Raw genomic sequence first — 144,179 nt, forward strand, 5'->3', positions numbered from 1 at the left:
ACAGTTAGAAGTGTTTCAATCTGGGCTTGTTTAGTCGCGAGGGACGGAACGATACCACAAACTAGCTTAGGCAAAGAGGTATTTTACTGGCTCACAGAAGTTGAGTTGTCTCCACAAAGTTATGATCCAGGACCTTACAAAATATTGTTAGATTTTTCTCTTTCTCTTGCCATCACAGAGCTCTGCACAGGCTTCAATTTATAGTTTCTTCCAATTTTCAAAGGTGTTCAAAATAGCCACCTAGCATCTCTAGCTTGTGTTGTCCTTACAGCTCTCAATCCCTAGGGAAGAGGAACTTTTCTTTCCCAGGATCCATAAATCACATCTCAGGGAAGGCTCTGATTGACTCACTTTGGTCATGCGCTCACACATATGGTGAGAACCCAGCACAGGGGTGGGGTGGTTGCTGAGATAGGCAGTCTTACCACAAACATGAGGAAGGAAAGGGGTGACTCTAGAAAAGTCAAGAGTTGATATCAAAAAAGGATACTGTTTAGGAAAAAAGCAATTGTATCATTTACATAACTTATTTGACAAATGATTATTGGCTATGCTAGCACAATCAATATTTTATAATTTTTCTCAATTTTTTTCAGTTAGAGTGAACATTCTTCTCTGCAAATGTCTTTATTCTAATTAATTTCATACCAAGATAATTCAGTTACAGACAATAATAAGTAAAAATGTTCTTAAGCAATTATTGTGTGTCAGACACTAGTCTAAGCACATAACATACCTTAACCCATTTAATCTTCACCCATAGCGTATGAGATAGGAACTCTTATACCCCCATTTTACAGAGGCATAACCTGAGGCTGGGAAAGTTACGTAACTGTCCCCAGCTACACAGCTAGTAATCAGAAGAGCTCAGATCAGACCTGGACAGTCTGACTGCAGAGCTTGCACCCTGGGTATCTAACGACAAAAGGAAACTTCAACTCAGTTTGTGTCACAGTGCCACAGATGACCACTCAGTGAAGTCCATGTTACTTGTAACACATGTGACACTCTTTATTCTGAAGTAAAGTTAATTCATCAAAGATTAAGATGTCTCTGTGTACTTAGTGTATGGTAGGTGTCTTAAGGTTGGCTGGGTTGTCGGCAACACAGGAAGACCTGGTTCTTTCTTGAGAGGAATTTATAATTCTATTTGAGGAGATAAAACATGCAAATGGGAAACAAAAAATGGTAAAATCAAAGCCCCCTGGAAGCCTTATTCATTTTTGCTGGGAAACAGGGACTGAAGTCATGCCTGGGGCTGTCTGGGTTTAGCTAGGGAAGCTTTGTGAGAAGTGAGTTGAGTTGAGCTATCAGGGAGGAAACACCCATGGATTAGCAAAAACTCAAGGGAAACCCTTAATAATGATAAACAATAGGCATAATGGCTGATGTCTCTGTGTGTGACCCTATACCAGAACATTGGCTAATCCTGTCATGGGACCTCTCCTATAGCATTTGCACATGAAAGCTCTGTGACCTAGGTATTATCATTCTCCTCATTTTAAAATATGAGGAAATTGAGTTATGGAGGTTAGGAAATGCATTCAAGTTCACACAGCTACTAAGTAGAACTAGATTCCTCCTGAAGTCGACTGACTCCAGAACCCAAGTTTCCAACCACTATACACTTAGACATAATCTCATTAAAAATGATTTCATTTTAAAAATGTTGAACCTTATTTTGTCTCCAGTACACTGGTAGGGCCGACAAAGGATTCACTGGATTTTAGACTATGATACCCTCAGGGATCCCAGTGCACGCGTGGATGTGCTGTCCATCACCTTATACAAGGGCCTTGCAGTTGACCTTTTGAGACGCATTTATAGACATGAGGAGCTTAGCGAGTATGAAACCAGGAAATGCCCAGGCTCCATTTCACCCAAGGTGGTCATTACAGAATTTTCACAGGTGTCCTTCCTGAGGCCATACATTATCAAGGCTCTGCTAAGGTGGTGAAGGTTCGACTATAAAGCATCAGTCTAACCTTAAACCAGTGAAACTGCAAGGCAAAATTATTCACCGGGTTTGCTCACATCAGCATAATCTGAGTGAACCATCCCCAAGGACAAGCCATAACGAGCAGGAGAGGCATGAGGATGAAATATAATCAGAGGCAGGGGAAAAGATGAGAGAAATCGCAAAGCTTGCTGAAGGACAGTGTCTGACCGACTTTTCGTCATCCTTTTGGCTACAAGGTCCACAGGCACACCCCACATCCCAAAGTCCTTGAAGCTGATAAGGAAGAAACTGGATGTGTGTGTGTTCATTTTGTGTACATGCATGAGTGTGTGTGTGTGTTTAAATTCATGGCCAGAAACTCTGTTGTATGTGTTAAATGGCTGAAAAATTAGGAGAGTGCCAGGCTTTGCTTTAATTGGATTTTCTAAAGTATAAATAAAAGGAGGGAAGGGAGATGGACTCTTTGATTGATGTCTTCCTTCAGAGTGTGCATAGCTGGTCCAGAGTCTTTCTCTTTCCTAATTAAGGGGCCTTATTCCGCTCTCACTCAGAGCTGCTGCCTGTGTGCTGGTCTGCGGGCTGACATCAAACCCATGTGGCCAGAAATGCCTTGAGAGGTGGAGTGGGCACAGAAGGCTGAACAACTGAGCTGTTATAGAATCTATATAGAAACAGATGGTGATATAATGGACAGCAGAGGAATATGATGCCCAGCTCTGGTCTGCAGAAATGATCCCTAGAAACATGGCTTCAACTGAGACTTGAAAGTACACCCAAGGGGTTAACCTTAGGAAGTTTAATGGAAGTAAACTCCCTATAGTTTTTGAAGACCAGCCTTTGTTGTGTTGGGAGGTAGGGTAGAAGTGGGTTAGCCCAGGCTGGGAGAAGAGAGAGATCATCCCACAGTCTTACCTCTGTCGTCCATTTTCCTCATTGGGATCAGGATTACAGGGAGGCAGATGAGGTACTTAGGGGGCAAAATTTAAGAAGATTCACTCTTTGATACTTGCACTTCTACAGCCAAAGGAATCTGCCAATTATGCTCATGTAAGTGGCCTAAAGATGGAACCCAAAGGTCTTCATAAGACTTCCAGCAGTGCTCCCCCCACTTCCATGTGCCTGCAAACCTCCCAGGGAGCTCTCGAGCATCGGACGCGGACTCTGGGTATGGTACCTCATAGATGGGTCCCGAAATTCTGCATTTCTAATCAACTCCCCAGTGATGCAGGGACTATTGATCTGGGAGCCATACTTAGAACAGGGAGGGTTCAGGTACCAGGAAAGGAAGGCTGTGAGCCATATCTGATCTGCCACCTGTCTATCTGTTGGGTTTTTAAAAACATTTTCATTTATTTATTTTTGGCTGCACTGGGTCCTCATTGCTGCAGGTCTTCTCTAGTTGCGGCAAGCAGGGACTTCTTCTCATCGTGATGCACAGGCTTCTCACCGTGGCGGCTTCTCTTGTTGTGGAACACTGCCTCTAGGGCATTTGGGCTTCAGTAGTTGTGGCTCTCAGACTCTAGACTCTAGGCTCAATAATTGTGGCACATGAGCTTAGCTGCCCAGCAGCACGTGGGATCTTCCCAGACCAGGGATTGAACTCACGTGCCCTGCATTGGCAGGTGGATTCTTAACCACTGGACCACCAGGGAAGCCTCATAAACAGTTTTATTACAACACACTCATTTATATATTGTCTGCAGGCATTTTCCTGGATGCAGTGGAAGAGTTGAACAGCTTTGACAAAGATTGTATGGACCACAAAGCCTAAAATATTTACTATCTGTCCTTTATAGAAAAGTTTGGTGAGCCCTGGTTTATAGAATCCTGTTTCTGTTTCTCATCACTCACGTTTCAGCCAAATGCCACAGACTTAAATTTCTAGGGCTTTGCAAATAATGTGAGCTCTCCTTTGATGTTCTATCCCTTCTCTTCATTATATCTTACCTTGTCATCTCATCTCAGCTCAGATGTCATTTCTTCTATTATGCCTTGCTTGACCTTCCCAAACTGAGCGAGGTGACTCTCATTTCACCCAGAGAGTCTGAAACTTCCCATTGGGACACTAATTACTCTGAAGTGTAATTGCCTATTTCTTCATCTGGATCTCCCATTCCATCATAGATTTCTTAGAAAATTGTTTTATTGAAGTGTAGTTGATGTACAGTGTTGCATTAATTTCTCCTATACAGCAAAGGGATCCAGTTATACATACATATATTCTTTTTCATCTTCTTCTCCATTATGGTTTATCATAGAATATTGAATATAGTTCCCTGTGCTATACAGTAGGACTTTGTTGCTTATTCCTTTTGCATATAATCATTTGCATCTGCTAATCCCAACTCCCAGTCTTTTCCTCCCCCACTTCCTTTCTGCCTTGGCAACCACAAGTCTATTCTGACTTCTTAAGGGTAGGGACTGTATCTGTTAACTATCGAATTCCAAGCACTAGGCATATAATATTCAGTTTTAAATTTGATAATTTCATGAAAACTTTAGACATCTTATTTTATCCTTAAGCACCCAGGATGGAAAGAGTTTTCGCCATTCCAGAGAAATTCGGCCTAATCTGCTTCCCTGCACTGGTCCCCTTGAAGAGGGTGAAATCCTTGGTGGTTGTCCACCACAGTGAGACAGTGCCACCACATCTACACAACACCACACACACACACATGTATACACAGCAGTTCTCAGGTCTGATTCTTGGGTTGGGAGGAGGAGCTGCATTTCTTTTGAGATTAAAATATTTGAGAATTTAAGGATCGATCACCTAGTTTTCCTGGACTCTTCTGTACTCAGACTGTTAAGAGTGGTGGTAAAGATTTTGGCAGGAGGGAGAGTGAAACTCCTGTTTATGACAATTCTTGGATTGTATTTATCCCTGTTCGCCTTGAACAAGGAGAATGGGAATCCAGTTCAATGGGTTATTTCAAAAGTAATCAGCCATTAGGTCAATTGCCTCTTTCAAGAGGCCAAGTGGTGGTTTTCAAAGCTCACTTCCACTCAACAGGGCTGGCAGAACCTTGGGTAAAGAGCCAGAGTCTGCCCAGAGGGTTGCTGTGGGCCAGCATGGGGTCTGGTCACTGAAGACAAGCCCTTGGGTTCCCTTGGATTCTTCCTGAAGGCATGGTATATGCTTCCAAGGTGGCCCTTCTATGGTAGGACCGAGGTATCAAAGCAAGACTTAAACACTTTAAGCCAACAATTGATAAAAGGTTGGTAAGATTATCTGGGCGAGATGTTCCGAGTTAACTAGATACACTTCAAGCCACCAATTCTCTAATTCATCCCGGAGGTGTTCAAATCATCACTCCAATGCTCACACACCATGAGGCATTTGCCTTTTTTCCTCACATTCTTTATTTCTACTCATTTCTGGTCAGTTCCCCCAGGACCTGTTCCCTCAAGTTCTTAGTTAACACTCAGAATCTATGGACGCCCAGTGCCACTGCCTTTTCGTTATCACAGATGAGTACTTATGACTTTTTAATATCACAGGCATTTCCTTTGCAATCTTTCTAATTCTTTTTTTGAAGCAGGGGAAAAAAAAAAAAAAAAGCTCCTTAGGAGAAATTATGTAACTCTAGAAAGAACAGCCAGCATTTGAGATATCCTGTGACAGTGAAAAACCAAATTCCAGATGTTGGGTTTTGAGTCTCCAGAGCAGTAAGTGCAAGGCAGGGAGGGCTGGCAGCAAGATTGGGAATTCATCAGAGATATGCTGACTTCCCACCCAGGGCAATTAAGAGTTCAAGGCAGGCAGCTGAGGAGGGCTTTGGGGAACTGGTGGGCACCTTTAGCACTATCTGCTGAGCAAGCAACCATTCTCCAACCTTCGGAGGCCTAGACTATTTTTTCTCCTGATGCTCTCAATAGATGCCCACCAATAACCAACCATCTGAGGAAGAACAAACAGGAAGGTGCCTTTAGAGAAGATTATTTGTTTACCTGTTTATTTGCTGTCTGAATATGCTGAATGAGGAACATTAGGATTTTTTGAAGTTTGACTTTCTTTCCCCCCTCCTCTTAAAAATATGAAGTAGTTGCTCATTTCTCTGTTTTGGTTTTATCATAGTTGGGATTTTTTAGGCCACACACAGACATACTTTTTAGTTTTGGCAAGAAGTAAACATCCAAGACTCATAAATTACATTCATAAATATTTAGCGTACTTCGATGTGTTAAGAGGTTTTAAAGGAAAGGAAAGAAAATCAGGACTGGGTAAAAGCAAGCATTTATCCAGAGGAAAACGAAATCCTTTTTTTCATTGTTTGAAGACTTGAAAGCAGTCACCAAGAAACAAAAATGAACTGCTGAAATTTTCAAAGGAATCATATTCTGCTTCCAACACAAGAGCAAGGAAAATATCTCTTGATTTTAATAAAATTTTGGATTAAGTGTCCCACAATTACAGGGTGAAGAAATAGTTGCATTTAAGAGTTGATGAATCATGGAAAGAAAGAAACTGGGGACCTGGAAACAGTCAGTGATCTAATATGGAGTTGCTTTGGGGTCAGACAGTGGGCAAGAGTCAGGGACCTGGCTTCTCATCTTTGACTTCTCACCTTCCATTTCTTGGGATGGGGAGCCTACATTGCCCTCCTGTGTCTGGAAGAGAAAATCAGATTAAGAAACTTGAAAGCACAACTATTTGTATATATCAGAATGGATGCTGGGTAAGAATGATGCTTGCATTAGGAAAGACATTCTTCACTTTAGAAGAGTATTCATCTCTGGATTTAATTTACTAAGTTGCTTCAGTACTTTTAAAATAGGATTTAATTTCTGAAACATTGATTGCCGCAAAGTTTTTTTTAGGAATCTCTCTCTTGCACAAAGTGAGATATCCTTGTGCTGGCTGACTTCCTCTCAGGTGTATGAAGGCATCTGCACCAACATTAGCTTGTCACGTCCTTGCTCAAAAATCTCCAGTGTCTCCTGCAAGTTTTCTCAACCTCGTATTCTGATATAAGGTTAATCCTTTGTTGTGGGACGCTATCCTGGGCATTGGAGGATGTTTAACAGCATCTGTGGCCTCTACCCACTAGCAGCCACTCTCAGCATGACCATCAAAAATGTGTCCAGGCTTTGCCAAAAGTTGTTTCCTGGGGTGCAGAGTTGAGAAGCACAGGTCTAGCAAATAAAGGGTGTAGGTCTTAGCTTCTCCATCACCAAAGGTTCGGTCCCCGCCCCTCTTACCCTCATCTTGAAGCACTCGACTTCCTAGTTCCCATGCTACACACTCTGCTCATTATTACCCTCTGTCCATGTCTTTCTCTCTTGCAGTGCCCTTCTCCTTGCTTGTTTTCCTTGGAATCCTTCCCTGTCTTCAGCTCAGCCCCACCTCCCTCAGAGCTCCCAACCCACATAACTTTCTGCTTCATAATACATTTGATATCTATTGTCCCCCTTGCTCTTTGGGGGACAACAGGAAGTCCAGACCAGGTTAGGGTGACCTGAGAGCAGGGGGACCTTGCTTCTGGGGCGAGCCCTGGAGAGGAATCGAGAACTCAGTAGAAATGACTGCCTGGGGGTGGCCCCCAAGCTCCTGTTACTCAGAGGGGACCAGATGTTGCTGGGAGAGGACCAGCTTTATTGGCCACGAGATAACTGATACAAGAGCCTTTAGGCTAACATGTTAAAAAAAAGGTGATTTATTAGTTTCCTAGCATTGCTGTAACAAAGTACCATAAGTTAGTGGCTCTGAACAACAGAAATCTGTTTTCTGCCAGTTCTATAAGTCGGAAATCAAGGTGTTGGCAGGGCCGTGCTCCCTCTGAAGGTGCAAGGGAGGTGTTCCATGCCTCTCTCTGGGCTTCTGGTAGGTAGCCTTAGGCGTTACTGAGCTTGTAGCTGCCCCACTTCCCCGCCTTGTCCTAACATGGTGTTCTCCTGGTGTCTTCACATCATCTTCCTTCTGTGTGTGTCTCTATCTATGTCCCAATTTGCCCTTTTTATAAGGGCACCAGTCATATTGGATTAGGGCCCCAACCTAATGGCTTCATTTCAACTTTATTACATCCCTAAAGAACTTGTTTCCAAATAAGGTCACATTCTGACATACTAAAGGTTAGGATTTCAACGTATGTTTTTTTTTTTTGGTGTGGGGGGACACAATTCAACCAGAACAGGTGGGAAAATCATCTCAAGTTACCACTGAAAGGCATGAGAGTCATTTATCTGGTGTGACTTATTGGTAGCCTTTTAATACATCTTCCCAAATCCCTCCTCCTAACCCGCTTGTATTATTCCTATGGTCTGTCATTTTCCCACAGGGGAAAAAATTCTCCTCATAAATGTCCCCTTGGGATGTTGAGGCTAGGATAAAAATTATTATTAGCTAATATCTTTGTTAAAAGCTAAAGTGAAGAAAAAGATGACTGAGCCATAAGAAGGGAGAAGAAGAGAGGGAAGTCTGCAGGGAGGGGAGGGGTCAAAGACCACCTCTGCCCACTCAGCTGTTGTCCCTGAGCCTGGACTTAGTGGCAGCACTGGCATTCCTGGGGGCCGGTTGGGTGGGGTGTGGCCCCAAGAAGGAAGGCTCAGATTTCTGGAAGGCATTCCTGTACTTCCCAGGGGTCCTGTCCCTAAGTCCCATCCTCTGGCCAATGATTTTTTTGGGCCTGAACTATAAAGATAAACACTCATCTAATTCTGAGTTTGTTAATTAAACATGTATAAAATGCGTCTAAATGTTTTCAAGTCAACACACCACAAAAACACCAAAGTTTTGATACTTAAAACTAAACCAAACAACACAGGCATACTGACTCTTGCTGCTTCAGCTTCAGATTTCTTTGTGTTTTCAAATTTTCTCAGCCAACAAGCAGAGAAATTTTGCAAATATATTATCAGCTAGTACTATCAGCTTTCCTGAATTACCTGCTATAGAAAATGCTCTGCCCAGCTCTGGCTACAAATTTTCCTGCCATCTTGGTGAGATTTATTGGCTCTCAACACAAGCCTCCAGTATCTCATGTCAAATCATAGGTCATGTGCAAATGAACCATTTCATTCTGGATTTTCCCAAGTTTTAAAAATTAAACCTTCTCTCTAAGAGAATTCTAATTTGAGAGGGCTTGGGAAGAAAATGAATAGAATAAATAGAAAAAACATTGGCTGTTCACTGGAAATGATTTGGAACCTGCAATCAGAAAGATTTATGCAGAATGTGATTGCCTTACATACATTCTATAAAATCTATAAATGCACCTTTTGGCTCCACCTATTTCTGAACCTACAGAAACTTTCTTTCCCTGAAAGAAGCAGTACTTGGTTTAGACAAGCACCTTATCTGTCTATATCCTGGACAATTCATTAATAGCTAGGCAGTTTTTGGTTTTGAAGCAGTTGTAGGCAGTTGTGAGTATGTGAAGTGACAGATTAGTGGTTCTCCACCCTGGCTACACAGTGGAATTAACTGTGGGGCTTTAAAATGACCTGTGATGGTTAATTTTATGTGTCAGCTTGACTGGGCCATTATGCCCAGCCATTTGGTTAAATATTATTCTGAATGTTTCTGTGAAGGCCTTTCTGGATGAGTTTGATATTTAAATTGTTAGATTTTGAGAGTAAAGTAGATTGCCCTCCATAATGTGGGTGGACCTCATCAAATCAGCTGAAGGCCCCAAGAGAAGAAAAGACTGACCTTCCCACTAGCAAGAGGAAATTCTGCCAGCAGATGGCCTTTGAACATCAAATGCAACACTGGCTCTTCCTGGGTCTCCTGTCTGATGACTGTAGATATTGCAATTGCCAGTCTCCATAATGACATGAACTAGTTCCTTAAAATTAATTTTTTCTCTTTATATGTACACATCTTGATGGCTCAGCTTCTCTGAAGAACCCTCACTAGTACAACTCCCACATCTGAGTCCTTTTCCCCAGTCATCCTGATGCAGTTGGCCTGCAGTGGGCCAGGAGAGTGTTATTTTAGAAGGATCTCCAGGTGATTCTCAGATGGTCAGCATTGAGGGCTACTGCCAAAACCACTCTCTTCCCCTCCCAGATAACACAGGCTCTGGTCCAATCATATCAGTGTCATTGGAGTCCTAACTTTGCCATTAATTGGTGAATAACCTTAGGCACATAACTCAAACTTTCTGAGGCTCAGGATTCTTTGCTATAAAGAAGAGAAAATAACACCAGGGTCATCAGGTTGTTGTGAAGATGGTGAGATATCAAGTGAAATGAGACATGAAAAGGTACAATATTTTCCTTTTCATTAGGTAGGAGTGAATGAGTGTATTGTATGCCTGTGACTTTTGTAATTACTGTATTGAACCAAATATGTGCCTCTGTAAGTTGGGTGTTTTTTCTTTTTTTTCTTTTACATTCTCAGACACTAACCTTGGGCCCATTTCCCTATTCCCTAACACTTTGCTCAGTCTTTGTAGCTTGCCTAGTGTGGCTGAGAGCCCTGTACTGGCCTGTATCTGGCCATACAGCAGGGGCTAAGCTAAGTCAGGATGGGTAGGAATCTGGATGTTCAAGGTTCAGCAGTCCTCATTGACTTGGGCTCTCTGTGTGGGGGCTCCACCACCAGGACGATCTGGGACTTTGGATGAAGTCATAGGTCACTTTGTAAGTGTTGGTGAAACAAATTAGAAATACTGTGGTCAAATCAGGCCCTGTGGAAGAGTCCAGGAAACATATGTGAGCGATTTTCATGGTTAGCTGAGAGGCCCACAGTTAACCTGGGGTGAGAGGCTTCAGCTCATGCGCTGGTGAAAACGATCCCCCTCCAGCTCTGGCGCAGCGGGCAGCTAGCAGTCGGCAGCTCGTGGTGATGGTGCCGTTTCCGGTGGCCATGCGCCCCTTTGGACTGGGAAGCATGCCCTCCTGCCCGCATGCGTTTCATACCGCGACATTCGAGAGGGTTATGGGAAACCACTTTTCCCTTACTCCATCATCCTGAGTGAAATGGATTCAGAACATGTAAAAAGCGTGTCCTTTAATTTATGGCAACATAAACAAACCTGAGCTGCTTGGACCAAAACTACAAAGAGGAGGGTGATGGGAGAGAAGCGTGGGCGTGGAGAATGTGGTTAACATCCCTTCCCTTCACGGAGTGAGCCTGGGCAGCATGACTTCACTGTTTGCTTCATTAGCGACATGCTCTGCTCACATAAAAATTGTGAAAAAAGCGTTGGCTTTGTTTACATCATGCATTGTAAGAGGGCATTGTTAATAGCTTAAGGAAAGTGCTTCATTGGACAGGGTAAGAAAAGGAAACAAGCCTACATTCAGAAAAGCTTATACAGGAAATGCAAGTAGTATTTCATCCAGGAAAATAAAACTTTTCAATGGCCACCAGTGGAAACCACCTGCAAGATCATGAAACTCTTGATGGTTTCAGATGGAATCATTCATTTTCATCGTATACTTATTGCCTGTCTCTGGGTAGGACTCTGCTAAACTCTGACCAGGTTTAAAGATGTGCTTATCAATGTCAACCTTAAAAGGATTTGTTTTAAAGTGCTGTACAGGGCAGTGATTAATTCAATACACAAGTTCCACGTGTTACTAGTTTACTATGCACAAATTACTTTAAGACTCTGTTTCCTCATCTGTAAAATGGATTTGATGAAGATGATGATAATGGTGATGATGAGGTGATGACAGACATGTATTGAGCACTTACCATGTGTCCATCTCCCAGTGAGCTCAGTTGTTAGAGCTTTTCGTGCATTCCTTACCCAGTCCTCAGAATAACATGGTGATAAGGTATGTAGTTATTATCTCGGTTATCTGCACTTCTACTTCCTTCATAGGATATGTTGTGTTGAGTCGTGTCCAGCTCCTTTGTGACCCAACGGACTGTAGCCTGCCATGGAGTTTCCCAGGCAAGAACACTGGAGTGGGTTGCCATTCCTTGAGGAGTAAATGACTATAAAGCCCTTAACACAATGTCTGACAGTTGGAGACCTTAGTAAATGTTAGCAGCAATTGTAATAAACATTACAATTTAATTGGCTGCTAGAAGCCAGTTCCCCGAGTAAGTTTAATAGCTGTTCTAAGACAGATATAAGCAAAAGATTATGAGGGTTCAGAAAGTGGAGTGAGTATACTTAGGAGCTGGGCCTTCCAGAGAGGACGTGTGGCTCAGATGTATGCAAGCACAGACATGCAAGGATGGGACCAGGACAGGGGCCAGGACATGGGAGCAGGAGAGTGTGGGGTATGCTGGGGACAACTGTGATGAGGTCAGTTGGCTAAGGGTGGAGGAAACATCTAAGTCAAGACTGAGAATGATGTGGGTCATATTGGGTAGCACCTCAAATGTCTTCAAACAATACAGGCTGCATCCGGTAGGCAAGGAAACCACTGGAGGAGTGTAAGTGGTGAACGCCATGGTTAATGCTGTTTGTTTCTTGAATGTAGTGGTGCTCCAAGAGTTACCCAGGGAACACATAAAATATTGGCAAGGCCCTTGGTCCTGGGATTTAAAATGAACTCAGAGCCAGGACACAGTCCAAAGTGGATGTGAATTTGGCGTAAAGAATGAGGATTAGATCAGACCTAAAAACTCACAGGGGCCAGATTTAGCTGGTCTGGTCCCTGCATCAAGGGCAGTGCCAATATTTTAACTGTTTTTAAAGTGATCCCACCTGTCCTGCTCTTGCCCTTTTGTCTGTGGGATGGAGACAAAGGAGCGCCTGCACACACCTGAGACAGAACCATGCTGGGTGACGTCTGTACAGACTCGCCGCTAAATGGTGCAGCACTTCCCGCCACCCACCCCCCGACTCCCACTCCATCTGATAACCTCTAAGTGGGACAGAAAGTCATTCAAGGACAACCAATGCCTTGTGTATTCCTTATGTGCTTTCTGTGCAAGACACAGAGCTGTAAAGCCGTGTCACATGGCCCCATCCTCTAAGAGCTTAGAATCTAGCAGAGAACCTAGGATGAGTGTAAATAACTCATGATGACTCATAAATAACTAAGATAAAGTGAAAAGAGGGTAAGAGCATCTGTGCTTGGGTGGGGGAAGGGGTGTCATGTTAGTGAAGGCTTTTCATTGGAGGACAGCAGGACAGCATATACTGCCCCCCTCCTCTTTGCCCTTTATAATTTAATACATCATCTACTGTGGGCTCTTTGGTATAGAGAAGTCAGAGAGACCTCAATCTGAATCTTGGCTTCACCTTTTACTGGCTAGGATTCCTCTGGTAAATTTTCTGAGCTTGTTTGTCTACAAATGGCGATCATATTGCTTCCCTCACTTAATTGTTATTGGGGTACAAAAGGGTAGCAGCTGGGATATGCAGATACTTTTGTCTACAAGTAACAGAAAACCCAAACCAAACTGGCCAAACAGGGAACTTGCTAGCTTGTGAAAGGGCACTGAAGAGTGGAGGAGCTTCAGGGTTGAACCATCTTGTGGAGGAGCAGCTCTATCCTTCTCTAGTCTATTGTCCACAGTGGGAGCTTTCCCAGACCTAAGTCCACTCATGTTTGTAGCATCATATCAGTGTCCATATGTCCTCATTCATTTCCACTTTAGTTGGGCTAACATAGGCTAGTGCCTGCTTCTGAGTCAGGGACAGTTATCATGGGTTCCTGCATGAGTTGCTAAAAAGCTGTGTGACCTTTTATACATAGCTTAACCTCTCTGTATCTAAGTTTCCTTATCTGTCATGGACTTCATGGTGGCACCTACTTAATAGAGGTGGTGTTAGGATTTAATAAATGATGATTACTTGAGATCAGTATATATATTTTCAGACCATCTGTAGCAACCTATTGGTAAATTATGAAATAAATTTAGTGAATTGTGGCTACCTTGAAAACACAAAGGAAAGAAACTAAATAGGACCATAGTGAATCAAGAATCCCAGAGCATGTTGCTATGGCAGAGGTAAATAATGTTTCATGAAACTTTTGTTTAATTTTTATATGTATTTTTGAATGTACTTGGTTGTGATAAAAAGAAACTTATTTTATGAACTTAGTTCATGAAAATAAAAAAGTGGAGGAACATTAACTTGGGCTAATCAGGGTAAATGTTGGAGACGAGCCACTCCTTTAACTACGGCTTTGGGAGAGAGGAGACATCAATGCTGAGGAGAAATACAGATTGCAAGCCCTTCTATAGGGTTGATCAGGGGCCAAGCATTGGTTTATAAACTTTACATATATTAAGACATGGTGACTTTCACAGTAACTGTGTGAGTTAGACATCTTTATTATTAATCCCATTGTCTAGAAGAGAAAACTGTGGTAGAGAAGTTAAGTAACTTAGACAAGGTCACACGGTTAGCAGAGGTGGAGTTCACACAGTTCAAGCTCATGGAGCCCGGTTCTGGAACCCACGTTTTTACTGCATGACACAGAGAGTCAGTGGTCACTGTTCACTCCCTGGATATAAGTGCTTAGCACAGTGCCGGGCACACGGAGCAAACACTCCATAAACTGTAGCTGTCAGCGAGAATATTACCTTGGAAAGATTGATTGGCAATCACAAAAAGCCCCTCCTTGATGTTCTCTGCAGCCTGATGACTTGTAGCAAGCCTGAGGAAGGGAAGGGAGCTTTGTGACTTTATTCTAAGTCACATGCTTAAGAAATGGGGTACCATAGTGTCCTGAGAAGAACTTTCAGAGCACAGCCCTGTTTTTCAAAGTTTGTATGTATATCTGGGGTGGCATTGGTCAGGGGCAAAGGCAATTTCCTCTAAAACAGGTCACTTCTGTCATCCTGAGGTGTGTTAAGTAGTGCTTTCACGACATGTTTGGAAGTACAGAGAGCTAGCCACTGAGAGCTTGTAGTAGATGGAGGGTCAGTTTGAATCTGGTGTTTAGAAGATGTGCTGAGCCCTTCCTGCTGTGTTTGGGAGGGAAACTAAAGACAACAAAGAGACCTTCATGTGCCCTGGTGTAGGTAGGAGTGACAAAGAAATACCCCCCAAAGAGCCCGACCTTATTTTACAAACAGGGCAATCATGGTGGGGCTAATGTAATATAGCAGAGAAAAAAATTTTTTAAAAGTCCCAAGAGGACTAATAAAATGGTTTTGAATTTCATTACATTTGAGATGGAGGCATTAAAATAATTAGCCACAAAATGAGAATTTCCCTACCCCTTCTGTTAGAAGCAGTTCTGAAGACAGACTTGCACCCTAGGAAATGCCTGGGCTGCCTTTGGATCTCATCTTCCTCCTAAAGAAAGACAGGGCTGGTCAAACGGCAGGCTGGCCTCTGAGCCTTTACTTTTCTCCTCTGGAAAATTATTGGGGGTGAGAATGGCATCAGGAGCAAAAGCACAGAGCTTTTAGTCTGCTTAAAGTCTGCTCCTGCTTTCAGATCTCAGCTCTGCCATTTTAATGGGTGTGTAACCTTGAGCAAGTCACTTAATCTTTATGAGCCTCAGTTTCCTCATCTCCAAAGTGGGGATAATGAAAGTAGCATCATAGTCATGAGACTCTTATGAGTATTAACTTGATTGATATATAGTAAAGCATTTTAGAGGGCTTCCATGGTGGCTCAGATGGTAAAGAATCTGTGTACAATGCAGGAGACTCAGGTTTGATCCCTGGGTTGGGAAGATCCTCTGGAGGAGAAAATGCAACCCACTCTAGTATTCTTGCCTGGAAAATTCTATGGATAGAGAAACCTGGTAAGCTACAGTCCATGGGGTTGCAAAGGGTCAGACACAACTGAGCAACTAACACACGCACACACAGACACAGACACACACACACACACAGCATTTAGAAGTGTGCCTGGGACTCTCGATCAAATGTTTGCTGTTATTATTGTTGTGTGCATGACCCCATGCATGGAGCTGAAGCTATAGAGGTGATCGGGCAAGATTTCTACTCCTCAAGTCTTAGGATCTGTAGATATGTCACAGAAGAGAGTCAGCACACAAGTGGTCAGTGCTCTGACATGGTCTACTGAGGAAGAAGCAATTGTTTCTGGAAGATAAAGGGAAGGCTTCACAGAGGAGGCGAACCTGGATTTTGATAGATAAATAGGAGGCTACATAACAAGCAAATGGAGAAAATGTACCAGGCAGGAATAGCATGTCCAAAACCAGGTCTTACAAGGCCGTAGGGTGTCCAGGGATTTGTGGGCATTTACCGGGCCATGAGGCCAAGGGTTCATGGGTTGGACTGGTGATGTCTGAGGCTGGAAGGTCACTAGGGGCAGGCAGTGAATAGGACCGTTCATTTTGGGGAGACAAGATGGTTCTGTTAAATTAGCACTTCTGTGAGCTTTATAGAATTCAGTAATCTTGTCCAGGTCTTTCCATGTATAGAGGACTTCAGGCTTTTTGGAGCAAGCTTATTCCATAGCTAAATAGTTAATCTTGGAGTTGACATTGGGCCTTTCATTGGTGGCTACTCTGTTGATCCTACCTCTCCAACCCCCACCAATGAGGGATTTACTGTTCTGTTTAACAGAAAATTTTATGAAGATGAGAAAGAGAATAACTGCAGTTTGTTATTCCCAAACTTGCTAAATTGTTAAAATCACTGTTTGGTATGTCCGTGCAGTATATGGTTTTTTACTTTGGCAGAATGTACCATTTTGGTGTTGGAATTATTCTCATAAGTCTGCTTGAAGTCTGCTCCTGCTTTCAGATCTCAGCTCTGCCATTTTAATGGGTGTGTAACCTTGAGCAAGTCACTTAATCTTTATGAGCCTTTATTTTCATTTATCAGCTTCACTATCCTATTTGCTGCATACCCCTACTTGTAAATGCATCATGTTCTAGAAATTCCTTTTTAAGTCAGTTGTTTGGACCACAGATCGTATAATTCCCTAGAAATAACTATCTAATTGACTTGTTATTGGGTCTCTAGGCAAGTCCTCCAAGCCTTAGTTAACACAAACTGTAGCTGAATAGAGCTAATATTTATTAAATTAACAATGCAATTATAATATTAGTACCTTTTGGTTTGAAAAAAATAGGAAAACAGTAACATTGACTAGAAAGTTTAAATTTCTACTCTATTTAAAGCTTGTATCAGCCTTGCTAGATTCCTGGTCTCTCACATCCTTGGCAATTTCTAAGGCAATTTGAGATCCATTACTGGAGCCTCAAAACCATCCCTTGAGGTCAGTGCCCATGAGGAAATTGCGGCTTAGAGGAGCAAACTGACTTGTCCAAGAACACACGGTGCTTGTCAAAACTTTTTTTTTGTTTTTAAATAAAGGTACAATATAAATGAATGGATTATTGATAAACTAGAGTTATCTTTACCATGCCAAAAGCATAGAAATATTGCCACATTTTGATAGAGTTTTGGGAGGAGAGGTAGGTTATAAGGTGACAGGATCTTTCTAGCACTTGTCTAAACCATTAAATATTTATTGAACTCTTACTATTCATACCTGTGTTTTCTTAGGGTGGGGAGTGTAGAGAATCATAGCTATTCAAAGCATGGCTTTTGGTCTTTATTAGTTGTTGAAATGGTAAAATTTATAGAGTAGAGAGTCCCTTATTTAATGCAGCTGGGCCTGGAAATCTATTGATTAATCCAACATCATGGTTTAATGTAATAACTAGAACAAAAAAAATGCTTGTCTTAAATATCAAATATCACAATGTCTAAGTAAACTGATTTAACCAAAATAAGTCAGTGCCTTTGGGAGACAGAAGAAAAAGCAGGTTGTTTTATAGTAGGATAAATATATATCTTACTATTTTCAGAAGGCAGTGGACAAAAAATGAGGAATTGCTACACTGAGGTGACAACGAAACAATCATCTGCTAAAATTGAGCACCTGCTGTGATAGCAACTTCTGTAGGATTTATTTTCCTCTAATTTTTAGTTTGCATGAATAAGGCCTTGCTGGTGGCTCAGTGGTAAAGAATCCGCTTGCCAATGCAGGAGACACGTGTTTGATCCCTGGTCTGGGAAGATCCCACATGCCATGGAGCAACTAAGCCGGTGCTCCATAATTGTTGAGCTTGTGCTTTAGAGACTGGTAACGGCACCTCCCTCAGCCCACGCACTCTAGAGTCTATGCTCCACAACAAGAGAAGCCACCTCAATGAGAAGCCCGTGCAACACAATGAAGAGTAGCCCCCACTTGCCGCAACTAGAGAAAAGTCTGAACAGCAACGGAGACCCAGCCCAGCCAAAATAAATAAATAAAATTATACATTTAAAATATATAGTATATATATAATATTATATATATAAAAGCCCAGGGGCCCTGCCTTATTTTTTGTACTTCCTGGCAGCTAATCCTGAGCTGAGAGCATGTGTGTCGTCGCTCAATCGTGTCTGACTCTTTGTGACCCCATGGACTATAGCCTACGAGGCTCCTCTGTCCACGGGATTTTCCAGGCAAGAGTACTGGAGTGGGTTGCCATTTCCTTCTCCAGGGGATCTTCCCGACCCAGGGATTGAACCCGGGTCTCCTGCATTGCAGGCAGATGCTTTACCCTCTAAACCACCAGGGAAGCTACATGGTGCTGGATAAATGTTTGACAAATGAATGAAAGGGTAATTTAACACAGTTTTAGTGATGCTAGCTGAATAATAGCCTAAATCTGAGACCTGAAGAATCAGCTCTCCTTTCTACGTGTTTAACTGTCTCCCAGAGACAGCCCTAGGCCTTGGGAGATGAGAGATTCTGCATGGGCTCAATTTCCAAATGATGTGGCCAGCTTTCTTAAAAATGTATTTCTAGTCCATTCCATTACGCACTTTGTTATGATCCTTGGCTGTCTCTCTGCACCTTGTGACAAATCCTCATGGAGCAAATACCTTCTACACAGGGGCAGGCGCCAAGAAGAAGAGAGAAAGAATTCCACCCTCTACCTTTCTTTCTTTTTTTTTTTTTAGGGAATTTTGAGGATTCTGAAAGGGACTGCAGAATGCTTTCATCCTTTCTCCAGGTTTTTCCTGGAATTTATCTTTCCCTTCAGTGGTGCATTTAAACTCTATTGTTCCCAGTGTATTTATTTGTAAAATGGATTTAATTCCGTCCTTGTAAAGCCTTTAGAAAGGAATGTCAGGGGCACACAGGGGCACACAATGCTGAAGAATGATGGTAAAGTTTTAAAAGAGATTTATTTGACCCTGAGGCCAAATGGCACAGGCTGCAAATGTGATAAATCTAGCAAATAAATAAACAAATAAATAAATAAACATACATGCCTTTGAGGAGGCAGCTGGCCAATAGGCAGTTCCGCCATTGGCATTTACTTTTACAAGAGCACTTGTTAATCCCACAAGCTCCGGACAGTTATAAAGGTTTCATTTCCTCCCCAGACCTTGCTTCCCCCCGGGCGTGTGGAGTGGAGCACTTTATTTGAGACTGGAGTCGTGAATGTACTCCCTGCAAGGTGATGACTTCATGTATATTGATATTGCCAGTAGGGGTTTATTTTCTTTCTTGTGAGGCTGTGATCCTTTGAAGTCAGGAACCACAACTTACATAGCTCTTTGCACAGAGCTTTATAGGTAGAAAGTGTTGGGCGAACATTTGTTACATGAAATGAGGACTGTCCCGCTCACTGCGTCTATCTAGCTCTGAGCCTCGTGCCAGCACGTGGGACGTACTCAGTACATACTAGTGGGATGAATAAATAAATGAACGAGTGATGCAGATCACAGTTTCCCCAGGTGTTTCTATCTTCAATACTCCTCTCCTGCATACCAGAAGCCAGGCTACATTGGAATCTTTTTGGTTGCTAGAGTGGCATATTGTCATTGTTTGAAAAATCAGTGTCTTAACTTAATGAGATAAGGCTCATAGACTATAGACAAGAGAGGAGAGATGGATAAGTAGAGTGAGAAAGGAGAGAATACAAAATACAGACACCAAACATATCTGTCTGTCCATCTACTTATCTATCTATCATCTATCCATCCATCTATCTGTCTAATCTATTCATATCTATACACACATAAAACTAGCTGTTGAAATTTATTAATCAATGTGGAAAACTTTAAAAATTTATATTTCTATCTACTATCTATCTGGGCTTCCCAGGTGGTGCTAGTGGTAAAGAACCCACCCACTGATGCAGGAGATGTAAGACACATGGGTTCCATCCCTGGGTTTGGGAAGATGGCATGGCAACCCACTCCAGTATTCTTGCCTGGAGAATCCCATGGACCGAGGAGCTTGGCCGGCTACCATCCACGGGGTTGTAAAGAATCAGACACGACTGAAGCGACTAAGCATGCACTATCTATTATTTATCTGCTTTTCACCTTTCTCCTGGGTTTAAGACCCACAGTTCACCTGCTGTTGGCCATTTCTACGTGTATATCCACTCATAGCCTAAACTCTGCCATTCATTTGCTCTTGAGGACTGGCCCATCATTGATCCACCATTGAAGCTGACTGTCTCCATCTCCAGATCCACCACTTTAGATGAAGTTCTGTCTATCTCAGTGATCCCCTCCCATGGTTACATGAAGAAATTTTCCATGGGATCCTGCACTGACATGTTGCACACCAGTTCCTGCTCAACAAGTTTCAGTGGCTCCTCATTATTTCTAGGTTAAAATGAAAATACCTTAGTTTCTTGTCAAGGAACTTCACAACCTGCCCAAAGATCTCTCTCTTACTACTCTGTAAGACCCTCTGCTCTAGCCAGGCTTGTACTCACTTACTCAGGACAGACTGGTTTGTCTCCATTTCCCCTTAGTGACCTTCACCAAACACCCTGCTAAGTTCTGAGCCCTAGATAAGGTTTCATCTGTTTCTTCACCTGTTTACCAGACAGAGGAATGTGCCCTTCCTCCTCCAAGCTGAGCTCGATCTTGTGCTCAGTCACTAGTCACGGCCAACTCTTTTCAATCTCATGTACTATAGCCCCCAGGCTCCTCTGTCCATAGAATTTTCCAGGCAAGAATACTGGAGTGGGTTGCCATTTATCTTAGTCAGCCTTTAAGGCCCATTTCAACCCCTTCTTTCTCCAAATCACCTGCCTTGACAACCCCAGTCATAGTTCTCTGCCTCCCCTCAATTTGAGCTAATCATCTATGATTTTGTATTGATTTAATTTTATTTTTTATTGAAGTATAGTTGATTTATAATGCTGTGTTAATTTCTGCTGTATAGCAAAATGACTCAGTTATATTGTACATATATATGTATATATTATTTTTAATATTCTTTTCTATTATGGTTTATCCCAGGATATTGAATATAACTCCCTGTGCTATTCAGTATTGATATATTTTAAAATGTTGATCTCATCCCCCTAATTCCATTGTAGTTGCGTTGTCTGTTCCCAGGAGGGGAGAATTCTGTCACAGCCTTTCTGTTCATGTGTGCATGTTGATTGCTTGCTGAAGGCACTCATCAACGTTGGGCTGATTGGTGGTGCAAATACTTTCAAAGTTTTGGGCTTATTATTATTTTCTAAATTTATATCACTTTAACAATTTAAAAAATGTGCCTTTGAGGCACAAATTACCATATTAAATTTCAATGATCAATATTAATGTAAACATCATTTTAAACACCATGATTTAAAACAGGCATTTGCCCCTTTTCACTGTCTTTACTAACAATTTTTTTTTTTTCTGGAATGTTGGTAAAAAATAGATTTATCGTGATCATTATTCTACTTCTTGAGTTTGAAAGGGTTGAAAAAAGGTCTTCCTATGGCTAAATCTTCCCTTTCCCCTCATGGAATAGGTTAAGTGTCACAGGAAAGATCTCATGTCTCAGGAATCTAGTCATTTCTCTACCATTCACTGTGTAAGCTCGGGGAAGGCACCCAGGTATGTGCTTCAGTGTCCTCACCTATAAAGACAGACAACAGTACCCGCAGGGTCTGAGGGTATGTGATGTTTGAAAAAATGTTCTGAATGCTGTACAGGTCTCTCTAAATGTTAGGTCTCATCATTGTCACCATCATTTTATCATCTCCATCACTTTACCACCTTTGCCACCATCTGCTCTCAAACCAAGTGTCAAGATGAGAAACACCCAGGCTCCTCTTCACTAGGTGGGGTGGGGGAGCCCACCCTTTCTTCCCAGGTGTGCATGTCTATCTTGCTTCTGTCTTAACAAACTGTTTCTTTGTGCTCTCCCACTTGTTCTGCTGTGTCTCTAATAATAAACTTTGCACCTGTTTTTTTGCAGCCCCCCCCTCCCAAGAAAAGATGAGAAGCACCACATGGACCTGGGGGCTTCTCGTAGGAGGCAGCAGTATGCCATTTGCCAAATGTGTATAGTTTACAGGTCATCCTTCTTTTGTATGTTGTAACTTCTGTAGGACTGAATACCTGGATCATTTCTCTCTCTTGCTGTATTGGGCACACTTCTGTGTGACTCCTGTTCCCACTGCTGCAATGGACTGTAAAATGTCTTTGGGGAATGGGCAGGAAATCTTAGTTTACAGGGTGAGTAGGTGGTCCTGATATACAACATTTTCTTTTTTTATGACCGCACCAGGCTGTTTGCAGAATCTTCTTTCCCTGACCATGGATAGAACCTGGGGCCCTGGCAGTGAGAGTGTTGGGTCCTAACCACTGGACCACCAGGGAATTCCCCATACAGCATTTTATTGAACCTAAAGCACCATCAGTTATAAAATATACCATTATTTCAAAAATCATCAAGAAAGGAAAAAGTGGCACCCATTTTAAAATATGACACATCATTGATTATACGATACACTCCTACTTTAGTGCTGTGCAAATGTGAAACATGAGTGTCTGGGAATTAGATAGAGTGGGCTGTTGCAGCAAGAGGCAGCTTGGAGCCTCTGAGCCTCAGCCATGGTGGGTCTAGAGGTCTGCCTGCACCCACCCCTGCCACAGCCTTCTTTGCAGACCTCCACTGCAAAGTTCCCCTGTGTGAGTTACAACTGGCCGGCCTTCTGCTTCTCCTCCAGCAGTGGGAGGAGGAGCCTGCAGAGGCTAAGGAGAGGTGAGTGCAAAGCCCAGGATCCTGGGAAGCTTCTTGCTTAGACTTGGCAGTGCCACCTCCTCAAATCTCTTGCTGCTGTGTTAAATCAGCATGGTAAGGAGTTGCCCCAGAGGCAGACTCTCCTAGTTCTGAGGAGGCACGTTGCTAGGCTTATATGTTCTCTTAGCCAGAAGCTCTAGAAGATCAAGTGCCCACTTGGGGTTTTCCCCCAGCCCCGAGTAGCTACTATTTGGTGAGGGTTCATCTTGTGATGTGGACCTTCCAAACATCACTTATCAGGGACAAGAAGCTGTAGGCCTAGGCCCAAGAGCAAAGTGGCTTTCTTCTTTCTTCAAGAGAGAAGTCAGTGCTGGAGGTGAGAAGAAGGTTCAAAGCTATTTACAGAAAAGTCATGATCTCTGTGCTCATATGTGGGGTGGGGGGTGGGCACCACTTTCTCAGATGTCACTGCCAACTGCAGATATTTCAGCACCTCTTTTCCTTCAGACGTCTTGGGTTTCAGACAGAGAGGTAACCAGACGCTTCACATTTGCTACACTAATGCTGTTTCAGGCCCTATTCCTTGACCCTACAAGTCACCTGTTTCCCTTGAGATATTGTTACCCTGTGGGCTGAGATAGCTACTATCCAAATTTACTAATAATATTGAGGAACATGTATAGTTCAAACTTATGTCATCAGTTAGTGTGGATCTTTGGATCACCTTGGATAGCAAAGTTTATCATCCTGTTATGGCTATAGTATTGGTTTCACTTCTTCCATTCCCATAGTGAATTAGAAGGTTCTGTGGATTATTGCCCCTGACTCCTGAAAGATTATTTAATCCTTCCAGAGTCTTTTTTTTTTTTAAATAACTATTTATTTATTTGGCTGTTCTGCGCCTTTGTTTCTTTGAGGGCTTTTCTCTATTTGCAGTGCATGGGCTTCTCATTGTGGTGGCTTCTCTTACTGTGGAGCACAAGCTCTAAAATGTTCAGTAATTTCGGCATGTGGGCTCAGTACTTGTGGCTCCTGGCCTCTAGAGTCCAGGCTCGGTAGTTGTGGAATACCGGCTTAGTTTCCTCAGAGTATGTGGGATCTTCCTGGTCCAGGGATCAAACCCGTGTCTTCTACATTGTCAGGCGGACTCTTTACCACGGAGCCACCAGGGAAGCCCTCTCCACAGTCTTTTGTCTGTAGTGTAAGTCTCTGTTCTCCAAGCATTTAAAAGTAGAGGTTTTAGGTGGTTTTCCTATCTCAATAAACCCAAACTCTTTAGCATGACGCTCACAGCTACTAGTCAGGACTCTCAGCTCAAACTAACTCAAGCAAGAAGGGACATGAGAGTCAGATAACTGAGCAGCTCATTCAGACATAGATCTAGAGCATCAGGCATGGGTGAATCCGGATGCTCAGTCAGTGCCTTGTAGGCTCTGTCTCCCTCTGTCACCTCCTTGCTCCAGGTCTCCCATTATTGTGGCTTCCTTTTACACACACTCTCTTTCCAGGTAATGGGGAAGATGGCTGCCCACATCCCGAAATGGAGGAGACAGGCATTTCTTTCTTCTGATATAGTTACATGAATCCTGCTGGGATCTTGAGCTCACCCTCAGGTCAGTCATTACTGCTGGCCCTGACTAGCTCCTCCTGAACGCTTCGCCCACCCCCATGAATGTGTGTGCCTGAACTCAGTGATGACAGCCTCACCAGGACCACACGCAGTGAAGGAGCAGCAGCTGTCTAAAGGCAGCAGGGCTGGTGGACAGAAAAAAACACCAGGTGTCCGCTCTGAGGTCTTCTATGGTTTGGCCCTTCCACCTGTCAGCTCCTCCTAAGCGTTTTCTATAGGCTCTTATCTCTTATCTACTAATCATATCGGACTATCACCTTTGTGAAAACTTGCCTTTGTCCTGACACCTTGTTTTTTTTTATGTTCACTGTTTCTGGAATTTTCTTCTTCCCCTGAAGTCGTCCACATTCTTCTTAATCTCCAAGCCTTGATTAAAATGCTTCTTCCTTTCAAACTCTTTCCTATACTTGTGATTCTTCCACTTCACACTCAAAGGATTTGGCTGATAGTATTATCATAGAAATTTGTTTATTCTCCCCTGTGTTTGGAGTTACTTGTTAAAGTTTCTGCCCAAGTAATGCAAAGATTAACCTAACCTTTTTATTATTCTTCCAGTATCATGTAGGAGATATGCAAGAAACATTTGTTGGACAGGTAAATGTTCTCTCAAGGTTTTTTTTTTGTTTTTTTGGAGAGGATGGTATGTATAGGGATTTACCCCAACATACACAGTCATACAGTCTCAGAGCTTGAGTTCATGTATATAATATCTGCTAAAAATAGACATACAAGACTTTTGTAAATTTCCAGCAACACTTTGGGAATGATATTGTTAGCTTAGTTACAAGCACATTGTGTGTGTTATCTGATGACCTGAAGAAAAATCTGTCAAGCAAAAGAAATTGGGAGGACTGTAGGACTGAATTGCCTCCTGTCTGAGAAAAGAGCAAAAGCTGGGGGAGGTAGTCGAGCATAATAGGCAAGAATACAGCCTCCACATTTGAAGTCGGGTTCCACTGCTTCTTAGATGTGTAATCTCGGGCAAGTTAACAAATGTTTCTGAGCCTCAGTTCCCTTGCAAAACAGAGAAAACAGTTTTCTCATGGTAGGACAGCCATGGGAACAAAACACGATGGATGCAGAGAACCTAACATAGTACCGACTTCTAATAGGTATACCCCATCCTCCCAGCCAGCCACCCACTCACTTTGCCATCTCTCAACACAGTCACAGAGGCTGTGACATAAATAAGGGCATGGTTTTTCTTCAGGATGGCCAGTCATATTGAGTGGGTCAATACTGGGATGCATTAAAGAATGCTTTTTCAGTTTGTAGTTCCCTGGCTAACATTGTCACTATCTAATATTCAGTTCAGTTCAGTTCAGTTCAGTCGCTCAGTCGTGTCTGACTCTGTGACCCCATGAACTGCAGCATGCCAAACTCCCGGAGTTTACCCAAACCCATGTCCACTGAGTTGGTGATGCCATCCAACCATCTCATCCTCTGTCGTCCCCTTCTCCTCCTGCCCTCAATCTTTCCCAGCATCAGGGTCTTTTCAAATGAGTCAGCTCTCCGCATCAGGTGGCCAAAGTATTGGAGTTTCAGCTTCAGCATCAGTCCTTCCAATGAACAGCCAGGACTGATCTTCTTTAGGATGGACTGGTTGGACCTCCTTGCAGTCCAAGGGACTCTCAAGAGTCTTCTCCAACACCACAGTTCAAAAGCATCTAGTGACACTAATATTAGACACACTAATACGAGTGACACTGCACTGAAAGAGAGAATATATGGATGGTGAGAAGCCAGTTACCTCTGTTGAGAGGGCGCTGGTGTCAGGACCATCAGCAATGGATGACATGTTTTTATTTCCACTGCATCTAAAATGTGCAGTTGTCCTGGAGAGAGGGAGGAAGGAATAGCCTCTTTTGTCCAGATGTATGGAGGGCCCCGAATACTTCTCTGGCTGAAGGATCTGTGTGTTGAGGGAAGAAGACTAAGCCATTTTCTGGGTTCATTCAGTACCTATATGTAATGACCTAATTGTAGGCACTACAGGAAAGGAAATTCAGACTGTTGTCTACTGTTAGAATGATGAAAATACCTGGAACTTTCTCTGATTCTTATTCCCTCTCCTATGATACCCATACCAGTGCATATTCAGACGCTTTTCATATTTAAATAGAACAGCTATGATGCTTCACCCAGATCAATGCACATCTCATCGGGGAGGAAGACACATATGTGATTCGTTTACTGAAGCCTCAAATCTAAGGATTTACCTAAGGACCCGGGAATGTCCTAAGGTAAGTTTTGGAAGTGTCTCAGGTGGTGTGATTATAGATTGGCAGGCTCACTTCCTGTTCCACTAACTGGCTACAGGTTTGCATTTCCAGACCATGACCTGCCATGTTAATCATCTGATGGAATCTTTAAGTAAGCAGAGAAAGGTAACAGGCTTTACCAGTGAACAGATGGTCATTGGCACACCAATGCCCGGTGGCGTCATCGTGGACAATGGAAGAGATGCCCTAAGGAACCAACTTGTCCCTGAATCATAGAATATAGGGGTGGAGTTCAGGTGGGGGCTCTTTTAAAGACTGCTATGCAGACCTAGTCATTTTACCCAGAGAGTCCCCAAAAGAAGCAATACTGTCTGTCCAGTGCTTCATAAGCACTTCGTTTTTCTCTTAAAAGATAAATAAAAGATAAATCTTAAGAGTTATCACATTGCATTGTGATTACTTACATTATCTGTCTGTCTCCCTTTATCAGTTCAGACAGGAAACTCAAAACTACTTTAAGCAAAAGACTTTATTGGCTCAGTAAATCCCACCTGGGATTCCCAGGTGGCGCTAGTGGTAAAGAACACGACGGAAGCGACTTAGCAGCAGCAGCAGCAGCAGCCCATGGACTACATAAGAGATGTGGGTTTGATCCCTGGGTGGGGAAGATCCCCCTGGAGGAGGGCATGGCAACCCACTCCAGTATTCTTGCCTGGAGAATCTCATGGACAGAGGAGCCTGACGGGCTACAGTCCATAGGGTTGCAAAGAGTTGGACACGACTGAAATGACTGAGCACATTGGCTCAGTAACCAAAGAGATCAGCTGTGTTATTTCAGATATTGTTAAAGCACCACCTAAGTCCTGATGCTCAGAATGCAGTTGATTAACCATGTTACTGTTTTCAGATACCACAATGTACATTCATCTGGAAAAGGCAGTGCATCAGTCTAGCATGAAAGCCATTTCTGCACATTAGAAGCCTGAATTGTAAATGTCAAACCAATATTAAGAGCACAGTAGTGTTTTATGACACCTATTCAAAAGTACATGAGTGTGACTGTTGTTGAAAAATGGCCAATTATATAAGCATTTCAACAATGTAAAGTAGAAGAAACTCAGTTTTAATAAAATGTACATCTAAAAGAATTGAAGAAAAGTTTTAATTTGCTTGATGTTCATAAACTTGTCTAATTGGAGAAGTTGATTTTAGATTCTTGGTTGGCTCTCAGCTTGGATTTTGATTTTCCCGGTGGCCTGGGTCATGGAAGAAACCAGGAGATAAATCAAAACCAAAGATGGAAGACCTTTACCAGGAATTTACAGAAAGGCCACAAATATATTCTGTCATGGCATGACTGATATGAAATATTACTTATGTTGTGTAGTTAAGAATCAGAGAGAGACAGTGGCTTAACCATGTCGTCCTTGGTGAGAGAGACCCTTAAAAAGAAAAAAATGATATCTTTTAGTATCATGATTTTGTCTGTGGCTTATACCAGTTTCACTTAACCTTTTGGTTGAGTTCCATGTTCTCTCTTCACCTGTAAAATGACTATGAAATAGATCAGATCCAATTCTTTTGGAAAAGTGGGCATTTAAAATATTCTGAAGAAGTGTATTGAACAAATGAAAACCAAGATGAATCAGATTCTTTTGATTCTTTCATCTTCACAGTCTTAGAAGAAAAAGTTCTCCTTTCCCTGGAAAGATAAAAAGGTTCCAGCAAGGAATAAGAATTGGCTGCTTCGCACTGTGAATTTGTCAACGCCATCAGAGAGAAACAAATGGTGAAGGGCAAGAAAACTGAGTTTTGGCTCTTGGAACCACATTTTAAAACAAAAATCTTCTGCCAAAGATTCTTTAATATTACTCCCTATAAAATTATAATAAAAAAGCATGAAATTGAATGAAATACATTCATTTTCAACATACAAACAATGCTAGACTTTTGGTTCCAATTAAAGGCACTCTTTCCCAGGACAGCAGAAGGCATTGTGCTTTGGGAGAATTTGCTTTCTTTTCTTTTTACAAATGATTAAACAGCATTTTAGTACAAAGTGCTTCAGTTTCTAAACACATAAAAAGCAATAAAGGGTAAAAGTTAGAAAAAAAGATGATGGGACAGGAGTTGTTTGGTGACAAGTTCCTTCAGGCAATGGAGCACCATGATGTCCAACTTCACTTTGGAACAAGATCAACCTTTTCTCGTTACTTAGTTCAAATGTTAATCAAATGTCAACAGATTGAAGAAAGTCATCTGTGACTGGCTTGCTTTCTTACAGCTCCCATTCATCTTTTGGGCTCTGTGGCTTTCTTAACGCAGCTGATGAATGGACATTTCAGGGGTGAGTCATTATTAAACTTAGTAACACGTTTAACCATCTTTCTTTCTTACCTCTTCCTTTGTTCTATCCTATTTTCTTCTATTCCTTCTCCTTCTGTCTCTAAGAAAAAACAGGTGTTGAAAGTTAAAGGGCATAATTTTTTTTAAAGTAGTCTATCATATAAAGAAACAAGACAAACCCTAAATATTTTGATTAAATTTATAGTCCATGAAATATTCAGTTCTCTCAACTTGGGTTAATTTTATCTTTAGATTGACTTTTCTTAGCTAAGTTCCTTTAAAAAAAAAACAGTTTTCTTCTAGATAATGGTTATTCTAGTTAAGTCATTTTATATTATAGTCCAGAGGGTCTAGGAGAGTAAAAAAAAAAAAAAAAAAAGAACAATTAGTGTGTCTGTGTATCTTTAATCCTTATTCTAAATCACTGCTGAGGAGTGAGAGGGTAACAGGCAGGAAGCCTAGGGAGTCTCCAAATGGAGGAAATAGGCTGCAAGTGTCAGATGTTTTTTCCCTTCTCTATACAAATTTTAAAGGTTTCTCTTAAAATTCTGTGTTGCCATGAAGACACCTGCTTCCACCAGAACTTAACTTTTCTCAAGCCTTGAGCTAACCAATGCGTTTTTCTTATGGAAATGCTTTTCTTAAGCTATGTTAATGAACTGTGTATTTACCCTAGACTCTGTCTTTTTTCAAGAACCAATAAAGGCTCAACAAACCAGTATGTTTTACTCATACACTGTTCTCCTAATCTATGTTAACGAAACTGTATCTTTACTTGGAAACCTGCCTTACTTCAAGATTCATGTCAATCGTTTTATGGCCCGGGATGACTCGCCTTGTGCCAATGTTAGCTCGAAATGCATGTTGTGGGTGAGGGGCCTGGTGCCACTCTGAGTTTTAAGACACCCCCTTTCTCTAACTAACAGCTTGCAGATAGGTATATAACACACTGCTAAAAGCTAGCAGGGGGACACTCTTTCTGCCCCCTTCTGATGTCTATGTCAGAAGCTTTCTCTATCTCTTTTATACTTTAATAAAACTTTATTACACAAAAGCTCTGAGCGATCAAGCCTCATCACTGGCCCCGGATTGAATTCCTCTCCTCCGGATGCCAAGAATCCCGGCGTCTTTCACAGCCCAGCAACAACCTTTCAGGAGCAAGTTCTCAACTTGGAAAAATTTAGCCTATTACTATTTTGGGATCTGACAGCTGTCTCTGTACTTTTAATAGAGTAGTTCTATTCATTTTTTCAAATGAGCTTTTGCAAAATGCTTCTTTGAAGTGCTAAGAATACACTTCTCATTTGTAAGTTTGTTACTTAAAGCTGATATATTGGATTTTTAAAGTCAATTATTTTTGGTTATTCTGACACTTTTGTATCCTAATTCCTTCAAAGTTTTCTATTGTATCAGGAGAGCTGGATGTGTAGCTGAGAAAGTGGTAGATAATTTTCACAATAATGGAGTTTTATGTACCTTTGAATATGGATCTATGTGATCTTTTAGAACTTTGTGACATCCCAGGCAATGTGTTGGAGCCATGCTCACCAGCTTGGCATCAGTGAAGATTATGGGTGGTCATTCAAATCCCCACTTCCTATGCACCTCTGGAGAGAGACTAAAAGAAGTAAGCATCAGCCCAAGGTGACATGCTATGCATTTATATTTCTTGTTTTAGAATTTTCCCACGTTGGGGTGTGGGAAAGGAGTTTGGTATTTTTTATATCAAATGCTTCTTACATAAAGATATATCAAGTGCCTCCTACATATAAAGCCTCATGGTTTGCATGAAATTGAAAATGAAAGATGGAAGAGGGGCATTTGTGATGGATTTGATTGTGCTTTTATGTCTATGAAGGAGACATAAAAGGAGTACTAATTCGTAACTGGGGCAGTCCCCTCCTATTGGTGAGAGTGAATTGTCTGAACTTATAGATAAAGACTAAATAGGCTTTGGATTCCAAATATTTATTGCATTGAAATTGAATTGTACCAGATTTGGTTTAAGGTTATCCCCAGTATAACTAGTCATGGGAAAATATAAGAATAAACAATTCAAAGATGTACTAGCCAATGGATATCATATGCAAGGAAGGCAGCCTCACTGCTATTGAGGGCCCAAAGGATCGTTTAGTTTTTGCTAGCACACATAAAGAAAATCAAGAAGTGCACAGTGGCTAATATTATAGATGTTGGAGCATGAGGCCAGAGAGTACTATGTAGAATCCAAGGTGGGTACAAACAGTCAGGAATTCCTTGAGAATGTGGTGAACAAAGAGCTGTCTTTCCAGCACAGACAATTCCATATTCAGATCTTATGCAATCGGGTGTTCGATTGAGAAATGTTTGGAAACCACTGTCTATGGTAAAGCCAGAAATGTGAGCATCTTACAATACTGGATCTGAGGTCCTTGAGAAAAATCATGAAGAGAAGGTATGGGTTTTCAGGACATTGGATTGTGAGGTGGAGCCCCATGATGGGAATCCACACTACCATCCAGTACCCAGGAGTTCCAGGCATCTGCTTGCTGGAGGCTACTCCAAGTGGTATTTTCAAGATAATTCATCCTGAGCAAAATGCTCCAACATCTTTGGATCCAATAGCTGAAGTTGCTTTTGGGGGATGCCTGCAGGATGTGTGTATCTCTACCTCTCTGTCCAATCCCTTAGCTTGGTTTCCTCTCTTCTTCAGTAATGAAAATGTGCAGCAGCCACAATGAAACGAAAGAAAAGGAAAGTGAAGTCGCTCAGTCGTGTCCGACTCTTTGCGACCCCATGGACCGTAACCTACCAGGCTCCTCTGTCCATGGGATTTTCCAGCCAAGAGTACTGGAGTGGGTTGCCATTTCACATGCAAAACAATTTGGAAATATTCACTCATTAGTGAACTGTTAGTGCTTCCCTTGGCTGCTGCTGTTCTATTGCTGCAGATGGCAAAGGGCTGGCTCCTGAACGTGTCTTCTTGAGGCTGTTGAGCAGGAAGATTATGATCAAGTTAGTCTCCTTCTCGCTCTCATTATCCTGTCCATTTGCTCCTCTGCAAATATGCTTGGTGCCAAGAGTCTGGCTAATTCTGAATTTCCCCAGGCATGGTCCTCATGGAGGTGACAGATATCTGAGGTCTAGCATCTAGATGCCAGAGACCAGTGTATTGCTGTGTGAATAGGTTTTAGCCACCCTGGTGGAGTTTACGATCAGGAAGTGCAGGACCCCAGTGGAGCTTTCAGAATGACAGAAAAAGTGACAGAAAAGAGACATCACAGCCCCGAGAGCATGGAGACAACTTTATGTACATGTTCTTACAGGGTTTGGCTAAACATTTTGTACGGTTCATGTGGAACCCGGGAAGTACTGTAGTCTCCTTCCTGACATGAAGCAGAAGTATTGCAACACAAGCCCGGCTGTGACACTTGGCAGCCGTGCTTGGTACGAAGTGCCGTTCTGTTGTTACTGTTTGGAAGTAGCTCCCTGTGATGTGAAAAGGCTCCCAGGGAAACAGCAGCCATCCCAAGCCACAGAAAGGCCATCAGGCATCTTTGCAGGTCGCCAGTGAGTCTCTGATTCACTTCCTGCTCTCATGCAGAATCGGGAGAGGGGAGAGCAGGGAGACAGTCAGGGGGAGGAGGGAGATTTTTTCCCAGTCAAGTCACAAAGCTCAGGGACCCATCTTTCATAGTCTTGGGTCTTCAGAGTGATCAACTGTGGCCAGGAATCTTTGGGGCCAGCCCAAGTCAGTCTATGAGTCTGGCCTCGGGGGAAAGCAACGAATGAGGCAGAAAAACAGACGAGTGGGAAGTGGTTGCTTGGTGCTGAGTTTGGCTTAGTGTTTAGAGCCCCACTGAAGCTTTCAGCCTCCAAACAGAACTCACAGGGGAATGAAACCCACAGGAACCCAAACAAGGTTAAAGCTTGGCAGGAAACCACTGGGGAGGCCACACGGCTTTTCACACAGCTCGGCCCGAGGTCTCTCAGGGGCTTGAGCCACCTTTCACCAGTTTCTTTGGACTCATTTGAACCAGAGTCATTGAATGTATTCAGTCAGGACTTCAGTTTTCCCAGAAACAGAACCCCGTTCTCACACCCAAGCCCATGTCCTCAGCTGCTGAGTTATTATTTACCCCCGTTGCCCAGCCAGGCAAGGAAATCTGGCGTTGTTTTTGTGAAGAAATTCACCCTGGGATGGAGGCAACGTGGGGGTTGGAAAAGGAAAATATGAGCTTTGGAGCCGAGACTCTCAGGCTCTGTTGGGTGAGCCCCCACCCCGACCCCCCTTTCTCTATAATAGACATAGAAAAACGGAGGTGATGTCGTCATAGCAGCTGCTGATGGCCTGACAGACAGTTTCCGCAGCGCTACATGAGGCCCTTTGGTGTCCCTGTCAGGAGATTGGCAGCTGAATGACACCAATGAGGCCGGGCCCGTATTCCCTCTGGGAACGCAGCCCTAATTGATAGACAGAGGCAAAGAGAAGGATTGTTTTTGAACCTGAAAAGAATCCCCTTTTTCTCTCCCTAAAGCTCATGCCCCTACTCTCCACAGCTCTATTTTCCCCCTCTCCCCCGACACTTTTTTTTAAAGGTGTTTTGTTCCAGAGCAGTTACAGAGCTTAATGGAACTGAATGACTTTTACCCTTCACAATCTGTCACTCAAAAGCCCGACTCCAGGACGGTTAAATAAAGTCCTTTCAGAGGCAGACAGGAGAGGAATGTGTCAGTCAGGCAACAGACCCCGTTGTGTTTTCATCTGTCAGAGGGGTGACGGGGAGACCGGTGGGCCCCAGGCAGGACGAATTCCCAGCAGCCGCTAAGAGGCCTCGACAAACCCAGGTGTGGAGCCAAAATGTCACCCAATCACCAGCATTCTTGAGGTGTGGGCTCACAGCCCCCAGGCACTCGGGTTTGCAATCAACTATGAGATGTTTGGGCAAACTTTCAGCACAGGTTTCATACTAAGCATTTTTAACATAAAACCAACCACTAAGTGCTGGGTATCCATACAAGGCATGGCTTTCAAATTAATACACGGCTTAGCTGTGAGCACCACAGACAGTAATCCTCTGGCTGAAAGGTCTTCAGGTAGACTCCAATTCCAAACCAATTTTGTAGAGCCACTTGGGTTTGTTTTTTTTTACCCTAATACTTTCCCTTCATATTATATGACAATCCATTAATCTTGCCCATTAACTTAAAATTACTGGGCAATTTTTTTTTTTTTGGAGGGTTCTGAACAGTTGCTTTTGTTCACTGTTGATTCAGAGCTTCACATGGAAAATGTCCACCATTAGCAACCCTAATGATCTATTGATCTTTTATATTTTGGTGACGTTCCCTGTAAGGGCTTAAAAAAAAAACAACAAAAAAACGAGAAGGATGAGAATGGGATGAAATGAGATGGAGGGCATGGAGACATTGATTTAAACAAGCAGGGCTTGTTCTCATCAGAGCGCTACAAAACACCACACAGATAGTTTTACCTGGGGCTGAACTTCTAGGTGTCCAGGTGGGAAAGTCACCCACTGACCTAGATGAGTGGCCTGCTAGTGGCCCTGGGGCTGGCAGGAGAGGAATTCTGGGGGGTCTCAACTCTGAGGGTTGTTCTGGCTCCAGGTTAAACTTGCGCATGTTATCTATTACTTGCTTGCTTGCTTTCCTCTCTTTGGGAGATTTTGCATAAAATAAAGGGATTTCTGCCTCCTCTCCAGTACTTTTTGTTGTTGTTTGTTTGTTTTTCTTTGATGGGCTACTTTCCACCTCCTAACACACTATTCCCAAGACAAGCAGAGATTAGCACTGATTCTGTCTTCCTCTTCCCCGCTTTTCACCCCAAGTTCAGATTTAGATATTGGGGTGTCCATTTCCTAACTGTTCCTGGGACCACTCATGACACTTAGTGTCTGTACATTGGTACTTCAGTTAATAAGAAAGTCCCCCCTCTTCTCTCCTTCCTTCTCTCTTTAGCCAAAATGTAGATAACTGTTTTCTCTTATCTGTGTCCTGGGTTGGGAAGATCTCTTGAAGGAGGAAATGGCTACCCACTCCAGTATTCTTACCTGGAGAATCCCTTAGACAGAGGAGATGGGCAGGCTACAGTCCATGGGGTCACAGAGTTGAACATGACTGAGCAACTAACACTTTCCCTTATAGACACTGTTTTCTCTTATCTGTGTGTTGGGCCTCTAGGGATAAACTGGATTTAGACAAACTCAGGGCTTCCCATGTGGCGCTAGTGGTAAAGAACCTGCCTGCCAATGCGGGAGATGTAAAGAGACGTGTGTTGGATCCCTGGGTCGGGAACCCTGGAGGAGGAAATGGCAACCCACTCCAGCATTCTTGCCTGGAGAATCCCATGGACAGAGGAGCCTGGTGGGCTACAGTTCATAAGGTTACAAAGAGTTGGACACAACTGAAGCAACTTAGCATGCATGCATACAGACAAACTAAACTGAAATTTAGAAGGCCTTTGGCACAGACTGATATACTCTGTCAAGCTGAAGAAGTTCAGAGTATGGTTAAGATAAACTGGCACATTCTGTGTTCACAAAGCTAAACATTTTCCAAAGAAATAGATTTTCAGCATTTTGCCACAATATGGGAGATGAGAGAGTCAAGGAGACTCAACCAGAACCAGTTAGCAGTGACCAAGTGAAACAGCTCATTTCTACTTTCGGGCAGAGAACACAGTTCTCTTATCTTCACTGATCAAGGTCCCTGAGCTGCCTGAGAGCTCACTGCTCCTCTCGTTGCCGACAGGGCACTCTGGGTGAGATTTTCGGCCCTTAGAAAACTTCATGGGAACAATATTCCACTAGAATATTAATGAAGTCTTCAACTTCAATCCTAGAAATATGTGCTTGGAGGCTTCCTGAGTCCATCCTTCACTGATTATTAATGATCTGCCACACGTAGAAAAAAAGCCACTTCTCAGCTCACTTTCTGCCTGGCTTCCCTTCCCTCAGCCTAAGACAAACATCATGTCTGGGGCACTGCTGGGAACACAGGAGGCGTCTACACAAGGGAAACAGTTTTTTCTTTATGCCTGAGATTGAAAAAGAGGCCATGGCTTCTGTTTTTAAAATTAATGGCTACATGAAAACTTGCAAGCAAAGGCTTACCATTTTTGAAAATTTTTTTAGGAAAGACTCCATTCCTCCAAATTCTCCATAGGTGGCACTTAGAAAGTCGCTCTTCCTTAGTGGTCCAGTGATGAAGGTTATGCACTTCCAGTGGAGGGGGTTCGGGTTCAATTCCTGGTTGGGGACCTAAGATCCTGCATGCCAAAAAAAGCAAATAAACACATGCACAAACCTCAAACCAAAAATGAACCAAATCCTACTTGTTGCTCCAGTAGTCCCCAAATTTAGTCTATTAAAGCACAATTAGGAGCAAACAGTTTTTATCTTTCCTGCACATTTTCTAGTTGGTGGGTGATGAGAGGGAGATGGCAGCTTGTTGATAAGTCCTGCTCCTGTCACCTGGTGCTGACACCTCAGAGTTGGTTTGCTTGTGCCCACATCTAACCAAAACCTCATGTCCACTCAGTTCCAATTGCAGTCAGTCCTGTGGTTTGATGGTGGGTGGATACGACATTCACATATTGGTCATAATACATCTCTCAGCCTTCATACTTAAATGATTCTTGTTAAACATATATCCAGCTGGGTTTTCATTCAGACGACTGCTAAACTTTTTATCTTGGATGGATGCTATAAGGGACACAATTTCCTTCCTAGAGTTGTATATGGAAGCAACCAAAAGCCACATTTGAAAGTCTGGTTAATAATGCTAAATTCATTCTAATTTTTTTTGTTGTTGACTGATTTAGGTTTGAAATTCCTTTGAACAAGTTTTACTGTTTTAACATTTGGCAACTTTAGTGCCAGTTCTGCAATAAAGCACTCTTGGAGTTTCATTTGAAGATCTCAAAACAAGATTACCAAAAAGCCGGAGGAGTTGTCTGTACAGGCAGCGCTGAGGGAAACAAGGCATGAGTTTGTGAATCAGTCCATCAGTGATTCAAGGCTGGAAACAGGCTCAGAACCTTGGCAACCTGCAGGTCTGATTCCTTTGTCATTAGTTCTTATATGATTTTTAGTCAAATCAGATCACCTTTCCCATTAGTTATTTGAAATTATAATCCCAGTAATGATAATTATTAATTATAGTATGCTGACTAGACATTTTATTATTGGTATAATAAGAATAGTATATGCTAGGTGCATTTCACATACCTTCTATATACATTGCTGTTTAATTGCTAAGTCATGTCCAACTCTTTGCGACCCCATTTACTATAACCAACCAGGCTCCTCTATTGATGGGACTTCCCAGGTGAGAATACTGGATTGGATTACCATTTCCTTCTCCAGGGGATCTTCCCGACACAGGGATCAAGCCCACCTCTCCTGCACTGGCAGGTGGATTCTTTACCACTGAGCCACCTGGGAAGCCCTTTCTATGCAGATGCTTGTTTAAAAAGACAAAAAAAAAAAAAAAAAAAGACAAAAATCCCCTGTATGGGGTAGTGGTTATAGCAGTTAAGAGTATGGCCTCTGGTGATGAACTGCCTGTTTTCAAAAGTTGGTCCTGCCACTTACTAGGTGTGATCCTTGTCTATAAAGTAGGGGTGATAATAGTGCACACTTCATAGAGTGAAGTTCATGTACAGAAAGCCCTTAGAACTGCATCTGGCACATCATAAATCCCATGTAAGGTTACGACTTATTATTATTTTGTTCTACTGTGTGCAGCCTATGTTAATAATTCAAGGGGTAGTTTCAATTGGTTAGGAAGAGCATTCTTCATCAATAATAGTAGCATCCTACATTTCCTCCCACCACCATTCATTTTCCAATTCGTTGTTCTGTTGGTATGTAAAGTGGCCCAAGACTATTTTTTTTTCCAGTAGTCACGTATGGATGTAAGATAAAGAAGACTGAGTGTCAAAGAATTGATGGTTTGAATTGTGATGCTGGAGAAGACTCTTGAGAGTGCCTTGGAGAGCAAGGTGATCAAACCAGTCAATCCTAAAGGAAATCAACCCCGAATACTCATTGGAAGGACTGATGCTGAAGCTGAAGCTCCAATACTTTGGCCATCTGATGCAAAGAACCAACTCACTGGAAAAGACCCTGATGCTAGAAAAGATTGAGGGCAGGAGGAGAAGGGGACAACAGAGACGGATGGCATCACTGACTCAATGGACATGAGTTTGAGTAAACTCCAGGAGAGAGTGAAGGACAGGGAATGGGGACACAAGAGTTGGACACGACTTAGTGACTGATCAGCAACAACAAGGCTGGCAGCAGTGAATTTCTGGTAAGTGAGTGGGTTTTTAAAACCTTCCAGAAGAAGCTCTCTGGTGAGCAACTCACCTGGAAGGGAAGGATTCCTGAGGATTCCAAGATGGCACCTTGCCCTCTGAATCCCCGTGCATTCTTCTTCTTCTTTTTTTAAAACTTTATTTATTATTTATTTGGCTGCATCAGGTCTTCATTGTGCCATGCAGGGTCTTTCATCGAAGTGCACAGACTGTCTAGCTGTGGCTTGTGGGATCTTAGTTCCCTGGCCAGGGATTGAACTAGAGTATTCTTAACCACTGGACCACCAGGGAAGGCCCCTTGTGGATTCTTCTTTATCTGCAGTCTCCAAAGTGCTGGGCCTGAACCTTGAGGGTTGTATTCTTTCAAGATGTTTGACACTGGTCTCATTAAACCTGTCTTGGGTCTCCCCCAGGCTGCTCTTGATCTTCACTGCTAAGTGCCATGGCAGGATATTAAAGTGGCCTCGTCTGTTAAGAAAATAGTCTTGAAACTGGAGAAGGCCTCTTAGCAGGGCACTCAGAAGAGTATGACTGCTCAGTGAGGGCATTCTTAAAACCCAGACCCCTCCCGTGGCCCAGCCTGGGGTGTTCTCAGGCCGTCTCACATGGTGGATGAACCACAGTCAGATTCTGCTGGGATGCTGTGTCCACTGCTTTCTAATTGTTGCCAGATCTGCCATTTTCCTTTCAGCAAGGTCCACCAACTCTGCGTACTAGCCACCTTAGTGATAGGTCAGATAACCCTTAGTTTAATTCAGTTTAATTGAGTTAGTATTCATTAATCATCTATATATGACTTTAATTATTGGTCTTCTTTCCTATAAAGAGTCTCCTGTGTACCTATTAATGTGAAACAAGAAAACCAGCAGAATCAAACTATTTTCGCTTCAGTTTCTGATAACTTTGGTCCTCCACAAGTCAATTTTGAAGCATCTATCATTTTCGTCTTGTTTTAGAAATCAGCCCAGCCTGCTGTCTGGCTCTCACGCCTTGCAGGTTTGCCTGGGTGTGGTGGGTTTGCATGGATGCTCCCCTTCCCCACCTTTGTTTGGTGAATGTGAAATAAGAAATGCCTGATTTTGAACCTTGACTGTGTTTGACCTGGCCGCAGGATAGTCCACAGGCATGATACAGGTCAGAACTAACTGGCTCATGTGGAGACCAAAGCCATTTGGCACAGCCAAAGGATGCACTAACTCTCATAGCACTAACTTTCACCCCTGACACTCTGCCCAAACAACCTGTTGCTGGGGGTGGGGGAGGGTGGGGTTCAAATTAGAGTAAGTAGTGGTTTGGTCTTTCAGTCTCATGAATATCAACTTTGTAGTGAGGACATAGTTGTAAATCAGCAAGTGAATTGTTTTAGTGTTCTCAGATAGGATGGTGGGCACATGGAGATGGACTGGAAAGGTAATATTAGGCATCAGTGGTCTTGTCTGGCCCCTTTCTCTTTCCATTGGGAAATTGCTTCTTTATCCTAGATGCCTCTGGTGGATTGTTAATCACTGAACCTCATTCTTGGCTATCTCCGTCTATTCAGGCTACTGTAATAAAAGAGCACAGAACTGGGTGGCTTATAAACAGCAGAAATTTTTTTCTCACAGTTCTGAAGCAGGGGAGTCTGAGATCAGGGTGCCAGCGCAGTGAGATTACAGGCTGCTGGCTGCTGACTGACTTCTTCTTGTCCTCACACAGTGGAGAGCAAAGAGGAAGCTCTCTTGTGACTCTGAGAGCACTAATCCCAATCATGAGGGCTCCACCCCCATGACCTCACCTAATCCTAATTACCTCCCCAAGGCCCACTTGCTAGCAGTGTCAGATCTGGGTAGGGTTTCAACACATGGATTTTGAAAGGACATGAACGTTCAGCCTATAACATAGGACCTGAGAGGCAAGCCCATGACCTAAACCTGGCTGAATCCAGTCTTCTTTTCCACTGGAATTGGGCCAAGGCTTGAGTAGGTGACCTAACTAATGTCAATCATGTCCTTCCAAGATAGTCAGTCTGCGGGCCTTGGGACACATTTAGGGCCTTTTGCTTTTGTATATAAAGGTATCCTATGATAAGAAAGAATGAGGGCAACATATAAAAAGAGAGAGACAGGTAGAGAGATGGGGAGAGGGAAGAAGGAGGAAGAGGAAGAAGAAGAATGAGGGAAGGGGGAAGAAGTGGAGGAGGGTTAGGGTAGGGGGAAGGAAAGAGAGATACAGACAAAAGGACAGAATGTTGCTATTGAGTCCCAATTGACTTGAGTCCCAATGCCAAAAATTAATTCCCTCTTTAACTTCCAGCTTGTGAACTACATTATGCTTCTGGTGGTTTATGCTGGGTTTCTTTCTCTTACAGTGGAGTGGTGACTGACTAACCAACTAGGTTTAGCTATTCTTCAACTAACTACTTGGCTTTGGCAATCTCTTTACTGCACGCAGCTCTTCCCTCATTTTAAAGTAAAGTTTAGCTACATGGTGGGTACACAGTGCCTCTTAGGAAATGTTTGTGGAATAAATGAAGTAGCTAATACTATAGGGATAGTAAGTATTGGGTTTAGCTGTGAACTTGCCAATGTTTGATCATTTTGACCTATGAAAAAAGTGATTTCATGTGATTAAGCTAATAGCATCTTCAGCTACTGAGAAGGAGAGCTGGACTGTCAGTTACCATTTATAGAGACCCTGCTCTATGCAGGCATGAGGGTGCTGTGAGGAAGTTAAGATGGAGGAAACAGGAGGCTTCTTGGGGAGACTAGAGACTCTAAGGGACTTACAGCTTACAAAGAAACCATTGCTAGAGTGTGGGCCTCACTCCACAAACTAGTGAAGAGATTAGTCATTTGCAGGGAAGATTTCATCTTCATCAATGAAGTGTACCGTGTACAATCTACAAATAACCTGGATAGTGTCACATTCAGAGAAGAGCTCTGTCACCACGGTTCCTAGAATCCCTCCTTTGGCAAACTTTCTCAGAGCCCTGTGGAACTGTCATACTTCAGCCCAAAGAGTCAAAGGTCAAGGAAAATATTGAACACAGTATGCCTTTTCAATATCTTATGCCAATTCACCCTGTCCCCAGGAGAATTTTCTCTTTTCATCCCCTTTGTTTGGAAAACAACCAACTTAAAATTTTATCTGTGTTTCATCAAATCCCACCTCATATTAAGCAGAGGCTGAAGAATAAGTAATGGGACACAGCCAAAGAATAACAAAAGTTTTGCTATGACTTCTACCTCCGTGTAACTGGGTTCTCCCATTAGGTGGCATTTGAAGTGACCGTTCATGCTTTTTCTGTCCATTTGTCTTAATTTAGGTTTCTAGATGTGGTGCAGCAGTCTGGTATGGTGATTTTTCCTAAATATCTTAACTTTGGGGTATTTGCTCACCAGTTCTCCTCCATGTAATGTGCACTTACAAAAACAGAGCCAGAGCCTGGCAGTTTGCCAAAATCAGGCTGTCAGCTGGTCTCATGTAAAAAAAGGATTCCTTGTTGAGAGAGCATGGTTCTTAACCTTCTTGGAGTGGTCATTAGGTTCACCTCCCTTTGGCTACTCACTGGAGCCTAATGACTTCCCGGAAAGGGAGCACTTCCCAGTTCTGAGCAAACAGCATTTACCTTCTTTTCTTATTTATTTAAGGTAAGGCATTGTTTTTGTTGTGCTCCTTCCTTTTACTTAAAAGAAAAAAATCACCTTCTTTCAGAGTGACTATTTTGCCAAACCTGTCCATCAACATAACTTTGGGATGTCTTAGTGGACCTATAGAATATGTGCTCTAATTTATGTCTGACGGACTTAAAAGTAAAAATACACGTGGTAGAGGCCATGGTCACTAGCATGCAACCCTAATGTTTTAGCTTATCTTCTTCAAACAGGAGAGAGATTTTTCTTCTGGGCTTACATAAATACAGCAGTTGAATACAGTCTCAATCATGGTATGCAGCTGTGGAGCCCTTCGGCTTCGCCAAACCCTCTTCTTGTGCACTCAGATTTTACAAGGGGGCAGTCCCGTTGCTAAAGGAACTCTAGTCACTTTTTCGTGAATGTCCTGTGATTGGCAGGAATGCTGGCTATTAAGTATCATATTGTTCCGTTGTGGAGAATATTTTTTATTGCTAGTTCAATAGCTTTTCACAGTTATTAAAGCAGAGTCATTGTCCCTGGAGGCTCCCAAAGGCTCAGAAACTTTGGAGCCTGGGGGAAGAAAATACACATGCACACAAACCTGTCAGTTATCCTCATTGTTTCAATGTGGCTGTCATACTTTGACTGTGGCACTTACGGTGTTTTGGAGGAAATGTTGAGAAAGTGGCTTTTCAAGTATATCCTTTATAGCCAGCTTCTTTTCATATATAAGAGTTCATGGGACCAAATTCAATCACAAATATTTCTTTGAAATGCTTAACTTTAAGGAATAGTAGACCAATACTTGGAGAAGGAAATGGCAACCCACTCCAGTATTCTTGCCTAGAGAATCCTGTGGACAGAGGAGCCTGGTGGGCTGCTGTCCATAGGGTCGCACAAAGTCGGACACGACTGAAATGACTTAGCGTGCATGCATGCATTGGAGAAGGAAATGGCAACCCACTCCAGTATTCTTGCCTGGAGGATCCCAGGGATGGAGGAGCCTGATGGGCTGCCGTCTATGGGGTCGCACAGAGTCGGGCATGACTGAAGCGACAGCAGCAGCAGCAGCAGCAGACCAATATTATTATAATGACACATTAAAGCATCTAGATTAAAAAATGTTTGTTATGTTAGTAGATATGGCCAAATATCCCATAATTCTAAGAGAAACGCCTGCCTGAAATCATTGCTACATCTAAGTAAAATGATCCAAGAAGGAGATGAAGAGATGTTATCAATAAGGGGGCATGTACATGTCTCTGCTAGGAAGATCCCCCAGATTACTTAGTGGAAAATGAAAATATCCCATATTCCCATAAGTGAGCTGGGTGGATGGCCTTGTACTGCAGTTGTTAGCAACAACTGAGGACTTGCCAGGAGAACAAGGCAGCCCTTGACACACCTAAGTGTTAGTGTGAGGAGAGAGTGCAGGGCCTGGGGCTGTTTCCTCAGGGTCGGTATGAGATCCCAACAGGAGCACATTGTCTTATGGGGGTCACCCTGGGGAGGAAACACTTAAGATCTTTCAAGAACACTCAACTTTCTGGGTATTTGACAAATGTTTCATTATATTTCCTGACCACACCGAGCTGGTTCCTGCAGATTTCACTCTCCTCTGCTCTTCGTGTACTTTCTGTATTGTTTTCTTTTTCTTTGGAGCAGAGTTTGTGAGGCCCCAAGGACCGTACTAACCCTCAAGTCAGTGGATGCACAGTTAATCTTCTGCTGAAAGAAAAATGGATTCTTATTTCTCTTGTCTCTGGCAAGAACTAGGCATGGGCAGGAACTCTGTTTATCTAAACAAAAACAGAAGATGTATCACCTATCTAAGCTTTGCTGGCCAGCTCTTTTCTGATCATGCCACTCCATGGCAGGTTTCTGAAAATCTTTTATTTTTCTAGAAGTCACTGCAGCTTTATAGGAACATACCCTGATACCGTGGTCGATGAATGCATGATGATTATGTTTCTTCTGTTTGAACATGGTTTTCTGCTTCTCTTCATGAAAGTCTCTCCATTCCTGGAAGCTTGCTTTAGATATTATCTCTTCCTCCCTGCCTGTTCCCCACCCCAATTCCTGCCACTCTTTATCTCCCACCAAGGGAAGTTAGGGAGCCCTTTAACAGAGACTTGGAGGGCCTACCCCTCCCTGTGAAAACATTGACGGACCATTGTGCCCTGACTGAATCTTTCCATCACCTATAATGTACATTCTCTACGTTTAATTTATGTCTTTAGTCCATATCTTACATTTTGCCTTCAAACATTTCCTGCATCATTCGAAAGGAGTTTGTCAGGTTCTGCCCTCTGTATTAGCAGTTAAATGAGGGAAGAGAAATCTTGAATGTTAACTCAAGACTATGTCAGTAAAACTGCTTTTTAAGAAAGAAATGTAATGCTTGAGTTTACTCATTCACCAAAACAACCCCCCTTTACTTAGTGTTGAATCCGTCCTTCCTGTTGGTATATACTCAAGGAGCCTTTGTGAGATGATTTCAATAAAACAGACAAGCATCTGATCTTGAAAAAACAATATCTTTTTGTAGAAAAGAGGCTGGAAGGATACATACACCCAAATGACAGCATGATTAGCTTTGGGATATTTGCATCATTTTTTCCTATCCTTTTCATACATTTTTGTATAGTGTGAATTTGTGCATATATTTTAAAATAGGATATTTTATTCATAAAAGCAAAAGTCACTCAGTCGTGTTCAACTCTTTGGGACAGAATTCTCCAGGCAGGGATACAGGAGTGGGCAGTCATTCCCTTCGCCAGGGGAATCTTCCCAATCCAGGGATCGAACCCATGTCTCCCACATTGCAGGCAGAATTCTTTACCATCTGAGCTACAAGGAAAGTCCAAGAATACAGGAGTGGGCAGCCTATCCCTTCTCCAGTGGATAGTCCCAACCCAGGGATTGAACTGGGGTCTCCTGCATTGCAGGTGGATTCTTTACCAGCTGAGCTACTAGGGAAGCCATTTTATTCCTAACCTTCCCCCCAAACTATTTAGCATTGTGGGGATTTCTTAATGTGTTATTTATGAGGAGATTATGCCTCCAATGAGGATCTGTGTGTAAGGTCTTAGTCTGCTACCTACATTTGTATGTCACTCAGAATAACTCAGATTTTCTCATGTGTAAAATGAGGACAGTAACCTCCACTTACAGAAATTAAGGTGCGACTCTACTGAGATAAGCATGAAGAAAATGTTGATATGTGTGAAGGGCTACCCACATGAGAGGAATAACAATACCTCTCCTTTGTTTGGAAGGAATCCATGGGGCAAATGTAGATCAAAGAGCTGAAACAAGGGTATGTGTACCTGGTGACCTGACACTCAGGTTAGCATGAATGGAGGAGCCTTCCCAGGAGCCTTTGAACTTGTGCAAGTAGCTTAATTTCTTAGTGGTCCCTTCCGGTGCTGTTTTGTGAAGGGAAAATATGTGCGTGTGTTGGTAACCAAAGTGCTCAAAATGTAATATGTGAAGACATCCAACTACATGCAAAAGTAATCATTGGAGCACCATATAACCTCACCACCTGACTGATCCAAGAGTCTTTTTTTAAAAGATTGATTGATATGGTGCCAGATGTTTGATAAGTCACAGAAAAGTAAAATGATTAAAAAGCAGAAACCAAAACCAAACAGGGTCTCTCATAGGACACCCAACTAACTCACTAAATATGACTGCTATCCAGGGGACATGAACCTCAGTGGAGTGTTCCTGGCTCCCTAGGAAGCAGTAGATGATAGGGCCTGGCTGCGGTGACAATGAAGTGAGCTTCTGGAAGCAGAGACAGGTGGTAGAGAGCATTGGAGGGGAGATACCTTGACCATCTGTGGAAGGTCCCGATCCCCTGGGTTCTGGTGATGACACCCTATCTGTGGGGCTCAAAACCATTTTCAACACCACTCACATGCCAGGAGCGGCTGTTGCTTATGTAGGTCAGGACTGCTCAGCACTGAAGGGGTTACGGGTAACAGTGATCAAAGATTTAAGCTGTCATGTTGATGGTAAGCTGGGGAACAGGTTGTGCAGGGGCCTTAATAAATCTGCCCTTGACTTATGGCCGAACCTCATTCAGCAGAAAATTATTTCTGTAGCATATTGAGTGCTATGTTCTGATGGAGACAGAAATAAAAGAAAGGTGGAAATGAGGAGAAGAGAATGAAAATTCAATCCACATGCGGTGGGGAGGACTCTTCAGTACATTCTTTCTCAGATAAAATAAGAAACAGAATGTGTAGAACTCTCAAAGTACGGTGCATTCCTTTGATTACTAACATGTCTTAGGGGAAGAAAATGGATGAGGAGTAATTCTCAGTGAAGACTGATATGGAGTGGGGGGAGGGGGTTAGGAGGGAGAGAACCTTAGTGATTTAGACATGATTGTCCATTCATTTGTTCACAGAGACCACCAGGTTTTATTGTACACTCACTATGAGTGAGAAGTTGTGGGTATGAGGATGAGCATGGCGTCTTACTGAGTTCATAGCTAATGAGGTAGATTTACACATTCATTATACGCCTAGAATTGGTTCAGCACCAGCTCAGTTCAGTATGGGATTCTCCGGTGGCTCAGATAGTAAAGAATCTGCCTGCAGTGCAGGAGACCTGGGTTTGATCCCTGGGTTGGGAAGATCCCTTGGAGGAGGACATGGCAGCCCACTCCAGTATTCTTGCCTGGAGAATCCCCATGGACAGAGGAGCCTGGCGGGCCCCAGTCCATGGGGTCGCAAAGAGTTGGACATGACTGAGTGACTAAAGCACAACACAACACAGTTCAGTGTAGCACAATGGCAACCATCTTTGAATAAAGTGTGAGAGAACATAGTCCGATTTTAGTATGAGAGAAGGGCCAACACTTTTTCCCAAAACATTTTCCCAATTCAACGTAAAGAACAGAGTTTTCATTAATTTGAAAGGCTAATTTAAAATAAAACGTCTAATCTCTTAGTTGATATGTGATTTAAATCTTCCTATTGCTTTTCTTTATAACATTTCAGGAAGAAAAGAAAGGTTAAGATTGAGAGAGTCTGTGCTTTTCAGTCCAGTTCATAAAAGCACAAAGAACCCTTTCAGTCCCAGACCAGAGATAATTTGAATTCAATGGATAATTTAGGAGACAGGACTTCTCTTTCTGCCAGTTTTGAAACTATTGGGAAAAGCTCAAGAAAAACTCAAGAAAATAATGAAAGCTTTTCCTCTTTTGAATAATTTATTTGCTGTTTGTTGGTTGGTTTTCTCTCCAACTTTTCACTCCCAGAGCTGTAATGAGTTAGGAGCATAAGGTGTCAGATATTGGTTTGTTGTTGCTGTTGGGGTCTCTGAATTCATGACCCCTGTGGGCATTCCAGGCACAGATAATATATAATTTACAGAGATCTGCAGCTTTCATTTTCTCTTCCTTCTAGTTTTGGAGCTTTTTGTTCAAAGGGGTGATTTGTTTCACTCTGTTGCTAGAAGTTTTAGCAGAGAACCTGATGCTCTGTGGTACCCAAGCTTTGGGAGAATCTCCCTGACTGATCTATCTACATGCTTCTGTGGGCAGGGATGCTGGACTGTTTCTATCTCAGGGAGTAGCGGGACCAAGACAGAACTAGGTGGCTGTCAGAAGGCAAAAGGTTTAAGGCAAAGGCTCAAATCATGTGTGAAAAGAAAGATTCTTGTCTAAAATGGTGAGTGTGGTGGTTGGACGAATGGGGGCAAGGAAGTGGTGGGTCAGAAGGAGGAACTGTGCTCATGTTAATTCCTCAATGATTCAGGGGGCAAAGCTATGGTTAGTCCAGGGGTTGTTCCCTGAAGGACTGGACTGCCAGTTAACTGAGCCGGGTTCACCATCCAATGTGCAATATTCTAGTACAGTTTATTTGCCCCCTGAGTGTCCAGTAAAGAGTGAAGAAGGGTGTAGGTCTCTGGAGGTGAAATGAATCCAAAGGATCCTTTATGACTTTCCCATTTCTACCCCATCCCTAACCCCACTGGCATCTCCATCTGAGAAGGGAGGGTTGAACTCTGAGTAGTTTGAAGAGGATGGTGGGGGGGGGTGGGGGTGGGGAGAAGGTGTGTGGTTACCTCTCCAGGTAAACTTGGATAGAGCCTTGAGCTTATAGACTTGGAGAGGCTGATGAAAGCAACTATTGCCAAGAAAACAGGCTGCTATTGATCAAGCTTCTCTCAGCGTGTTAAATATTTAATGATGCATTTTATTGTTGGAAGGATGTTATTCATCAGCTCAATTTAGTATGTTGTTATGAACACATTAAAAAAAAACAAAACACCTTACCACCTATTTGGCTATACAAATAAATTTTATCCTAACAGGGACCTTGGTGAAGAACATATTATGTACGGATACTTATATACCTTGCGATGACTTTGGCCACGCTTAGTGGATTATGTCATCAGGCTGTTCCTGGTTCCCCCAACATATACAAGAAGAGAACACACCTCTTTTACTTTCCTCATGGTGTGTAAAGACTAAAGTGATGCCATTCCCCACCAAGACTCCAAGTTCTCTGGCAAGCTTCTGTAGAAGTGAAAATAATGATGATTTTATTTTGATTATTATAATTTGGTCACCTGAATTTAGAACCAGAAGTGAAGCAGACATTTGATGGTGTTGTGAATATTGTGAGTTATATGATATCTACTTTAATTCACAACCTATGAATAAATTCATGTTGTCTTTTTAGAAGGTCATATATCTCTTTTGGCTCAAATCCTGCCATGACACATACCAAATGTGTTCTTTGAGGGCCTTTTTCTCTCTGCTTAAGAGATGACTATGAGAAAGCATCTGGTCTAGATGTTCAGAGTGGCTGAAACCTCTCTCTTCTCCTTTTCCACTGTCCAGTCTCTCCTTTTCTTACCTAAACTGAATTCCATTTCTTCACATTTGATTTCAGAGAGATCATGCTGCACAAAGGGACTGCAGAACTCAGAGGGAACTTTTGACAAGCGCTTTGGCATAAGACGGTAAGAAGGAGGTGGGAGAAATTGAAGGGAAAAAAAAAAGTGAAGCTAAGAATGAAGAGGAGGGAGTACCAGTGATCACGGGAGGAGGGCTTGGTGATCAATTCCCTTTAAAATTCCTGAAACAAAGGAGACTTGAAGCATTTAAAAGAAAGGCAAACCATGGAACTCAATCATAGTTGGAAAATTACAGGAGAGCGTGTTATATGAGCACTCCACAGTGTCAGGATATTCCATCCTCAGAGGGTGTGTGTAAATCCACCGATTGGCTTGATTAAAAACTCAGGAAAAATGAAAAGAAAGGAATGTGCTTGAGTAGAATTTTTCACAATGCAAGCTTGTTTTTTAGCTTGGTATATCTCAGATTGAAACTTAGCCAAATAATTGCTGGGAAAATATTTGGTTAGGTTTCGAAAGACTGTTTGAAGAAACTGACTAGTTGTAAAATGGAATATTTGGAATGACTGTCTGGGAAAGATAAACTTAAAAGCTGGAGAGGTGTGCTCGGAAGACCAAAGGGAACAAAAGGGCATAGAGGAGGGCACGGTATTTTGTATTCTTGAGAATGAGAGTGAAGGTGTCTAAGCAATAGCTAATTTGCCAAGTTTTGAATTGTGAATGTTTTTCTCGATATGATTTCCAGGAAGGATTATGACTTTAGTCTTTTATGCAAAGTGGTGTCTTATTATAGAACAAAAGGTAATAGGCTTTAGTTGCTGTATCTGAAACTCTGAATTCCGCTTCAGGCATCCATCTCACGTCTAGTTAACTGTAGAAATAAAATTGGAGGGAATTTGGCCTTCAGGTTATAGGGCTGGAAAATGCTTTGAGAGGCCTTCTGGTTGGATTACTTCTAAACCCTCCCTGACAGATGAAAATTTATCTTATTTTTAAATGTTCCCCAGAGGAAGAATGTCCACAGACTCCCTTAGTAACTCATTCCAGTTTTTAACGATCTCCACATTCAGGAAATTCCTTCTTCTGTCTTACCTAAACCCGCTCTGCTACAGCTTAAGTCCATTTTCTTTTGACCTGCCCCAGAAGAGATGGGAAAAAGAGGTCACTCTTCTTGCATCAACATCCTTCCACATAATTAAAGATAAATTTTTAAGCTCAAAATTTTCTCTATCTCCTTTTCTTTATCACAGCATATCTCCCCACTCCCTTCAGCCTTCCCGGAGGGGCTCCAACTTTCAATCTCTTGTTCACCTTTGCCGTAGCCTCAGAAACTCACTCTGCTGTCTGAAGTCTAGCTCTGGGCTGGGAGAGAAGAGAGACTGGCAATGTATGTCCTCGCATCTTTCCCTGGAACAGAGCTGATGGAAGAGGTTAAATGGTAATGACAATGTTTTAAAATTTTTAATATTTTTCTTGCCCACATCATATTATATTTTTTGTGTTTAAATTACATATTATGTTTCCTTGCCCATATTATATTTGTTTTCAAAGTCGAATTGTGCTCATATAGTAGGTCTGTGGACATTAATAAGGGTATATATCTTTAGGTTTTGGAAGAGCAAAAAAGAAAAAAAGTAGGACAGTATGTTCATACAGTATACTAAGAATTACTCTGTATAATACAAGGCTAAGTTCAATGGTGGCTTCTAGCACCAGGCTCCTCTGTCCATGGAATTCTCCAGGCAAGATTACTGGAATGGATAGCCATTCCCTTCTCTGGGTGATCTTCCTGACCCAGGGATCAGACCCAGGGATCAATCCCAAGTCTCCTGCATTGCAGGTGGATTCTTTACCATCTGAGCCACCAGGGAAGCCCAGATAAGCAAAAGGACCCCTATTTTTGCTCATGGGGTCCTTCCACTAAAAACAATCATTTCAGAAGATATCCTTTCAACTCTGCCCAACTGATATTTGAAATTTTCCATGAATCCCGTTCTCTGCCCTCTGGGTTAAATCACTAATCTTGCCTTCATTCTTGGGGATGAGACCCTAGATCCTAGCTAGATACCACTTTTACCAGAACTTTACACAACTACTTCCAGGGCAGGCCTTGACTTGCTTTCTTGGGCATCAAAACTTTTAGCTAAACAAAGTAATATATCTTTTATAATTTATTTTTGTGTTAAACTAAATCCATTTCTTATTTGTTTGCCCAGTGTCCAACAAATTTCAATATTTGGGGATCAGAGACTCACAGAGATGGCTTTATTGTAATTTGCATTTTTCCTAATTTCTAAAAGAACTTGAGAAACAATTTGAAGCATTCTTAGATTTCGTTGTAGTTTTCAAAACATGCTTGTGAGGGAGTTAAATGAGAAACAGGTGCTTAAAATAAACTATTGCTATTTTTATGAATCATGTATTTACTCTTGTGTCTTAGCAACATATCATAGCAGTAATCAAAGTACAAACAGAGTAGCTACTTGTCAATCACCATAAAGCATGAGTTAATGGCAAAGCAGGACACAGTGCTGGGAGAGAGGGTCCTAGAGGCTTCTAGGACCCCACATGTGGTCTTTAGGACTCCACAAAGTCACCCATGCTTATTCTTATTCAGTAAAGGGCCCCTATCATGGAATAGGCATTAGTCTAAGTACTACGGTTACTGCCCAAAATAAAAAGAGACAAAAATCACTGCCCTCAGAAGAATCTACATTTAGTTTTTGTTCCTACATTTATGGCCCACAGCACCTAACAGAGTTAGAAATTGTACTTTTAAAATGCATTCCTTATTTTGCATCCATTAAAAATGAGTATTTCTGAGAAATTTACAATCATGTAGAAAATGCTTCCTGGGTTAAAATGTTAAATGAGAATTTGTATATGTAAAGTTGTATTTGAATCTGTTCTAAGTTAGAACTGAACACAGCTATTAATTATCCCTTTTAACACACACACACACACACACAGAGGTTACAATAAACAGGCATGTAGAGAAGACTATAAGAAAATACAACATAATGTTAATGGTGCTTGTCCTTGAGTAAGGGATGACAGGAAATTCTGCTTTGTAATTTTTGAATCTTTCTTTTTTGGGTAGTAATTACATATCATCTTTCAAACGGAAGGACACATGTCCATTGAAAGAAAATTACTGAAAAATCAAAATTTTAGTAAACTTGAGAGGTATTTTTCTAGGGCTTGTTTTCTAAGAACCGGAGGCTACAGGATGATCCAACTGGATTTACTGTTTCCTTTCTCAATGAAAGGGCTTTGGAGTTTACTAATCACTGCATTGAAGATTCTCTTATTTACCACTTTAGAGGAAGTAGAAGCAAGAAGGTTGAGTCAACTGGTTCTGTGTGTGCAAACATACAGAGGTTGTCCAGCATTGGATGGTTGGTACACTAATGCAATTTCTATTTTGAGAACCCACATAAGATGACTGTTTAGCACATTCAAGACTGGTCAATCTGGAAGGCAGGACTCTAGGACTTCTTTTAAATTCCTGTTGTCAGGACATCTGAACCCACCACCCAACACATGGATAGTAAGTTAAGGAGGAAGCAAAAGCTGCCTGGGCGATTTCTTCTTCTTTTTAATAAGAAGGAAACTCAATCAAACTTTTGCATACAAATATGATAAAGTTCTGTTGCTCAGCTTTTAATGATAGCATGGAATTCTAAGTAAACATGGATGAAATACAACTTGTCAGCACAAAAATACCGCCTGTCATAGTCATTCGTGTATAAAATATGACCCGCAGGTTTGAACCATATGGTTACATGAGTTCTAATTTACGTGGCATCTTCTTAAGTCAGCAGAATGCGTCCTGGCCTGCCTGTGGGAGATGGAGTCAGCACCTCACTCAGTGAAGTAGAGAGGGCTCCTGGGGGGTCCGGGGGTGGGGTGTGGGGTGGGGGGCGGTCAGGCCAGTTTCAGTTGCTACAGTGAGGCTGGAAGCGTTGCAAAGTGAATAGCATGTCCCCAACACGATATGGGCACTTCTACCTAGAGGTTGGGCTGACCAGCCTGTCTCCATGCTTAGATTGGAAAGTCTAACATGCAAAATTGAAAAATATTAAACATCACAGCTTGTGACTTAGGTGTTCCTTCTGTTCCCACTGGGGTCGGGGGAGTAACACAATCCCCTCTCAACTTGCGGAGGGGAGCGGACATTTGGATGCTGTTTTAAAGCAATGTTTAATGAAGTGAGAAAATGTATTTCCAGCGTTGTGCTTCGTGGCACATATACACAAGCCCAGAAGTGCACAATGGACGCATTTTGTGATTTAGACATGAGTGGGAAAAGCCAAGGAAATGCCATTGAAATAAAAATCAGACTCGAAAGTCTAAGCTGAGCCAGAAACAGATGTACTTTTTGCTACTTAAGAAAGAAATTCTTCTGTCTTCTCCTCTTTTTCCCCCTCAAGCTGTGCCCTGTCACTATCGTAAGGTGACCTTTCCTCTGGGTCTCCCTGAGATGCTTTCAGTGAACTGGTCAGAGCAAGTGACTCTTGACCTTTCTGCAAATTCTCGGGGAGCCCCAGGGCTCTCTGTCTGCCCTCTGGGTGGTCCCCGAAGACCGGGCTGCAGATGTCTGCTCCTGATAAGTTTGAAGACCAGGGGCGGGAAGGGACCCATCACGAGCTCTGTTGGAAGGTTAAGTAGCTGCCAGGCCAAGTGCTGGGCCCCGAGCAGCTGCTCATGCTGGGAGACAGGGCTTTGGGCTTCAGTGTTTTGGTTTTTTGGCAGGTGTGGGGGAGGTTCCTCTTGCTTTTTGAAGATTCCTTTTCTCTTGCCACGGTCAGCTGACAATGAAACCTTCCAGTGTTGACATTCTGCTAAAGGATATTACCAGAACTAAGACTCAGATTAAGGCTCAGATAGTCATCCTAAGTGGGAAAGATCCCCTGAAGGAGGGCATGGCAACTCACTCCAGTATTTTTGCCTGGAGAATCTGAGAGGATCCTGGTGGGCTAGAGTCTTTAGAGTCTCAAAAAGAGTCAGACACGACTGAAGTAACTTAGCATGCATGCATGCATTCTAAGTCTCCAAATGGAGACTGCCATTCACATTGCTTTGGAAGAATAAACAGAGCAGGCTTCTCAGGAAAGAACATTTGTCCAGCAGATATAAAGGGGGTGTAACTGACCAAGCATAAGAGAGAAAATAAATCCAGAAACCATTGATTTTGCTGCTAATAAATCGTTATCACTACAGAGAAGCCACCTAATATTTGAGTGCCTTCTAAGTACCAGGTGGTCTTCTCAGATGACGCAGTGGTAAAGAATCCACCAGCCAATGCAGGAGATGCAAGAGACGCAGTTCCATCCCTGGGTCAGGAAGATCCCCTGCAGTAGGAAATGGCGACCCTCTGCAGTATTTTTGTCTGGAAAATGCCACAGACAAAGGAGACTGGCAGGCGATGGTTCATGGGTCGCAAAGAGTCAGACACAACTGAGAGACTGAGCATGCGCGCGCACTAAGTACCAGGTACTGACCGGGCAATTTCCGATCTCACCACACTCCTTCACCACAGGCTGTGAAGGCGCCATTTTTGTTCCTCTTTTAAGATGAGGAAACTAGTTCACAGAGATTTGTGCCCACATGTCCTTGGGCACAAAGCTAATAGCCGCTGAGCCAGATGACTCAGTTTTGTCAAATCCCAGTCTCATGCTCTTTTCCTTATACCATCACAGTAATGCTGTTTCAAAGGACTATTAGGCTATTATTCAAACTTGAGAATATGTTTTCATTTCTTGTAGTAAACTGGAATTCACTTATGATTTGAGGAGAGGCATCCTACATGGGGTTCTCCTGGCAAGAATACTGAAGCAGTTTGCCATTCCCTTCTCCAGCCAGCCATGTTTTGTCAGGCCTGATTCACAGGAACATGCCCTTCAGCTGCTCCATGTAGCTGGATGACATGCCTGGCACCCTGGCTGTCCCACTGCTGGTCCTCGTTGAGCATGTGAACGTTCACCTGCTGCCAGGTGCCGGTCAAGGTGCCGCCTGGGGGCCAGGGCAAATGCCCTGCTGGAGTCAATGGATATGAGTTTGAGCAAACTCCAGGAGATGGTGAAGCAGAGGGAACCCTGGCATGCTGCAGTTCATGGGGTCACAAAGAGTCAGACCTGACTTAGCAACTGAACAACAACAATCCTATATGGGAGAGTTTTCTGGACAAAGAAGTTCCTCCCTGGTCCCTTTAAGTGCATCCTGCTTGTCTGCATAGACCAATGTTCACTTGTGTAAAATCCACCCCAGGAATTTTGTCTTCAGAATTCCTCTAGCCACTTTTTTGATGGTCTGCTGCTCTGCTCTTTTTGCTCTCAGATTCTTTTTTTTTTTTTTGCTCTTCAATTTCTCCTTTTGGTTATTTGGATTCTGTGTCTTCACTGCTGTTCTCTCTACCTTCATTGCAACAGCCTGGCTTGACCTTCCCCTTCTGGTGCTGCCACTTACCCTGGCATCTGCTCCCAGGTCTCCTGTGTGGCTGTAATGGGCAAGGGGAACTGGAGGCAGCAGCCTGGCCTCCTCGGTCAGATAAAGGCCTGTACTATAGCTAGTTTGATTGTTTTTCAAACAGAAATACCCTGATGATGGAATACATCCATGTTGTTGTTTTCTCAACTAATAATTCAAAACATTATTATAATAAGACGAAGCTGTCAGGCCATTGAGAAACTCAAGACCAAAAGTCTCTTGACAGTTCTGCTGTTTTATTTTTTTGTTTATGTACCTTTGTTTCTCTCTTTTGCAGCAGTTAATGCTGTTTCTTTCTACTATCAATGAACCTTTTTATGCACAACTGTCTCAGTCAACCCTGAGGTTTTTATCACGCCTATGGCATGAAGGGCACAGGCTTTTGGAAAAGTCTGTATTTTAAGGAGCTCTCCTTTGCTTGAGTGGGGTGGGGGGTTGGGCTTCCCTGGTGGCTGAGACAGTAAAGAATACACTTGCAATGCAGGAGACATGGGTTCAATCCTGGGTTGGGAAGATCCTCTGGAGAAGGGAATGGCTACCCACTTCAGTATTCTTGCCTGGAGAATTCCATGGACTGAAGAACCTGACTCAACGGACATGAGCTTGACCAAAATCTGTAAGATGGTAAAGGACAGGAAAGCCTGGCATACTGCAGTCCATGGGGTCACACAGAGTTGGACACGACTTAGCTACTGTACAACAACTCCTTTGCTTTCTTGCCTTTGTTAGTCTCTGTCCTACAAGATTAATATTGCCTGAAGGGAGTGGTATCAACCAATTAAAAGCACTGAAGTAAAATGAAGTGAAGTTGCTCAGTCATGTCCAACTCTTTGCGACCACATGGACTGTAGCCTACCACGCTCCTCTGTCCATGGGATTTTCCAGCCAAGAGTACTGGAGTGGGTTGCCATTTCTACTCTGAGGCAAAACACATGTTCACTTTTTCTTTTCTCATAGATCCAGGATTTTGGAAGATTTGATCTGCAAATTCCATTTATTTTTCCCATTATTCTATTAATCCCCCAGGGACACAGTTGTTAAGTGGCAGAGGGAGATTTGAATCCAGGTCTGTCTGCCAACACCAGAACTCTTGACCCCCATGCTATGGGTCAAACTGAGATAAGCATTAGGTTGTACGACATGCAGTTGCCAGCATTTTACTATTTTTGACCTACAAAAGATGGCAGTCATGTATAGTTCCACCAAACAATATTATTAGTTTAATTAATATAATTTTTGGCTGAACCAATGCTTTATATGTGGCCTAGAAGATTTATTCTGGAAAACACACAAAAGTCTTCTGGGAAGACTTTTATAATAATGGTAATAACTCTAACATCACTTTCCCTCCTCATAACCCCTTACCCCATCTGCCCTACTCTGCCCAACCCTCAGACTTCCACAGGCTCCTTGGAGATGCAGACATTAGCTTGGGAAATGGTAAATAAATTAGGTGTAAAATATGAATTCTGCCTGGTGTGATTTTTTTTTTAAGTTTAAGAGTTCAAATAGGATTCTGGGGACTTTTCACTTCTACATGGTTTAATTCTTTGTCACCAGTTATGGAGTGAAGATGAAGCTTTGAAGAAAAAGAGAGTATATGATTGGAGGAAAAGTCTCACAGCCTGGGATTGTGTACACTCTGAGTGAAGAGTGAGATTGCTATCATTTCTAACTATATGATGGCTTCCTATATAGAAGTCATTCATCATCATCATCAAAATAGCTAACATTTATTTGTTTTATATCTTGCAGAGGACTCTTCCAATTGGATTCTCCTAACATTCTTGTGAGACAGATAGCTTCCTAATTGTGCAGATAAGGAAGCTGAGAGGATTTCAAGTCCTTGGGGGTGGGATCTTTGACTCTAGAGCAGAGCTGTCTGATAGATCTTTTTACCATGATGGAAATGTTCTCTACCTGTGCTGTTCAGTATGGTCACCACCAGCCATATGTGGCCATTGAGCACTCAAAATGGGGCTAATATCACTGAATTTTAAGTGGCTAGGGGCTCCCACATTACACAGAGCATCTCTAAAACCTGTCCTGTTCTTTTCTTTGCCATGTTTCCTCCATTTAATGCAGAAATTCTGAAGACTGGAGGAAAGAGAATGAGCACAAACTCCAGGATCCAATTCTTTGGCTACAAAAGTTTTCCAACACCAAAAGGAATTACAGGAGGTTACCTATGAACCTTGCATGATTTCCCTGTGTAAAGGTTGCTAGGCTGTGGAATATTCTGATTTGTCTGGGGCTCTTAATTATGTATGCTGTCCTCCCGAAAACCTCCAGGACAGGCTAAACCAAACTCTCTCAGTCTCTTTCTAGCCATATGGTCTTATGACAAACATGACTAATTTCTGCTCTGTATGGTCTGAATCTTGTTAATCTGCCAACTGCTTAGTAGCCATTACAAAGCAGCTTTATCTGGAGATTCTCATTAGAATGTGAAATTAGTCTAAGCCTAAACTACATTTTGCCAAATCCCCCCTCAGTCTGCTCTTGAAATAGAGCCTGTTCACAATAGAGCTTTTGTTTCTTGAGTGTCAGGCTGTCTTCCATGAGGCCAGATACTCTGCTTTAAATTTTTTTTTATTATTTTCAGATATATAGCATCATTTGCTGTAGCCTAAACTTTGGTAGCATTATACATGTGTATATTTTTAAAATTTCAGGTCTGCACCAGAGGAAAAAATCCTTTGTTGTCCAATAAATAAATGATTTTATGGCCTCATAAAAATAATTTTAAAATATTACTTTGATAAATTTCATCTGACCTATTGATGCATCTAATTATTCCCTTGTCATTAAAATTTCTCAAATTTTCAAGAAACCACTTTGCTTTTCTATGCTCTTCTTCAGTGGTGGTAAGTGATACAAAGAATCAGAAATGGACAGATTAAAACAAAATTAAAAATAACATTATACTAAAGAGGAGAGATATGTATATGTGGTTCCCCTAAAAATTCATAACTTATTTGTTAAATTATTAGGTTTTACAAACCAGTTCATGTTAAGATGAAAAATTAGAAAAATAAGAAATTTAGCCAAAGACTTTCTTAAGTGACAAAGTTTTTTAAAAGTTTTTTTTTTTTTAATAAACTTCATTTCACCAAACCACTCTTTACTTAGTGAAATAAAGACAATTTTTAAAAAGGGAAAAAGAAAATGAACATTTTCTAGCATCATCCTTCTTAGGAAAAAAGGGTATTATGAAACTGAAAAAAGGAGGAAACAAGGTCAAAATGAAGAATAACTACTTAAAGTGAGCAAATTTAGCCTTATAATGATCACTGCAAGGTCTTTTTCTCACTCTGACCCAGACCTGGAAATATGACATGTTGGAAGCCATTTGTAGTATAGAGTAGAAAAGTAAGCACAGAGAAGAAAAACAAAACTCCCCTTGAATTCTACCTTATATACTGTTTAATTATTTTATTATACTTTATCAGGATAGTTATGACTTTGTTTGTAAAAAAATACCTGCATTTACATTGATGATTCATTTCTTGGTGCTCCCTGCCTCTGCCTTCTCCACCTCCCTTTCTAGAGTGTTTGCAAAGCTTGCCTAAAGGCAGAACAATTTCAAGTACCATACTATCAACACAGTTTTTAGAGTCACATAAGATTTTTCCATCTTGTTGATTCGCCTTAAAAAATATTTATCAGTCCAACCAAAACACGATGGGAGATAACTTGAACAGGAAGTGAGTGCCACTTGAAGCCGTATTTTCCTCTCTCCCTGCCAAGTACAGTTACCAAGCAGTAGGAGGAGTTATTGTATGCTAGGTAAGAGCTTGGGGTTTGCAGCCTACTGTCTAAGCATATCCTTATACTAGTTTGATAAGATTCTGAGTGTCGGTTTGCCCATCCGCAAAATGGGATGTCTCTGTCTTCTCACTTATTAAAGTTGTTGTGAAGATCGAATGTCAGTTGGTTTGCACAGGGTCTGGACCATGGTATGGGTGCAGTGAATGGCAGCCATTGTTATTTTTATCTGCAGGACCCTGGGCACTGGGTGGAAGGTAAAGAAGCCTTTGTGTTTGTCATTGTTTGGGCTGCATTGTGACTGCTCACTAAGTATCAATACTAATCATCAGAGAAAGTGGGTGGATGCTCTTTGGAAAGGGCACAGAGGGTCTGTGGAGGGCAAATGTCAGACTCTTTGATGTGCTTCTGGGTCATAGCTAGCTTCTCAGAAAACTCTTCGGACTCGAATTTGCCTTCTGCTGAATGTCGAGGTTTTCTGAGGCAGGGCATCTAAGAGGGAGAAGTTGAGAGAAAGCACAAGTGTGGGTGGGACTCCCCACAGAAAAAGCTGCCCACGGAATGCAGCAGGGGGTGGGGGGAAGGGGAGAGGGTGGTAGGGGTGTGGGTGGGACCTGAATCATCAATTGCTTTTTGTGAAGCGGTCCAAGATCTTAGATGCTCCTTGGGAGGGCTTAGCTTTCAGAGAAGACAAGTTCCAGAAAAAAGTTTGTTGCTTGAGGAAAAAAGTGAAGATATTTTTCTTTTTATTCTGATTTTGTTTTTGTCGAGGGACAGGGGTAGGGTTGGGGAAAGATGGAATAGGTCATAGAAACACTCAAAACTCCTTTGCAAATCTACCGGGCTAGAGCAGGTTTCATGTCTCATGTTCTAAACAAATATTAATTTATTTTATTTTTTTCCATCAGAACTGACTTGATCTTTGTTGGAGAGTTTTTGGTTAAGGGGAGAAACCCATTTTTTGCTGCAGATAACAATCTCTCCTTTCTTGGCTGTTCCCATCACTGGGAAAGAACTCTTGGCCACCAGCAGTGTTCCATATGGTATTGTTTGAATCTAGAAACAAGGGTTAACTGCAATATTGAGGCTATAACTTGAAAAATTATTTCCAAATAATAACACCCCTAAGCTTTATTTTCCCATCTTTCAAATGGGGATAATAATAATACCTACCTTATAGGGTGTTTGTGAAGAACAAATGTGATAACGCTTGCAAAATACTGGGCATGGCGATGGAGGAGTCAGCCCCAAGGGAACGTCTGTCGATACCGTGATTGTCGCCAGACAAGTGCAAAGATGCTTGGCATCTCACAGCTTATGTCGCCGATTTCTGAGCTTGGGACCAGTGCATTTCCTTTTATCACAATTTTCTGCCCTTAGGAACTTGTGGGGGCATGTTCCCCCAGCCCCCACCTCAGAAGCCAAACTAGGGTGGGTGATAAAAGAAATTGCTGCTTCCAGTAAGCACGAACTTCCTAAAGTGGTGTCTTTTCAACACATTTTAATACATGATGACTTGAGATTTGTTCTACTTATGATGAAAAGATACTGGACAAAGCCATGAGAAATATGTCATTGTAAACAATCAAAGCAGTCAGAGGGTGAAGGCTTTCTTATATATTCATTCTCTCACCTACCTGTGCTGTGGGTCCTCGCCTCTCCCCACCCGCTCACTCATGCAGTTACAGGAACACATCTGTCCTCAGCCTCCAGGTACTGGGGTCTCAGGTCCCCTTTCCTCCCCAGGCTCTTCTCAGGGTTGAGTCATGCTTTATTTGGAACCTGGGGCTATGTGAGCCCCCCTCTCCCATAGTCGTAGGAAATGAAGGTAAAATGAGGCGAAGGTGCTTAAAAGTCTTAATAAAAGTAAAAAAATGAAGCCTGTCAATAAGTGGTGCCTCTTTTGAATCTTCCAAGCATGGTGATAGACTGTGCTGCATCTGCCACATTTTCACCTTTGTGAGCAACACTTACTAAATACATGGTTAGGCTCCCAGATGCATCCTGTGGCTATGAAGCAGAGTCTGTATGATGTTTCATTTTTGTTTTTCCTGTTTTGAGCTAATTATTCCACTGTAAGGACACAGTGCATGCCTTTCAATCTGGGGAGTATTCTGTTTTCCCAATGCCTCCCAAAGTTGTTTATCAGAAAAAGCTGGGAGCCGGGTTGGTCAAACAATTAGAGAACTTACCCTTAAGGATAATTCACTGGATCTAGGGTGGAGCCTAGGGAAACCTATTTTCCTCACCCATCCTGGGAGATTCTGATGGGGTCAGTTCATAGACCCGTGTTTAGGAATTGCTTTATCAATTACACACACACACACACACACACACACACACACACACAGACACACTCTGTCTCTCTCTCTCTGTCTCTCTCTGTCCTGCTTTCCAGCAGATAATAAATCCCTCCACAGGATCAGAAGCTCAGGGCCTCCCTTTTCCAAAGGAGACAGCCCTCAAGAAGATTTTGAATGATAAGAAGCCAGGCCTGGTCAAATTCCCAAGGATGGAATTTAACAGTGACTGATTACTCATCATCGGCTATTTTAATGTTATAATAAAGATGAATGAGAACTTGGGAGACGATCTCTCTATAACTCACCTATAGCAGTCAGTGCCCTGTTGGCCATGGGGTAGGCTGCTGGGCCCTGAGAAGGGCACTTATTAGTTAATAGGTATGCACTGTGCTTATAGAGTGTTTTATTAAATGACAAAATCCTAAACATACAAGAGTCCTATTTTGTGGCCCATATGCTGACTAAATTCCCAGATGACTTTAATAAGCAAAAGGCAGCTCATTAAAATTACAGTAGTTTTGCAGAGAAAATAGCTCCCCAGAGGAGGAGAAGGAAACCACTAGGCTACTAAGTTGATAGTCATCCCACGAGCTCCTTCTTTTGCCCAAAGCTCACCAGTGGAAGAAAATCTGCTGTTCTGAAAAGTCTTTGCTCCTGCCTGGCTTGTCCTCCTCTGTCTGAAAGACACTGCCTGCTCTTCCTAATCAGTTCCCTCTTGTTGACCTGGAAGCAATGGAGAAAATCACAATTTTGTGTGCATTTTGCTTAATAAAGGAGACATATAATATTAACCGTTGGGAGAAAATGAGTTGTTTTTCCATTTTGGTATAGAAACCTCAGCTTGCTTTCTGACAGATGATATTGTAAAGCGATAATTGCTTACTTCTATCAAATTAGCAAACTTCAACCTTTTGTTTCAGTTAGAGGTTACTAGAATGTTTTCTTTGCCCTCAGAAAAAGCACTGTGCCATGCAGACCAAAGGGGCAGTTTATGAGCTCCTCTCTTTTTCCCCCCTGTAAGTTCTAAGTGCCCATATGATGCCCAGACAGGCTCAGGACACAGTTCTCACAGCCTTAGTGTTCACTCTTTGGAGACAGCATCTCGAAGATCTCTTTTCAGAGCACATCATTATGCAAGTGTCCCTCATCCTGAGACATGGGAAGAGTATTTAATAACGCCGGAGGTGATGAGCCTTCCACTTCAGCTCCAGTGTGTGCTTTGTCTTAAATATAGCATTCTAGGACCCTTGCCATTGCAGGTCCCTAAGGAGACCTTAGTCTTTAACTGACAAATTATGCAACACAACAGAACAAAAAATACATTATATTAAATGATATTATATTATACTGTACTGTAGCTTATATCAGTGCTATTCAATGAAACTTTCTGTGATGATGAGAATGTTTTATATCTGCTCTATGTAATAGGCAGCTACATGTGGTTATGGAGCACTTGAAATGTGGCTAGTGTGACCGTGGCACTAAATTTTAAATTGATTATTTTTTTTAGAATTTCTTTTTTCTTCAGCAACTTAAAGTTTACAGCAAAATTGAGAAGAGGTTATAAAGACTTCTCATGTACCCTCTGCCCCAACTCATGCACAGCCTCCCCCATTCTCAACATCCACCACCAGAGTGGTACATTTGTTATAATTGATAAACCTCCATTGACACATCATCATTGGCCCAAGTACGTGGTTTACATTAGAGTTCACTCTCAGTGTTGTACATTCTGCAGGTTGGGAGAAATGTATAGGAAGGATCCATCACTAATGGTATCCTACAGAATATTTTCACTGCCCTAAACAATTCTCTGTGTTCTGCCTTCTCATCTTGCCTGCCCCTACCACTTCCACCATCTACTCACCACGGCCTCCAGCAGCCACTGATTTCCTTGCAATTTCCATTGTCTTGCCTTTTCTGGAATCTCATAGACTTGGGGCCATATGGTATGCAGCCTCTCCAAATCGGCTTGTAAGGTGCATTTAAGTTTCCTTCATGTCTTTTCATGGCTTGATAACTCATTTCCTTTTGGTGTTGAATAATACTCCATTGTATGGATGTGCCAGTGTATCCATTTACCTACTGAAGGATTTTGGTTGCTTCCAAGTTTAGGCAGTTATGAATAAAGCTGCTATAATATCTGAGTGCAAGTTTCTGTGTGGACATAAATTTTCAATTCCTTTGGGCAAAACCCAAGGAGTAAGATTGCTAGATCTTTTAATTTAATTTAATTATAATGAATTACAGTTTAAATTGAAATAGCCAGATGCACCTAGCGGCTACTGTATCAAGTAAGATGGTACACATACTAAAGCTTTTTCTGAAAGAATTTGAAACAAAGTAGGGCAAAACAGTATAACTTAAAAAGAGAGGTTAAAAGGATTAAGAAAAGCAAGAGTGAGGTCATTTGGAGCCAAGAATAAAGGCTCAAAGGGTATGCCAGCATCTACCTCCATTATGAATTGACCCTGACTTGGACTGTGTTTTCTAACAGAGAAACATATGAAAGAGAAATCTGGTCAGTTATCCAAATAAAGATGCCAACCACCCTCTCCCCCCACAAGCAAACCATTTGTTTAGGAGAATTACAAAGTAATTGTAGTTCTAAGACCATCACTTCCACTCATCACTATGCATGAGTGTGGATCATCAGACATATTTGGGAGCCTGACACTAGAAACTGAAAACTTGGCCTTATTATTTTCTGAGTGAAATCAGCTTTCTGAAGAATGAGTAGAAGAAAATGACTTTTCTCCTCTGAGGCAACTTAAAACAACATGGAGGCAGGGTTGGTGGGAACCAGTATAAATTTGGCATAAATTCAGTTCCCAATCCTTTATGAGGTACTATCAAGTGCAGACAACAGTGATGTGCTGGGGATACGAAATGAATAAAGTAGACACGCGGGGAACCCATACGCATTAATTATAAGGTCTTCGTAAAGTGCTTTCAGAATTCAGAGCGGGGGCACCTGACTTAACCTGGGGTGTCTGAGTGAGTGAGTGAACCTGAGGGCTGATGTCAGGCAAGGGGAGGTGAGATATTATGTCCAAGCCTTTAAGAAGAATTAAGAGTTAAGACACAGACAGAAGGAGAGTGATTCTAAACAGAGAGAAGAGCATCTCAAAGTGAACAAAATCAGAGCAGCTCCAAGGGACTGGGCTAGAAAATGCTAAGTTGGAGAGTATGTAGGAAGGTGATGTCATCAGAACCACCAAACTTTCTGAAGAAACAAACATGGCAGCTATGTGTGAGGGCTCAGTCTGCTCAGAGAGGCGTACAACAATTCTTCTGACAAGAAACGTACTCATAACGGTCAAAATCAAGATGCTTGTCACATGCCTCGAGCTCATTCAGACACAGGTCGGGGGAAACTGAGAGACTTAAGTTCAAGTAATATTGTTATATTCTCCATCAAATGTGGGATCCAGGCCAGAGAGAGCTTTCTGTAGTAAGTTTTCTTTTCCCTTGGACTTTATCCTGTATGATATATTAATGTTTTGATCTGTCTGTTGAGAAACATGCTGTAGACTAGAAGCAACTGACATTTTGGTCTTGGAGTAACTGAGTATGTATGGCTACAATCTGAGGGGGATAGAAATGATTTTTTCAGCGGCATATCTTTGTTGGAGAGATTGTAAAGTCTGCTGCAAACATGAAGTCACTGAGCCTTCCTCTTTGCATGGAAAAACGTGCTTGCATGGCCCTGAGATGAGAAACACTGAGATGAAAATTGAACTTCATAGGTTTGGAGAGATACACACCAGTCACATACCAGGTGCTCCCTAAAGGCTGGAGACAAATACTGTCCACTTTAAGACACCCCCAGTTATCTGGCCTCTGGTGCTCACTCTGGAATTCAGTGAGTATTTAGGAAATGCTCAGCACCAGACTGTGGGGCATAGTGAACAACAAGACAGAAACAGGTCTCTGCTCTCATGAAGCTCACGTTCTGACTGGAGGATTTGACAATAATCACATTAAGAGAATGTAAGATGGTGGTTCATGCCATAAGGTAATTTAACAGGGTCAAAAAACCGAGCATTACTTTACAGGGAAAGGTAGGGCGAGGTGTCTCTGCCGAAGGGACACTGGGCAGACTGGAATGAGAAGGAGGCAACCGTGCCTCCAAGATCCAGCGGGAGGGAAGAACAAAGACTTTTAGGAAGGAATGGGATTGGCAGGTTCACTGAGTGCTGTGGGATGATTCTGGCTCTCAAGGTTTCTGAGGCTTCCGAAACAGCCTGTCCTAATTTGATCCCAGTTCCACCACATACACATTATATGATTTTGGGCATGTGACTTAACCTCTCTAAACTTTTTTTTTCTCTGAAAAATGGGAATATTGTACAATCTACCACAGAATGTTTTTATAAGATAAAACTAGTAGAATATCTGACTAAGAGTGAGCTTAAATAAACATAGCTCTTCTTTAATAATTGGTTCAACAGAATTTTACTGAGCATCTACCATTTGTGCAGCCACTATGGAAACCATTATAGAGATTCCTCAAAAAATCAAAAATAGAACTACCGTAGGATCTAGAAATGCCACTTCTGGGTATATATCCAAAGGAAATGAAATTATTATCTTGAAAATATGTCTGCACCTTGATGTTCACTGTAGCAGTATTTACAATAGCTAAGACACGAAAGCAACCTGAGTGTCCATCATTGGATGGATGGATCAAGAAAATGTGGTCAAGAAAATATATTTACTAGAATATTATCCGCCCATTAAAAAGAAGGAAATCCTACCATTTGTGATAACATGGATGGATCTTGAGGATATTATGCTAAGTGAAATAAGTCAGATAGAGAAAGACAAATACTATATGATCTTACTTATATGTGGAATTGAAAAAAACTCATAGAAACAGACTGGTGATTTGCCCAAGGTCAGGGTGGGGTGGGATGGGAAGTGGGTAACATGGGTAAAGGTGGTAAAAAGGTAAAACTTTCAGTTTAAATGAATTTAGTCCTGGTGTTGTAATGTACAGCATGGTGACTATAGTTAACAATACATATTATTTATACAAAGATGACTAAGAGAGATCTTAAAAGTTCTCATCACAAGAAAAAAAAATAGCTATATGAAGTGATGGATGTTAACTAAGCTCATTGTGATGACCATTTTACAATATATACATATATCAAATCATTATGCTGAAAAAAATCATTATGTTGTATATCCTGGACTAATACAATGTTATGTGTCAACTATATCTCAATGAAACTGGGAAAAATAGTGAGAAAGAATTTTTAATTGAGTAATTATAAAACCCTGGGAAGGTTTTCTGTAAAATGAGACTAATATTAATTAGCCTATCTACAGAAAAACAAGGTTCTGGAGGGGACAATATATGTGAAAATGAATTTCAAGTCAATAGGTGAAATAACAATGCAAGGACTTGTAAAATTGTAGTCAGTGGCCTAGAAGAGTAGGTGGAGCTAACACATGGTTAACCTAGGCACATGGAGGAAAAAAATAATAATTATTATTTCAGTATATTTTTTGAGCATCTGTTTACTATGTTTCAGTCTTTATGCTGTGAACTTATTGCCAGGGTATCTTCTTCTGCTGTGAGCTAGTCCTAATGTTTCGGGAAAGAGTTCCCTCTTTAGGCTATGTCTTTAGGATTGAAAGAAGACATATTCACAGGGGAGAAACTCTTTATTGCCACATCACAGATGGTGTTTGTGAGCTAAATGTTGGGTTATTGTACCTCAAAAAATTTATTTTCCCAATAATATTTATTGAATTCCTGTTCTATGCTAAGCAATATTTTAGGTACTGGAGATGAAGAGAGAATAAAATAAGATAAAGTCCCTGAGCTCATGGATTTTACAGACTCTTGGCAAAGAGTTATCAATGTCTAACTTGATAGAGATATCAACAGATAATCCTGGAAAGACATGAGATGCACCTATTGTAACCTTTTTCTGGGCACAACAAACACCAGATGTTTGGAAGAAGGATTCCACTTGGCCACCAAAGTTTTCACCACTCCAAATCTGGAACCCAATTTTCAGGGTTCAACAGGTGGATAACATAGGAAATTGCAATGGCAATCTAAGCCATTGGCTCATTTTCTTGATCAAGGAGAAAATTCCATGGCAGCACATTGTGTATATGAAAAGAGCTTAAGTGTTGGAGTCAGGCAAACTTGGGTGTGAAGGCTGTTCTAAGTCTTAAATCTCAGTTTCCTCCTCTGTAAAGAGAGGATAATATCTACCTGCATTTTTAAGCAAATTAAATGAGACAATATAAAGTTTCAAGCATAGTACCTGATATTGGCTTGCAATGAATGCCACTTTCTAGCACTCTCCTTCCTTAGCCACGTATACCCCAACCACCAACACACATATAAGCTCAAAATAGCAAATCTCAGCAGTGAATTTGGCTCATGATTGAGCTCAATGATAGAAACTTTGTTGAAGCTAGAGATCTGAGGCATCATATGTGGAATATATTATCCCAGGTGCCCACCACCTCCTGGTCTGAGATGAAGTCTTCTCAGTTTTAAAAAAGGGAGAATGATGGCTATCGACAACAATCACTTAGCTGGTTGAGAGGATTAAGTATGATAAATATATAAAAGTTGTAGCATAGTGCCTGGCACAAGGGAAACAAACATGCCTATTATTTATATGCAGATATTTTAATCTCACCACATAAGATTCCCAGACCAAACTGTCCTTGTTGATTGGTCTCAGGAAAGAGTCCACACTCATGGACTGAGAACCCCCTTGTCCTAAATAGGAAGCTGAGAGCAGGTAGGCAGACTTTAATCTCATTCACTCTTGGGCACTGGCAGTGTGCTGTCTCTTGGCACATAAAGTCAAATAAAGTGCAAATAAAACATCACTTTGGACATTGGACAAACAGCGTGTAGGATTAGGTATGAAGAAACAGAAACTTACAGGGTGTTTTCTTCTAGGACACAAATGGGTAGAAAGTCAAAGAAAACGAGACTGTTTATGAAAAATTCACATTTTGGTTTGCTAAATAGAAATTGGAAGGACTGACACTGAAGCTTTAATACCTTGGCCACCTGATGGGAAGAGCCAACTCATTGGAAAAGACCCTGATGGTGGGTAAAAGGAGTTGAAGGCAAAAGGAGTTGGGGGCGACAGAGGATGAGATGATTAGATAGAGTCATTGACTCAATGGACATAAATTTGAGCAAACTCTGGGAGACAGTGGAGGACAGAGGATTGGTGTGCTGCAATTCATGGAATCACAAAGAGTTGGACACTGTTTACCAACTGAACAAAAACAACAACAAATAAAGAATGCTAAAAGTATGAGTAGCACTATACTTGGAAAATCATTCCAAAAGTATAAGTTTTACATATATATATACATTCAACAAATATTTATTAACATCCCGTATTTTCTGAACAATATTTTCTGACATTTTATTCTAGGATTGCAGACACCCATTTCATTGTGTTTCTTGTGTACTCATCCCTAGCTTATTCTGAAAGTGTAGCTAAAACTTCATCTAACTACCAAAAAAATCAGCATATTAATAAGAAATGCATACCTTTTCTTTTGATTAAACTTCACATTTAAATTAATAAGTCTCAGGAGAATGCAGTGGACATTATGGTCAACATAATAATATAACAGGGGATCCAGAAAGACCTCAGCCAAATATGTTCTAATTGTACAGTAGGAAGAAGACGGCTTAGGCTTTGCCAAAATCAGCAGCTCCCAAACCCTTCAGAAAAGGAAGAATCTAGTCTGAATACTAACTTACATATATATATATATATATACACAAAAATATGTATGTATAAATATGCTTATATAAAATATATATGTATATATTTCAGTTTGACTTCTGATATTTATGATAATGTGTAATGATAATGTTAATGATAGGATTATAACCCAAGGGATAAAATACCCAAGATTTCACATTGATATAAATACATGATTAAATCAATAAATACATGAGAAAGAAGGGAAAACTCTTCCTCAGTGAGGAATTCCAAATAATAAATACAGAAGGAATGAGAGAAAAAGAAAATCCCCATTAGAACACCAAAGGAATAGTTGTTGCAGGCAACATCCATTGAGGAATTCTAAAAATAGTGGATGAAACTTCACAGAGAATTTTGCATAGCCTCAAAGTATATTCTTCAAAATGTTTGTTTATTTCTGTGGCAGTTTCAACATGTGTTTTTAAATTCTTTGATTCTCTTCCTTTCAGGAACTGGAATTTAATTTGTCTCCCCTTGAATGTAGTCTGAACTTAGTGAACTGCCTCTAATGAAAAGGGAAAATTAGTAACACTTCCTTGAAATGTTAACAGTACCTTAATCAAGTGATCAAGGTCAACATTACCACTAATAAGACATGTGCAGGGGACACATCACCCCTGTGGTTTTCCTTCCAAAAACCTCTAACCCAGCCGAATCCTGAGAAAGCAAACTCAAAATTGATGAACTCACAACAAAATGTCTAACTAGTCCTGTTTGAACATGTCAAGGTCTTGGAATACAAGGAAAGACTGAGGGACTGTCAAACACCAGAGAAGACAGCTACAGTAATGTGGTTTTCTGGATGGGACCCTGGAACTGAGAAGGGGCAGTAGTGCAAAGACCAGAGAAATCTCAATAAAGACTGCAGTTTAGTTAGCAGTACTGTGTGTGCATGCTAAGTTGCTACAGTTGTGTCCTACGCTTTGTGGCCCTATGGACTGTAGCCCGCCAGGCTCCTCTGTCCATGGGATTCTCCAGACAAGAATACTGGAGTGGGTCTCCATGCCCTCCTCCAGGGGGATCTTCCCAACCCAGCGATCAACCCTGGTGTTTCTTACACCTCCTGCATTGGCTGGCCAGCTCTTTACCACTAGTACCTGATAGTACTGTACCAAGGCCAATTTCTGAGTTTTGATAATTGTGCCATGGTTATGTAAGACATTGACATTAAGAGAAGCTGGGTGGAGGACAAATGGGAACTTTTCTCTGTAACACTTCCACAGTTTTTCCTGTCTTTTATGACTTTTGAAGAGTACTGGCAGGTTATTTTGTAGGATATTTCTGGATTTGGGTTTTTTTGAATTTGATTTTATCTGATGTTTTATGCTTTTCTGATCATGTATACATTGCTCTTGTTGTAAACAAAAAAAAAATGCATAATTCAAATAAAAATATTTTCTCCATGGACATCACCTGGGCCGTGTTTTCTGATGTTAAACACACTCTTTTGTCAGGAGTTAATTTTTATATATTAAGCCTTTTCTAAGGCTCTGACTGTGGGCTTTGTGTTTTTTTGGTTCCATCTTTGGTGGAAATGAAGAAGCATTTTAAGTTCTAGCCCCTTTCACAGGATTCAAGCTGACAGCAAAGGAACAGGTTGGCTTTCCTCGGTTTGGGAGGAGAGCACTGGAGTGGCAGGGCCTCTCTTTGACCCATGCAAATGTGCCTCCGGGGTTGTTGAAATGAGGGCAGCCTCCTCAACCCAAGGTTCCGGCACACCCACCCAAGCACCCTTTCTCCCTTCTGTTGCCAGCCCTTAGGTGCCGACCTCTTCAGGTCTCTGCCTGTCAGACGCTTGCCTTTGGCCTGGTCTTACCCTCTCACTCCCTTTATAATAAAGGGAGTGGAGACTGTCGGCATCTCCAAATGCCCTCTCTGCCTTTTGAAGCTTTGAGAGACTCTTTGCACTGGCATAAATCAAAGGCAAGGGAGCTCATTCATTTAGCTCGTCAGAAAAATCCCACTGTCATCATGTCACATACAGGAGTTTATTCTTTTAATAGCTTTATTCTTTTCTTGTTAAGAAAGGAATTGTTCCAGGGCACTCATTCCATCGTGTATATTAGCCATTTCATTTTTCACAGAAGGGAAAAAAGGCCTTTCCACACATGATTAATACTGCCGTTGAATACCAGAGGAGCCGACCATGTGCTGGCTTTGGGCCATCCATCAGCAGTTTAGCATCTGTAATCTACACAGTGAGTCACCGCGAACATCATGAACAAATCACGGCTGCTCCACGGTCAGAGGAGCTCACAGACCTCATGTGAGCAGAGCATGCATTTTCCCTAGGGATTTTAACAAGAGGATGATCTAAAGGAAGGAAAGCCACATATGAAAAGAGGACCCACAGATTTTTGTCTTTAAAACTTTCCTATTAGATTCTTGCCCAGGGGAGTTCAAAGCCCTGTCCTCACCCCTCAAGTGAAGCCTGAGGCTCATTTTTTTTTTTTTTAGAAAGAGGGCATAAGCCTGTCAGAATGGTGTTGTTTGCATAATCTCAACAGTGGCATCAGCATTCTTTTACTTTTTTCCCTCCCACGGGTCTCAATTGTGAGGGTACACAATTCTTGCTGCAACACCCAGTGTAGATACCTTCTATCAGGCGCTCAGGCCTGGTGGCAATAGCGCAGTGTGTCTCGGAGTCAGTGGACTGAGTTCGAGTCCCCACTTGCACCTCAGCCTTTGTCTCTGGATGAGCCACTTGCCCTCTCTGGCCTTCCAATTTCTCTGGGTTGTTAATTTCCACTGCACAGGACTGTGGATCGTGATGCCATGGAGCAGGGCTCACGTTTGTGCTGGTGCCTGACGCATAGTAGGTCCTCCCAGAACGTATGTTTCTGCTCTTTGCTTCCTCTTTCCTCTCCAAAGAGAACAAGGTGTCTTGCCAGGATTAACCAATCAAGACAACTTTTCTGGAAGTTAGTTGAAGGGCAGATCCTTTAGGAGAACACGAACAGCTTTATAAATTGCCTTCAAAAGTCGCACCAAATCCTTCAGTCAGTTTTAAAGGAACTGTTTACCGCTGCATATGGCAGTCATTATTTGGAATAATAAACCCTCTGAGAATCTGAACATTCGTGGGCCAACAGATGGGTCAACCTGCTTCGCAATTTAACAAAGTAATTTATTTCAATCACTTGGACAGGGCATGCGAAGATTACTAATTCAGTTCACAAGCAAAAGGAGCAAACATGACGACGGGGCTGAATTGTGTAGCCATTATGGAAATGCACACCTGCTCAATTGGTTCTGAGACTGTCTTCATTTCGATTAGTGTTTCCTTTTCTTTGAAGGTGTGTATTAAATTGCTGTGGATTCTTCTGCTGAAACTCATGTGCTAATTGGTGTCAGGATGAGATAAAGATCTCACTGAAAATTTATACCATAACGTAGGTAAAATTAAGGTCATCAAAGTTGGCTTTGGGAAGTAAAACAGGTGTATCAGAAGTATATTCTTATAATAATTGGGCAATGTGTTTTCTTTCTTCTTGAAACTGCCTTCCTAGGACTTAATGGGAAGGAAAAAGGCCAGAATCTTCTGTCCCTCATCTTCAAATTTGCTTCAATCTCTCACATCTTGACCTCATGTGACTCTCTCCATCCATTTTCTCTCAGGAAAGAGAAGGGAGCCAAACGGAGTGAGGAATAGAAAAGGTGGTTAGAGAGATTCTTGGCAGAAGTTTGTCTGGTGTCCAAAAATGGGATTCAAGTTGTTAAAAAGAACTGGGGTGGAATCCCCATCGTCTTCTCATCTCTTCACCCTGCATCTCAACACTGAATTGAACAGAACTTCCATGATATAATGTCAGGAAGCTGCACACAAAAGATGGAGCTGGTTTGAGTTCAAGAACTGCCAGATTGTTACCTAAGGTTGCTAATGCTGCAAGACTGTGTTGTTGCAATTTTTGAAAGGAAGAGAATCTCTTTCTTCTATATGATCTTTTCCCACTTTGATGTCTGTAGTTATTACTTTGATATAGATGACTTCCCTTCTCCTCACCAGCCCTCCTCAAATGTTTATGAAGTTGCCTTTGTCTCTGTCAGAGGTCAGGCTGACTTACTGAGATTCTAACCCCATGCCATCCCTCAGGTAGTGGGGATGTGGGTGAAGGGGCAGCAATTATAGTTTAGTGGCGAGATTGCTATGATTGGTGGTAAGAGCAGGTTATGAGCGGACCCTCTACTCAGAGCTATTAAAAGACACTTCTATTTTTTTTTAAAGTTTCCCTGTATATTAGGACAGTGAATAAATATCCCAATAGGATTGAAAATTTGTGATATACTTTTAAAGTTTATATTTATCAAATTTTCAATACCCAAACAAATTCAAGGACTGTATATATAAACTCACTTAGAGGCAATGCCAGAAGTCTCAGTGTGAGAAATTTCATGAATATGAGGCCTGGGCCATGTGGTCCTCCTTCCTTCCCTCCCCAAACTCTCCACCCTCCCCACCCTCCCTAACAGCTCTACATTCCCCACTCCCTGTTCAAACCATTTAGATGTCCCACCTTCCCAGCCCGCTACTCTGCCTCTTCCAAGAGCTGCAAGCTCAAAACATCTCAAACCAAATTTTGTTTTACTTTTTATTTTGACTTTTAAAAAAGCTTTTTATTTTGTATTGGAGTATAGCCGATCAACAATGTTGTAATAGTTTCAGGTGGATAGCAAAGGAATTCAGCCATACATACACATGTATCCATTCTCCCTCAAATTCCCCTCCCATCCAGCCTGCCACATCACATTGAGCAAAGTTCTTGTGTTACACAGTAGGTTCTTGCTGGTTATCCATTTTAAATATAGCAGATTGTACATGTGGATCCCAAACTCCCTAACTATCCCCTCCCCCCATTCTTCACCCCTGGTGACCATAAGTATGTTCTCTAAGCCTGTGAGTCTGGTCTCAAACTCAACTTTCCACCTTTCCCTCAATCAATGAATGAGTTCTTCCTGAAGTTCCTCTTCCCAGGAATGGCAGCAGTAGCCCTCCTAGCCCTCCTCCTTGGTCATCGTTCCTTAAAAATCTGACCAGTTATCAAGAGATGTGGGGTTTTCCACCTTCTCCTGTCTGTCCGTTGCCTCAGGTAGGGCCCTGAGGCTATCCACCTGCATTATATCCACCTGCATTGATAACAGGCCTGGTAGAGGCCTCTCCTCTTCCAACCTCTCTCATACACTCTGCGTTATCTGCCCACTTGGCAGATTGATCCTCCTGGTACCAGACCTCCCCCAGCTCCTTGGTGCCTCCAGAATTAAATGGAAACTTGTCAGCCTGAGACTCAAAGCCCTTTCTAGAATAGTCATAACCTCGCTTTCCATTCCTGTTGCTTACCCCTCCCTTTACACGCTTTAAGTGTAAGATAAACAAGAGTACTAGTTATTCCTCGAATGCGTGTTCGCCTTTTCACCTCTGAGCATTACAGATGCTGTTCCTGTCTGTAGGGCCGTCGCTGAAACACTGCATGTTGAAACTCTATCCTCCCTTTAAAGTCCACTTCAAATGCTTCAGGAAATCTTCCCCCCCTCTCCCTACCCTTCCTGAGCCAGATGCGTGGTCCTCTCTTTTGAACACTAGCTGCTCTTTGATTTTTTTACTGTTTTACGGAACTGATCTTTCTATAACTTGCACTCAGATCAATCCCATTCCAAAAGTGTGTGTGCTCAGTCACTCAGTTGTGTCTGATTCTTTGCTACCCTATGGACTGTAGCCTGCCAGTCTCCTCTGTCCTTGGGATTTTCCAGGCAAGGATACTGGAGTGGGTTGCCATTTCCTACTCCAAGGGAGCTTCCTGACACAGGGATCAAACCTGTGTCTGCTGCATCTCCTGAATTGGCAAGCAGATTCTTTGCCACTGCCCCACTTGGGAAGTGTATAGGAAGCACCTATTTGGAGCCAGAGTCTGCGGTGTGTGCTGGGGACAAACAAGATAAAGAGGGTCTTTCTCCTCATGGATTTTATCATCTCAGGGAAGAGGCTGATAGGTAAATGTGCAAGTACCATAAGACAATGACGTTGGATCCTATTTGGTGGTACCTCAGAGAAGGGCTGCTCACAAGAGCTGGGCAGAAAAAGGAGGCACAGGGCAGGGAAGGAGGGACCCTCAGATGACCCTCAGTTATTCGTATTTTAATTTACCTTTTCAAGCTGGACATACTCTTGAGGGAAACTGGTTCACATCAGTGCATCACCTTAGCTCTGAGTATTGTCCCTGCACCTCAGCACTTAAACAACTGTGGAAAGGTTTTTTTGTAGAGTTCCTGAGTCTTAAGTTTGCATAAAGGTCTCTTGTGGAGAAATGGCAGCCTTGGGAGGAAAGTAAAACAGAATAAAGCTCAAAAAGAATTTTTGACTCCAAAGCTTATAATCTTTTCCAGAGCTGAAACTGGTTAATGTGCATCTCCTGTCTCTACCACTAAGCCCATTTCACAGCTTTCACAAATAAAGGTTTTGAAGCTGAGCTCAGGAAAAAAATGCCTAAAGCTAGTGGCTTTCCTGTCTGCTAATGTCCTCAAATCTCTCAGGACCTTCAGTACAGTGACTTATATAGACCCCACAATAGGGGCTAGAGAAGTGAATAATGAATTCAGAATGTGCTGAAATTTGAAAAGAAATTTTAGTCTTGTAATGTACTGACTGGGACCTACAGACTGCCTAGTTGTTGGCCAAGCTCTTTCCTTGGCCTTTCTGGGACTGGCCTGCCGTTCTCACCTCCCGGTGGTTAGTCTGGTCACGTGATTGAGTTCCAGCTCATGGATGTAAGCGGGCCTTGTGGATACCACTTCAATCTCCATCTCTTTTCTCCTTGCTGCAGAGCTCACCGTGGAAGGTGCAGAGTCAGAGATGGAAGCAGTTAGATTTCCCACACCTTGATGTGGAAGTTGCTCGCCTACTCAGCACACCCACGTTGAACTGTTAGGTGAACAGGAAAAAACTTTCCCTATGTTAAGCCACTGAGATTTGGGGTTTATTTGTTAGAGCAGTTGGCATAACCTTAACTAATACATTCCACTTTACACTGTGTGAAGGAAAGTGAGGATGAAGATGTAAAACATCCCTCATGGGCTCCTGGTGAGGCCAGATGTGCCTTTCGGTGGGTTTGCTGCTGTGTCTTTGAGTGCCCTCAGTGGGCCTTTGGAAGCTGTTGCTTTGAGATTTGTTCAATAGTATGTTTGAAGTTATTCTGCTTTAAATTAAAAAATCAGTAGTTTGAATGTGGATGCAAATTCCTAATAGATTCTGCAACTGGAGAAAAATTTCCAGATGTTTCACAAAGCACTAAAATATTGTACATTGTTTTCTTTTTCAATGGGAAATTATTCACAGGGCAATAAAAAGTTGTTTTTTCAGTAAACAGATTATGTTTCAGTCTGCGGTGTGAACACTTAAATGGAACGATGCAATATGCCACTTTTTAAAAGAGGGTTTTAAACATGTCAGTACAAACCTTTCAGTCCTCTGTCCCATAAATTCAACTTTAAAAAATGAAATCAACCTGAGCCCTGTGAAAGCTCATACTACTATATCAAAACCAGTGGAATTTGCCTGTTTATTGCCACCTATGGAATGTGGCAAAGAAACATTCTTTTCACATGGGACAATTTCTTCAACTTTACACCAAGTGAAATTTAATTGCTTTCACTTCCTAGAATCATTAGGCATTAGTCCTGCAGGAGGTGGAGCCCAGAGGAGACGCTGAAAAATAAGTCTGTGTTTAATACATTTCACCTTGGACTTGTATCCTTCTTTCTCCTACCACTTGTATACAGTAGGTTTCAGCCTGGGAAGCCACTTTAGAAGCATTTAAAGAGATGAGAAATTATGGAGGAAGAAGAAATAACAAGTGTCTTATTGGGAGGAGAACACATCAGAGGTGAACTGGCCCAGAAAGCAATGGCTAGTCATACCTCCATCATTACTATCAAACGATTAGGATATCTCATTCTTCCAAGTTCATTTCCTGGTGTGTTTTTGTCTTCCTAAGAAAAGTAGTAGGCGCAATATCAGGTAAGCAAAAAGATGCCCAAGCAATTCTTTCACTGAACTATGTTGTATCACAACCAGTAAAATGGGAATTGTATAGGGAAGTACCATGAAATCATTTTATTCATATGACAGTAGGTTGTTACATTTTTCAAAGGGATTCACAGATCATATTTAATAATAAATCATATAGTAAAGTTCCTTACAGAGTATCTGAATGAAAATTATGGTAATTACTCAACAGAGAGGATGAAAAGTGATAAAATTAAAGATGCTTGTGAAAGTCACCAGCCAGAAATGAAGATGAACAACCTCTGCACAGACAAGGTAAAACCAAGGAAGCTGGAGCACTGGGGAGCACAATGCTTTCCAGATCAAGTACACGTTGTTAAGCAGGGTCTATCCATGTGACGTGTAAATGTTTTTCCTCACTGTTTGGATCCCACACACATGGATAACCTTCAAAATGCTTGCGGTAATCACAAGACTGGGTACTGTTAGTTGCTGGCTGATACTTGAAGACCCTTCAGTCACTGGGGGACCCCAAGGATGGAATATTGAGTTGGAAGACGTACGAAGAAAGAACAGAGCATGACTTTGTTCTTGTGATAGATATAAAAGGGGAAAGACAATTAAGTGAGAGTGGCAGTTTCTTTATAGGCAAGAGTTTCCCATTTTACACATGTAGGTTTCACAAGTTCAGTAAAATTGGATTCTGAGCTTCCCATATATATCTTAGTATTTTTTTAAACAATAGAAATTATTTTTCCTAATGAATAGGGATAACTATAATCTCTAGGGGGGTTATGTGCATGTGTGTGTGTGTGTATGTGTGTGTGCCTTTAAAGGATGAAGAACATAATTACTTCCTACTGAAGAATTGTCAGATGTGGATAATTTTCATGTCGAAAACCCAACTTGATTAAAGTCTCTATATTTCACTGTTTGATGACCCGGCTTCCAGTTTACTTTGAAGGCATATTTTTCAAGATCAGATAGAAGATATTTCATGTGACTGTTCATTAGTTTGATTTCGAGCTTATAAGTGTTTAGACCAGGGGTTTGGGAGCCACCATCTGCACTGTTGAATCAGGCCATACAACCGCTAGAGGAGGACCTGCTGTCATATATCTACAATCACCCTAAAAGTCTCAGCCTCTTCACTTTCTCTTCTTTACATTTAGCATATCGTCAAGAATTTTCACCCTCTGACACCTGCCTAGACGTTCATTCCACTGACTTTCACCCCAGTGTAAACTTTGGTTAGGAGGAGTTTCTCATTATTAATGATTTTCTGGCACAAGGAAGAAATGCTGTCCAGGGGCCTATTTATAGATTCTTTCCTAGCTTTTGGGAGGTTATACTAGCCAAATGGACCCAGTCTCTGCATTTATGAGGCTTAGTGGGGAGACAGACATTAAAAAAAACAAACTACCTCATAGCTAGTTATCTACCATGTGGTCAGTGTGACAGAAGAGGCCGACAGAGTCTGAGTCTGTTTGAGGCAGAGCTGCCTAGTCTTTCTGAGGCCCTGACTCATGGTGAAATTGAGTAGGATTTGCTTGAAACTTCAAGACCGTTTTGGCAGAGCCCTAGTTCAGGAAGGCTGGTGTTGGGCAGTATGCAGGAGAGGGCTGGAGCAGGTGGAGGTTTGGAGGCAGGGCTAGTTGTGCAGGCAGGAAGGACAGAGTGTTGGAAAGTCAGTATCCATTATTAGGGCAAGAAGATCGGAATGGGCCTTGGCTAAGTAAACATTGCTTGCATAGATCTTAACCTGTCCATCCATGTTGGGCGAGTCCAAAACCATTTTTTTCAGCTAGGCTTAATCTACCCTTGATGGGTGAGCAAGCAAAGCCTCGTAGGCTATGATGAGACTCTATATCATGGAGAGCAAGCAGTTGGAAGCCACAAGAAGGTTTTAGACAGAGAAGCGCCTTCTGTTTATTAAATGCCGCCAGCTAAACTACTGTCCTAAGCCAATAGAGTAAGTGGTCTCTCCTAATGTTGAGAACTCAGGTGGGGGTGTTTTTGCAACAAATCATGACAGTTAAGTTTTAGAAACTTTTTAAAGGATGAAGAGGCTAGATAAGCATGAAGACATTAGATCTGCCCAATTGCTGTCAATCTAGCAAGCATATGACTTCACTAAATGAGAACTGAACTCAGTAATAGCACCTGAGTTGTGACCATTTTGAAGCAACTCATTTTTGCTGTAATTTCACTCTTTTAAAAACTGTCCTCTTAAAAGAAACCCAGGGTGAGAGGAGCAGAAGCAAAGGCTGACATATAGGTCTTTGATATGGAAGTACAGTAGGCAGACAAGAACTTTCCCAGATTAGAAACAAATGTGTAATAGAAGTTGAAATATAAAAAAATTCTCCATTTATCTTCTTGACTAAAGGGAGAAAAAAAGCATCATACACATTGTAGATCATCTGAGTTTTCAGCTGATGAGTTGAAACATTTTTATAATAATTCAGTGGCTCTTTTTGAATAACCAGATGTTAATAATGGTTCCCTGCTATATGATTAGGAATGAATCTGCCAAGAAAAAATGAAGCCTTTTCTCTTGGGGGAAGTTGAGTTCCTTTTTGTTTTTTTCCCAGGCTTCCTGGGGAGGTCTATCAACAGAGGAAAAAATGATGGGAACGGGAGTCTGACTGGTCACCATGAAATTATCAGCCTTATTCTCTGAGTTCGGCCTTTATTATTTACATGCTCAGCTTGAAATATGATAAAAGTAGTAACTTTCCAATGATTCTGTTCCTTGAAATCTAACAGTCCTTATAGATTTGGAAGTTGAAAAGTCTGCGCTATATGAATAAAAATTTCTGTTGTGGTTGGTTGTGAAGGTCATGACTCTTACTCAACTTAAGAAATAATATGAATAACAACCTGGGATTCATTCCTATAGATTATGTTTTTCCTGGCAAAAAATATCATTCTTTTGTATAGAAATATTTAAAAACTGCAACACTCTCTTAGAGATGCCCAGTAACCAGCCTGGATAATTTTTGTTTTATTGTTCTATGTCTGATATGCCACCTGCTTTAATTTTCTCTTTAGTATTGAAGGTTCTATGCTAGGTTTGTCTTAGGTCTAGAATCCCTTTCAGAATAATTATGTTCGAGCATTAAAACACTCTGGTCTTTATTTTTATAATCTTCATTTATACTTAGTGGCAGAAGCGTTTCTTGTATGATAATCTAAAAATAGAGGCACATATGCAATGATCTCTTTCTATACCTCACTCTTCAGTCAACAAGCATTTACTGAAGGTGTCTTTACTGATTTGTTGTTAAAGCAGAGCTTTCAAAAACAGAAACTTTTCACCTGAGAAATGAGGAGACAATTCCTCTTTTAGAAGCACTTATTGGACACAGTATGTATAGTATTTTGCAAAGGTGCAGAAGTTAATAACAACATTAATAACAGCAACAGACTTATTTCATATATACATTTCATATATGTTAACACAGAGCTAATGTTTGTTGCATGCAGTGGGCCAGGCACTAGGGTAAACATGCTTATTTTGGCTTATTTCTTCCTCAAGCCCTCTTTTGAGGTAATCATATTATCCCCATACAGAGAAGAAGAAACAGAGGTTCCCTAAGTTTAGTAATTTGCTTACCACCACACAGTCAGTGACAAAGCCAAGACACAATCCCAGAAAATCTGTACTAAAGCCATCATTTCAGCGCTTTTTCAGTGGGGACCCACTAGATCAGATGCCCTTAAAACATGATTCACAAATTGCTTTTTGGGGACCCACAAGATGAAAGGTTTTTCATGTTAACAGTAAGATGTTATTTGCCTTTTTTCACCGTCCTGACATTTACAATGAAGGTGCAAAAACAATGGCAGTTAAGCCTACAACCTCCTGAGCAAGAATCAAGTCTCTGGCATCAAACTGGTACTGGTGGCCATTGTGTTCTTCACTGCCACACACTCCCAGGGGGAAAAAGCCAGTTTCACTTAAGAACATCCTTAATGAAGAAGTAAAAAAAATATTACCTTTATTAAACCTTGAGCTTTAAGTACACATCTTTCTAATATTCTGTAGGACAGACAGGGACATGCACATAAAGCTCTCCTGCATGCTAGATGACAGCGGTTATCTTGAGGAAAAGCTCTTGCACTATAGTTTGAGTAGTGAGCTGAAGACTTACTACTTTCACAAAGCCCCATTTTCACTTGAAAGAATAATAGACACACTATGGATATTTTGCATTGGCATATTTAGTAGATTTTTTACAAGAAAAAGCAAGGTAAGCTTATTGTGTTGAAGAATCACTGATAGTATTTATTGCTAATATTGAACTTGAGCTTTCAAGAGAAAATTAGAATTTTGGAAAATATTCACCACTCAGCTCTATAGCTTCAGAATACTTAAAGACTTTTCTGACAACATCAAAAGTGTTAATAACATGTAATTTTTCACACTGTAAAATTAAATGTATTAACATTTGCAAGAGGGTATAACTTCGTAAACCCGTATTTCCCTAATAACCTATGCTTGATGTTAAAAAAGTCATGAGTAAAAGATTCATTCAAATGCAATTAGAAAATGGATTTTAATATAACAGAGTATCTAAAGTTAATTTTTATAGTTGCAGATTCCACATCACAATGAACCGTTAAGAAACTACCATTTATTGAGTTTTGGTGTAATATCAAAGAAGATCCAAAGTTATTTGGTAAAATTATCAAAATGCTCTTTTTCTAACACTTAACCATGATGCTGGGTATTCTTTATATACTTCAATCAAAGCAACATGCTGCAACAGACTGAATGTAGGAGTAGATATGGAAACCCAGCTGTGTTCTATTAAATTAGAACCAAAAAAATTGGATGTGCAGAAGTGTAAAACTATACCATTCATAAACTTAGAAGTTAAAAAAATTAATTGTGATAAAATAGACATAATAAAAATTTACCATCATCACTGTTTTTAAGTGTACAGTTCAGTAGTGTTAAGTACACTGACTTTTTTGTGCAATCAATCTCTAGGACTCTTCTCATCTTGCATAACTAAAACTGTATACAATAACCCCCACTCCCCTCCTCCTCCCTAGTTCCCAGCCACCACCATTCTACTTTCTTCCCTATGAATTTAATTACTCTAGGTGCCTTACATAAGTGGGATTATACAGTATTTTTTTTTTTTATGATTGGCTTATTTCACTTAATAAACTTTGTCTTGGGGGGAAATATAATCATTTTCATAGAGTTGTAATTTATGTTAGCATGTGTATATTACTGATATTTTAGTGAACAAGAAATAAATTCCAACACAATAAAGACAGATCTAACCCACATAACTCTTTGGGATTTTCAATAATTTTTCAGAATAGAAAGGGGCCCTGAAACCAAAACATTTGAGAGCCCCTGTTCTAGATACACTGAATCACTGAATACATCACTCTGTATGGTTCAGAGAGGTTGAGTGATTTTTTTCAACATTCTACAGCTAACAAGTAACAGAACTCAGGTGCCATCTCTTCCTGGAAGCTTCCCCAGCAGAATTAAATGCTTTCTCTTCCACTCTGCTTAGTGCTTTATACATATCTCTACTGTGTCACTAACTGCATTATGATAATTTTTAATTCTAATGTTTGCCTTCCTATCTTATGATGACTATCATGGCAGGAGCTGTGTAACACTCATTTCATATATGTGTGTATATATATTAATTTTGTATCTATATCAACTTGGTATTTATAAGTGGATGATGAGTGAAACCCAGATGGTAGACAACAAACTTTGAAAGTTACAGATTAACTCATTGTGTAAGTGCATAATGTATAATTTTAAGGGGCTCTGAAATGGATGTTTTTGACAGCTGTTCTAAGTTAATATGTTTGGGAAGAAATAACCTACACATTGAACTTGTCATCTCACAGATTTCATGGTTTAGTATGAGCATCAAGTAAATGTTAAGTAAATAATATTGTAGTGAGTATATTGGAAAGGCAAAAGCTGTGATGGTGATACTTTAATGTTAAAATTGGAAAGTTTTATCTTAGTCTCAAATTGCATTTCCACTGACAAGTGAATTTTCCTGCTTTCCTTCTTTTGTACATCTCCTGATAAGGAGAAGACTATTGGTTGAGAGTCCTTGAAATTTCCATATTATATGCAAATATGAATTAATACAGAATATAAGAATTACATAATATGGGGCTTGAAAACCAGTGCTAATATATCCTAATAACTGTTTTTTAAAACCCCATCTTTTCTTGACAGTTAATTTCTCACTTGTTGAAAGCATGCTTTAAAATTTTTCTTTTGATGGATGTTCTTAGTTTCTCTAAAGACAAGAGAGCCATCGAGGAAATTTTTTGAGCTTGATTAAAAATAGTTTGTGTTAAAGACAAAAACTCATGGAATGACACATTAATCCCCTCACACTCTCCATATTTTATTAGTAATAAATAATGTTAATAAATATAGATGTTGCCATGATAAAGGAATCTTCAGTGCTGTAAATGTTGTTTTCTGATTTACTGTGATTTGGATATTTATTAATCTAGGGGCAGTTACCAGCCTGAATTTACTACTGCTTGGGGTCTAAGCTAGGCAGGATTTCGGATCTTAAATTCCCTAGGGAAGAGAGTCTGGGAAATGTGCTTTTGCCAGTCTCTATGGAGTAAAGCTTTTGATCTTCTGCATAATTGGTTTTGATTTACCTCTGGAGCTGTGTTGACAGGTTCGGTGCACAGCTAAACTGAGTCTCAACAAGAAGGACAGGACGGGCTTAAGTTCCTGCAGCATTCAGACCAGATACAGGTTTTGCCTCTGCCTCCCCACTGAAGAGGCTGGAGAAGATTCACTATGAATAATGCCCTCCTCCTGGGGACCTAATCCAGGTATCAGAATTTTTTTGCATTTGACTTAGCTTGATCTTTTATCTAGCCATGATTAATTATGAAAAATCACAGATTGTCTAAATAGAAAGAAAATCAAAGACAAGACTATCTACACGACTTTCATAGTTGCAGAAACAGAGAACAAGAGGCTAAGTGACATACCCAAGTCAACCGTGAATTAGTGACAGAGCTAAAAACTCAGGTCTCTCATTAACAGTTTAGTTCTCACTCAGCTACCAGTTAATGGAATATTTGCAGAACTTCTTGGAGTGGTCTTGGAGCATATAGTGAAATAGGATCAACCCTACCCCAACTCATTCAGTCTCTGTCTCTCTTTGGTCTATCTGTCTGTCTATGTCTCTCACACACATACACACACAGTTCAAGTTTTGCTCCAACACTTAGCAGACTTGTGACTCAGCAGTGGGCCACTTATGGAATCTAAGATTCGGCGGGGGGGGAGGGCAATGGGCTCCACAGAGATGCTAATTCCTGTGCTGTTGAACAGATTCGATGAGAGCATGTTATGTGGAGGGTTTCCCAGGTGGCTCAGTGATAAAAAAAAAAATCCACCTGCTAATGCAGAAGAAGCAGTTTCGATCCCTGGGTCAGGAAGATCCTCTGGAGAAGGAAATGGCAACTCACTCTGGTATTCTTGCCTACAAAATCCCACGGACAGAGGAACCTGGTAGGCTGCAGTCTATGGAAAGAGTCAGACACAACTTGGCAACTAAACAACAAGAAGAACTACATGTATGTGGAAACCCATTCTGAGGTGTAAAACCCCAGATCAGTGTAAAACAATATTTTAAAAAGAAGCTCTGATATGCTTTAGTTCATGCACTTTTGGGTACAGGTCCAAGAAATCTCGTAAAATTGTGAATCCTGTCCATTCTCCTTTGTGTAATTCACAATTCTGTCATTATGGCCTTATTATGACCAAATAGGTAGACACCTCTTTCTTTCCTCATCTCTGGAAGGCTTTTAAGCCAAATTTTCAATTTCATACCTTGTTAGTGGTCCCCTTGGACCTTTAGTTTGTTATTTCAAAGCTAGGATAAAGAGTTTAAACGTACAGGCATGTTTTAGAAAAATGCACCAATTGCTTTGGGCCTTTTCTTTCATTCTGCAATATTTGTCAAGCTTGTTACACTTGCTAGAGTTAATGGCTGTGGGTTAGGGGACTGGCTGGGTTTTTGATGCCAGCCTGCTCTGTGTCCCTTTGGATCTCTATGTAAAATTAGAAGGTTAGTTCAGAGGACCACATAACTCTGTCTTCACCAGCTCCAACTGCCAGAACAAAGTATCATAGACTGAGTGGCTTAAACAACGGGAACATATTTTCATACAGTTCTCAAAGTTGGACCTCTGAGATCAGGGTGTCAGCATGGCCAGGTCCTGGTCCCAGCTCTCCTCCTGCCTTGCCAATGGCTGCCTTCTTGCTGTGTCCTCATGTGGCAGGGAGAGAGGGAGAGAGACAGCAGTTTGAAGAGAGAGTTTTTGTTTTGTTTTTTGGTTTGTAATTTCACTTTTTTACTTCCTATTGTTGTTCGGTCGTTCAGTCATGTCCAACTCTTTGCGACCCCATAGACTGTAGCATGCCAGGCTTTCCTGTCCTTCACCATCTCCCAGAGCTTGCTCAAACTCATGTCCATTGAGTCAGTGATGCCATCCAACCATCTCATCCTCTGTTGTCCCCTTCTCCTGCCTTCAACCTGTCCTACATGATTTAAAAAACAAATATATCCAGAATAATTATAAGTCTATGTTATTGGGCACACAATATACAAAGATATAATTTGTGGTATTAATAACATAAATGGAGAACAGAGTTTTACAGAAGCAGTGATTTTGTATGCTAAGCTGGAAGTTAAGCTGGTATCCATTCAAACAAGATTGTTATAAATTTTAGGATGTTAAATGTAATTCCCATAGTAGCCATAAAAATACTTAATACATACAAAAGAAAATGAAAAGGAAATCAAAATGATTCACTACAAAATCAATTTAACACTAAAGGAGGCAGTAATAGAGAAAACTAGAGACCAGAAAGGTAGAAGGTATAAAGAACACAAATAAAATGGCAGAAGTCCTTCCTTATATTAATTATTTTAAACATAGTTAGATTAAGCTCTCCAAACAAAAGGCAAAGATTGAGCCCTGCTGAGCAGTGGGGGCTGATGGTTTGGACCTGTGGACTCAGGTGCAGCTGCTCTGAAGGGGCTCTTCAACCAATGGTTAGTTATTAAACACCTCTACTGAATGGCTATTTGTGGAGAAACAAAGATAAATAGAACTCTCTCCACAGAGCTCATACTCCACTTGAGGCAAACATGTAAATAACTGCATTTAAACATTACTGTGATAGAATTTCCTTCTTTTTAAAGGTTCCTGTGTTATATGCCATTGAATGCATATACCACATTTTCTTTATCCCATTCATCTGCTGACAGAATTTACAACAACATGGGTGAACCTGGAAGACATTATACCAAGTAAAATAAGCCAGTCTCAGAAGGACTGATTCTGAATGATTCTACGTATATGAGGGATCAAAAGTGGTCAAAGTGATTGAAGCAGAAAATGGAATGGTGGTTGCCAGGGCTGGGGGAGGGGGATAGGGAGTTGTTTTGTGGGTAAAAAGTGTTGATTATGCAAAATAAGCATGTTCTAGAGATCTGTCCACCACAGTGCCTATAGCTAACAACATGGTGTTGTGCGTTTTGTTAAGAGGGTAGTTCTCACGCTGATAAGCATTCTTATGACAAAAGAGGAACACAGGGAAACTTTGGGAGGTAACTTGATTGTGATGACAGTGTCATGGGTGTACATGTCCATGTTCGTTGAATAATATACATTAAGTGTGCATTTTTTTTTTATATCAACCATATCTCAATAAAGGTGTTAAAAATGGTATGGTTGAGCTATCCTATAACTCAGAGAGACATTCACCAGCAGCAGTAGCAGGAGACAGAAATTAACAACATCCTGGGTGGACAGGCAGTGATGCTGGCCTGCGGATCCTTTGGGTGGATGAGGGGGTTTGAGTATGTGGAGAAAGGACAAGGCATGGGCGAGGAAAAGCAGTGGGGTGTGCAAATGCCTGGTGAGCAGGAAGCATTGCTAAGAGTGCTGACGGAAGCAGGAATCCAAGGTAAGAGTCTTGTTCCAAAGTGGGCCGCGGTTAAGGCAGGGGTGAGACACATGCTCACCAAAATGTTGATATGAGAGCTAAGTCCTGAAGACCCCTGGGCAAAGCCACCCCAATACTCTCTGTAAAGATTTAGTTTTATAGAAATACTTTCACAGACATAGAAAACAAACTTGTGGTTACCAGACACAGTGGGGTGGGGAGGGATAAATTTGGGATTTGGGATTATTAATAATAGATATGCACTGCTCTGATTAGGATAGAAAAGCAACAAGGACCTACTATGCATCCCAGGGAACTATATTCAGTATCTCATGATAACTTATAATGAAAAGAATCTGAAAAAGAATATATATATATATGTAACTGAATTACTATGCTGTATACCTGAAACATTATAACTATACTTCAATCAAAAATTTTACATAAGTAAACCTATAGCTGATTCATGTTGATGTTTGGTTCAGTTCAGTCCGGTTGCTCAGTCATGCCCTACTCTTTGCGACCCCATGGACTGCAGCACGCCAGGCCTCCCTGTCCATTGCCAACTCCCAGAGTTTACTCAAACTCATGTCCATCGAGTCAGTGATGCCATCCAACCATCTCATCCTCTGTCGTCCCCTTCTCCTCCCACTTTTTATCTTTCCCAGCATCAGGGTCTTTTCAAATGAATCGGTTCTTCATATCAGGTGGCCAAAGTATTGGAGTTTCAGCTTCAACATCAGTCCTTCCAATGAATGCTCATACTGATCTCCTGTAGGATGGACTGGTTGGATCTCCTTGAAGACCAAGGGACTCTCAAGAGTCTTCTCCAACACCACAGTTCAAAAGCATCAATTCTTCACACTCAGCTTTCTTGATAGTCCAACTCTCACATCCATACATGACCACTGGAAAAACCATAGCCTTGACTAGACAGACCTTTGTTGGCAAAGTTATGTCTCTGCTTTTTAATATGCTGTCTAGGTTGGTCATAACTTTTCTTCCAAGGAGCAAGTGTCTTTTAATTTCATGGCTGCAGTCAGCATCTGCAGTGATTTTGGAGCCCCCCAAAATAAAGTCTGTCACTGTTTCCACTGTTTCTCCATCTATTTGCCATGATGTGATGGGACTAGCTACCACGATCTTAGTCTTCTGAATATTGAGCTTTAAGCCAACTTTTTCACTCTCTTCTTTCACTTTCATCAAGAGGCTCTTTAGTTCTTCACTTTCTGCCATAAGGGTGGTGTCATCTGCATATCTGAGGTTATTGATATTTCTCCTGGCAATCTTGATTCCAGTTTGTGCTTCCTCCAGCCCAGCCTTTCTCATGATGTACTCTGCATAGAAGTTAAATAAGCAGGGTGACAATATGCAGCCTTGATGTATCCCTTTTTCTATTTGGAACCAGTCTGTTGTTCCATGTCCATTTATAACTGTTGCTTCCTGACCTGCATACAGATTTCTCAAGAGGCAGGTCAGGTGGTCTGGTATTCCCATCTCTTGAAGAATTTTCCATGGTTCATTGTGATCCACACAGTCAAAGGCTTTGGTGTAGTCATTAAAGAAGTAGATGTTTTTCTAGAACTCTCTTGCTTTTTGATGATCCAACGGATGCTGGCAATTTGATCTCTGGTTCCTCTGCCTTTTCTAAATCTGGTTTGAACATCTGGAAGTTCACGGTTCATGTACTGCTGAAGCCTGGCTAGGAGAATTTTGAGCATTACTTTACCAGCGTGTGAGATGAATGCAATTGTGCAGTAGTTTGAACATTCTTTGGCACTGCCTTTCTTTGAGATTGGAATGAAAACTGACCTTTTCCAGTCCTGTGGCCACTGCTGAGCTTTCCAAATTTGCTGGCATATTGAGTGCAGCCCTTTCACAGCACGATCTTTTAGGATTTGAAATAGCTCAACTGGAATTCTATCACCTCCACTAGCTTTGTTTGTAGTGATGCTTCCTAAGGTCCATTTGACTTCACATTCCAGGATGTCTGGCTGTGGGTGACTGATCATACCATCATTGTTATTGGGTCATGACAATCTTTTTCTTATAGTTTTTCCGTGTATTCTTGCCACCTCTTCTTAATATCTTCTGCTTCTGTTAGGTCCATACCATTTCTGTCCTTTATTGAGCCCATCTTTGTACGAAATGTTCCCTTGGTATCTCTCATTTTCTTGAAGAGATAGCTAGTCTTTCCTGTTTTATTGTTTTCCTCTATTTCTTTGCATTGATCATTGAGGAAGGCTTTCTTATCTCTCCTTGCTATTCTTTGGAACTCTGTTTTCAAATAGGTATATCTTTCCTTCTCTCCTTTGCCTTTAGCTTCTCTTCTTTTCTCAGCTATATATAAGGGCTCCTCAGACAACCATTTTGCCTTTTTGAATTCCGTTTTCTTGGGGATGGTCTTGATCACTGCCTCCTATACAATGTCATGAACCTCCATCCAGAGTTCTTCAGGCATTCTGTCTATCAGATCTAATCCCTTGAATCTATTTGTCACTTCCATTGTATAACTGTAAGAGATTTGATTTAGGTCATACCTGAATGGTCTAGTGGTTTTCCCTACTTTCGTCAATTTAAGTCTGAATTTGGCAATAAGCAGTTCATGATCTGAGCTACAGTCAGCTCCTGGTCTTGCTTTTGCTGACTGTATAGAGCTTCTCCATTTTTGGCTGCAAAGGATATAGTCAATCTGATTTCGGTGTTGGCCATCTGGCGATGTCCATGTGTAGAGTCTTTTCCTGTATTGTTGGAAGAGGGTGTTTGCTATGACCAGTGTGTTCTCTTGGCAAAACTCTGTTAGCCTTTGTCCTGCTTCATTCTGTACTCTAAGGCCAAATTTGCCTGTTACTCCAGGTATTTCTTGACTTCCTACTTTTACATTCCAGTCCCCTATAATGAAAAGGATATCTTTTTTGGACAACAAGGTGGTGGAGTAGAAGGACGTGTGCTCATCTTTTGTGAGAACTCCAAAATTACAACTTGCTGCTGAACAACCGTCAACAGGAGAATGTTGGATCACACCAAAAAAAGATACCCCACATCCAAGAGCAAAGGAGTAGCCCCAGCAAGATGGTAGGAGTGGCGAAACCACATTTAGAATCACACCCCATACCTGCCAGAGACACTTGGAGGGCTCAAACAAACCTTGTATGCACCAGGACCCAGAGACCCCACAGAGTCAGGGACTGAGCCAGAACTGTGTTTGAGTGTCTCCTGCAGAGGTCCAAGTCAGCAGTGGCCTGCGCAGGGGCAGGGGCTCTGGGTGCAGCAGACCTGGGTATGGCATAAGCCCTCTTGGAGGAGGTCACCGTTAATCCCACCATAGAGCCACCAGAACTTATATAGGACTGGGGAAACAGACTCTTAGAGGGCACAAACATAACCTTGTGTGCACCAGGACTCAGGAGAAAGGAGCAGTGACCACACAAGAGACTGACCCAGACTTGCCTGTAAGTGTCCAGGAGTCTCTGGTGGAGGCGTGAGTTGATGGTGGCCTGTTGCAAGGTCAGGGACAGTGAGCGCAGCGGTTTGTGCACACGACCTTTTGAAGGAGGTCGCCTTATCTTCATTACCTCCACCGTAGTTTGGCCTCAGGTCAAACAACAGGGAGGAAACACATTCCCCCCCACCCCCAACCCCATCAACAGAAAATTGGATTAAAGATTTACTGAGCATGGCCCCGCTGATCAGAACAAGACCCAGTTTCCCCCTCAGTCAGTCTCTCCCATCAGGAAGCTTCCATAAGCCTCTTATCCTTCTCCAACAGAGGGAAGACAGAATGAAAACCACAATCACAGAAAACTAACCAAACTGATCACATGGATGACAGCCTTGTCTAACCCAATGAAACTATGAGCCATGCCATGTAGGGCCACCCAGAATAGACGGGTCATGGTGGAAAGTTTTGACAAAATGTGGTCCACTGGAGAAGGGAATGGCAAACCACTTCAGTATTCTTGCCTTGAGAACCCCATGAACAGCATGAAAAGGCAAAAATACAGGACACTGAAAGATGAACACCCCAGGTCAGTAGGTGCCCAATATGCTACTGGAGATCAGTGGAGAAATAACTCCAGAAAGAATGAAGAGAAAGAGCCAAACAAGAACAACCCCCAGTTGTGGATGTGACTAATGATGGAAGTAAAGTCTGATGCTGTAAAGAGCAATATTGCATAGGAACCTGGAATGTTAGGTCCATGAATCAAGGCAAATTGGCAGTGGTCAAACAGGAGATGGCAAGAGTGAATATCAACATTTTAGGAATCAGTGAACTAAAATGGACTGGAATGGGTGAATTTAACTCAGATGACCATTATATCTACTACTGTGGGCAAGAATCCCTTAGAAGAAATGGAGTCGCCATCATAGTCAACAAAAGAGTCTGAATTGCAGTACTTGGATGCCATCTCGAAAATGACAGAATGATCTCTGTTCATTTCCAAGGCAAACCATTCAATATCACAGTAATCCAAGTCTATACCCTGACCAGTAATGCTGAAGAAGCTGAAATTGAATGGTTCTATGAAGACCTACAAAACCTTCTAGAACTAACACCCAAAAAAGATGTCCAAAAAAATATATACATCAACTTGTATATTCATTGAAATTCAGGTAATTACTAGCAAGTTTCTTTCTATAAAGGTCATACCTCTTTGCATTGCATTAGTACTAGAAATATAAGAGGGTGCCAGGTACTTACCAACACATTCTATTTTTAAACTTCTTGATGTTTGCCAAGCTGATTGGTGAAAAAACGTTTTCTCATGATATCTACAATTTATGTTTCCTATCATCCTGAAAGAGGTATCTTAAGAGAATACCTCTAAAAATCATGTACCATCCAGTCCCTTTTGGAATAGACAGCAGATGGAAGGGAATAATAATTCAGAAACAAAGGTCTCAATCAGCTGAAAGATAATTTTATGTAATAAGTTCCTTGAGGACAAGCATGTGTCTTTTCCCTTTTCATCTTCTTTGGTGCACAAAATTCACTATGAATGTATGTCAGGTTGAATTTGTGTCACATTGGTATAAGAGGGGGAGTCTTTTTAATATCTGCCCTTCAAACTTTGATGTTTCCATTTCAAGGGTTTGAAAGTGCTTTCCTGAAAAAGTCAGTTCAAAGGGTTCAAGTTTCATTTCTTGTTATAACATTACCATCCAAAGGACCCATTAAACAATAAAACTATTATTTCCATGACTGGTTTTTGTTGTCTTTTCAAAATCACGGTGTATCTGTGAGGAAGGTGTCAGAACCACATTGATCTCAGAGTATGAGGAGGAAATATTCTGTGAATTTCTTGGGCTCCAAAGCTTAAAGAAAAGTTTCTCAACAGTCTGTTTTTGCTACTGAATTTTTCATGTTGCATCAGCCAGTATTAAATGTCAGTGAGTTACAGCTCTATGATATGCACTAACCTTAACTCTAGGACATTTACCAGAGGAGTTCTGATTACTCAATCCTATGGGAAACATTAGTATCATAATCTACATTACAGCCAGTATTGAAAATTTTATTAGAATGCAGCATGATATATCGAGATCTCTGAAAAAAAAAAATGAATCATTTTTGCAATTCGACTTTGCAACCATTAAAACTTTCTATAAACATAGATCTATGCATCTCAATAAGAGCATCAAAAATGAAGCTTTTGGTACACTCAAATATTTCAGATTTTAAGATAAAAGGGTTAGTGGCAATAAAGTTGATATTTATGTTTCTTGTTTTGCCCCCTTAGGAGTAGAAAAATCTCTTTTTAGTAGCCAAATTCCATGCTCAAATCCATGTAAAAGAGGATTATGGATTAGATCTCTTCTCTTTCTTCTTCCCTTACTTCCTCTCTGCCTCCTTCCCTTTCATCATATATTAATCAGCTATCACCTGCCAATCACTGGGATAGAGTCAAAATCATATGCAATTGAGCTTATAAGGATCACCGTATGTTTTTTTCAGCCTTTGTATGGGCAATTTTTTTTTCCTGAAAACCTTTTTGTTGGCAACCAACTAAGGTTTTTATTCATTTGGTTTAAAACATTACCCACAAAGTCCCTGTTTAAGTGTAAATATATAACTTTGAATAAATAACAAACTGATAGGTCCTGATATGATATCTGGGATTAAAAAATTAGATCACTAATGATCATCTAACAGAGAAATGACTCCTGAGGAAACAGAAACCCAAGTGGGTGATGTTTAATGAGGGATAGGCTGGACCAGAACATGGGATATTGCTGGGGATTTGAGAGGATGTGCCAGGCAAGGACCCTACCACCTGGATGGGTAAGCACAACTGCTCCATTGTTTCTAGACCCTAGGTAACCTGGTGCTGCTGGGGCTACAGTCCCTTCTCTGGGTATCTCTGCCCTTCTCTTGGGTGATGAACAGTGTTTGTGGATTGAGCTCCTTCCTGTTTATAGGATTAGGACTAAGCTCCCCTACTGGCCTGTGATCCATTTCCAATTCTCATCCTGGTCTCTGTTTCTCCACCAACCCTCAGCCAGGGGGGAATTATTGTCATTTCCTCCAAAAACCAAACTGATGCACTTTTCCCCATGCCTTTGCTCCCTCTGCTGCTTGTGTTGAGGATGGTCTGCCTGACAAATGCTGACTTATTTCTCAAGGTCCAATTCAGAAATCCCTTGTTGCTTGAAGCCTTTTGTGTCTTTGCTATCTTCATATTCCGATCCCCAGGTAGAGCTGATGCTCCCTTCTTTGGGCACTCATTGAACTCTATAGAACTTCTAGCCCGGCATCTATAACTGTAACACATTTTTTTCCCTGTCCATCCCCTTACTAGATTCCGAGCACCTTGAGGACAAAGGCCATGTCAAACATATCTCAGGGTCCCTAGCTTCTCTTCCAGTGCCTGGTAGACAGTATGAGCTTTTGTTTTCAGGCTAAATACTTAACAAATCTATGAATGTCTTAGAGAGGGGACCTAGTGATGTATAGAAGAATTTATAGACTAGGAAGACTGGGTTTTGCTTCTCAAAAATTCCATTGATGAGATATCTCCTGAACACTTAATGCTTATGTCACTGTGATTTAATCATAGATCCTATTTTCTGACAATTTTGTGTACTATCTAACCCTTAGCACAATGTAAGAGGTATGTACTATTACCCTTTTCTTTTTTTGAATCAGAAATTGAATCTCAGTGAGATTAAGAAATTCATTTGGAGTTGCACAGCTACTACTCAAGGTTTAAAACTGAGGCTGTCTGACTCTAAAACAGTGGCAATTTCTGAATTGCTACACTAAGCTAGGGATCCAGGGGGTGCAAACATGCTGCAAGCATTTGCAGGCTAGTGGCCAAGGATAAGCATGCACCTTCAACTCTGTCTAATCCCAGGTGTTGAATAACTGCTATAATAAAGGTATAAATGAAAAGATTTATAAGCAAACACTTGGGTATACTCAAAGTTTTATCCTTTCAATATACAAATAATTAACCTCTATTGTCCATGTATCTTATAAACAGACATGAAAATAGACTTACTGCAACTTCAAGTGTACACATTAGGTTGCACGCACATTATCATATTTTGGTTTCTCTCAGTGAACCAAAATTCTAATCAGTGATCACTGGCGTATGGCTTACCCAGCTCAGGGAATGTCTGTGGGTGACACTTTAAGTTTTGCTTTTGCTTGAATTACTACCTCTAGCATTACAGATTTTAACCTGGAGTAGACTGGTGGGGTCATGGTGGTGGGTGGATTGCAGTATATGTGTTAATTTAGAAGTTGTTTGAGGTTAAATCTGAACCAAACCATGCTGTAGCCCATCAGAATGGATGATGTGTATATTCAAACAAATAAACTAGATGGTTCATGTGGGAAAGGCATGAAGGGTGAATGGGAATTTAGCCAAGTGAACACATGAGGACAAAAAGTTTGGCAAACTCTGGGAATGGTTATTTGGGGCAAGGAGTGGGGAAACATATGGCCGCTTAGACTAGACCACCCAGGCTGGGTCGGCTGATGTGTTAATCACTGTGGTGTGGATGTTTGCCTAGCCAACTCCCACCTCCTGCTCTCCTTATGATAAGTCTTGGGTAGGAGAGGGTCCAGATAGAGGGGGCAGAGAGATTCTATCTCCAGATAGAGCCATCAGGAGAGACACTCTAGTGGGGTCATCCTGATGCTAACTTGTTCCCAGTCAAGATGACTTTCTGAGAGGTTGTTCTAGGAAATAATTTGGGCTTTTAGTTTATCCTTGAGAGCTCTGAGGGGTTGGCTGAAGAGAGGAGACAAGGAATTAGAATTACATTCTGCTGAAGTGGCGAAACCCCCAAAATAACAGTGACTTAAAAAAAAAAAAAAAACTCTATTACTATCTCACATTAAAGAAACCCAAATGTGCCATTCTTGACCTGATACCTTATTCTACAATGTCAGGGACCCAGTCTTCTTCTGAGCATGTGACTTACACTACATGACCCAAGGTGGCTGCTCAAGCTCTTGCCATCACATTCTTACTTCCGAAGGAGAGAGGAGAAAAAGGGGAAGAAGACACGCTTATTGTAAAAACAGTCTCTAGGTGCTACACATAGCACTGCCTATAGTTGTATACCTAGCTGCAAGGAAGGCTGAGAACTGTGGTTTTACTTAGAGTGACTTTATGTCCAGCCAAAAATTTATTACAGAAGAAAGGGAGAAATAATTTTGCAGGACAGCTATCAGTCTCTGACACTTTAAGGCCAACAGGAGGAACTTCTTGAAGTTCTATGAGTAGTTGAGGCTGAGGTCTTGGGACTGGTTATCCTAGGTCTGCATCTTAAACATTACCAGAAGCTGTTGTCTCCTGTGGGCTGAAGAGAAGGCAAAGAAGGTAGAGCGAGCAACAGAGCTTGTTTTCTGAGGCACGACACATAACAAGCAGTTGGATCCTGGCTAGACTCACCATGTGGATCAGTGACATCTCCTGACACGCTCCTCAGAATAACAATTCTGCAAAATGGTAGAGGCATGACTCAAAAGATGGGGTTCTAAAATAAGCTTGTCAATGCTTATTTATAGACACTAAGCAGGCTTCTTTATAGTGAGGAGTCTCAAGACCTTTAGTGGGGACTAATGAATACTGTGGAACTCCAAGAGGAGAAGAAGCCACACAGCATTTCCCACTGTGCATCTCCAGGGTCCTGGGGAGCTTGCCCTGTGAAATTCCCAGAGGTAGGCAGGACAAGGGACCCTGCAGCTGAATCTCCTGACACCCTCCCTGACAACATGAGTGGCAGCAGATTTGTGCTACAGGGGGAGATCTGGTACAGCAGCAAAGAGGAGAAGATGCTGAAGCTCAAGTTGAAAGAGGAGAAAGTTATTTGAAATCTGGATGAGGCAGCAAAGGCATGAGTTTTAAAGTGGAAACTCTCAGATAAAACGGTGTGGAAAGAACTCTGATCATTTTTCCAGGATGTCAGAGAGAGAGGACTTGATTGTTCCCACCTCAATAAAGATCAGCAGCATGTTCAAACCTGCAGGAGTGGGCTCACTCCATCTATAACACATAGGCCAAGCACGACGGAAAAACTGCCTGATGGAGACAGAGTACCACCACCCACATCTTTCCACAAGTCTTAGCTATTCTGATGAGGGCTCATCATCAACACAGTTTATAAGCTGAAATGTAGTCCTCCAAAAATATATAGGATTATCTTTCCTCCAGATTAAAAAGTTTGCATTTGCATAAAACTTTCTTTTTCCCTTAAAAGGTATAGGGAAAATAAGCTTCCATAGTAGTGATTTGGTGGTGGTGGTGATATAAGTGATGGAGAAGTGGGATGGCCTCTCTGTTTTCCCTCTTTTCTCTGTGTGGACTTCTCTACATTTTCTGCAGTTCTCTTTCTTTGCAAATCCCATTTTTGACAGGGTGAAGGAACAGGAGAGGAGGAGGTACTAGCCAAGGCATGAAGTTCCTGTGCATAGGAACGTTCCCAGTTATCTCAAAGCTTCTGAAAGCTGACCTCGATGATGATTTTAACCTGATTTTATTGGAATAAGTATGTTCTATGTGGAAGTCAGAGGTCAAGGCAAAGTCACACACTCTCCCTTCCCTCTGCCCATCACACTGGTCCAGTCACTGGGAGCTGCTTTGCAGAGTGGAACAGAAACATTCCTAGTCTTGTTTGTTTCCATGTCCATTGGAATTTAGAGTAGAGAGCACCTGGAAGTTTTGGAGAGTCTCTACTTTCTGTACTGAAGATTAGTCCTACAACATGCATTTTTAGAAGGACTTGATAAGACCTAAGAAATGTTACGGGCAGTGCTCTAGGAACACTGTTCTGTGTACAAGCATGTCTCACTTGGGAAGATCATTTGCCCTAGAGCTGTGGAAAACTAGCAGAGAGAAAGCCAAGAGAATCCATCAATATATAATTTAAGTCTAGGTGGTTCTTTCCTGGATTCACAAGGCTAAATTACTGATAAAGAGGAGGAAAAATAGCAGAATTGAGAATGACATTTATAATCTATGCCAAAGGGGAGAGACACCTACATAGTCCAGAAGGTAGGAGAAAGAACACAATGTATGCATGTCAGTGGGATGAGGAAGTTCAGGAGCCTCTGGCCAGTGTAGCTTGAATAACTGTATCCCAGACTCTAGACCTGAGAATCTCCCATTGAGACCTGATAAATGTGCCTCTTCATTTCCCTGAGTTTTGCCTTCCATATGTGGCTCAACACTTCAACACTTCAGACCACATCCTTTTTGATTTTTGAATTTTTCCAAACAGAGTGGGTATGAAAGCCTGAAATCTTGGGTGCAAGAAGAAAACTTTTGTGGACTGACTGAGCAAAATGGTCAGCCAACTGAGTGCAGAGCAGGGAGACAATATAGGCATTTATAGGCCGGGCCTTCTGGAATCCTCGTTGAGAAGGGTTGGATGGAGGCTCGTGCAGGACTGCCTGGCCCCCCTCCCCTGCCCAAGCTGCTCCGTCTTTCAAACATCACACATGGCAGGCACCAGAAACAGAGAGCTTCTTTCTTTCCCTGGCTGGGAAAAATAGTCTCAAATTTTGTGATGTATATGAAGCGCGAGGTGTGGGGGGGATACTTTTTATTTTTACTTTTTTACCCTCTTTAAATATTTTGGAATCAATCTACATTCATTGCCCCCTGCCTCCACCTCATTCCTCACTCCTTGCTCAGTGGCACTAAATTTTTTAGGTCTGGAATACCCTCCAAACCCATGAAGAACAAACTTCCACTAGCCAATTGGTTTTCCATCACACATGTCACATATGTAAACAACGTATGTGGCACTATCCCACATAACACAATTAAAAGATGTAAATACAGGGTCTTTCAGTTAAATCAATGACATGAATAAATACGCTATCAAATGTTTTACATATGTGCATCTTTAAAATTATAAACATGCACATCTGTTTAAGCTGTGTATATGCAAAGCTGACACACTAGTAAAAGTTAGTGATATTATTTACTCTACCCAAACTGTTAGAAAAATGTCTGTGTATGTGAGCAGAAAAATCAGGCACAGTCTAAAAACAATACAGATTTCCAACATGTATTTTGTATAAAATGAAATTACCCATCCGACTTGACACCTGCATTCCGCTCCTTTGTGAGCAGTATTCTGAAAGGATGGTTTTATTATTTCTGTGGTATCTGCTGGAACCTGCTAATGATAATTATGACAGGGATTAAGGTAAACCCAGACCTGTGATAGAAGCTCGGGCTTCTACCCTCCTCACCCTGGGGCAGCTCTGTGAAGTGGGCAGGGACGCCACGGTGAAATGAGGTGAGCGGTGACTCAGTGACACTAAAGGGTGCCTCTGCCTATAAATATTACTCCATCTACAGAGGCCACCAGGGGCTGCCGGTCATGCTGTCATTCACACGGCAGCTGGGGGGCTGGCACAGGCCAACTTTCTGTCAGAGAGCTCAGTGCACAAGCTCAGAAGTTGGGTGGAGAAGGAAGACATTCTAATTCTCAATCTACTCCTTTAAAGTCAACGCCTTTTGTGGGTGCCAGTTTCTATCATGCTGCAAAAAAATTAGCATTGAAAAACACACTTCTTTTAATGCTTGAAAAAGTTGGGATTTGGTAACTATTCTAAACAAACAACAATCACAACCACAAACGTCTAGGTAATTGGGGCCCATAAATGCAAAATGACCTCATGTGCAAGAGCAAAGTGATGTCGTGGGTCTGATCCCTGGCTTCAAATATCCAAACCCTCTCAGGGCCAACATTCACGAACCTGAGGCCCAGGCACATTGGATCTCTCTCTCACTCTTCAACAAAGAGAGAAAATCCAGCCCATGAACATTATCTCAGAATCAGGGGATGTCCCCTGGTGGTGGGCCATGTAGCGACTTCTTGGTTTGTAAGACTCAGACAGGCTGCAATTTGCTCAAAGTGCTTGTTTGAATCTGGGTCTAGACTGTAATCATTTTTTTTTTAATTAATACTTTTTTCAAGCAGTTTTAGTTTTACCAAAAAAAAAAAAAAAAAAAATTGAGTGAAAAGTGCAGAGAGTTTCCATGTGCATTCTCTTCCATCCACCCCAGTTTCCTCAGTTTTTTACCATCTTGCATTAATATACTACAATTGTTACAATTAATGAGCCAACACTGATGTATTATTATTAACTAATGGCCTTAGGAAGCAACACTACAAACGAAGCTAGTGGAGGTGATGGAATTCCAGTTGAGCTATTTCAAATCCTAAAAGATGATCCTAAAAGAAAGTGCTGCACTCAATATGCCAGCAAATTTGGAAAACTCAGTGGTGGCCACAGGGCTGGAAAAGGTCAGTTTTCATTCCAATCTCAAAGAAAGACAATGCCAAAGAATGTTTAAACTACTGTACAATTGCACTCATCTCATACACTAGTAAAGTAATGCTCAAAATTCTCCAAGACAGGCTTTAACAGTACCTGAACCGTGAACTTCCAGATGTTCAAGCTGGATTTAGAAAAGGCAGAGAAACCAGAGATCAAATTGCCAACATCCGTTAGATCATCGAAAAAGCAAGAGAGTTCCAGAAAAATATCTACTTCTGCTATATTGACTATGCCAAAGCCTTTGACTGTGTGGATCACAACAAACTGTGGAAAATTCTTCAAGAGATGGGAATACCAGACCACCTGACCCACCTCTTGAGAAACCTATGTGCAGGTCAGGAAGCAACAGTTAGAACTGGACATGGAATAACAGACTGGTTCCAAATAGGAAAAGGGATACATCAAGGCTGCATATTGTCACCCTGCTTATTTAACTTCTATGCAGAGTACATCATGAGAAACGCTGGGCTGGAGGAAGCACAAGCTGGAATCAGGATTGCCAGGAGAAATATCAATAACCTCAGATATGCAGATGACACCACCCTTATGGCAGAAAGTGAAGAAGAACTAAAGAGCCTCTTGATGAAAGTGAAAGAAGAGAGTGAAGTTGGCTTAAAGCTCAATATTCAGAAAACTAAGATCATGGCATCTGGCCCCATCACTTCATGGCAAATAGATGGGGTAACAGTGGCAACAGTGGCTGATTTTATTTTATTTTTTTTGGCTCCAAATCACTGCAGATGGTGACTGCAGCCATGAAATTAAAAGACACTTACTCCTTGGAAGGAAAGTTATGACCAACCTAGACAGCATATTAAAAAGCAGAGACATAACTTTGCCAATAAAGGTCCGTTTAGTCAAGGCTATGGTTTTTCCAGTACTCATGTATGGATGTGAGAGTTGTACTATAAAGAAAGCTGAGTGTGAAGAATTGATGCTTTTGAACTGTGGTGTTGGAGAAGACTCTTGAGAGTCCCTTGGACTTCAAGGAGATCCAACCAGTCCATCCTAAAGGAAATGAGTCCTGAATATTCATTGGAAGAACTGATGCTGAAGCTGAAACTCCAATACTTTGGCCACCTGACGCGAAGAACTGACTCATTTGAAAAGACCCTGATGCTGGGAAAGATTGAAGGCAGGAGGAGAAGGGATGACAGAGGATGAAATGGTTGGATAGCATCACGGACTCAATGGACATGAGTTTGAGTAAGCTCTGGGAGTTGGCAATGGACAGGGAAGCCTGGTGTGCTGCAGTCCATGGGGTCACAGAGAGTCGGACACGACTGAGTGACTGAACTGAACTGAATGTCCACAGCTTATATAATGGTTCATTCTTGGTGTTGTACATTCTATGGGTTTTGCAAATGTAAAATGACATGTAGCCACCATTATATTAACAGTATCATACGGAACAGTTTCACTGCCCCAAAGTTCCCTTGTGCTCCATCTACTCATTCCTCCCTCCCTGTCTCCAGACCCCTGGCAGTCACTGACCTTTTCCTATCTCCATAGTTTTGCCTTTTCGAGAATGTCATCTAGTTGGAATCATAGAGTAGTAGCCTTTTCAGATCCATTTCTTTCACTTAGCAATATACATTTAAGGGTTCTCCATTTCTTTTGGTGACTTGACAGTTCACTTTATTGCTGAAATATCCCATTGTCTAGATATACCAAAGTTTGTTTATTCATTTACTTATTGAAGGACATCTTGGTTGCTTGCAAGTTTGGGCAGTTATGAATAAAGCTGTCCTATTAGTAACCTTTTTACTACAGCACATTTCTTCCATATGGACTCCACATCAAATGTCAAGACTTTGAAAGACCTATTCCTAAAAGTGATTGCATTTGACAATGTTTAAGCCCAATCAGACCCTCCCAGTAGTACCTGTTCTGTGCAAACTGTACCTCCACAAGACCTGTTTTCCATCTCTGAAGCACCCTTAATACAATGTGCCCATTCCATCCAGTGTCTGTTCTTTCCTTCCCATGTCTTTATTCTATTTAGAATGCTTTCTTCCCTCCAGTCTGACAATCTGAATCTTACTCACCCTTGCAGTCCCCTTCACATCCTACCTCTTCAATGAAATATTCCCTGGACATGGAGAATGTCCATGTTCAGTTTTCCTATCTGTAAAATGGACTGAATACTATCAACATTTCAGGTTTTAAACAAAGTGCTCGGAATATTTCCTGACACATCAATAAATGACGGTGCCTTCCTTCTCCTTCTTATCACTGACATCATCACCTCCAAATCCAAAAATGGTTTATCCTTCTTCTGTATTCTCATAGCCTCCTTTGTGTGTTCATATCGTGTCTCCAAGCTAGAGTGTGTGTGTGTGGTGGGTAGGAGGGGTAGTACTTAACACTTTGAGCAGGGACAGGAATTTCTTTTTAGTGTTTTTTGTTTTAATTATGGTAAAAATCACATAATATAAAACATATTACTTTAACCATATTTAACTGTACAGTTCAGTGGCACTAACTCCATGCTCCTTATTGTGCAACTCTCATCATCATCCATTTCCCAAATTTTTCACTTTCCTAAACTGAAACTCTGTCCCTTGAAACAGTAAGTCTCCATGCCTCCTCCCTACCACACTTTTCTGATATTTGATTGGTGAGTTTAAGCAGCAACAACTCCTTTGTCTGTGGAGTCCTCTCCCAGTTAACCTCTTCATGTCTGTGTGAGTATGTGCAAACATCCCTAAACACTTGTTTTGCTGGAGCTGCAGCAGGATAGCATTGTTGGGCATCCAAACACTTTTGACAGAGTAAGAGGATGTCAATCTCAGTGGGGAGCGATGGAAGTTTGTGGTTGGTATGCTCTTATGTTTTTCTCTCCATCACTCATGGCTAAGGATCCCCTTGGAGGATAAACCACACCTCCTGGTCTTCTCCTGTTGGCTTCCTATCCCCAATTCAGGTTAAAGCTGGGGAAAGAGACTAAGAAGAGAGCCTAGCTCTGAAGCCACAATTGATGACAGTTTTATTAGGAGTAAGAAAGTCATGGATGGAAAAATTGGAAAAAATAACTTGTATATAAGTGGTCCCTTACCAACCTGACCATATCTGAGTGCACAATGTGTAGAAATGATGTACCATTATTTATGTACATATTCCAGTGACTTGTGGGATCCAGCCACTCTATGAAATCATTGACTCTGCTGTGTAGGCCATATAATTGGTCTTAAGTTTTATATTATGGATCAGTAAACTATTTCTGTAAAGGGCCAGATAGGAAATATTCTAAGCTTTGTGCCCATATAGTCTGTGGCAATTACTCTGCTACCATATTTGTAAAAGCAGCCATGGACAACTTATGAACAAATGAGCAGAGCCAGGGTGCACTGAAATATAAATTTCATATAATTTTCACATGTCATAAGATATTATTATTCTTTTTTAAAATCAACCATTTAAAAATGTAAAAGCCAGTTGTCTATACAAAAACAGATGGCAGCCCTATCAGGCTGTGCTTTGCTGACCCCTGCTTTGTAACATCACAAAGAAAACTGACTTAGTCAGAATTGATGTGATCAGGCCTACCTAGCTCTTTGGTGGGGCAAAGTGGCAATGATGAAAGAGGAATCTGGTAGCCCTTTGTCTCATGGCTTTTAATCTGAGCCTAAATCCATCATTCTATCCAGTCACCTCAAATTAAGTAGGTTAAGTCAGTGTAGTATTTCTCTACCTTGGCACTACTGACATTTTGGGCCAGATAATTCTTTGTGTGTGTGCGGGGAGGGTGCCCTGTGCATTGTAGGATCTTTAGCAGCATACACCGGATGCCAGAGGATGCCTCTTGTACCCCAGTTGTGATATTGTGACAACCAAAACCGTCTTTAGACATTACCGATGTCTGCTGGTGGCAAAGTGGACCCCTAGCTGAGGACCACTGAGTTAGTGAAACAGTCAGAATGATAGGAAATTCAGCAAACCCTTAACGATGAACTAACTGGCACAGAGGAGTTTGTGTGTGTGTATGTGTACATGTTTCCTAACAGGGCAGTCTTCCTGAGACTTCCATGAAGGGCTGAGAATAGTCTGCCTTCTCAGAGACAAAAGTGTAATCACAAATACCACTTCCTCTGAAGGGGGCACAACCCCAGGACAGACGACCCTGTGGTCGGTCCCATGGTTAGTGGAGCACTTTCATTATCAGGTAATCAAGTCAAGGTCCAGAGCAAGTAAACAGGGCTCTGGGCTTTTAATAAGGCCTTTATTGTGTGATCATCCTTTAAATGGCAATGAAAAAGGTCTTTTGTTTTCAGTGGAGAAAAATATTTCAATGGAAAAGTAATCTCAGCAAGAATGGAATCATTCCATTTTTTGACCAGGAGGGGGAAAAAAAAGTAGAAAAAAGAGAGAAAGAGACGATCTTTCCTAGGAGGTGGGAGGGAGTATTTAAATTCAAAGGAAAGTTTGCATGAAGAAATTTAACCCATACTTCCAATGAGAAAATGTTGACAGATAACTGCTATGGTGTGGAGGGTCTGGACCCTAGTGTGTGATTGAGAGAGATCCGTGGTAGACGTTGTATAAAGAGCTTGTCATTTAAACAAACAAGAAAACAGACAAAAAAAGCACAGGCTGAATGAAATATTTGTCATGGTTTTTTACTTTTCAGGACACCATTCTACACTGGTTCTTTACTATTTCCGGTAAAACTGACATAGAACCATTAGTTTTGCCTCTGAAACGTGTAGATGCTTTGTTGGCCCTGCCTTTTGCTTTTCTACCAGGGCAGCTATGACTGGAAATAAAAGTCAGGTTTCAGCTACTCGCCAGGAGCAGTAAGTAGCTCGAAGAGCCTCCTTTGAAGACCGCCTTCGCCCCACCCCCAACCCCGGCCAAATCACCACCTCCCGTTCAAAATTCAAAAGGAAATCAAAATAATCCCAAAGTCCTTTGATCCTGGGCAAGAAGTTAATTGAAATTGCCCGAGTGGGTTACAGCTCCTCCTTCACTCATTAGCCACAAATCAGTTTATTTTTATTTGCCTCAAAACTCCCATTAAATGAAATTCATCGTGTAGCACACAGGTCATTTCCCATGACCACAATGTAGATCTGTCTCCTTTTTCCAGCAAAGAATCTGAGCTATGTTTCTTTTCAACAAATCCCTATTCCCCAACCCATATTGCACATTGCACCATGTTTTGTCTGCTTGTCTTCTGGTTCCAGCTGTGTCACTTTTGTTATCATGCTTTTGTGTCCCAGGACAAACATGGTGGGGTACTGGCAAGGGAGAGATGCCTCCGTAGCTACTAACCCAGATTCTGTTCTATGGAACCAGTATCCTAATCAATGACCTACACCGCCTCACTGTTGCCAGCACTTTTTTTCTTCTAATGCATATTTTAGTCTTGATTGACCATCAACCATATGGCACGATTGTCCTGTGGGTAAGTTTATTATTAACAGCTCGCAGCTGGAGTTACAATAACTATACACGGCTGTGACATTGTACTAATTGACCAAGACACGTCTGAGAACAAGATGCAGAAAGTGGCCCTTGCAAATTACTTCAAGCAGAAATGGAGAGCTTAGTGGGAAACACCAGTTTCAGATTAGAACTTTCTATGTTAAGACCAGATTGGTGTGGGAGAGAGGCTGGCTAGGGGAGAGGGGAAAGAAAGAGGAGCTTCATGAGTTAGGCAAGGGCATTGTTCTGAGCGTCCATTAAGCCTTAATTCAAATGAGTTATTTTAAGCAGATTCCCACTAATGAGAAAGAAGCAACCACACGTACAGTGACATTAATTTAGAATTTTTAAGTGCTCAGACAACTAACTCGCTAAATCCATTGCGTACCTTCTGTCCTCAGTTTCCTGTCTAATCTTGCTGTCAAAGGCAAGGCTGGGCAAGGCTTGAGAACAGTGTGTGCTGTGTTAGCTACATCACGTAGCCTTAGAGTTGAGGAAGCTGAGTTTGGAAGCAGGAAGCCTGGGTGCTGTCTGCACCAGCCAGCTGGGTGATGAGGGGCAAGGACATTGACCAGGGGTTGTGCATGAGTTAACAGTTTACCACTGGGTCCTCTGGGGAAGGCTCCTGGAAATTCTGGAATGTGAATAGGCTGTCTGTGCATCTCTCAGTAAATTTCTTTCTCAGATGTTTCCAGCCAGAGCAACTCGATTGAGAAATGACTGGGGGAGAAGAGGGGAGAAAGGCAGTGAGCTCAGTGTCCTATAAATCAGCAGCATTGAGCTGAACTGGAACTGTCAAACTGTGGAAAAACCTGCTGCCGTGCGAGCTTGTGAGTCTTTTCAAAAACAAAACCTAACCCTTGCCTTGCTCTCTAGATGGGAGAGGGCTTAATTTGAGTTCACAGAGGAGTGAGGAGTGCAAGAAGAAATATGGTTTGCTAAGAAAATAAAAAAGAATCAACTCAAGGTAGTACATATGCAACATGTCCCAATTGCGATCTTGGCTCAAGCACAGAATCACAAGTGGGGTCATGAAAAATAGCTCAGAGCTGTCATGAGTAAATCCTGCCAAGAGGTCTAATAATACTCTCCGCTTCAAAGGCAAACTAACCAAATAACCCTATCATCTACCAATGGTATCATCTCCATTTTATGGATGGGGAAACTAAGGCACAGAAAATGGAAGTATCTTGCCTGAGGTCATGCAGAAGACCTAGGATTTGAACCTGCAAAGTCCAGCCTCAGAATCCACGCTCCCAATCCATGGCATAGGTCTCTTTACAGACTTCACAGACTCCACGTTATAAACCCTGCTCTAGGCAGTTTGCAGGTCTCATCCTGACAGTTCACATTCTGTAAGAAAGTCCTGCTCTGCCCTTCTATGCCTCAAACATATCCTGATGCTGGAATTGTGCACATGCTGCTTAATCATCCCATACCTATTCATGTCTGAGATCATGGTAGTACTTTTTTCCCCCAAGTCTTGATACCAGTTGCTGAAAAACAGCTTTAAGTTTGGAAGCCCAGGCTTTTGGAGGCTCCAGTTAGATTTCCAATGGCAATTGTAAGTCTGCCAGATTTGCACTGTCCCCGACATGTGGCGGCGTGAGGGTCAGCCCCTTGTGTGCCAGGCCTGAAGTTCAGTTACTGTTGCTGGGGAAACCATAATTGAATTTCCTGAATTATACACAGTGCAACAGAACGTTGAATAACCATATTTATTTGCCTTCTAGGCCCTGTGGCATCTGTTGTTCAGCTCACAAAGCTTCTATTGACTGAAGGAGGGGTTTGTTGATCCAGAAATCTGTGATTGGCACACGAGGCAGTGGGAGCCTGAGGACTCCTGTGTCGGGCTGAGATTTCTCATCCAGTTCAGCAGTCACCAGCCAAATGGCCTGGTGCAGGAAAACCCGAAGATACGGCTGAGACCCTGGCGTGAAACCGACCCTTCTCTTCCCTGATGCGTGCACTTCTCGGCTTAGGGGGAGAGAGAGGCAGTGTGGGAATGGGCCATGTGGAAAAGGAGAGGTAGCAGGAAGGAGGCAGAGGAGACGGGAAGGCAGAGACAAGTGGTCAAAAAGGGTTGCAAGGTCAAGGGAGGCTCTGCACAGGAGGGGAAGGCTGGGGAAAGGGTGTGTGGCTCGGGGCATGGTCACAGAGGTAGAGACATATTCTGGCCCTTGAGGGATGAACTGCCCAGTTGGGGCTCTAGGAACTCAACTATTTTATAAAAGGTCCACAAGCAAAGAATTGGAGGGAATTTGAGGAAGAGTCCCTTAGCTCTGAGGAGCAGGTTGGGAAAAGGCCTGTGTATTTGGTGACATTTAAGATGGCCCTTAAAAGATGAGTAAGATTTTGGTGGATCAGCTTCTTGAACTCAGGGACGAACATAAGTGAAAATACAGATAAGGAGGGTGCATAAGCCTTCAGCAGATGCTGGGGATTCCCTGAACTGGGCACGCCCAGCTGCCCCAGATCCTCATGGCTACCATTGAGCTAGCAAACAAGCGAGTGAGTTCTCTGGAGCAGAGAAACACGAAGCAAAGGAGGAAGAAGGATAAGAGCCTCAGGTTTCAAACTAGGAGACTTGGTGGCCAGGAGCCCTCCTTTCAGACAGGGAACTGAGTTTGAGGCTCATAGCGTTTTGCAGCTTGAACTGAAGTCTAGGAGTGTCTTCAATTAGAAATTAGTTTCTAGCTGAGGTACTGAAGTTCTGACCGTCTGATGGGGAGTGATTTCCTCCCCGACCCGGGCTTCAATTTGGTGTTTCAATAACTCAGGCACCGAGAGTCATGCTCTCAGACTTGGTGACACCTCTCTTCTGATTTCCCTTTGTATTCACTGTCAAAATTTCCAAATAATCTGCTTTGTCCACGTTGATACAGAAAGCATTTTAGAAGTATTCTCTTCCATAACAACAAGGTGAAAAGAAGTGACTTTTTTTTTTCTATTTTAAAGCTCTTTAAAAGGAACATTTCAAGCATTAACAGAGAGTAGAGTACATGGCACATGAACCTCAGGCTCTTACCATCCTGCTGTAATAACGTCTTATCTCGTCTCTCCCCAGGCAGAACTTCCTCAGCATCTCCATGGCCCATGGCCCCATCTCCAGGATTATTTTGAAGCAAATCCCAGACATCGTATCATTTCATCCACAAGTATTTCAGTACTATCTCAGTAAGATAAGGACTTTTTAAAATATGCCATTACAATCCCATTGTCATACCTGAAAATAACAATTGCTTAACTGAATCATGTTTTGGGTCAGTGCTAATACTTCCCTAGTTGACTCATAAAGGTTTATTTGCTAATAAGTAGGACAAAGCCTCCCTTCTCCAGGGGATCTTCCTGACCCAGGAATTGACAGGGTCTCCTGCATTGCAGGCAGATTCTTTACCAGCTGAGCTACCAGGGAAGCCTGGCAGGCTGCAGTCCATGGGGTTGCAAAGAGTCAGACATGACTTGAGTGACTAAGCACAGCAAAGAAACAAACATGACAAAGCCTCCACACTGCATTTGGTTATTGTCTGTCATAAGTCTCTTGTATTCTGTAGGCTCCCCCTTGCCTTTTCTCCTAGCAATTTGTTGAAGAAACTGTTGTATCTGCTGTAGAGTTCACCAGTTGGTTTTTTCAGCTCCTAATGAAATAATTTCATGCTAAGTCACTTCAGTTGTGTCCAACTCTGTGTGACCCTATGGACTGTAGCCTACCGGGCTCCTCAGTCCTTGGGACTCTCCAGGCAAGAATATTGGAGTGGGTTGCCATGCCCTCCTCCAGAGGATCTTCCCAAGCCAGAGATCGAACCTGTATCTCTGATGTCTCCTGCATTGGCAGGCAGGTTCTTTACCACTAGCACCACCTGGGAAGCCCATAAAGAAGGCTGAGTGCTGAAGAATTGATGCTTTTGGATTGGTGGTGCTGGAGAAGACTCTTGAGAGTCCCTTGGACAGCAAGGACATCAAACCAGTGAATCCTAAAGGAAACCAACCTTGAATACTCATTGGTAAGACTGATGCTGAAGCTCCAATACTTTGGTCACTTGATGTGAACCAACCAAAGAGCCAACTCATTGGAAAAGACCCTGATGCTGGGAAAGATTGAGGACAAGAGGAGAAGGGGGCAACAGAGGATGAGATGACTGGATGGCATCACTAACTCAATGGACACGAGTTTGAGCAAACTCAGGGAGATAGTGAAGGACAGGGAAGCCTGGCATGCTGCAGTCCACGGGGTCACAAAACGTCTGACACAACTTAGTGACTGAAAAACAACAACGATATAATAAATCTAGGCAGTGATAATCAATGGCTGTGAACCCACTGGGTTAAAGGCCAATTGGAAACTTTATAATAGATGAAAAAACTGATGGGACTTGACGCCACCAGTATGTCCTAACATCTCAGAATAATCTGATATTCACATCACTTCCTATGATATACTCCTACCAAAAAATTATACTGGAGTCCCTAAGCCCCCAGCTCTCACTACCAGTGTATAGAAAATACAAGGGACAGAAAAACATGAAAAATCACATGCTAAGCCTTTTTGTTCTATTTTAATATAGCAAACATTTATTTAAAATTTGTTTGGTTACTATGTTTTTGTCAGGCAATATACTGTGATATTTTCCCCAAAGATGACTAAGGTATAGGATATATTTATCCTGCTAAATAGATTCTGATTTCTATGTTTTTGTTCGGTTGCCTACTTTGGGTAGGTTTTAATCTACTTTCTAATAACCAGTAATAATACTGTAACAGCTTCTGTAGCCTCTGAGATCTTCCTCCACCCGAGCCCCTCCCCTCAAGGCTTTTTCCATTTTATTGTGTATTGAGAAACCAAATATCAACTTTTTTAACACTTACAAAAGAAAGGTTGTACCCATGAGAGCTACATAAGGGCTCTTATTAGTAAATACATAAATACTAGTAACCAGACTTTTGAATAATCATTTTGTTTTTCAGATTATCTTTTCCTTCTTAATTCTTGACTGCATTCTGGATTGCCAAGGCATCTGGACAAATGAGATGTAACCCAGTGTTCTTATACTAATCATGTTAGGTAGAAAGTTTGGTCACAACAACCGTCAGTAAGCCATAGCGTGCATAGGATGATGGCAAAATTCCAAGCTGGAAAATCCCAGGGCTGCACACAAACCTGAAAATTCAATAGGAATGTCACCTGGACTAGCTCATTAGGATAAGCATATGTAACAGACTCACTGTTGACATTCTCTTTTCAAAACACCTCCTCCTTTGAATTCCATGACCTAACACTCTCCTAATTTTCTTCTACCTCTGGGGCTTCTCTTCAGTCTTTTTCCTGGCTCATCTTCTTCCTCTGAGCTATTAAATATTGGAAAATTGCAAGGCTCTCTTCCCCTTCACATTCTACACCCTCCCTCTGTGATCTCGTCCATGCTTATGGTTTTAATTATTATCTATACGTTGATGACTATTAAATTTATATCTCCAGGCTAGACTGTCCTCAGAGCTCCCAATCATAAATCCAGTTGCCTCTTCAACATCTCAACTTGGCCATCTCACAGTGCTTCAAGCTCAGCATGTCCCAAAACTGAACTCATAGCTTTCCCCTCAAACTCCTTCCTCCTCCAGCATCCCCTCAGTAAATAGTACCTACATCCAAAGACGAGTGAGCCAGACAGTTGGCAGCCATCCCTGACACCTCTTTCTCCCTTCCCACCATGTTCATTGGATCAGGAAGGGTTGCTGACTCTCATTTCCAACTCGAACCATGTCTCTTCATCTTCACATCTGCCACCACAGTCCGAGTTCTCACAGTCCCATTCCTGGATTACCTCCAGAGCCTTCTATTCTCCCCAGGTCTACTCTGTGTCCAATCCATTCTGTGGTCAGTATTCCATAAAAATAAACCAATATGTTTATAACTGTATCACCTTCCCAGTGCCTTTAGAATAAAGACTAAAGTCCTCACCATGGCTTATAAGGATTATAATGTTACTGGCCCATACCTCCTTCACCAGCCTCATTTCCAATCCTCTTCCCCTTGTTCTCTGAGATCTAGCTATATTGGTCCAGGAGTTTGGGCCCCAGGACCTTTGCACACGCAGTTCCATCTGGTAGGATTGCTCTCTTCTCCTCTTCAACTAGCTAATTCTTATGGCTAAAATTAGCTAATTCTGATGTGTCTCTCTAAATTTAATTTGTTTAAAATGTCTCCATTGGCTGCTGGTACGTCTTCCTATTGACCTGCTCAGAGATCTTGTTCTTTATGGTTGAAACAACTCTGTAGCTAAGGAAATTGAGGCCCAGGAATGTTATATAACTTGTATGGGGATCATACATCCAGGTAGTGGGTGTGTGGAAACACACACTGGAATTATCACACTATAATAACAGCTAGATCTGCTGTTAAGTTTTAGTCTCTAAATAATGTGTAGAAGCTGGAATGAGTTGAGAGAAAAGGAACATGCTAATTAAAGGAAAGGCAAGTAAGGCCTTTGAAGAAAGGTTAAAAGAGACAGAATAGTTTGGGATAATGCATGGACATGGGAAGAAAAGGAGATTTAAAGTTTTCAAGTTGAGGAGGTTATTACAGTGGAATGGCAATTTTTTTTTTTTTTTTTTGCCTGACCACAGGGTACAAAAGACAATGTTAGGTCTTGTATCTCCTTAGGGATGAGAAATTTTAGCTGGAATGGGTTTGGTTTGATAAAGGAAAAGGTGATTAAAAATTAGAACAAATACAGTTAGTCCTGAAAGTCTTTTGGTGGAAGCGGTTAAAAGCGGGCTCAGTAACCATCTAAGTTCCATGACGGTTTCAGTGTTGACTTACCTCAGGCAGGAACCTGGGCCAGCTGACCTCTTGAGGTTGTTTGGAATGAATGAAGAAAAGAGTGGATGTGAAAGTGAGCCTTGCCATCTGTCACAGGCTAGATGGTACTCCTAGCCCCGCCTGGTGTGGAAAGAGAAATATTGAGTAGCATGAGTTCCCAAGGTCTCCTCAGCTGATCACGTTGAGTTGGCCTTATCTGGTTCCCAGGTGTTTCCATTTATCTCTGATAAACTGTCAGCCAAGAGTCAGCTTTGGGGTGGGAGGTGAGGGAATGAGTAGAGGGGAGGGTAATACCCCAGATGTTTTCTGAGAAGATGGGAGAAAGTTATTCCTCAGTACTAATGCATTTCGTCATCCTCTCTGCTTGCAGATGTTAAATTTGGGAATACTTCCAGGTTCCCTCTTCTCTCTTAAAATATAATTAGCTGTGTATTTAAAACACCAGGACCCAATCATCCCCAGGGATGTATCTCTTTTGCATATGGATGAAGTTTTGGGGACTTAAGAGGATTCTCAGTTTTACTAACTGTATCTCTTCCCATTTGACCAGTCCTGTGGGCTTTATCCTTTCGAAGTCAGGAAAAATGATAATAAACAGAGGTGGCATTTACTGAATTCCTACTCTGTGCCATATAAAGTCAAATCTCCATGGCAACCCCACCAGGGTTGGGTGAAATTCCATTTTACAGATGAGGGAAGTCATCCCATATTGTTGTTTCTCCAAGTTCACAGAACTACCGATTAGCAGAACTTGTTCAAATGCAGGACCGTGGGACTTTCAAATGATCATTGCAACATTTTTAGAGCTTTCTCCTGTACCATTCATTAAAGCCTGTGAAGCAGGTACTATTAGGTTCATTTTGCAGGTGAGGAAACCAAGGTATAGAAATATCCAGTAGCCTGCCCAGCTCACCCAGTTAGTAAGTAAGTAGCAGAGTAGAGAGCAAGGCAAACAGCTGGGCCATGAGTCTGTACTGATTGCCACCCGCTTTCTACACTCTAGAGAGAGCCGGGGCTGGCTGGATGCATTTTCTTTTTCTCAGAGTAGCTGATCTGAGCTTGCAAGGTAGGAACTTCTCTTGCTTGCCTTATCTTTCCGTTGATCTGTCATTGGAGCAGCTGTGGGCTCCCCAACCTCTGAGAACCTTTGCATCTAAGCCATTGGATACAGGTGGCAAGGTTGTGGCTCCAGTTCAAGCCTCCCCCCCTGGAACTGGATGTTCCAGAAAGGACACTCTGTTCTGTAGGGCTGTCTCTCTGGCGCGGGCTTTGATCTGGGAAAGGATGAGCCTCGCTGCAGAGCTGAAGCTGTCTCCCTGCTTTGTTTACGTGAGAGTCCTTCCAGGGCTCTGTCTGCTTTTGAGGTGGAAGTGCCCTGCCAAGAACTCCAGTTCTTTACTCTGGCTGTGCAGCCAACACACCTCCCGCCTTCTCGATGATTTCTCTGTCCTGGAGAGAGAGCAGTGTCTCATAGCAGTTTGGAGACTACAAAAAGTTTCCCTGGCAGGATGAGTGATGGACTCGGCAGCATGTTCTTGCCTTTTGGAGTTGCCCTCCAATTTTTCCAGGCTTGATTCTGTAAATCATTTCATCTTGTACAAATACTGGGCTGTGAGCACAGATGATCTCAAAGGCGAGGGTTATTTGAAACTCCATTTAAGTATCTATCCTCCTTTCAGCAGATTAATGTAGCTTAAATTTGTGAATAAAAGTTTTCTTCTGTGCGTGCCAGTGTACAGGTAGTTCTGGGGTCTTTGGGAGGAAGTAGAATATGCTTCTACTCCAGGAGGCTTTGGAAAAGGGGATTTGTCTGTGCATTGACAACTCATTTATCATCAAAAGCATTTAAGGCCCTACTCTATGCAAGTACTCACGGGGCCGATGGAGGTAGGGTTAGGAATGAAGTGGGGAAAACTGTGAAATGTTTTGAAAGAGATATGTAAGCCTGAAAAGATCATTTAGAATATCCACTTGCTTTCTTTCTTCTCAAGAAGATGGAAATCTATTGTGGTTTTCAAGATAGATTAAGGTTAAATAACTCACAGATTTGGAAGAGTATTTTGGGAAGCTATCTGATGTATTTCATGTCAGAGTTTATGCTCATTTGCCCTCATTCCAACAAGGAAAGAGAATTGGTTGAAGGCAGACTGTGATAGAGAAGGTCCAACAACCACAAGTTGTAAATGTTCCATCAGAGAAAGTGTCTTTGACATCTCTGCTCTTCAACTTTATGATTAAACAGTTGCCCAGATGCAATGACTACATGCTTTTGAAATGAATATGCTTGAATTCTGAATGTTAGAAATTATCTTGCTGGTTTGTGAAGACAGAAGTGCCTACCTTTTAACAGTACTTAGAATGGAAGGCCGAACTTGTTTTTCTGAATTAGAGCACATGCAATTCGGTGTGACCCAAGGAGTTTTAAACTTAAAAATTTTTTAAGATGCTTAATTCCTTCCATCAAACTACACCCAGATGACAGAATTTTAGACATTGTTTAGTAAAGTTATAGTGATGAAAACCTATCACAAGGTGATGTAAACAGATTAGCCTGGGAGGGAGAAAAGAAGACCTGGAACATATAGAAATGTGTTAAGCCTTACAAAATGTTCTTTCATTAAAATCTTGCAGAATTTTCTCCTTTTCACAGGTGAGGAAATAGAGGCTTAGAGATGTGAGTAAACATTTCTAAGATACAACTAATTAGTGGTGAACTTGAAATGGAATCACGACTTTCAAACTTTGAAACTAATGCTCTTTCAACTCACCAGGCTACCTCACTTACTTGGGCTTCCCAGGTGGTGCTAGTGGTAAAGAATCCACCTGCCAGAGCAGGAGACATGAGATGAGGGTTTGATCCCTGGATTGGGAAGATCCCCTGGAGGAGCACAGGGCAACCCACTCAAGTATTCATACCTGGAGAATCCCAAGGACAGAGGAGCCTGGTAGGCTACAGTCCTTAGGGTCACACAGAGTCGGACGCGACTGAAGCGACTTAGCACGCACCTCACTCACTACCTAGGAGCAATCTTCATGGAAAGTTTCCCATCTGCCTCTTGCCAGTGCCTCTAACAATCTGAGACAAAGCTTCCTCCTGACTAAGGCAATAATGACACGTCAAGGAGGCAGTCAGCTGGGTCTAGAATTAGGCTACCTGGACTACTAGGGCTCCAGCCCTGCTGTTTACTAGCTGTGTGCCTTGGGACAAATTACTGGGACTCTTTGGATCTCACTTTTCTGATTCCTTAATAAAGGGTACAATACTCATGCCCAGTTCACAGGGTTTCATGAGCATTAAGTGAAATAGAAAGGGTATGCCCAGGGCCTGGGAAAAAAAGTTCGACATGTGTATAAATTTCCTCATTCTGCTTGGAACTTAAATTGTGTTTAGTTATTTCTTTATCATAAGACCTACCAGAATAAAACATGGAGATTCTTACGAAAGGCAAAATGAACATCTGTGAGCATGATTAGATACAACAAAGAAGATATGGATAATTCTAGAGAGCATCATGAAACGGCTGACCATATTTTTTTCAAACAAAACAGAGGTTAAAAATTAAGAAATGAGCCTAGAACAAAGGTGAACATTATAAGCAATTGCCGAGAAGCCCAGTTTCCTGTTAGTAACCAGTTACTGAAGACCTACTAAGGAGCGGAACTAGACTAAGTCAGCGTGCCTTGCTGTCCCACATGTGCTCAGTCGTATCCTGCTCTTCACGACCCCATGGACTTTAGCCTGCCAGGCTCCTCTGTCCATGGGATTTTCCAGCAAGAACATTTGAGTGGGTTGCCATTTCCTCCTCCAGGGGATCTTCCCAACCCAGGGATAGAACCCACATCTCCTATGTCTCTTGTAATTATAGGCAGATTTTTACCACTGAGCCACCTGGGAAGCCCATGTGTCTTCAGTTCAGTTCAGTCGCTCAGTCGTGTCCAACTCTTTGCGACCCCATGAATCACAGCATGCCAGGCCTCCCTGTCCATCACCAACTCCCAGAGTTTACTCAAACTCATGTCCATCAAATCGTGATTCCATCCAGTCATCTCATCCTCTGTCATCCCCTTCTCCTCCTGCCCCCAATCCCTCCCAGCATCAGGGTCTTTTCCAATGAGTCAGCTCTTCACAAGAGGTGGCCAAAGTATTGGAGTTTCAGCTTCAGCATCAGTCCTTCCAATGAATGCTCATACTGATCTCCTTTAGGATGAACTGGTTGGATCTCCTTACAGTCCAAGGGACTCTCAAGAGTCTTCTGCAACACCACAGTTCAAAAGCATCAATTCTTCTGCGCTCAGTTTTCTTTATAATCCAATTCTCACATCCATACATGACCACTGGAAAAACCATAGCCTTGACTAGACAGACCTTTGTTAGCAAAGTAATGTCTCTGCTTTTTAATATGCTGTCAAGGTTGGTCATAACTTTCCTTCCAAGGAGTAAGTGTCTTTTAATTTCATGGCTGCAATCACCATCTGCAGTGATTTGGAGCCAAAAAAAATAAAGTTAGCCACTGTTTCCACTGTTACCCCATCTATTTGCCATGAAGTGATGGGACCAGATGCCATGATCTTAGTTTTCTGAATATTGAGCTTTAAGCCAACTTTTTCACTCTCTTCTTTCACTTTCATCAAGGGGCTCTTTAGTTCTTCACTTTCTGCCATAAGGGTGGTGTCATCTGCATATCTGAGGTTATTGATATTTCTCCTGGCAATCCTGATTCCAGCTTGTGCTTCCTCCAGCCCAGCCTTTCTCATGATGTACTCTGCATAGAAGTTAAATAAGCAGGGTGACAATATGCAGCCTTGATGTATCCCTTTTCCTATTTGGAACCAGTCTGTTATTCCATGTCCAGTTCTAACTGTTGCTTCCTGACCTGCACATAGGTTTCTCAAGAGGTGGGTCAGGTGGTCTGGTATTCCCATCTCTTGAAGAATTTTCCACAGTTTATTGTGATCCACACAGTCAAAGGCTTTGGCATAGTCAATAAAGCAGAAATAGATGTTTTTCTTAGTTGTAGTTAATTCTATTACTCCCATTGCTACCAGCATATTTTTCAAGAAGATTTTTTAAAAGACTCAAAAATTCTATAAAAGTAGAGTGTCATATAGCCTCAAGAGATATAAAATACATTTCTAAGCCAAAAAAAAAAAAAAGTTAGCCATCTTGTGAGAGTATTCTTCTAAAAAATTGAATAATTTTCTTGCTAATTATTATTACTATTATTTACATTGAACTTTTAAATTTTCCCATTTTGTGAAAGGTCTAAAGTCTTTTACCAAGAGCAATGAGAACTGTGGGAAGAAAAAAGTCAACCTCCTCCCTCCTTTGTATAAATTTCATTAATGTCTGTGCAATCGGAACACATACTCGCTGTTCTTGTACCAACAGAAAGCATGCTGATGGAGCGAACCCATCCTGGGTATGTCAAAGTCAGACCTTTTCCAAACAACTCAGACAATTTAAAATTTCTCCTTGAAACAGAAGCTTATGTTTCCTCTCCTAGATGTCCTGTTAGGGGGTTTGGTTTCTGACTCAACTCCCTCCACAAGCCTGCATCTCAGGGGTATGATATTCAGCATTTCACCCTTGGTGGTGATCTCATCCTTCACTGGTTCAGGGGGGAGGGAGGGAGGGATTAATGAAAATATAGGTCAGCCCTTCTCCATCTCCACTGGGGCCATGTTGTCTTGGTTTTGATCATTTCCCTCAAATTAAGATTTCTGCATAAAACCCCCGCGTCTGTGTTTGGCTGGCAGTTTTATGGCTGACCAAACTGCACTGGCCGGGGTTCTGGTTGGCTGAATGTTTACACAGCCTGTTAATCAGATGAGGAGAGGGGAATGGATGTGGGGACTGTCTGTGAGCTGGAGCGGCCCTGTTTGCTGTCGTGTGCAAGGGCCTGCACTTTGTTACTACAAATTACATAATGACATGTTACATTTCAAAGTGTATTTTTACTTCAGGGAAAATTAAACCAATAAACAAACAACCCTGGCAGAAAAAAAAATCCCTTTTTTCCAGATCTTCCTCTTCGAAAGGACTCTTAATTAAATTGTAGCTATAAACAAATCTTTGTTTTATTGAAAAGAGTACAATTGCATATAAAAGCTATTTTAAAAAATTAGCATTCGAACTGTTTGCTGGACTAGGGTCTGGATGGTGTTATGTGTTTTATGATCTGTTCAAAAATGAAAAGGCAAGCTTGTGTAGTGATGGTAGATTTTCAATTTTTGATTGCTAATCCCTTTCAAATGTTTCTCCTGGCCTGCTTGAAAGGAGTACGTAAAACAGGAATTATCTTAGTTTTTCCAGGTACTAATTCAAGCAAAGCTGCTTAGCGTAAGCATGAAGTGGCTGACACTGAATTTTCGGTCATTGTAGAAAATCTTGGTCTCTTCTGAATGCTATCTATATTTCAGCAACTTTAACACTGTTAACAAAAATCAACCACTCTAATTCAACTTCTAAATCTTTCACTGCACACCTACAAATGCAATATTAATTCCTTTCTGTAAACTGCAGAAATTAAGTATATATTCAGGATCCAAGGTTAAAATGATCAGTCTTTTGAGTCTATATTGTTCAATTATGCATGTATGTACTTGCTCAAATGTTTTTTCAGCCTAAACTATTTTTGAAAAGAGAATGTATCCTCACTTTATTTACCTGAGCTAAGAGAAGTACTAAAAATAAGGACACTTATTAAACTGTATTTTAAAAGACTTGTTTTACCAACCAATCCTGTCCCAGATCTGCTGTTATCAGAACCATTTGGCTCGGAATTCACTGGGTTTGTTCAGGTGTTTGGCTGCTATTAGGAAGAGCAGCAGCCCAGTAACTGGCTGGATGAAAGATTGCCCCTCTTATATTTTAGAAACATCCCACGATGCTTACATTTCTTAGGCAAAATTACGATGTGACTTTGGATAATTTATTAGTACACACCACAAAATGAAAAATCACAAGAGCAATTGAGATAGACTGTCCATGTCTTCCTGTTCAGTTTATTTATTTTTAAATTCAGGATGTTTAAAAAGAAATCTTTCCCCCTCAAATCTTAGAAATAAATAATGGGATATTTGAACCTTGTAGTTAAAACTTCAGATTTCGCAAAGACTGAGAAAAACTTAAGAGGAAAGCAAAGCAAAATAAAGGACAGATACATAGTATAGATGTTTTTTGACTAAAATGGGACCATATTGGACAATGTTATTTGGTAACAGTCATGCAGACACTCCTATTTTATCTTGTGGAAAAGAATGCTCTCCTCTTTCTCATCTTGGATTCTTGATAGTCTGTTTGAATAATTAATTTAGATGACTTTATTACTTATAAAAGTACTCAGCCCTGACCTAAACTGACCATCCCCTTTTCAAGTGATTTTGTATTTGATTTCAGGCATCTTAGTGTAAGGATTGCTCTCTGGGACATTCTGATGGGGCTTGAACTTGACTTTAGAGGAAATAGAACTAGAGTTTTTACCAGTGACTGAACTTGCTTTCACTTCCACCAAATAAACAACAGTCCAAAGTAAAGAGCCAGATATTAATCTAATGTTTTCATTCTTTGAATGACTAATCCAATAAGAAAGAAGAATTTGACCCAGTTATAGACAAGGAATTGCCTTAACAGGCCAAGATATGCCAATAAATGGGTAAGATATCCTTATTCATAAGATATCCTTGTTCTGGTATTTTGCTTACGCAGCATTTGAAGTGATAGATGGGGAAAAGTTACACCATAGCTTGTCGAATGAAAGAGGAAAATGGACAATATAAAAATAGTAGTAGTTTCAAGGCCTTCCCTTCTCAGTCTTTTCAATAGGATGTTCTCAACTTACATAGGTTGACAACTTCTCTCTTCTGCCTACTTTGCCTTCCATGTCATGGTTTGTGTCAAGGCTCCAGGGAAGTCCACCATCAGTACTGCAGATCCTTTGCACAAATCCAGACAAGAGAAAGATGCTTAGGCAGAAGGAAGGGTAAAAGTTCAATTCTCAGATGGCAGTTCAGATTTAGAAAACAGAATGAAAAGGAGTGGTGGCGGCCATCTCACGACTTCTTTCACCTTCAACTTTGAATTTAACGCTTAAAATGTATCTTACATTTATTTCTGTCAATCTATCATCTATTTTCTTATCTGTTCCTCCCTTTCTCTTCCTCCTTCTTTCCTGCCTTCTTTCTTTCTTTCCTTTTCAGCAATAAAACTCGTACTATTGCAGAAGTCTGAAATTGGATCTTAAAAGCTAGTACTACTCTTATTTTAGAGGAGTGAGTTTTTTCCCCTTGTTTGGCTTTAACTCTCTTTATTCTGATACTTGTCCTTAATGTGATATATCAAGGAACCTCTTTGTAAATGTTTCTGTTTAATGGGACCCAGGGAAATAAAAGTCCTTTGAAAGAATAAAATGAAGCTTCATGATATGGCTTGTCCATTTTCATAGGATGTCCATTTTCATAGGCATGCAATTCTGTTTAAAATTCTATTTTAGTGCTCGCTTCAGCAGCACATATACTAACATTCTGTTTTAAAGGTTAAATTGTGTATACATATATAAAACTCATTTGTGTGTTTTAAATACTATTTAAAAATTCTAAGCTTATACACACACACAGAGCACTTAGTGTGGATTATATAAGCATGCAACCTGAAAAATGTTTATTTGAAAGCTTAACTTTGCAATGCATCCAACTAATCAAGTAACATTTTTTATAACATACATGCCTATGAGTGCTGCATGCGAATGCGCTATTTCAAATATTTTTCTATTTGAATGAGCAAGCTCACAGGTTCACCATTTTACATTTGTTCTTTTAAAAACATGAAACTCATTTTGAAAATGTTGGTTTAAATGGGCATTATTAAGTCTTTATCAGTTCTGAGCATTTCAGCTTTTTGCATCCAGAAATTTCTCAATCTGACAGAATAAGAAATGCATTTACATGGCCTAAGCTCTTAAATTGTCCCTTTCAATTAATGCCCCATCATGGAGCAATCTGGAAACCATTACTCAGTAACTCTTCGTTATAATTGCTTGCAGCTGAGTATCCAGCCCTTGGTAATATAAGAATAAAAGAAAACTCAGTTAGTAACAAGTGCAATTGATTCCATTCAGAATTCCCCTGGTGCTTTGCCATGTTTGGCCTGCATGAGAGGAAACACGAGGTTTTTTTTTTTTCTTTTTTTCTTTTTTCCCTTTTTTTTTCTTTTGGGGCCAGGAAATGAATTGGCAGACATAAGATGGTTTGTGTGGTGCTTGCCTTCATTTTTCAGCTGGTCCTAGTTAAAAATGAGACGTGGGGCTCCTGCTTTCTCCCCCAACGGCTACATTTTTTTTTTTTCCGGAGGGTTTTTCTGGTAATAGATAAGACTACAAAACTTCAATTTGCTACAAACTAACAGCATCCAGAAACTGTCACCTTCTGTGGCCACAGTCAATCCTGGGACTTACTTCTGCTAAGGATCGGGGTTTTAGAATTTGATTCACTTCCACCTTGATCCTGCCTTTATGAGACAAAGTCCCTGGTGCATTTTGTACAGGTGGAGAGTGTTTATGTGTTTGGAGGCTATCAATCACCAACTCCAAAAATGTAAAGATCTAAATTATGATAGATGAAAATGTGAAATGTAATGTGGTAAACTTCCCCCAACCCACCCCCCACCTTGTGTAAATCAGGAACTTGGCTTTTTAAAAACGGTGGAGAAAAAATTCTTATCACTCAGTCCTCTCAGAGACTATGTAGCTCAATGCTGACGTCGAGCCCCAGTATCCAGCGCCTGTGTCTCCCTGGACTCTGAGCACCAGGGATGATGGGCACTCTTCATTCATAACATCCTGTCCCCTTTTCTCCTACAGATGACTGGGGCCAGGTGACAAGCATGCGCATCAGTTTAAAATGTGTAAATCATAAAATAAATTTTTATTATAAAAAGAATTGATGCTCAATGTAGAAAAGTTATATTCAATAGAATTATGTTCTAATTAATTTCCATTCTTTGCTTTCATAATAGGAAAAAAAATCATCCCTCTCTGTGAATTTAAGCGGCATTTCACTTTGATATGCCATAGAAAGAAAACTGTAAAATCTCCCATGACCTAGGATAATTGCTCTAAATATTTGAGTATTTTTTTCTATGCATTTATATTGGGAGAGGCATTATTTTTTGCATTGGTGTGATTTCTTGTATTTTCTACCCTTTCATTAACTTTTAAAAAATTGCTGTTACAGTTATTACTAATTACATATTTTGAAAGCCCACTTTGGGATTTAATTTAAAAAAAAAAAAAAAGAAACAAGAGAAGCACTTTCCTAATGACAAGAAGAGTAATTGAAGGAGTAAAATTCTTCTTGATCTTAGGAAACTTAAGGACCTAAGAGAACAGGAGCTGATGCAGTATCAATTGGTGTTATAAACTGTGCTGGAAGCTGAATCCTAACTTTCCCAAACTCTCGAACTCTACAGTGATTAATAGGAACTACAAACAAGCCTTAAGGGAGAACATTTTTCTATTAAGAAATAAATAAAGATGAAGACTTAGAAGAAGGTTTCACAAGGGCTAGGAGAATTGCCTGGTTTTTGTGTTCCTGATTTCATGTTCTCCTATCAGAGAGCTATACAATCACCTGAGTTATATAAAATTTATGTGGATTAAAAATGATCAATCTCTTGAGTAGTATTTTCAATTTTTCTTCAGTTTCATTTCTTTAGAGATAAAGAACTGTAGACCTTTCAGCCTGGATGGGAGTAGGGGTTTGGGGGAGAATGGATCCCTGTATATGTATGGCTGAGTTCCTTTGCTGTTTACTGGAAACTATTGCAACATTGTTAATAGGCTATACCCCAACACAAAGTACAAAGGTCAAAAGGAAAAAAAAAAAAGGAATGCAGCCTATTAAAACCTGGATTATCAGAAATATAGCCATTGTTCTGTAATAACTTTAAATGGAGTATAATCTATAAAAGTACTGAATTACTATATTGTACACCTGAAATAAATATTATAAATCATTTGTATATCAATAAAAATAAAGTCTATATTATTAAGATCTTTAACTAGAATTTTAACAAATGTGATAATGAAATCAGCTAATGTCCAGTGACTATGAATTCAGGTCAACTACTTATATTATTGGTTCCCAACCTATGGAAGATAGTGGTGGGATGAAGGTAAAGTCCATTTCTGATAAAGAAGAGTTTGTCCAGTAGTTTAGGCTCCTATGTTTGAAACAATCAATCCCCAAACTCCAACCTTTATAAGCTGGTCCAGCCCAAGGCTTCAGCCAAAGGGACTTATCACTACTTGCACATCTACCAATTTTCCCTGTTGAAAGTCTTGTCTATCTTTCATGGGAACCGGTCTCGTATGGGTCTCGTTCCTTCATGAGCCAGACAGGGCTGTCGGCTCCATTCTTTAGGGTGTTTACAGGACTTTGGCTTTGTTTCAGGTTTTCAACGCCTTTATCAAATCCTCTCTCTCTTCCCCTTGAGGCAGTATTTAAGCAATTCTTTCTTTCCAATCAATCAACAGATTTTTCCTGAGGTCTAATTGAGTGGAATCCTCCACTCCTGCCCAAAGCTGTTGATTAGTAATGTTTGTAGGCTCTTCCGCTGACCAAAATCCTGGAACTTTATGACCTTTTTTCCTCCCCTAAATTGTGGTAAAATACACATAACATAAAAAATTGCCATTTTAACCATTTTTAAGCATATTGTTCAGTGGCATTAAGTGCATTCACATTGCCTAATAACTGTTTGAGCTTCCCAGGTGGCTCAGTGGGTAAATAATCTGCCTGCAATGTAGGAGACACAGGAGACTCGCCTTCAATCCCTGGTCAGGAAGATCCCCTGAAGGAGGGCATGGCAACCCACTCCAGTATTCTTGCCTGAAGAATCCCATAGACAGAGGAGCCTGGCAGGCTACAGTTCATAGAGTCACAAAGAGTTGGACACGACTTAAGTGACTGAACACGCATGCACAAGCACCTTTAAAGATGTTCTCTTCCAGAAGATCAATTAAAATGGTGACGCAAGAGGATGTGGAGCTCAACTTGCCCCATGAATACATCAAAAATACATTTACATGTGGAACAGTTCTCACAGAAAATTAACTGGACACTGGTAGAAGGACTCCCGTTCAATTAAGGCTGTAAGAAAGTTACACAATTAATTGTGTAGGAAGGGAAGAAAAGCGACAGAATCAGGACCTAGACCCCTGGGAGAGGACTCAGAGGAAAAGGGAGCCCCACCCTTGGAGGGAGTGGTGAGAGCCGCAGCTTGGACGCCTCAGTCCTGGGGCTTTATGTGGGGGAGGCGAGCCCCCCTGGCTGGTGAGGGGACAGTGGGAATAACAGGAAAGACTGGAAAGACTGGATTTCATCCGGGAACGCGCCTATGTTGGTTCGCACTTGAGCCAGGGTGGAAACATTATGTTCTAGAGAGGGCTTCCAGCTTGCCCACAGCCACCTTTATGGACACCCCAGCCCCCAGCAAGCCAACACTCCAGCCCTGCTTACCCCCTCTAGGATTGCCACCTCTAGGGAGGAAACTCCACTGTGGAATGCAGATGTGACCTGGTCCTGGATGGAGTGTGTGTCGGGGGGTGGTGGTGACCAGTGTTGCCACTTACTAAGTCAACTTACTCATCAGAAGAAGCCCAGATCTCTGACAGCAGCCACAAAACCAGTTCATCCCCAATATATGTTGAGTCTACATGGCCCCTGCCTGCCCTGTGTTGTAACTCCACAAGAGGATGGGGGCGGTGGATGTTAGGGGCAGTGATCGGTTATGAAGGACACAGGAGATTTGTACACAAGAGCCCCCTTGCTTCAGCACTGCCTGCCCTGGGGCAAGTGTCCCCGTGTGCAAAGAGGGAGAAATACACAGAGAGGGAATAGAGCCAGCTCGGACCTGATCCAGCGACTTGGGATCAGACCCTGCCCCGATACAGTGGTGACGGCCACTGAGCAGGGGGCTGTTCCACCTCACACCCAACTCTTGCTCCAGCCCCTAGTTCCAGGCCCGCCCCTTACCACTGTGATAGCTGCCAGCACACCCTGAGGAAAAAATGTGACTTGCATCCATATCAAATCCACAACACTCCCATATAAGGACACCCCTTTCAGTCTGCAATAGCTAACTGCTGCTGCTGCTGCTACTGCTGCTAAGTCGCTTCAGTTGTGTCCAACTCTGTGTGACCCCAAAGATGGCAGTCCACCAGGCTCCCCCGTCCCGGGGATTCTCCAGGCAAGAACATTGGAGTGGGCTGCCATTTCCTTCTCCAATGCATGAAAGTGAAAAGTGAAAGTGAAGTCGTTCGGTGGTGTCCGACTCTTAGTGACCCCATGGACTGCAGCCTACCAGGCTCCTCCATCCATGGGATTTTCCAGGCAAGAGTACTGGAGTGGGGTGCCATTGCCTTCTCCAGCAATAGCTAACTATTTAACCTAAATTCATAGAGGCAGAGAAAGCTAAGCAAAATGAAAAAGCAGAGGAACTGCTCTCAATTGAAACAGCAAGAGAAAACCCCTGGAAAAAAATAATAAAACAGAAATAAACAGTTTACCAGATAAAGAATTCAAAGCATTGATAATTAAAATGTCAACTGAATTAGAAAAAAGAATAAATATATACACTGAAATTTTTAACACATAATCAGAATATATAAAAAACGACCCAATCGGAAATGAAGAATTCAATAGCTGAAAGAAAAAACAAAACAAAACACTAGAAGGAATGAATAGCAGACTAAATGATACAGAAAGAAGAAGTCCTAAGTCAACTGGAAGACAGAATAAAGAAAATCACCCAATCATAACAGCAAAAAGAAAAACAAATTAAAAAAAATGCAAACAGTTTGTGAGATCACTGGGCTAACATTAAGCATACCAACATTCACATTATAGAGGTCCCAGAAAGAGAAGAGCAAGAGAATGGGATCAAAAGTAGTTGAGGAAATTATGACTGGATACTTCCCAACATGAAGAAGAAAACAGATATACAGGTACAGAAAACACAGAGGTTCCCAGACAAAATAAACACAAACAGACTCACACCAAGACATATCATAATTAAAAGTGGCAAAAGTTAAATAAGGAATTCTAAAGGGAACAAGGAAAAAACAGAGTCATATACAAGGGAATTCCCATGAGTCTATCAGCTGATTTCTCTGCAGAAACTCTGTAGTCCAGAAGCAAGTGGTGTGATATAGTCAAAGTACTGAAACAGAAAAACCTGAAATCTAGTATACAATATCCAGCAATAGCATCATTTAGAATCAAAGAAAAGATCAAGAACTTCTCAGACAAGCAAAAAGTAAGCAAGTTCTGCAATACTCTTTTTAACCTAAAAGAAATGTTAATAGGCATTCTCTAAGTGGAAAAGAAGTTAGAATCCCAGGAAAGGGAAAATTCCACTAGAAAAAGCAATTCGATAGTAAAGACTGAGGATCAATTAATTAACCAGCATGAAGATTAAATGACAAGCAAATCGTAAAAGCAACTATAATAAATAAGAGATAAACATGAAATTGTAAAATAGCACATCAAAAACACAAAATGGGAGGGGGGAAGAGTAAAAAACGTAGATCTTTTACAATGTGTTTGAACTTAAATTGGCACAACCACTGTGGAAAATAATATGGAGTTTCCTCAAAAAGCTAAAAATAAAGCTATCATATGACCCAGCAATTCTACTCTTAGGTATATATTCAGAAAAAATAAGACCGCTAATTTGAAAAGGTACATGTACCCCAACGTTCATAGCAGCACCATTTGCAATACCCAAGATGTGGAAGCAATCTAAATGTACATTGATACATGAATGAATAAAGAAGATGTGGTATATATATATATACACAATGAAATCTAGTGGTGTTAGTTGCTCAGTTGTGTCCAACTCTATGTGACCCCATGAGTAGCCTGCCAGGCTCCTCTGTCTATGGGAATCCCCAGGCAAGAATACTGGAGTGGGCTGCCATCCCCTTCTCCAAATGGAAGACTACGTAGCTATAAAAAAGAATGAGATATTGCCATTTGCAGCAACATGTATGGACCTAGAGATGATTATACTAAGTGAAGTAAATCAGAGAAAGGTAAATATCATATGATATCACTTACATGTGGCATTTAAAAAATAAAACAAACAGAAGTATATAGCCAAACAGAAACAAACTCAGAAATAGAAAACAAACTAGTGATTACTAGTGGGGAGAGAGAAGGAGAGAGGGGCAAAACATGGGTATAGGATTAAGAGACACAGACTACTTCATATAAAATAGATAAGCTGCTAAGATAAATTAAGTGGCATAGATAATTATAGCCATTATCTTGTAATAACTTTTAATGGAGTATTATCTATAAAAATACTGAATCACTATGCTGAATGCCTCATACTAATTTAATATTGTAAATCAACTATATGCCAATTTTAAAAAAACCTTCCCTTTCCAGTGAAAATTGTATCTAGTCATGTTGAGTAACTTACAATGTGGAGGAGAGATCACACTTTTAGAAAAGGCAAAACACACAAAGATTCTTACTTCTCCCTATAGGTTGTATTTATTTTGTTTATCTCTATTTCTAGTAATAAGTTCTGAACGTGTACTGGTTTATTTTGGACACGGAAATCCTATGACCTGAAATTGCACAAATGAACAAATGGAACATTTCAGTAATAGCTGGTTCTCCACTTTGCTATACACGTGAAACTAACACAACATTGTAAATCAACTACACTCCAGTAAAAATTAACAACAAAACAATAGCTGGCTTTCAGTTGCTTGTAGGGGGGTATAACTGTGGTTATGAACCAGAGGCCCCATGGACAGCCACCATCAGATATGATTGGTTAAGCTAGCAAAATATTTTAAATGAATTGATTTTCATCATTGTAGGATTGGGATAAATTCATACAAAAGTATTTATTCCCAGTTTCTCTTGGGAAAAAAAAAAAAACCCAGTAGATCTGGCAACATTGGGTGGGTTGGTGGCCACTGCAGATACAGCAGGTGATGACCCCATGTTCCAGCCAGCTTTGTTGACCCTCCAGCCTCCCCACCCCCATCAGCCTTTGAGTATGTGACCTCTACCATATCACAGAGCTTCCTGAAGCTTCCTAATTGCCCTCCTATTCATCATTGATGGCAAAATTCTTCTTAATGCTGTCTTATAGAAACTTGGGTGTTGACTATGAACTAAGAACTTCCTGATCAACTTGGAATAAAATGTTTGGGGGAAGCCCCATTTCATCCACAGAGGGAAGGAGGTAGCTTTTTAATTTCCTATTTGTGTCCATTGACCGTAAAGGTAACAATTACTGAAAGGAATATGAGATGGGAGACCAGGAGGCACAGCAAAGAAAGACTAACAAATCTGCAAACAGATCTTGAGCAGCTGAACTGCATAGAGCACTGTCATGATGTCACAGAAAATCTTTCTAAAGATTTGAATAGTAGTATTGTTGTTTGCTGTTTACTCAGATGTATACCACTCTTTGTGACCTCATGAACTGTAACCTGCCAGGCTCCTCTGTCCCTGGGGATTTCCAGGCAAGAATACTGCAGTGGGATTCCATTTCCTTCTCCAGGGGCTCTTCCCAACCCAGGGATTGAATCCATATCTCTTGCAAGTTTCCAGCATTGCAGGCAGATTCCTTACTGCTGAGCCACCGGGGAGTACTAGACATTCTAATGGGGCTTCCCTGATGCTCAGCAGGTAAAGAATCCACCTTCAATGCAGGAGGCACAGGAGACTTGGGTTTGATTCCTGGGTTGGGAAGATCACCTGGAGGAGGAAAATGGCAACCCTCGCCAGTATTCTTGCCTGGAAAATCCCATGGACAGAAGAGCCTGGAGGGCTACAGTCCATGGGGTCACAAAGAGTCAGAGACGACTGAGCGGCTAGGCAGCAGCAGCAGCAGGCATTGTAATCCTGAGAACTACATAAAATGGCCCAGATACTTTGCTTCATAGGGACTATAGACCTCTTATAAGGTCTCTCACCTAGGCAATGAAACATTTCTGAGGTAGGCTGAAGGTGGTGGACCCTGAAATCATGGAGAGAAGAACTCTGTCAGATCTCTAGTCTTTTCTGGGACCTAGTTTATTACATTTTTAGGGAGAGGGACTGAACCCATATAAGGTCATTCTTCTCAGAAGTCTTATAAGAATGGAAACTGGACCTAAGGGAGGAAACACAGCCCTTTCTTGACTCATCTCCATTTCTTTGGCCTTTGTGATGTTGTCTGGGAGGAAGAGATGATTGTGCATTTGTGTGTTCTCCCAGCTTCCAGACTCCTTCTCTGCCTGGGGTCCCCAGATCTGGTTTGGATTGACAAATCTGATGAAATGAGGGCCAAATCAAATCTGAGAACTCTTTCTCAGTGATAAAGGTTTCCAGTCTTCTGTGTTCACAAAAACAAATAAGATAAAGTTACACCCAAAATAGGAATGGCCAGAGAAAAGCTACCTCAGAGTTTACCATAAAAATTAAATTACTCCTAGAAGCTCAGTGACTGTTGATTCTCTGAGATCCTTGCATCACACAGTGCTAGAGAGTCCGTCTCGCAATTCTTCAGATGTTCTGTTGTTGGCATTCTCTGTGCATCTGAGCAGGTACCACCTGAGTCTACAGCATGCATTGTGCTGGCATCTCACAGTTGCTAACATTTGAGATGACACCAACAAATTGCATTATGTAGCTTGGCAAAATCAGAATCCTTAGATGAGCCTCTCTCTTACAATGGGAAACAAAAGGCCAGCCTCAGCTGTATACTAAGGAAGTGCTAATTTTGTGGGTTACCAGTTATTTCTCTGAGCTTCTCACAGTGAATGCCTAACTTCCTGTTATGTCTGCTTAATTGTTTTAAATTCATGCATATACATCAATAGCAACAAAGGAGCTATAATTTCTAGGTATTCATTTTATCACTTTTTTCTTTCGTCTCATCCCTTAGAAGCCTCTTCCCATGGGCAGGCCTAGGATTCCTCTTACCAGGAAGCCCAAAAACTAGGAATGACAGAGGCTACAGACAGCAGGTCAGCCACGTTTCCTCCCTACTTCCATCTTCAATTAATGAAAGAGTGTCCAAAGATCACTGTGGCAGAGGCTGCTGGGAAATCACCCAAACCTGCTTCCTCTTCCTCCTGGGCTTACAGACGTAACTGCACTTCCAGCCTCCATTGCAATTGGGTGACTGTGCAACTGGGCTTGGGCCAGAGCAACATGAGTGGCAGTGATTTGCCCCACTATCCATGAGAGGTTCTCCATGCTTACTGACCCTTCAGCTGGTTAGGTGGAAATGGCTTCTAGAACAACTTTGGGAGCTGCCTAATGAAAATGCTGAGCCACAAGATGGAAAGAGTCTGGGTCCGTAAATCATCATATGAGGGGAGCCTTCCAATCAAGAACAACTCAGCAGGCTGTGACAAGAGTGAGAAAGAATTTTGTTAAACCATTGAGATTTCTGGGTTCTGCAATTCTATCAGCTAGTGCAGCTTTGAAAACTACAGACATTAATTTGGGGCTTTTTGAAAGAAGAAGGTAGGGAAATAAGGCCTAGGAACAGCCTATAGGAGCTGGAGAATGGTGCTTATGATAGCTAAAGGAGGAAAACAAGAACTGCAGGGCCTCCCCAGTCCTCAATGTAGATTAATGTCCAGAAGAAGAATAATATTTAGTGTGGATCAGTCAGGGCTCACCATATATTCTCTGAACTTTAAATCCTTGTAGCTTGGAGATATTGACCCTTTTCAGGCAATTAGAAGCCAGTGTTACTTATGGATGGTCACTTGGGAAATGTCATAAGTTGAGACTGTAAAATTCTTGCTAAAGTTTAAGTTGGCACAGAGTGCAACATGGACTATATAATTAGGTCTATCCTAGAATTACAGCTTTTACACATGAAAAGCTGGAGCAAGAGAAAGTATTTATACGCTGGATGTTTTAATTACAGAGCAGGAGAGAAAAGACATGTAGAGAAAAAGAATGTTGTAGTATGTTGGATATAATATTCTTAGAAATGTAGGAAGAAAGTTATGCTTTCACAAAAACTCAGCAGTTCCCTAGCTAGAAAGAGAGAGGACTATGGGTGGGTACTAAAGAAGTGGGGACTTGAATTACCTTGACATTATTATTGTAGAATAATATAATATAATAATATAATATAATAATAATAATATCAGGAATTTTCTCAAGTCTTCGCTGAATAATTGGATCCTCTAATAGGTGTATTACTTTGCAATCCTAAGATTGGATTGAATTGGCAAGAGTGCTTTTCCAGAGGCTTCTGTGTTCCTGGGAATCAGAATTTATAGAAGTAGTCACCACGTGTATGGTGATACTCTGTTTGAGATAGAGACTGCTCCTAGCTTCAGATATGAAAAATTAAAGAACAGACAAAGGAAAATATTTCCACTTTCAAATATCAGAAAAGCAATCATTCACTTAAAAACCACTATACAACTTTGGTTAAATCAGTAAGATTAGAGATAAATATAAGAAATATATTTTGCTGTTGTTCAATAGTCTCTAAGTTGTGTCAGACTCTTTGTGACCCCATGGGCTGCAGCACGCCAGGCTCCTCTGTCCTTCACTATCTCCCAGAGTTTGTTCAAATTCATGTCCATTGAGTTAGTGATGCTATCTAACCATCTCATCCTTTGCTGCCCCCTTCTCCTTTTGCCTTCAATCTTTCCCAGCATCAGGATCTTTTCCAATGAGTTGGCTCTTTGCTTCAGGTGGCCAAAGTATTGGAGTTTTTTAGCTTCAGCATCAGTACTATATAGTATTAAAAAAATTTAAATTTGTGTACCTATTTAATTTTAAATTTGTGTATAGTTAATTTAATACGTGTGTCTGAGTTTAAAAAAATAAAAATTCAAACATCCAGGCACAAAATAAGTCTCAACCAAAATTTCTTAAATGAGTCTAGACAAAAGATGAAACTTGATTCTGAAGCTTTTCATAGTTTAGGATTTCTGGGTTCTGGGAGAGAAGCTCTTCTGGTCCTGATGGGTCCATAAGTGAAATAAATTTTGTTCAGTGTCTTTTTCTTTCCACTGTGTAAATTGCCTTTCATTAGCTTACCTTGCTTTATCTGTCACCTTCTGAAGCCAGGGAATTAGCTGTGAGGTAGATCTCTGCCTTCCTTCTTTTTATTCCTTTGAACAGTCTAACTTATATTTTCCTTATAACAGTAAAAGATATTCAATGGAATACCTCACTGATGCAATTTATGTGGTTTCAACCATTCACACTTAGCATGGATTTAATATTTAAGTCCTACCTGTGAAGGAATGTCATATATAAAATAATGTTTTAACATTATTTGTCTCTGAAATGTTATATATATCTAACTTGCACTTGATTAATATGCATGCTCTGAATTGTGTCCTAAGCCATTACTTTAACCCTTTATCTTGAGTTGAATATATTCTGCAAGTTGTGTTATTTACTCTTTTACGGCTTCTTTTTCTGTGGGTAAGTTTGACTGATAATGGCTAATGAAATATACACATGTGAGAATACCTGACCTAGCTAAAAGAAACAAAAAAGAGTATTGCCTACATATAAAAATATTGAACATTCTGGCAAATCTAGGTACTGTCAGTGAAATGATGGAAAAGACTGCAGACCAATATCCACAAGGAATTAAAGATTGAACTCATTTGACATTGTGAAGGCTATTATACATTCATCCTCAGCCTGGGAAAATAGTCCAATAATAGAATGAAGTGAAGCTGGTAGCAACGACAGCCAGAGACAGGTGATTGCTTCGGGTAAATGGAAGTGTGGCAGTAAATGTGCCAATAACGCACGGTTAGAACAGAAGCTCTCTACCATCAGTCCGCCCTAAAACAGTGGTTATCAAAGTGTGTTCATTGCACTAGCAGTAGCATCACCAGGAATGTAGATTCTCAGGCCTACCTCAGACCTACTGAATCAGAACTCTTGGGGAGGGTCCATCAGTCCGTCCTTCAGCCAGCCTCTGGGGATTCTTACGAAGGTGAAGTCTGAGAGCCATCATGCTATGGTGTCTGTGGAGTGGAAGCTCGACCTTGTTCTCTTGCAGGTGACTTCAGCTTTCCTCTCCCCTCACAGAATCAGCCTCTTTTTACACTTTGTGTCATTCTAGTATTAGGGACACACATACTTTCATGCCAACTGGTCCCTAAATAAAAGCTCAAGAGAGGACACAGTCATGTATTTCAAGACCAGAGAAAATCTAGCAGGGTTGAATTTACTGAGATCCAGGCTATCCATTTCCAGTAGACACTATCCTGAATGATGTTCAAGGATAATTTTGTCTATAATTAGTTTTCACCTTATTGTGATCACTTTGAACCTCGAATAGATTCTATAGTCCCTTCCCTTCCATCTCACTGTTTTGTCTTCTAAACAAGAAAAACTGCCTTGGTAGCCCAGCATACACTTAGCCCCTTCTCAGTGATTCATTTTATGTTGCAAATACCTGTCACAGTCAGCTAAAACTCCAGCTAGACAACCTGTAACACAGATTTTTGAAGGAACAAATATTCTTTTTCTATTTTTCTGAGTGCTTTAAACACAATTGAATTTCTTCCAGCAGTTGCCCTCCTATACTTGGGATGACCATCCTGCATCATAGCATGTATTATTTAAAGGTTTCCTGTCTGATTATGAGCCTGGAGATCCCAGGTCTAAGAGAAGCAGGCCTAGGAATCTGAGTCAAGTGGTGACACAGAGAAAGCTTTTTCTCTGTGCCCCAAAGGAATAAATGCTCAAGACATAGCTCAGGAAAATGCAAGAGAACCCTGCTATTTTGTTGCCATGGAGGACAAGAAGGATTTGACTAAACATTGTTTTTAATGGGAGCTACATAACCCCTGTGTAAGCCCCAAACATGTGGTGGTGCCTGCTGCTTTGCTGGTTGTAACCTGTTCCACTGTTAGAAGAGAGAAGGTTGGAAATCGCGGAGGAGGGGAGTGAGAGAGCTATAGCTTACAGAGTGTCCAGCATTATAGCCTGTCTGGCACCTGATGTCACAAACAGATATTAGACTTTGTAACTGCCATCAGATGTCAGAGGTTTCATGGATGATTGCTCCATAAGGAGCTGGAGAAGGCCATCTTACACAGAGGTCTCTGGCTGGCTCCTTCTTTATGTCTGCTACCCAACAAGAAACCAATATCAGGAAAAGATTTACAATTTGGTGGGCAAAAGATAAATGATTTCAGTCTCTGGATGCTTTAAGAGAAAATTTTTGTACCTCGTGTGGTCAAAATTGATCACTCCATTGACTTTTGTATGGGATGGGCCCAAACTAATGATGTTAGGTAATCAATGAGAACAGGCTGTGCATGAAGAATTAAAAACCACAATAATGGATTGCTCCTCACAGCAAGAAACAAATGAGAGCTGGCCACATCCAGAGAAGATTGGGCCCAGGGCTATCTCCCCTGGCTCTGGTACCCTGAACAGATGCTATTAGAGACCATTTGGAGAAGCATGGCTCACAGAGTAAGCCCTCTGATGGCTGTATTTCTTTTCATGGAGAGTCTGATTTCTCCATCTATGCTGGCATTTCTTATCTCTATAACTTACCTTAAATGTCTAAGAAATAGATCCCAGGGTGCTGCTGTTTGTTATAATTAGCTCTAGCTATTAGTTCTTCCTGTTTAAGCGAGTGTGAGAGGACCAGACCTTGGTAGAAAGCCACTCAGAGGGACAGAGCGCTCTTTTCCTGACTCCTAACATATGCCTGGGCCACTAGCCTCCCCATGTAACTGCTGCACATTCAGGGCATCTGGACCTATGAGACCTGCCCCCTGCTCCCGACTTCCCAGCCAACATGTGGAGAATAATACAAGGGCATTAAATTAGACCTCATTACCTAGCCAGTTGGGCCGTCCAGCTCTCCCGCACATAATAATGAGGTCTGATTTATTGTGATCATTATTCAGGCATTACAGGTCACTAAATAACATGCTCTGCCCACACATGTCTTCTGAGCTAATAAATATCCTGAGAGGAAACGGTCTTGAGGGTGTGAGTCTCAGGTTTAGATCAGTAACTGCAGGCTCATTAATTGTGTGAAGGTACTTTGCCTATTGCTCACAAAATCTTGGGAGCATAGATGGCAAAAGTCTAATTAATAACCTGGGGGTTGTGAGTGAGAGACGAAGGAGGGCATGTCCACTGGATTCTCTAGCCTATGGGGCACAGCATACCAAGGAGGTATGCCGGTGGGTGGGTGGGTGGAACAGAGCCGAGGTCAAACAGGCGAGTCAGCCAGGGCCCCACCCCGGCAACACAGCATCCAGAGGCCAGGCCTTCTTGGAGTTGGCTCTGCTTTTCTCTCTCACCTGGGTATTCCCGATAGACCACCCATGAAGTTCCTGACATGTCACTCTCTTTCATTTCTGGGTCTTGGCACTTGCAGCTCCTTTCTGTCTAGAAGGCTGTATCCATTCTTGCCTCCCCTTTAATATGGTACTATTATGTTTGGGGGGCTTCCCAGGTGGTGCTAGTGGTAAAGAACCCACCTGCCAATGCAGGAGGTATAAGAGACGCTGGTTTGATCCATGGGTCTAGAAGATCCCCTGGAGGAGAACATGGCAACCCACTCCAGTATTCTTGTCTAGAGAATCCCATGGACAGAGGAGCCAGGTGGGCTGCAGTTTATAGGGTCACAAAGAGTTGGACACAACTGAAGTGACTTAGCACATACGCATGTTTGAAGACTCCACTTAGACATTGCCTCCCCCACACAGCCATCCACAACCCTCTGACACCAAGCATTTATGCGTACACTGTGGAACACACTGAAACGTGTTCATTGACTTGTCTGTGTTCTCTGCTATACTGTAAATCTCTCAAGGGCCTGGTGTGCATCTCACTGGGCACTGTATTCCTAATGCCTAAAGTAGCACCTAGTACAAGGCAGGGGTTGACTAGCTGCTTGATAAATGAAAAAAATGAATGCCTGTGCTCAAGAGAAGAAGGAACTGAAAAGCAATGCCATAAATGTGGCAGTGGTTGTAGAGGGCAGTGAGTTTTTCACCTTGACGATCTCTGCTCAGGGAGAAGAGGCCCCCAGCCACCCTGCACATCATTGTCCTGAGCCTCTCACTATCTGGACACGCAGCAAATTGGGAACTTCTTGAAGGAGGGAAATATGCTTTGGTTAATCTTACATCCCTCAGAGCCTTGCCTGGATCTTGGAATGTAGTCAGTGTTCATTAAATGTTGATTAAGCTGTTGGCTTTGGTACTGGGTTTTCCTATTCACCAGATCCTGGGGCCTTGGGGTCTCTTCCTGGAGAGTGTGGGTGAATGTGGTTTGCAGTTAGTGAAACAAAGGCTACTTTTTGGTCCTCCTCAAGTTAGAGCTTGCCAGAAGGCAGGGGAGAATGAGGTTCCAGCAGGCTTCAGCGTTCTCTGTAAGTCTGCCTGAAGTAGGTCCACAAGGTGATGCTTGGCTGCATGCTTTTCCTTGCAGTCATAATCTAACATCATAGAGTATTGAGTTTCAACTTTAGACATAATAGAATTACAAGGAAATGACAGCATCAGTAGATTATCACAAGTCCTATATGGATAACATCCATATTTATCTTTTTAAATGGCAATATATTCTTTTAAAGGCCTGTTTGCCTCCAGGAAGACACTGGGGATCAGGAAAACAGGATTAAAAATAATCCTTTTTTTTTAAGTCATAATGCAAAATGTGTAATGGGTAAATACTAAGTAAATCTGTACATATATCTACATTATTTATGGGAATAATTTAGGATTATTTGCTTTATAGGAAATTTGTTGGAATGCTTTAAAAGTCACTGAAATTAAATGAAATCAGGCTCCTTGAATTATCCATGAATGCAGCTTCACATAATCAATACTTTAGCCGTTCTGGGATGACATTACATCTCAAGACTATTTTCTAACTTAATAAAATTAGAAATAATAAACTGATATTATTTCTTTGTGAATTGGGGCCTCTGACCTGGTAATTTAATGCCTTCATTATTGCACTCAGAGAAGCAGAGAGACCCACTGAGACCCATGTATACAAGCAACTGCTTGTCCAAGGCATAGCCTGGTTCCTCCCACTTTCTCTGAATGGCAGGTTATGTGCAATTAAGGAATGTACTTAACTTATTTCTAAAACCCTGTGACCATTATTTTCAGGAGAGTAGCGTATTTATTTAAAATGGGAAACTTCTTACTGATTCAGTAACAAAGACCAATAGAAAATGAGATGACTTATTTCTGAATTGTATTATTATAGATATTTTCATGCTAGACCAAGAGGTAAGCTCTATATAATGGGGCCATGAGAGAGTTGTTATTGTGCATGTGTGTGTCCAGCCTGAACTTAAAGCACTCTTGTGGTTCATGATGCTTTTTGCTGCTTTCTGGAAGAAAACACAAGGAAGGGTGTGGATCTCTGAAAGAATGGGGGTCTTAGATCTGAATGCTTATCCTATTTCTCATGAGCTCTGCTCCTACCCTTTCTGGGTTTAGGAATCCCTTGAGTCTGCACGTATTAAAGCACTTTCTCATGAACATTCACCATGGCCTATGCAGCTCAAAGGGATTTCCTCCCTGCTTAAAATGTTTTGGGTCCACATCTCAGTCCAGGAGATTGTCAGAGTCCCTCTGTGAGGCCTGTTCCCAGAGAGTCAACTAGGGTAAGAAACGGATGGAGGACGTGATTCCCAAGGCTCTGAGTCAGACACCAAATTGAAGCTCTGAATCAGACTCCAAATCAGACAACACAAAGAAATGGATGGAAACATTCCATAAGATGGTCCTGGCTGGGAGAGGCTGGGCTAAAAGGCGACAGAATGTGTTCTATTTACGGAGCGTGGTTTAAGATGCTGAACACAGAGGGTAGGAGGTGGTTATGACTTCTTTAACTGACCAGAACAACAGGAAATTGTCTCTCTCTCTGGGAGAATAGAAATTGCTGGCCCACTGGCTCTGTCGCTTGTGGGGGACCTGCGGAACTTGTTCTGTCATCAGGAAGCTCTGTTGGAAGTTATGTGACAGGGAAGATTTGGGGTCGATTAGTTCTGAACCAGCCGACAGTAACAACCAGGGCAGCCCACTGTGCTCCAGATGCTATTATAAACACTGTGCATGCACCCTCTCACTGTGATTCACTCATTAAATCAACCACAACTGTATGAGGTGGGCATTGCTATTCCACACTATGAACACTTGGTGAGACATGACTGGCCCAAGGTCACCCAGGAAAGGTGGAGCTAGGACTGAAATCCTGGTTGTCTGAATTCAAGGTCAGGTGCTTAAACTACTAATGCTGCATCCTTTGCCAGACCTTAGATTCAGTTGCTTTCTAAGGGAAATATATTTATATTGTTCTATTTCTCTCTCTCATAACTCGTCCCAGTTTTATGGCACAGTGCTTTGGAAACATTGTAAATAGGAAGCTGTTACTGCTAAAACACAGGCTTCTGGCTACTTCCACTGAGGCTCTAAGTGCCTTTGGAAATGCCTGCGCTAAGTAAAGCCTCACACAGAAGACAAAGTATTAACAGCAGATCTGAGCTGGGATGTGTTTTCCCAGGCTCCAGGGATAATTTTACCCATAAGAATTAGAATCTGATAGGAAGACGCTTGGTTGATTATTAATACTTAGTCCACTGCAATGTCTCCTCAAAGATAATGAACCCTGCTAAATGACAATTATTGCTGCTCAGTGGTTAAGTCATGTACAACTATTTGTGACCCCCATGGACTGCAGCATACCAGGCTTCACTGTCCATCACTATCTCCCAGAGTTTGCTCAAATTCTTGACCATTGAGTCAGTGATGCCATCTAACTATCTCATCCTCTGCTGTTCTCTTCTCCTTTTGTCTTCAATCTTTCCCAGCATCGGGGTCTTTTCCAGTGGGTTGGCTTTTCACATCAGATAGCCAAAGTATTGGAGCTCCTTCTTCAGCATCAGTGCTTCCTATGAATATTCAATGAATATTAATGCCCTTGATGCTGGGAAAGAGAGAAGGCAAAAGGAGAAGAGGGAAGCAGAGGATGAGAGGATTAGATAGCATCACTGACTCAATAGACATGAATTTGAGCAAACTCAGAGAGATAGTGAAGGACAGGGGATCCTAGCATGCTGCAGTCCATGGGGTCACAAAGAGTCAGATACAACTTAGCAACTAAACAAAGACAATAACAAATGACAATAAACAAACAGCCTCTGAATGAATAATGAGAAGCTTGTGATACTATTTGGTTATAAGAACAGTGGAAGAGTCATAATTAATCTTTCTACAACAAGCAAAAAATTGGAAATTCAAATAATAATGATGACTGTGACCGACATGTACGGAGTGCTCACTTAGAGTCAGGCACTGCTCTAAATCCTTTATGAGACATGCTAGCTCACTGCATTCTTGAAGTCACTCTGTGGAGTTAATGTTATTGTACAATTTATTTCTGCTTATATCTTATTGGCTATAATAAGTTACACAGCACAGCTAGATTCAAGGGAAGCCCAAGCTGAGTGGCTGGTGCCCAGATAAAATTCTGGACGCTATGTTTCTAAAATAAAGAGGAAGAATGAATCTGAGGGACAGTGAACAGTCTCTACTCCAATCACACTTGAACAAAGGAACTTATTCTTGGAATGACTCAAGAAAAAAGCCTTTCTTATCCTGTCCTCCAGGTAGTTTCCTAGATGATGAAAACAGAAGATAATTTTACAGGGGTCCTAATTTCACTGAGGTTCCAGATACTCTGAATAGATAAGCGATAGGAAAGGGTGAGTATGAGAAATGACCATGCTTAAGCATTGGTTTTTAAGACATGTTCCTTTGAGAAAAACCAATGCTTTTGGGCATGAAGTGTTCCCAGATCTTTGCCTGGTTTTAGAAGCTATAGCAGTTGTTCACCTGTTTACTCAAAAGTATTTTTGAAAGCCTGTGATGAACTGGGCCCTGGGTCTACAAAGACTCTCAAGACAAGTAAGGTGCTTCCTGTTAAGGAGTTTTTCTTCTGTTTGGAGGAGACGGTGGAAAACAAGGAAACAAGTGAAATGCATAGTTTCAGAGGTTGATAGATACCATGCAGAAAGAACATAAAGCATGTAAAACTAAGTAGCTTGTAATAACAAGTTACACATTTGGGGAGTCCAATACAAAATGAAAATGTGTGGCCCCTTGATAAAAAAAATATTAAGAATTTCAGAATAGTAACAGAGAACTGTTGAACCAAGCATGGGCCCTTCTAAGCAAGGAGCAGGGAGAGTTTGACCTGTAGAAACCCACTGAGCCAGAACCCACATCTGATGAGCCTCTGATCACCGTTAGGGAGAATTCAATCAAGTGGCTGTTCTGGGAACATGGTGCAGAGTCAATATTGCTTTCATGGGCTTCCCTGACTCTGGCATTTGTAAAGCCTGAAGTTAATTAACCCAGTAAATCTAATTATTATCTCCTCCTTTTCTCTGTGCAAGATGTAGAAAGTCTGTTCAGAGGTATTTTTGCTCTTAGGGGGATTCCACAACAGTCGGGAATGTGGTACCCTGTGGCACTATCTAGACTCAGAGCAGTCAGCCTCGGCACTATGGATGTTTGGGGCTGGGTGATTCTTTGTTATGTGGGACTGAACTGTACATTGTAGGATGGTTGGCAGCATCCATGGCCTTTACCCACCAGATACCCCTCAATTATAATGACCAAAAATTACTCCAGACATTGACAGTATCCCGTGGAACAGGGGTTCCCAACCTCTGGGCCGAGGAGTATCTCCTGCCAGATCAGCGGCAGTGTCAGATTAGAGATAAAGTGCACAATAAATGTAGTGTGTTTGAATCATCTTGAAACCATCTCCCCCATGCCTGATCTGTGGAAAAACTGTCTCCCATGAAATCAATCCTTGGTGCCAAAAAGGCTGGGAATCCACTGCCCTGGAGGGCTGGAATCTGAGAACAACTCTTTCCTTGGCTGTCTTAGCTACGGTAATAACAGTAATAAGTATAGCTAAGTGTGTATTAAATATTTTCCCTGGTACTCTGAGAGTTATTTGGATTATTTTATTTAATTAAAAAATTCTATGTGGAGGTCTCTGTTTCCTGTTTTACGGTAGAAGAAACCAAGGCACATAATCTATATCTCTCTAGTGCTGAGGATGTCAACTGTTTTTTCTTTCCCCACTATATTCTAGGTGAATTTCAACCCCACCGCCTAGAAAGTTTGCAGCATCTGCCCAGTAATTACCCCCTCATCCCATGCAAAAATTGACACTGGATCCCTGAATTACATTTTATGAATTCTTACTGTGAGCCAGGTGCTGATACAAGCACTTTCCAGACGTGAACTCATTTGATTCTCACAACAACCAAGGCAGGTAGGTCCCACTATCACCTCCACTTTATGGATGAGGCCGTGGAGGCACAGAGAGGTTGAGCAACTTGCCTGAGGCCTCACAGCTAATAAGCAGCAGGGCCAGGGTTCAAACCCAGACACTCTGACTTCAGAGCCCGACACACTCTACCTGGTGCCTGGTAGCAGCCAAGGCCAGTTGTTCTGCAGGGTTTGGAGGACTATCCAGTGGCCATAAGGAAGCCAGGAAAAGGGGTGGTAGCTGGGTCTCTGGAACACCTCCTGGTGGACCACAGACCGCTCACAAGAGGCTCAGAGTTCAGGCTCAGGAGGCCTGCTCTCAGGCCCCGTGGCTCCCAGTGACCCCTGAGCGTTGGATCAGGTTTATGGGGAGCTCCTGCAGTCAGACACCACAAGCTGTGGTGCCAACTCCATCCAAAGGTCTTTAATCCACATGAGGACAAGGCCGCCCCACGTTACAGCACTGCCAGGCAGCTCTCCCGACCAGAGAGGCAACACTTTCTCCACAAGCACCCTTACTGGGAGAAACAAAGAAATTCCCAGAGAAGTCTTCCCAGGCCTGGTCCTCAGAACCGGAGAGCAGCTAAGCCTGCAGTGGGCTCAGAGACCAGCCCGGAAGTGGGAAGGTTGACACGTGGGGACGGGTTTGGGCAAACGAGACAGAAAGACAGATGTGGTGGACAAGAGGCCAGAATGGGCCAGTGACCACAGGGCTTAAGTAACATCAGGAGAAGCAAAACATTCAGAGCACAGCCTCCAAGGTGCAGGATGGGGTGATGACAAGGCGAACGGCAATGGCTGTATCAAGCAGACCTGAAGGGCCACCTTCACAGCTTGGGGTGACCCGGGAAGGGGAGCCTCAACACTGACCTGACCTTTGTCCCAAGCCTAAGCCAAACTTTCAGCAGACTGAAGAGAAGACATTTTCAGATCGTCGTGCCGTCTCTCCAGATTTCTGTGAAGGTTCAGTTGTCTGAAGAATAGAACTTGGCCGCTGGAGCAGGCCCACAGGAAGCAGGGAAAAGAGTAAACAATCCATGAGGACTCTTCTCTCCCGAGCTTCTCACTACAGTTTCTAGACTGCAAAGGTCTGAAGAGGCAGATGGCTGGGCGTCCTGGGCTTCCTCACTGTGTCCCCCGGAGCCTCCCAGGGTTGGGGTCAGGGGAGGGTTACAAACACAACACTGAGTCTGGCTCACTAGGCTGCCCGAGCAATTTGTTAAAAAGTTAAAAAAAAGAAAATCACTTGTCTAACAAGCATGTATGGAAAAAAGTTCTGTTTAAGACAGGAAGCTGGGGTGGAAGGAAGGCTGGTAGGTAAGGAAAACAAGAACGATGAAGCAGTTGCTCCATCCTGAGGCTCCCAGGCTCTGAAACCAATGTCTTCTGTGAGTAGAGCTTCTTCTCTCATGTTGGGTATGTGTAGAGAGCAAGCTGCCCATGGCAGGTAATTTCTCTGAAGTTAGGATTATTCTTCCAATAATCATCCAATGTGACAGTCAATTACCCTCAGTGGCTCTCTATCTCAATGGATGTTCCTATCTCAGTGGATGTTACAGTGGGTGTTTCCTTGGACCCAGGAAAGAAGATGAGGGAACCACGGCAGCACATCCCCGCTTAGAAGACTGACCATTGTCTCTGTGGTGCTTTGCAGCCTAAGCCGTACTTTCATATGCGTAGATGAGCTCCTTGGATCATTATAACAACCTCTTGCTGAGACAGAGCCTGAGGCATTATCTATGAGAGAAAAACTATGACAAGAGCAAAATCTCCCATCTACTGAATACTTGAGGTGTGTAGGGCACTGGGCTGAGCAGTCGATGAATGTTCACTGTTTAATTATCACAGCAACCCTATGAAGAAGTCACTTTTCCATCATTTCGTTGATAAGGAAAAGCAGTTCAGAGAGGTCAAGTGATTGGTTGCAGAGTCAGTTAGTGCCAGAGCCTGGCTGACTCTAAGCCCTTGTTCAAAGGCATTGAAGTCTGTTTGCAATGCATTTGGGGAGCAGCATCGTGGGCTCCCGCTCTAGGATCCTTCCCTCTGCCCATTGTCAGCTCTGTCGAGTCCTCGAGTGAGCGGCTTCCAGCTTTTCTTGTCCCTCCCAATTGCTCTTCCAGCCCGCTCTGCCCATACAGGGACACTAACGAACCCTCAAAGCCAAGGCAGTGGCCTCAGGTGCCAGATTAGGGCCCCAGGGAGAGTCAGCCAGGAACAGAGGCATCTCCTGCTTGTTTTGGGAAAGTACCAATTCTGGACCACCCAAAGTGCCTCTTAGCCAGGGCTCCATTTGGGAGCTCTGACCTGGAGTTGGCAGCTTTCCTGCTCTTTCTCTACCTCCTGATAACTGCCTGGCCAAATGCTCCAGTACCATAAGCGTCTCAAAGCCCCAAGACCGGCACGCTCCCGGGGTCGATGACATAGCCCCTCAGCTGGGGTGTGCAGTTTCCCTTCCTTCAGTTAGGTGACAGGTCTGGTAGCCTGACCTGAAACAGTGGTGCCTGCTCGCGCCCTCCCAGCCCACCTGGCCTCAGTCTCAGCCTGTGAGGATCTGTACGAGGACTGCCCACCTCCACAGCCAGGCCAGCAAGAAGCTTCCAGCCTGGAGCATCTCACTCACTGTCATGGCTGCTATTAC

At 41.7% G+C, this 144,179-nt stretch overlaps 2 long non-coding RNA genes across 3 annotated transcripts; one reads left to right on the forward strand and one right to left on the reverse strand.

Moving 5' to 3' along the window:
• Window positions 1-28,891: 28,891 nt before the first annotated feature.
• Window positions 28,892-51,233, forward strand: LOC122438475. 2 transcript variants are annotated; one of them, XR_006268567.1, is made up of 3 exons: window positions 28,892-28,999; window positions 48,849-48,918; window positions 50,064-51,233. It is a non-coding gene; the product is annotated as an uncharacterized LOC122438475 (long non-coding RNA). The 2 variants fall into 2 exon arrangements; XR_006268566.1 differs by lacking the exon at window positions 28,892-28,999 and adding an exon at window positions 47,343-47,618.
• LOC122438474 lies at window positions 28,970-113,901 on the reverse strand. The gene is made up of 3 exons (XR_006268565.1): window positions 112,191-113,901; window positions 36,111-36,265; window positions 28,970-29,098 (listed from the first exon to the last, which is right to left on the reverse strand). It is a non-coding gene; the product is annotated as an uncharacterized LOC122438474 (long non-coding RNA).
• Between the last annotated feature and the right edge of the window lie 30,278 nt (window positions 113,902-144,179).

The sequence above is a fragment of the Cervus canadensis genome, chromosome 3, assembly GCF_019320065.1.
Source record: "Cervus canadensis isolate Bull #8, Minnesota chromosome 3, ASM1932006v1, whole genome shotgun sequence".
In the NCBI taxonomy this organism is placed as follows: Eukaryota; Metazoa; Chordata; class Mammalia; order Artiodactyla; family Cervidae; genus Cervus; species Cervus canadensis.